The 144,179-nt window shown below is 47.5% G+C and overlaps 2 protein-coding genes and 1 long non-coding RNA gene across 5 annotated transcripts; 2 read left to right on the top strand and 1 right to left on the bottom strand.

The window, feature by feature from the left end:
• Window positions 1–65,602: 65,602 nt before the first annotated feature.
• Window positions 65,603–67,440, top strand: LOC147107854 (uncharacterized). The gene is made up of 3 exons (XR_015080930.1): window positions 65,603–66,013; window positions 66,149–66,192; window positions 67,269–67,440. It is a non-coding gene; the product is annotated as an uncharacterized LOC147107854 (long non-coding RNA).
• Window positions 67,441–69,125: 1,685 nt separating this feature from the next.
• LOC147107853 (transmembrane protease serine 2-like) lies at window positions 69,126–87,893 on the top strand. Its single transcript, XM_086006082.1, has 6 exons — window positions 69,126–69,145; window positions 70,744–70,916; window positions 79,430–79,525; window positions 82,706–82,842; window positions 85,076–85,232; window positions 87,781–87,893. Exons 1-6 carry the CDS (start codon window positions 69,126–69,128, stop codon window positions 87,891–87,893), a joined length of 696 nt encoding a protein of 231 aa, XP_085862208.1.
• A 2,810-nt stretch (window positions 87,894–90,703) lies between these two features.
• On the bottom strand, window positions 90,704–132,477 carry LOC147107852 (interferon-induced GTP-binding protein Mx3-like). Of its 3 annotated transcripts, XM_086007204.1 has the most exons (16): window positions 132,130–132,477; window positions 129,150–129,311; window positions 125,749–125,846; window positions 114,638–114,856; window positions 112,519–112,711; window positions 111,612–111,749; window positions 109,570–109,724; window positions 107,289–107,427; window positions 105,272–105,470; window positions 103,647–103,725; window positions 102,495–102,617; window positions 100,293–100,437; window positions 98,114–98,272; window positions 94,730–94,806; window positions 93,085–93,285; window positions 90,704–92,636 (listed from the first exon to the last, which is right to left on the bottom strand). In XM_086007204.1, the coding sequence occupies exons 3-16, from the start codon at window positions 125,821–125,823 to the stop codon at window positions 92,409–92,411; spliced, it is 2,130 nt and encodes a 709-aa protein (XP_085863330.1). In that variant the 5' UTR covers window positions 125,824–125,846; window positions 129,150–129,311; window positions 132,130–132,477; the 3' UTR covers window positions 90,704–92,408. The 3 variants fall into 3 exon arrangements, with proteins under 3 accessions (XP_085863330.1, XP_085863329.1, XP_085863331.1); XM_086007203.1 differs by lacking the exon at window positions 129,150–129,311; XM_086007205.1 differs by lacking the exons at window positions 125,749–125,846; window positions 129,150–129,311.
• Window positions 132,478–144,179: the final 11,702 nt, after the last annotated feature.

The raw sequence follows: 144,179 nt of genomic DNA, 5'->3' as shown, positions 1-144,179 counted from the left end.
CTATTATCTGCTTTTATTTCAGATTTCCAGCACCCCCCAGTATTTTGCTTTTGTACAATTGGTCGAATGTACTAGCGGACTTAAGTCTGTCCTTAGCGATGCTCAAACTCCTAAATGGCTTTAAAAGCATTAGTGAACAGTGAGAGAAAGAGGCTTTTTTTTTTTTACTAATTAAGGACAATCATGGAGATCCCATGCAGAAATATGCAGCTGTAGAGGTTAGTTGAAAATCTGGGCAGCTTGGGAGTTAATAATAAAGGCCAAGATTTTGGTGCAGCATCACAGCAGTGACAGAATTGGATAGTACGGGGGAGGGGGGAGTGGGATTTCTGCCTCGGCGCCCAGGTATGTGTTATGTATTGTGTGTTCTCATCCCACCTGTGGTGGCGCTGTCACAGGAGATAAATGGTTGGGTGTTCTCGGTTAAGTTTAGCTCTCTTTGTTCGGAACTTTCCAGAACTTCCTTTCCTTCCAATAAAGCACTTCATGTTTGAATCTCTGAGTTCTGAGTCCTAAATTGTGTCTAGGTAGAAAGGTACTGACACAACAAGTGGCGACAAGGATTGGATGAATCTGTGTTGTGGAAACTTTCTTGTTTTCAACTACAAAACACTCGGAACAGAGACGGGTGCAGTGAGTAAACAGAAATTTTAATTTGAAATGTGAGATGGCTACTATATTAGGAAACATCAGTGATTTTGATGAAAATGTGGAGCAATGGAGCGCATATACGGAACGTTTTGACTATTTTGTATTGGCGAATGCGGTGGCAAATGAAAAGGTTGTGCCTACCTTTTTGAGTGTAATCGGGCCGAAGACATTCAATTTACTTCGCAGCCTCGTGCAACCAGATAAGCCAGGAACTAAAACATATAAGCAACTAGTGGAAATTCTTGGAGCACATTTTTCACCAAAACCTCTGGTTATTGCTGAGAGATTTAGATTTCACAAACGGAATCAAGAGGAGGAGGAATCAGTGATGATGTTTATTGCTGCTTTAAAAAGGTTATCAGAACACTGCGAGTTCAAGGAGGTGCTGAAGGACACCATTAGAGACAGACTCGTGTGTGGTCTGCAAAATGCAGCCACACAGAAGTGCCTTCTTACTGAGGACAACCTTACCCTTGAAAAGGCCATTTAAGCTAGTGTCTCCATGGAGATGGCGGAAAAGGAGGCTCACCAGTTGAGTGCAACAGGGAGAGTTCACAAGGTGTCATCTGAGCCTAAAGGTACGTGGAACAGCACATGTTACCGTTGTGGGAAAACGGGCCATCACGTTAATGACTGCTGGTGTACGGAGCTGGAATGCCGAAATTGTGGCAAAAAGGGTCACATTGAATGTGCCTGTAGAGGTAAAAAAAGAACAGACAGAGCTGGGAAGCATGGAAGCAAAATGTCTGTATTTGGACAAGAGAGGAAAAAGAGTGTTCATTCAGTGCAGTATGATGGAACAAGCAAAACAGAGGGGAGCGACACCTCTGAGGAGGAAGAGGTGCACATACTGACGGTTGCAGGTGATTCAAATGGCTACTGGATGTCACCACTGGTGGAGGGACAATCAGTGCGGATGGAGGTGGACACAGGCGCGGCTGTGTCCCTTGTTTCAGACACTGTCTACAACAAAATGCTAAAGCCGACAAACATTGTGCTAAAGACGTATACCGGCGAACCTGTGGCCATGAGAGGCGCCATTGAGGTGACAGTTAAATTGAACAGACAGACTGCAAAACTGCCACTATATGTGGTAAAGGGAAATTACCCATCGCTACTGGGACATGCGTGGCTAGAGAAAATCACGCTGGACTGGCCTGCAGTCCGCATGATGTCAAAAGGGGAGTCAGGTCTGACTGCCGTGTTAAACAAACATGCAGAACTCTTCAACGGGGAACTTGGGAGCATGAAAAAGATCAGCGTGAGACTGGACATTAAACCCGACAGCAAGCCGAAGTTTCACAAAGCCTGACCTGTACCCTATGCAATTAGGCCAAAAGTTGAGGCTAACTTGGAGGCCTTAGTCGAGAATGGAGCCCTGGAGCCTGTGAGCATGAGCAAATGGGCCACACCCATTGTTCCTGTCCTGAAAAAGGATGGATCTGTTCAAATCTGCGGGGATTTTAAAGTGACTATTAACCTGGTGCTGTCTGCGGAACAGTACCCTCTTCCCCTCATTGAGGATCTTTTTACGGGCCTGGCCGAAGGGCAAAAGTCCAGCAAAATAGACTTATGCCAGGCTTATCTACAAATGCATGTCGATGACAAATCAAAGGAGCTGCTGACAATTGTGACACACAAGGGGCTATACAGGTACTGCCGCCTTCCGTTTGGAATTACATCGGCCCCTGCTCTATTCCAAAGGGCAATGGATCAGATTTTGAGTGGACTGCCAGGAGTCCAGTGCTACCTGGACGACATCCTTGTCACTGGGACAAATGAGGAGGATCATCTTCTGAACTTGGATGCGACACTACAACAACTGAGAGTATGGACTCAGAGTTCATAAAGAAAAATGTGAATTCTTTCAGTCTTCAGTTGAGTACCTGGGGCATGTGATTGACGCTACTGGCCTGCATAAGGCGCCGTCAAAGGTCAAGGCGATCGTGGAGGCCCCAGCACCCCAGAATGTGAGCCAGTTACGTTCATTTCTGGGGCTACTTAACTACTATGGGAAGTTTATTCCAGACTTAGCAACATTGCTGAAGCCATTACATCAGTTGCTATGTCAAGGCAAAACATGGAAATGGACTGAACTGTGCAACGAAGCTTTCGCCCAAGCAAAGAAAGCATTGCTGAAATCGGAGGTCCTGACACACTTCGACCCAAAGCTACCCGTGTAGCTAGCATGTGATGTATCACCATATGGTGTGGGAGCAGTCATATCCCACATCATGCCTTCGGGTGAAGAGAAACCTATCGCCTTCGCATCACGCACCTTGAACAAGGCCGAGAGTAACTATGCGCAGATCGAGCGCGAGGCCTTGGGAATCGTTTTTGGAATTCGAAAATTTCATCAGTACCTGTTTGGGAGAAGGTTCACACTCCTGATGGACCACCGTCCATTGACTTCAATCTTCGGGCCCCACACCGGAATTCCGTCTCTCGCTGCAAGCAGGATGCAAAGGTGGGCTTTACTGTTGTCAGGACACACATACGACATCAAATATCGCAAATCAGACTTGCACGGCAACGCAGACGGTCTCTCGAGGCTATCCTTGCCTGTTACTCCCCCAGAGCCTCGTCAGATAGACATCTTCTACTTTAGACAAGTGGAGGGAGCACCTGTCACTGCAGTTCAGGTGCGAAGGTACACCCGCAACGATCCAGTCCTGTCTGAGGTAATGGACGATGTCATTCGAGGGAGAGCTATAGGAGATTCTCCTAGTTTGAAACCTTACGTTTCAAAAAGAAATGAGCTCTCCGTCCAGGCAGGTTGTCTTCTTTGGGGACGCCGTGTCATCATTCCGCCACCTCTGAGGGAACCTATACTGCAACAACTTCATACAGGCCACAGTGGGATGGTTCGGATGAAGGAAATGGCAAGAAGCTACTTCTGGTGGCCAGGTCTCGATGGGAATATTGAGGAGAAAGCCAAAACATGTTCCCCATGTAAAAGGGTCCGGAATGTTCCACAGCTGGCAACCCTACAACCCTGGGATTGGCCTGCAGAAGTGTGGCAGCGAGTACATGTGGACTTCGCCGGTCCTTTCGAAGAGAAGATGTTTATGGTGGTTGTAGGTGCTCTTAGCAAGTGGCCGGAGGTCGCTGTGATGAGGTCTACCATGGCAGAGAAAACAATTGAGAAACTTGGTGAGATGTTCAGCCGTTATGGCTCACCGGAACAACTCGTAAGTGACAACAGTCCACAATTTGTATCACAGGAGTTTGCAACCTTCCTGCATGTGAATGGTGTCCAACACATCAGGTCTGCGCCCTATCATCCCTCTACTAATGGCCAGGCAGAGAGGTTCGTGCAAACTTTGAAGCACGCCTTGAAGGCATCGCAAGGTCAGGGCTCAATCCACCAACGTTTGAACAGCTTCCTGTTGTCCTACAGGAACGAGCCGCATGCCACAACCAAAACTTCCCCTGCTTCGCTCATGATGAAGAGGCAGTTGCGGACAAGTTTTGACTTACTCAAACCTCCAAGGGCAGAGCAGGTTGTCCATCGTCAACAACAAGCTCAAGTTGAAAAGAGAGAGAAAAGAGCCAAGGAGAGACGGTTTCATCCGGGAGAGCATGTCCTAGCTCGAAACTACAACACTGGTCCGAAATGGGTTCCTGCTATGGTGATCGCGCAGACGGGCCCTGTGTCTTACACGGTTGAGACTGCTGAAGACGTCGTCTGGAGAAGACACACAGATCAACTGTTGCTAGGAGCAGAGACATCCAGAGAGGCTCCAACGGTTGGTTGGCCTGAACTGTTTCCGGATGATACCACAAACCAGCATCCTTTGCCACAGTGCTCTTCTCCAACACAGGAAGTCAAAGAGACTGTTCCACCTGTGCAAACTCCTGACTTTCAACTGACACAGGCACCTTCTCCATCTAGGCCTGTGTCAATGCCTGTGGAAGCCAGCGATGACCGCCGGTATCCTGTCAGGGAGCGGCGGCCTCCAAGACGCTTGGGTCTGTAAGCTTAGCGACTTACCCACAAGACTGGGGCAGAATAAACCCCAGGGTAAAGTCAGGGTTTGAAGCAGTCTACCTCTACCCTTGGTTAGTTGAGTGCATTGAAAGTAACTTGCCTGTTGAGGAATAATGTGGACCTTCCATTTAAGAGGGGAGGAAATGTTATGTATTGTGTGTTCTCCTCCCACCTGTGGTGGCGCTGTCACAGGAGATAAATGGTTGGGTGTTCTCGGTTAAGTTTAGCTCTCTTTGTTCGGAACTTTCCAGAACTTCCTTTCCTTCCAATAAAGCACTTCATGTTTGAATCTCTGAGTTCTGAGTCCTAAATTGTGTCTAGGTAGAAAGGTACCGACACAACAGTACAGGGGCTAATACTGGGTATCCCACAGTGTAGCTGTAAGAAGAGGAGTGGGCTTGCAGCATTCACCACCACAGTGTCAGCCGTGGCTCAGGGTAGCACCCTCGCCTCTGAGTCAGAAGGTTGTGGGTTCAGCATTTCCAGCATTTTCTGTTTTTATTTCAGATTTCCAGCGTCCGCAGCATTTTGCTTTTTGCATTTATATAGCGCCTTCAATGTAGCACAGGTGCGCAATCAGACAAAACCTGACACCGCAGCACATGAAGAGCTATTCAGGCAGGTGACCAAAAGCTTGGTCAAAGAGGTCGGTGTTAAGGAGCGACTTAAAGGAGGAGGGAGCGCTCGAGAGGCTGAGAGGTTTAGGGAGGGAATTCCAGAACTTAGGGCCTTAGGCAGCTGTAGGCACGGCCGCCAGTGGTGGAGCGATTAAAATCGGGGATGCTCAAGAGGCCAGAATTGGAGGAGCGCAGAAATCTCGGGGGGGGCTTGTGGGGCTGGAGGAGGTTACAGAGATAGGGAGGGGCGAGGCCGTGGAGGGATTTGAAAGGACCCCTCTGGGAAACTGGTCAGTGCTGAGCGAAGCAGGAGCCTGGGCCTGCTCCACCCAGTTGTTTTGGTTCCTTCTCAAGCCTAACTGGCATTCCTTAAAGGGCCCGCTGGAAATCATCACCGAAAATATGTCTTTAAATAAATTGACTTTAATATGGAGCCAGGAGGAGCACACGTTTCCCCTCTCGGCCCCACAACACTACTGCGGGCCGCTGCCAGCCTGTACTCGCCCCCCCCCCCATTCTCACCCCCGCCCCTCCCTCTCAGGACCTCCCCGAGGGCTTCTAGAGGCCAGTCAGGCACCCATCGCTCACTGGAAATATTAAGAGGCCAGGGGCTCAATTTTGGACGTGCCTTGGGCCTCCGGCTTCAGGCGCCTCACCCGTTCCTTACCTGAAAACAGGCCTGAACCAAATTCTAGGCCAATGGTTTTTGACACCTACTCAAGCGCAGTTACTAACTGAAAAAATGCATCAACAATACTTTTGGTTCAAAGAGCTGGCGGCTCATTCGGTTACATTACCATTCACTCATATTCAGGTGCTGTTTGAAACTCAGGCCAGGCCGATGGAACGGAGGAAGTCTTTTCTTGCCGATGGCTGCTCAAGGTCCTAAGACGCAATGAGGTCACTCATAACGGGATCAAAAATCCGCTGGGCCAAAATCCTGCTGTACAGTGCTGGGATGAACCCGCCGGTGACCTTTGCTCCTGATGCTGCTAGAGTACGTGGGGGGTCACCCGTTAATTATATTCTGACTGATGCTCATGCTACGAGGAGCACATCTTGCACACCCTCCATAAATGTAATCTAATTTTCTTCTTCATCCATAAAAAAAAGCCTTCAATTATTATTAGAATTAGTACCCTTTCCGTCTCCTGTATAAATATTGCCCATTAGGGATCTACATTTTTATTTGTTACCTTTTCCTTCCTTTTAATCTGGGCAAGGTCCCTTTTTATCTCCCTATAGTTTTTTTTCCAATCAAGTACCCTTGTCACTGACTCTTTTTTCTATTCTTACACTGTGCCTACTTATCTTGTGGACATTTCTTCTCAGATATTCTTCTAATTGCTCCATTTCATTACTCAGAACAAGATCAAGTAGATTAACTGTAACTTTATTCCTCAGTGTAGAGGGTATCATGTCTAAATTATTTAAAAAACTGTAACTTTGTTCCCAGCAGTAGACGGTGTCATGTCTAAATTAAGATTGAACTCAACTTTATTCCCCGGTGCAGAAGATATCCATGTCTAACTTAACAATTAACTACAACTTTATTCCCTTGTGTAGTGGGTATCATGTCTAAATTAACAATTACCTGAAACTTTATTCACTGGTGTATTGGTTACAATGTATAAATTAACAATTCATTGTAATTTTATTCCCCCATGTGGAGAGTATCATATCTAAATTAACAATTAACAAGAAGGTGTTGCGACACCGGAGAGCCACTCTTGTATGGCATGAAGACATTTTTTCCCCTGGGCCCATTGACCTAGCAATGCCCACTCTGGTTGGACCTGTTGCTGGAGGTTTCATCCCATGACCTCCGGCCTCTAACTGCCCCGCCTCCACCATTGGTCGCCCAACACGACCATTCTCACGGTGCATCGCCTTCTCAGGCCAAGTGGAAAACGAAAAGACTCTTCATCACTCAATTGGATGATTCTTGACTGTCAGTCAAACAGCGTTTGTTCCCACCTTCAATGTTTTTTATAACTAATAGACAGTAGTATTCAAAGAAAATTTAAAAAAACGTAAAATTTTATTTAACTCCCCTATGATCTTTTCTCCCACGTTACGTGGAGCAGTGTCCTGGAGGTTAATCTACAATTCATGGAGACTCCAGGCTAATCATGAAGGGTTGGCAACCCTACATTGAACCCCTCCAACAAACGAGCGAGACCGAACTGCCCGTACCAGAATTTCTTCATGGGTCGAGGCTAGCACCCAGTCCTGAACTCCGTAGCTGCCAGTACCACCTCCTCTCACTGAGCATACCTGTTGCTGCTATTCCACCAGGCTGGGGACAAGGAAACTCTGAGCCTGGAACTCCCTTCCTCCCTGGCCATTGGCCCTTCTATAGGTGTCAGCTGTAGCTCAGTGGGTAGTAATGTTGCCAAAAAGAGTAGTAGGCCTCAGGATTGGGAGGATTTTAGAATTCAGCAAAGGAGGACCAAGAAATTGATAAGGAAAGAGAAAAAAGAATATGAGATTAAGTTAGCAAGAGACATAAAAACAGATTGTAAATGTTTCTATAGGTATGTAAGTACCTGTGGAAGAGATTAGTGAAAGTAAAGGTGGGCCCATTAGAAGCAGAGACCGGAGAAATTATAATGGGCAATAAGGAAATGGCAGAGACATGTGGGCCGGAATTTTGCCAGTCCTCGGAGTGCGGGATTGGAGATGGGACTGCTGTCAAAATCGCAAAGATTGACAGCGGACCCACCTCCAATCAATCTTCCCAAGTGTCAGGTCCCCGATGTGCGCATGGACCTGACATCTAAAGGAGGGAAGAGGATTATAGCCACTTACCTGACTGTTAACAGGTGCTTGATACTTGTTAACAGGCTCTTTTTCAGTTTTGCCGCTTCTGCCTCAGGTTCACCGACATCTGGACACCACACCAGGTAAATGTGGCATGTTGTGAGTCTGCTGTAATGTTTCTGCATTGATCACAGCTGCAGAAGTGGTGTGAAGGATCCAATGGTGCACTGGTGAGGTTCAGAGGTAAGAAAATGTTGGGAAAATCATTTTTAATGCATTTATACTTTTCTGTAGGTAACAAGATTTGAATTGGTTGTCCAGTCCCAACTCATTGGCAGAACTTCTCTCACCAGTGACAGATCGCTTCTGTAACCTCACCTGCAGCTGCCTATGGAGGGAGTCATTGGAGAGCCTGGGTGCAAGAGCTCACCTTTGTACAGTGATTGTCAGTGTTTGTAGCACCTCAATGCTGTCAAACACTGAGAAATGAGCTGTCAAAAAAAATGTTGCGTGGTCCCTTTAAGAAAACCAGCAGATGACGCGTCATCAAATGACGTCATCTGACCGGCTTCCACTTAATTGGCTGGCAAGCCCGCAGGGCGGGCTTAACAAGGCCAATCGACGTAAAATCACGTCCGTGGGCCAGATGCAGTTGGAGTGGGACTGGAACCCGGAAACCAGCTGAACCGCTCCCAAGCCGCATCCATTTGCAAAATTGCAGCCTATGTATCTGTCTTCACGGTAGAAGATGCAAAAAACATTCCGGAAATAATGGGGAACCAAGGGTCTACGGAGAATGAGGAACTTAAAGAAATCAGTATAAGTAAAGACAAAGTACTGGAGAAATGAATGGGACTAAGTGACAACAAATCCCCTGGACATAACGACCTGCATCCTAGGGTTTTAAAAGAGGTAGCCGCAGAGATAGTGGTATCAATCTTCCAGAATTCCCTAGATTCTAGAACAGTCCCCAAAGATTGGAAGGTAGCAAACATAACCCCGCTATTTAAGAAAGGAGGAAGTGAAAAAACGGGGAACGATAGGCCAGTTAGCCTGACATCAGTAGTAGGCAAAATGCTTGAATCTATTATTAGGGACATGGTAGCAGGGCACTGAGAAAATCGTCATATGATTGGGCAGAGTCAACATGGTTTTATGAAAGGGAAATCATGTTTGACAAATCTGTTAGAGTTTTTTGAAGATGTAACTAGTAGTATGGATAAGGGGGAACCAGTGGATGTAGTGTATTTGGATTTTCAAAAAACATTCGATAAAGTGCCACACAAGAGGTTATTACACAAAATTAGGACTCATGGTATTGGGGGTAATATATTAGCATCGACTGAGGTTTGGTTAATGGACAGAAAACAGAGAGTAGAAATAAACGGGATTTTTTCGCTTTGGCAGGCTGTAACTAGTGGAGTACCGCAAGGATCAGTGCTTGGGCCTCAGCTATTTACAATATATATCAATGACTTAGATGAAGGGATTGAGTGTAACGTATCCAAGTTTGCTGATGATACAAAGTTAGGACGGAAAGTAATCTGCGATGAGGACACAAAGAGACTGCAGAGAGATATAGACAGGTTGAATGAGTGGGCAAGAACATGGCAAATGGAATACAATGTGGGGAAGTGTGAAGTTATTCACTTTGGTAGGAAAAACAAAAAAGCAGATATTTTTTGAATGGTGAGAGACTGGGAAATGTTTGCATTCAGGGGGACCTGGGTGTCCTTGTACATGAATCACAGAAAGTTAACATGCAGGTACAGCAAGCAATTAGGAAAGCAAATGATATGTTAGCTTTTGTTACAAAGGATTAGAGTATAAGAGTAAAGAAGTCTTACTACAATTATACAGGGAATTGGTGAGGTCACACCTGGAGTATTGTGTACAGTTCTGGTCTCCTTACCTAAGGAAAGACATACTTACCTTAGAGGGAGTGCAACAAAGGTTCACTAGACTGTTTCCTGGGATGAGGGGATTGCCCTATGAGGAGAGATTGAGTAGACTAGGCCTATATTCCCTAGAATTTAGAAGAATGAGAGGTGATCTAATTGAAACATATAAAATTCTTAAGGGGCTTGACAGGGTTAATGCTGAGAAAATGTTTCCCCTGGCTGGGGAGTCTAGAACCAGAGGTCACAGTCACAGAATAAGGGGTCGGCCATTTAGGACTGAGATGAGGAGAAATTTCTTCACTCAGAGGGTTGTGAATCTTTGGAATTCTCCACCCCAGAGGGCTGTGGAGGCTCAGTCATTGGGTATATTCAAGACAGAGATCAATACATTTTTAGGAACTAAGGGAATTAATGGATATGGGGATAGGGCAGGAAGGTGGAGTTGAGGTAGAGGATCAGTCATGATCTCATTGAATGGCGGAGCAGGCTCAAGGAGCCAAATGGCCGACTCCTGCTCCTATTTCTTATGCTCTTATATTCTCTGAGTTAGAAAGTTGTGTGTTCGAGACCCACTCCAGAGACTTGAGCTCATAATCCATGTTGACACTTCAGTGCTGCACTGTTGGAGGTGCAGTTTTTCAGATGAGACGTTAAACTGAGGGCCCCGTCTGCTCTCTCAGGTGGATGTACAAGATCCCATAGCATTATTTTGAAGAAGAGCAGGGGAGTTATCCATAGTGTCCGGGCCAATAATTATCCCTCAATCAACATCAATAAAACAAAAGATTCATTATCACATTGCTGTTTGTGGGAGCTTGCTGTGCACAAATTGGCTGCTGCATTTCCTACATTACAACAGTGACTACACTCTAAAAAAGTACTTCATTGGCTGTAAAGTGCTTTGGGACGTTCTGAGGTGGAGAAAGGCGCTACATAAATGCAAGTCTTTCTTTTCTTTCTCTGATGTGGGTAAACTTGCTTGGGACGGATGGAAGTTTTGTCCCAAACATGCCCTGTGGAAACTGGTGGAAAAGGCCGGGACCCACTATATTCAAGCCCTGGCCTAGTTTCTGGCACTTCCGACACACCCCTGCTGGACCTATGGTGGCAGTTCACAGAAAGGGCCGTGGATTTTCAGCCCAAAGCACTTTTTCCTGTAGACCTAAGCCCACAGTGCAGAAAACTGTTCACAATTCAGCACCAGTTTCAAGGAGGGAAGTCATAGACTGCTGTAGGAAAGACATATATCATCCCTCTTAACCATCTTCTTTCAAGGTTAAAGAGCACCAATTTCTCCAGTCTTTCCTCATAACTCAATCCTTTGACTCCAAGGATCAGCCTCTTCTATGTACCGTCTCCACAAACTAAATGTTCCTCGGTGCCCAATATGCAGTGAAAGATTTTCATCTAAAAACAACAGCATTTATTTATCATCCATCTGCATTCAGTTTTGGGCACGGAACCTCAGGAAAGATATATTGGCCTTGGAAGGGGTGCAGTGCAGATTCACCAGAATTATGCCAGGGCTTAACTTTGGGTTAAATTATGAGGACAGGCTGCATAAACGTGGTTTGTATTCCTTTGAGTTTAGAAGGGATCTTACAGAGGCCTTTAAAATGAGAAAGAATATTCGATAAGGCAGCTACAGGAAAAACTACTTCCTCCGGTGGGGCAATCCAGAACAAGGGGCATAAACTTAAAATTAGAGCTGGGCCATTTTGGAGTGAAATCAGGAAGCACTGGAAATCTGGAACTTGCTCCCCCAAAAGGCTGTGGATGCTGAGGGACAATTGAAATTTTCAAGATTGAGATCAATAGATTTTTGTTGGGTACGGGTACTAAAGGGATATGGAGCTAAGGCGGGTGAATGGAGTTGAGGTGCAGATCCACCACGATCTAATTGAATGGCGGAACAGGCCCGGGGGCTGAATGGCCTACTCCTGTTCCTGCGTTAATATCTTGACGATTTACTAAGTAAAATGGAAAATGCGGGCGGGGGCAATGTTCTCTTTAAACTGCGTGGTCACACAGTCTGGAGGTCCCGCGCAGGCCCCTTGCCGGCTTTATATGGAAAAAATGCGCATGCGTGGAAATTTGAATGGGCCGCACAGCCCGTTAAATCGCACCCCCCCAAATAAATGAAACAGATCGTTGCGTGGGGGTAGAATTTCCATGGGGTTCCCCGATCTCCCACAGTAAACCAGACAGAAGAAAGGTAGAAATACTGGAGAAACGGTGTTAACCTGTCCCATTACCATCTCCTTTTGCCTTGAATCTCTCTTAATGGGGGAACAATTCAGTTGGTTGCGCCTCCCGTTAACGCCTTAAGAGGGCGCTAATTGGGGCGCAAAGCAACGAGCGCCCGGGCGCAGTGATATTTGCACCGCTCGCGAAATTAACTAGACATTTTGCGGCGGCGCTAAACAGCACCGCCACGATCTCCTGTGCTGGCAGATCGTGACGTCAGTCGAGTGCGCAACGCCCCGGTAGCGCCCTGGACTGGATATTGAGTGGCGCCCCCTGCCTTACCGCCTGCTGCTAGCAACGACAGGTTGAGGGGAGTGTTTTGCAGTCAGAAAGGGACTGGGGGAGCGCTATTTAAAGGCGACCGCTTCCTGCCTTTTGTTGTTGGTGACATTTTTGCACCACACATTCTGAGAGCGAGAGAGAAAGAGAGACTTCTGGAGAGATTCAATGCTGTGTGAAGGAGTTTTGGGTACTGAGCAGCACTTTGCAGGTTCATTTTGATTTGCCCTTCTTTGCTTCGCCAGCACTGTGAGGTAGCGCCTCGCTCCTCGGCCTTTGCGCCTTAAGACAGTTGTGAAGCACCTGATTTAGCGCTCCAATCACCTCCAGGGGCGATAAAAGTCAAGTTTGCTGTCGGAGGCGATAATTAGCGTCAGGCGCTAAACTTTGCGCACGGCCGATAATGGCGCCCCAAATGGGGCGATACTGAATTTTCCCCCCATTGTCTCAATCTCTCCCGCCTTCCATCCTATCACAGACCTTCCCCTTTTGTTCTTTCATCACCTCCCCCCTCTCCCAGCCCCTACCCTTGCTTAAAAATCTGTTCCATTTCCTGCTTTTTTCCAGTTCTGACGACAGGTCATCGACCTGAAACGTTAACTCTGTTTCTCTCTTCACAGATGCTGCCTGACCTGCTGAGTTTCTCCAGCATTTTCTGTTTTTATTTCAGATTTCCAGCATCTGCAGTATTTTCTTTTTGTTTTGGTGAAACGGTGTTAATGGTCATTTACAGGATTTCTCTGGGGCTTTGGCTGATCTGCCACTGAAGTTATGGTGGGAGTTCAGGAGCAGAAATACTGGTGATGGCTTCACTATTCTATTCTTATCTTCCCAATTAAATTCGATATCACTAACAGCAGCAGTTACTATGCTTCTATAAATCTCTTAACTGGTTTGATTGGATGTACCAGTCAAAGATCTGGACTCACCAGTGATCTTGGGAAGGAACAACCTGCGATGGATTATTGCCACAATTGGGTCAGTCTGTATCACCCTACCACGTTCTTGCATGCCTTATCTGCTCTGATAATGTACTCGTAGGATTGTCTCAATCTGATCTAATAGCAAGAGCCAACAGTAGGGTACGACAACTGACTGCAGTGTGCCTGGGCTACGAAGGACAAAATCAGACTGATCCTAATCTCCTTTCCTTGACCCGTGCTTGAAAATGGGCCAGAATAAGACAGCTCCACAGCCGAATGGTCCGCCGTCACTCACTGCCGAGAGCCATAGAAGAAGAATGGCCTCTTGAGGTGAGGTACTGGGAGCCATGGAAATGTGAAAAACAATGCATTTTCATTTATACAGCGCCTTTCATGACCTCAGTACGTCCCAAAGCATCCCAAAGTGTAGTCACTCTTGTAATGTAAGAAACGCGGCAGCCAATTTGCGCACAGCAAGCTCCCACAAATAGCAATGCGATAACGACCAGATAATCTTTTCTTTTAGTGATATTGATTGAGAGAAAAGCATTAGCCAGGACACTGTGAAGAACTCCCCTGCTCTTCAACGAATAGTGCCCTGGGATCTTTTTACGTCACCTGGGATCTTTTTACGTCACCTAAGAGAGCAGACGGAGCCGCCATTTAACACCTCATCTGAAAGACGGCACCTCCGACAGTGCAGCACTCCCTCAGTAAAGAAAGAAAGACTTGCAAACATATAGCGCCTTTCACGACCTCAGGACATCCCAAAACGCTTTACACCCAATGAAGTACTTTTTGAAGTGTAGTCACTGTTGTAATGTAGGAACACTTCAGTACTGCACTGGAATGTCAGCCTAGATTTTATGCTCAGGTCTCTGGAGTGGAGCTTGAACCACATACCTTCTGACTCAGATGCAAATGTGCTCCCCACTGAATCCTGACTGACACTCACCGTAGCCCAGTATGAGTCAGGAGACTCCCGCAGAACAGGGCAGGAAAGGGGGCGAAATTATCACAAACAAATGGGAAAAAAACCACCCCAGTGTATTTGTATTTGTATTAGCTGATGCCTAGGGCAAGCTTGAGCTGTGTTTAGTAATTTAATACATGTCACAGCAGTAATGCAGCCACACTGAAATCTGCCTTCTAATTATGCTAAGCCTATCTCAACATGTCTAGACAATGTCCCATTGTTAAATATGTTACAACACAACTAGTTTGTCAGGACACAGGAGCACAACTATGTTATGACAAGGTGCGGCTGTAAAGAGAAAATCAGTAAAGTGACTCACTTTTAACCAGATAACAGGGAAAGATTCCAATGACAGAAAACTCCACACATCAAGCAACATTTCTATTCCGTACCTCTGCCCCTCACCATAACAACAACTTGCATTTATATAGCGCCTTTAACGTAGTAAAATGTCCCAAGGCGCGTCACAGGAGTGTAATCAACCAACAATTTGATAACTGGCCACATAAGGCGATATTAGGACAGGTGACCAAAAGCTTGGCCAAAGAGATGGGTTTTAAGGAGCGTCTTAAAGGAGGAGATAGAGGTAGAGAGGCGGAGGATTAGGGAGCGAATTTCAGAGCTTAGGGCCTAGGTAGTTGAAAGCACGGCCACCAATGGCAGAGCGAAGAAAATCGGGGATGCACAAGAGGCCAGAATTGGAGGAGCGCAGAGATCTGGGAGGGTTGTAGTTGCCATGCCATTTTCTCTCTGCTCATTGTGAAACCACTGACTCCCTGGGTATGTCCTGTCCCACCGGCCGGACAGACCCACCAAAGGTGGTGGCATAGTGGTATACAGTCAGGGAGGAGTGGCCCTGGGAGTCCTCAACATTGAGTCCGGACCACATGAAGTCTCAATGGCATCAGGTCAAACATGGGCAAGGAAACCTTCTGCTGATTACCACCTACCACCTACCACCCCACCTCAGCTGATGAATCAGTGCTGCTCCATATTGCACACCACTTGGTAGCAGTACTGAGGGTAGCAAGGGCACGGAATGTACTCTGGGTGGGGGACTTCAATGTTCATCACCAAGGGAGGCTCGCTAACACCACTACTGACCCAGCTGGCCGAGTCCTGAAGGATATAGCTGCCAGTCTGGGCCCGCGGCATGTGGTGAGTGAACCAACATGAGGGAAAAACCTACTTGACCTCGTCCTCACCAACCTACCTGTTGCAGATGCATCTGCCCATTACAGCATTGGTAGCAGTGACCACCGCACAGTCCTTGTGGAGACAACGTCCTGTCTTCACACTGAGGACACCCTCCACCATGTTGTGTGGCACTACCACCATGCTAAATGGGATAGATTCAGAACAGATCTAGCAGCTCAAAACTGGGCATCCATGAGGTGCTGTGGGCCATCAGCAGCAGCAGAATTGTATTCCACCACAATCTGGAACCTCAAGGCCCGGCATATCCCTCACTCAACCATTACCATCAAGCCAGAGGACCAACCCTGGTTCAATAAGGAGTGTAGAAGAGCATGCCAGGAGCAGCACCAGGCGCAGCACCAGGCGTACCTAAAAATGAGGTGCCAACCTGGGGAAGCTGCAACACAGGACCACATGCATGCTAACCAACGGAATGCTATAGACAGGATAAAGCGATCCCACAACCGATGGATCAGATCAAAGCTCTGCAGTCCTGTCACATCCAATCGTGAATGGTGGTGGACCATTAAACAACTGATGGGAGGAGGAGGCTCCATGAATATCGCCATCCTCAATGATGGCGGAGCCCAGCACGTGAGTGCAAAAGACAAGGCTGAAGCATTTGCAACCATCTTCAGCCAGAAGTGCCAAGTGGATGGTCAATCTCGGGCTCCTCCTGAAGTCCCCACCATCACAGAAGCCAGTCTTCAGCTAATTCGATTCACTCCACGTGATATCAAGAAATGGCTGAGCGCACTGGATACAGCAAAGGCTATGGTCTCCAATAATATCCTGGCTATAGTGCTAAAGACTTGTGCGCCAGAACTAGCCACGCCTCTAGCCAAGCTGTTCCAGTACAGCTACTACACTGGCATCTATCCGACAATGTGGAAAACTGCCCAGGAATGTCCTGTCCACAAAAACAGGACAAATCCAATCCGGCCAATTACCGCCCCATGAGTCTATTCTCAATCATCAGCAAAGTGATAGAAGGTGTTGTCAACAGTGCTATCAAGCGGCACTTATTCACCAATAACCTGCTCACCGATGATCAGTTTGGGTTCCGCCAGGACCACTCTGCTCCAGACCTCATTACAGCCTTGGGCAGGGCACACTAAACCTGTAAATCAGCTGCGCGCTGCAATTACGAGGCAATTAAGCACCTGAAGTAACACCAGAATGATGAAGCTGGATAATAAAATCAGGAAAAAAAGTTGGAATCACACAGCATCCGTGGAAAAGCGACGTTTCAAGCCTTTGGTTTTGACCAAGCTAGGAGATGTTCCCTCGACAGAAATTGCTGTACAATAGTGTGTTACTCAGTGAGAAAAGCCAACTTTATAGGACACAAGCTGCAAGATGAGGAGACACACCATTTATAGGATTGATGATGCCCCCCTTCTCCCCCCCAAAAAAAACATCCAGACTTAAAGAAAGAACTTGCATTTATATAGCGCCTTTCACAAACTCAGGACGTCCCAAAGTGCTTCACAGCCAATAAAATGGACATTTTAAATTTTGTCAAGAGAACCTTGGGACTCCCCTCCCTTGGGCTTTCCTCCCCCTCCCCTGACCACGATTCTCCTCCCCGAGTCCCCCGGTGCACTTACCTTTGTGCCGGGACCCATTTTCCCGGGCCCCACGGCAATGGCCTGATTTTCCCACCGCCTTCCTGCCTGTTTTGGTCGGGAAGTCAGCAAGCAGCATGCCAATGGCCTGCTGCCTCTCCCTCAGCCTCGTTCCCAACTGGGAGTAAAAACCGAACATGATGAATCTTTATATAAATGCATGTACCCTCTCCATCACCCAGACCCTACTTCTTCCACCTCCGTAACATCGCCCGACTCCGCCTCGCCTCACCTCATCTGCTGCTGAAACCTTCACCCACGCCTTTGGTACTTCTAGACTTGACTATTCCAACGCTCTCCTGGTTGGCCTCCCACTTTGCACCCGCCATAAACATGAGCTCATCCAAAACTCTGCTGCCCGTATCCTAACTCACGTCAAGTCCTGTTCACCCATCACCCCAGTGCTCGCTTGGCTCCCGGTCCAGCAACTCCTCAGTTTGCAAATCCCTCCATGGCCTCAACAACAGCTTGTATTTATATAGCGGCTTTAACGTAGTAAAACATCCCAAGGCACTTCACAGGAGCTGTTATTAAACAAAAGCTGACACCCAGCCACATAAGGAGATATTAGGACAGGTGAGGTTTTAAGGAGTGTCTTCAAGGAGGAAAGACAGGTGGAGAGGCGGAGGGGTTTAGGGAGGGAATTCCAGAGCTTAGGGCCCAGTCAACTGAAGGCACGGCCGCCAATGGTTCAGCGATTAAAATCAGCGATGCACAAGAGGCCAGAAATGGAGAAGCGCAGAGATCTCGGAGGGTTGTAGGGTTGGAGGAGGTTATATTCTTTTCTATCTAATCGTAGCCAGAGAATCACCTGCAATGGCTTCTCTTCCCGCTCCCGCATCATTACCTCTGGTGTTCCCCAAGGATCTATCCTTGGCCCCCTCCTATTTCTCATCTACATGTTGCCCCTTGGCGACATCATCCGAAAACACTGCGTCAGTTTCCACATGTACGCTGACGACACCCAGCTCTACCTCAACACCACTTCTCTCGACCCCTCCATGGTGTCTAAATTGTCAGGCTGCTTGTTCGACATCCAGTACTGGCTAAGCAGAAATTTCCTCCAACTAAATATTGGGAAGACCGAAGCTCTTCGGTCCCGCCACAAACTCCGTTCCCTAGCCACTGACTCCATCCCTCTCCTGAGCATCTAGGCTGAACCACACTGTTCGCAACCTTGGTGCCATATTTGACCCTTAAATGAACTTCCGACCATATATCGGCGCCATCACTAAGACTGCCTATTTCCACCTCCGTAACATCGCCCGTCTCCGCCCTTGCCTCAGCTCATCCGCTGCTGAAACCCTCACCCATGCCTTTGTTACCTCTAGACTTGACTATTCCAACGCACTCCTGGCTGGCCTCCCACATTCCACCCTACGTAAACTTGAGGCCATCCAAAATTTGGCTACCCATGTCCTAACCCGCACCAAGTCCCGTTCACCCATCCCCGCTGTGTTCGCTGACCTACACTGGCTCCCGGTTAAGCAACGCCTCGATTTCAAAATTCTCATCCTTGTTTTCAAATCCCTCCGTGGCCTCGCCCCTCCCTATCTCCGTAATCTCCTTCAGCCCACAAGCCCTCGGAGATATCTGCGCTCCTTTTCATATCTAACCTGGAAGTTACTTGGTGCTGACCACGTGTTCAAAAATAAAGTGGAGGACTGAATGAAATTCTTTGTTTTTGACCAGACAAAAGGGGGAAAGGAAAAAAACAAAACTGAGAAACTTTTGTCACGTGAGGTCGTTCTTGAAAGACTTAGCTCAATTAAAAAGAAAATAGAAAACAACAAACTGGATAAACTGTTCAATTTAAGTCACTCTTTGGAACAGCTTCCAGCTAAGCTGCCTAAACCATAACAGGATGTTATGCAACCTGAGTTGTAAATTAAAAAGGTGTGTTCAGTTACTTTGAGATGTTTGCATGCATTCCAAGTGCTTTGCCCTACCTTACAGTTGGGAGAACCAGCAATAAGACAATGTAGGCACCAGCCAGTTACTAAGGAAACTGCAAAAACAGTGGAAGTGTTCTTGGCTGGTCTTTTTTTGAGTGTATGTTTTCACAGCTAAACAAAATCTTGTTTTGAAAATCTGTCCTTTGCTTCGTGCCTTATGTGCCAGCAGAGCTGCGATAATATGCAAAGTATTTGACGTTGCATTATAGCACGAGGTCAACTCATAGGGTTAAAAATTTTAACTTCGCCAGGGCGCTACTTTTAGTGCCCCGGAAAAATTAGCGCCCCCCCGCGCCGGAAATTGAGTGGTAGTGCCCCAAGAGGGAAGTGGGGTGCTACTGGAAGTGCCCCGCATCCCTCTTGGGGCACTGCGACGGAATATCGTGGCGCTATGTGCCGCAGTATTGCACTCAAGAGAAGTGCCGGACTCACGGAGCGCAGCCGGCACTCTGCGGGGTGGGGGCTCAGGAGGCCGGGGATGGGAGCGCAGGCAGGTGCTGGCAGGTGGCCAGCAACAAAAATGGCCGCCCAGCACCTTGCCTTTAAATAGCGCTTCCCTGGCCGCAGGTAGGCCCCCCCTGACCCCGTAGTCCGGCGGTAAGTCAGGGGGCGCTCCCGAAGATCGCGGCTGGGCACGGCGATGACATAATTGCCGGCAGTGCAGTGCTACAGAGCGCTACCGGTTACCGCCGCCGCTAACCTCCCGCTGAATTTTGAATCTTAGGGCGCTAACGGGAGGCGCAAAGCAACCGAATTTTTCCCCCATAGTCCTCCAGGTGCGGCCAGCACCCAAAGGGCGGCCATCTTACTCTTGCGGCACCAAGAAAGAAAGAAAGACTTGCATTTCTATAGCGCCTTTCACAACCTCAGGACATCCCAAAGCGCTTTACAGCCAATGAAGTACTTTTGAAGCGTAGTCACTGATGTCATGTAGGAAACGCGGCTGCCAATTTGCGCACAGCAAGCTCCCACAAACAGCAATGTGATAATGATCAGATAATCTGTTTTTTAGAGATGTTGAGATAAATATTGGCCACAAATGGGCCCTGTTTAATCAGAAATGGACTGGGAAGTGTCTTACCGAATTCGGGGGGTCATTGTGACCTAACTTTCCGGATGTGAAAGCCACAGGGTCGCCGGTTGTTACACCCCCGCCCAATATTCCTCTGTTGACTTCAGTGGAGTGTAAAATCAGGCGAGGAATAACACCAGCGTCACACCCAATCCCGCCAGTTTCCCCCTGGCGTGTTGGGTTGAAATTACCCCCCCTATACAACCAGAAAGAAATCTGAATAATCTACTACCAAGCAAGATAATAAAACAATGGAGTTACTTAAAATGCAATTAGGCAGCAGGGGGTTGACATTCAGTGGGGGTTCTCCTGCTCTGTGTTTTCGGTGGAAGGCACAGAAATCCTGGATAAACAGTGAAAATGCTGGTTACACCATTTTTCCAGGATTCCTGAGGCTCTTCCACTGAAGTTACGGCCGACAAGCGGAAGAACTCCAGCAGCGATTCACTCCCTGGGATGGGAGCATTAATGAACTGGAGATTCCTTATTGAAGCTGGGGTGAGCTTCAGTGGGCCAAATTACTTAACCCTGACTTTAAGGTCACTTCATGTTCTAAATAGCACTTTTTTCGACATTTTATTTACCCCCCCCCGACTAATGCAGTTTGCATCATATAAAGCTTGAAGAATATTTTGATGTCTCTCTCGAGCGTTTCCTGGAGAAGTTGTGAATCCTGACAAGCTCTGCTGTCTCCTTTTGCCAGCTTGGAGTCGACAGCTACCCACCTATTACATTAGCCACATTCAATGTTGTGAAATGTCACCACCTACTGATGTAGTCTATCAACATTGCTCTGTAAAGCCCTGTGCCCTATGCCAGCAGTATTTATATATCACCAACATTAATTTAGTGGGGTAGAAATTGGTGTGCCTTTCGGCCATTGTTTAGGTCATAAAATGGGCGGAACGTATACCAATTCCTGGTCGCACGGTAAATGGAAGGAAAAATCTGAAGTGGTGTGTAGCGAGCGGCCAGTTCGATAGCGCCCATTTTACACTATCACCCAAAAGCGAAAATCGCCCCCAGGGACCCTGGTCAATTTTCCTCTTTGTGGCCCAGTGTTTTTGGAGGCCAACCATCGTGCCTCCTCTGTTTTACCGAATGAGATCAGATAAGCCTGGGAGACGAACCTGGCAACCTCCTAATCCGCATGGCTGTTAGACACCATCCTTCTAACCAGCTGATGCAAGAGGTTTCTAACCTCGGCCCCAGAGGCGCAACAACACTGTCCTAACTAACTGCAGCACCAGGCTCCAGATACCACATGCTTTGCTGATTCAGTTCTTACAACTGGGTCACTGTGTAGCTCTTTCCATTACCTGTTGATGGGGGGGGGGAGGGGATGCGGGGCGCGGGGCGGGGGCAAAATTGCTCAGTCTCTAGAAGTCCTCTTGACTTCAGCTTAGTTTTCATGTGAACCCCATCATCATCTTGGACGGGGTGGCCTCGCTCCATTGTACAAGCAGTCAGTGTGCGCGGAGACTGACTGCTGAAGGGCAGTGTGGGTCACCTGACATCAGTCGCCCATTGTGACATATCGCAGCTGCCTGAACATCACAAAGGATTGGTTAATGCAGATGTCAATTTCCACTCGGAAGTTACTTTACAAGTGTGGGAAACCAGTCACTAGCAGGTGAGTATCAACACCATTCGATTACGAGGTATATCATTGAACTTTGCACAGATTTCAATGGTAAAGTTTCCCTTGGTGCCCTACCTGTGTACCATGCCATTTTACTCTTCTCAATAATTTCCTTTTCACTTCTCCCCACCCATCCCATCCTTGATAATTATTTTACTTGTTTCTCAGCACCTTTCTCACAATTGGCCCGCTCAAGGGTTTATTTATCTGCGTCTCGTTTATTTCCATCTCTCTCGAAATATTCTTTGGCGTCTTCTCTTTCACTTTTCATTGTACTCCCCCCCCAGGTTTCTTCCTTCCCCTTCTGAAAGCACTGACACCCACTTAGTGGGCTACCCAGGTTGCAGGCTAAGCTCCTCCAGTACCTTGCCCAGGTGGCTATTCTTCAGATGTAAAGCTATGGGGGAAAAATTCAGTATCGCCCCGTTTGGGGCGCCATTATCGGACGTGCGCAAAGTTTAGTGCCTGGCGCTAATTATCGCCTCCGATGGCAAACTTGGCTTTTATCGCCCCTGGAGGTGATTGGAGCGCTAAATCAGGCGCTTCACACGTCTCTTAAGGCACAAAGGCCGAGGAGCGAGGCGCTACCTCAGAGCGCTGGCGAAGCAAGGAAGGGCAAATCAAAATGAACCTGCAAAGTGCTGCTCAGTACCCAAAACTCCTTCACACAGCATTGAAACTCTCCAGAAGTCTCTCTCTCTCTCTCTCAGAATGCGTGGTGCAAAAATGTCACCAACAAAAAAAGGCAGGAAGCGGTCGCCTTTAAATAGCGCTCCCCCAGTCCCTTTCTGACAGCACAACGCTCCCCTCAACCTGTCGTTGCTAGCGGCAGGCGGTAAGGCAGGGGGCGCCACTCAATATCCGGTCCGGGGCGCTACCAGGGCGTTGCGCACTCGACTGACATCACAATCTGCCGGCGCAGGAGATCGTGGCGGTAGTGTTTAGTGCCACCGCAAAATGTCTAGTTAATTTCGCGAGCGGCGCAAACATCGCCGCGCCCGGGCGCTACTTGCTTTGCGCCCCATTAGCACCCTCTTAAGGCGTCAACGGGAGGCGCAAACAACTGAATTTTCCCCCTATACACGGACAGCATCTGAGCTCACCTTGATTCTGTTGTCATCCAACAATCGCATGTACATGTTAAAATGCTAAAAGGATTCGATAGGGAAGATACGGAGAAACTATTTCCTCTGATGGGGGAAATCAAAAAGAGGGGACATAATCTTAAAATTAGAGCCAGGCCATTTTAGGAGGGAAAAGCAGGAAGCACTTTTTCACATAATGGGTGGTAGAAATCTGGAACTTTTCCCCCCAAAAGGCTGTGGATGATGGGACAATTGGAGCTTTCAAGACTGAGATTTTTGTTAGGTGAGGGTATCAAGGGGTATGAAGCTGAGGCGGGTAAATGGAGTTAAACTACGGATCAGCCATTGAATGGCAGAGCAGGCTTGAGGGGCTGAATGGCCTACTCCTGTTCTCATGTTCCTACATGCAATCCTGGTTTATTTTATTCCTTTGCAGCCTGGAGTGCTGAGCCCAACTGTGACTGATTCAAAATTCAGCACAGAATGAAAATCCTTTTCCAGTTCTATTCGTTGTCTCCTTCCGCGCAATATTCTCTCCTGCAGGTTGACTGATAGCTTTCCGATATCTTGCCCATGTGGCCATGAGGTGTGTGGATGGCTGTTTCACCAATGCCAAGTCTAAACCGGTCTTGAACTGACATCCACATAGAATCATAGAATCGTACATCACAGAAGGAGGCCATTCGGCCCATCGTGTCAGTGCCAGCTCTTTGGTCGAGCTATCCAATTAGTCCCACTCCCCCTGCTCTTTCCCCATAGCACTCTAACTTCTTTCCCCCTCAAGTATTTATCCAATTCTCTTTTGAATGTCACTATTGAAGCTGCTTCCACCGCCCTTTCAGGCAGCGCATTCCAGATCACAACAACTCGCTGTGTAAAAAAATGATTCCTCAGGTCGCCTCTGGTTCTTTTGCCAATCACCTTAAATCTGTGTCCTCTGGTTCTCGACCCTTCTGCCACTGGAAACAGTTTCTCTCTATCTACTCTGTCCAGCCCCCTCATGATTTTGAACACCTCTATCAATTCTCCGCTCAACCTTCTTTGCTCTAGGGGAGAACAACCCCAGCTTCTCCAGTCCCTCCACGTAACGGGAGTCCCTCATCACTGGTACCATTCTCACTTTCCAGCAAAGAACATGGATAACAGTCGGGCGTGGGAATCCTAGCCTGGGAAAATGGAGGCTAACTCGATACATATCAGGGATCAGACCTGGGGTTTTTCACGCTCTGCATGTTTTCCGTCCCAAAGAATGGAGTGCATTTAAACTATCAGGAAGCAAGGTCTTTATCCTTGTAATTCATTTTAAGTATTGTTTCATTTCTGCCTCACCTTTGTAGTGTTGTCTTTTGTCCTTTACTCCCTCTTCCATTTTCCATGCCTCCCTCCCTCTCTCCCTCTCTCTCTCTCTCCATTTTACATTATTTTGTTTTAACAGCAAAGAGCTTCAGGCCCAGGTGACTTCCAGCCTTGAGGGGAGGACAGACTGGGAAGCAGTGACTGAGATCCATGAAAAGTTGACATTGGGAGTGAGAGCACCAACAGTCATAAAGGGATAAGAAGAATGAGATTAACAGAGAGCTGACCTGAGAAAGAGGCAACTGAAGTTCATGAAGGGTAGACCCAGTGAACAAGAGGCGGAAAATCTATGATTCATAATGATTCGGTGACAACTTTTTGCCAGCAGTAAGTCAAAACCCGATAGCGCTGAAATTGGGGCAAGGTCACTCAGCAGTTTTCACCAAATAACCTCTTATAGAACATAAGACGTAGGAGCAGGAGTAGGCCATTCGGCCCCTCGAGCCTGCTCCGCCATTCAATAAGATCATGGCTGATCTGATCTTGGCCTCAACTCCATTTCCCTGCCCACTCCCCATAACCCTCGACTCCCTTACCTTTCAAAAATCTGTCTATCTCCACCTTAAATATATTCACTGACTCCGCCTCCACAGCTCTCTGGGGTAGAGAATTCCAAAGATTCACGACCCTCTGAGAGAAGAAATTCCTCCTCATTTCCGTTTTAAATGGGCGACCCCTTATTCTGAAACTGTGCCCCCTCGTTCTAGATTCCCCCACGAGGGGAAACATCCTCTCAGCATCTACCTTGTCGAGCCCCTTCAGTATCTTATATGTTTCAATAAGATCACCTCTCATTCTTCTAAACTCCAATGAGTATAGGCCCAACCTGCTCAACCTTTCTTCATAAGACAACCCCTTCATCTCCGGAATCAACCTCGTGAACCTTCTCTGAACAGCCTCCAATGCAAGTATATTTGGTGGAAGCCATTCCCATTGATTGGAGTATTATTTAAATTAGAGCCAAGTTGGTTCCTTAAGAAACATTGCTATGCTGCAGTTATACTGCACCCATGGTCTGAGACTGGAAACTGCTGAGTCAATCGTAGCTCAGCGGTAGTCCCTCTGCCTCTGAGGTTAGGAAGGTTGTAGGTTCAGAGACCGGAGCACAAAACCCTGGGTGACACTCCAGTGCAGTGCTGAGAGCGTGCTGCATTGTCGGAGGAGCTGTCTTTTATTCCGTTATTTTATTCGGAATGTTGTTCCTGCTGAAATGCCCAATGAGCCTGAACGATTAATGGGGCCATTCCCCCCTGTAGTCACAATCATTCGGGATTGGGTTCGCCTGTGTCCCCTCCCCATGAGCGAACAGCCGCTCTCCCGACCAGGTTACGGTGGGAGATCGGGAGCACCTCGGAGGAAACCCTACGCCAATGTCTTTTGAACCCGGCTGTTTTGCCAGTTCTTGCGCAGTCTCTCCACTGATACCCGCTCTGACAAAGCAGTTTCTTCTTCCTCATTTCAGATTCCACTGAGCACCCGAAGATTTGGGGGTCAGAGTCAGTGTATCAGCAGTCTGAATCAGTTGAAACATGTCCTTCCTCACTTACACAGTAAGTAGAAGGCTTTATTACAGACTAGAAATCATTTTGTTTCCACTTTCTTTTCGGGAGGGTATTTTTGGGATAGGTTTCTACCCTTTTTTTTCTGCATCTTTGCCCTTTCTTGTCTCTGGCCTGATGGAGAATCATGGGGGTAGAAATCAGACCTCACAAAACAGGCACAACCAGGGCCTGTACCCCAAGGACGGCTGAAAGACATCTGACCCAGTTTGGCTATTTTTCAGGCTTCCCTCGTGGCCACCTAAAACAGGCATCAGGCCCCCTTACACATGTAAATGAGGGACCTAGAGCCTGCTTTAGGCCCGACTCTGCTAAATCGCAGGAGCGGGGCCTGTACCACGTGGGATTCTTAAGCGGTTGCGAGGGCCCTAGGCAGTGACCGCCGCCGAAAGGTAAGCTTTTAAAAAATAAAAAATAATTCCTGTCGAGCCAGGAGGGGCAGGAATGCTTCCCCCCCCCATCCCGCCCCGACTCCAGAGTATTCGCGATTTGCCCCCCCTTCCCCCATTGCCACCCCTGCCAGTGCCCCCACCTCCCGGGTCTAACCTTAGGGCCGCTTCCAGCAAGACAACATTCAGCACTGTAAAATGGACGCCTTGCCCGTGGAGGTGCGATAGACGTCAGCAGTTCGTCGAAATGATGTCAATGAGGCCTGAGGCCCAATTTAGGCCCAGGCTCTGCCCTTGTGGTTGTGGGGGGTGAGGGCGGGGGAGGAGGGGAGGGGCGCTTTTCACGCACCACTGGTTACGCGCCTGAAAATGGTCCATAACCAATTTCTAGGCCACAGAACTGAACAGCAGGGAGGAAGGCCATTCAGCCCATCACGCTTCTGCTGGCCTTTCCCCACGTTGTTTCATAATTTTTCTTTTCGAAATATTTATCCGCTTCATTTTTAAAAGCTATTATGGATTCTGCTTCCACCACTGTTTCGGGTAGGGCATTACATGTCCTGACAACCCCCTGTGCAAAAAAAAATCTCCAAATCTCTTTTTGTGCTATTGCCAATGGTTTAGAATTTATGGCCCCTTGTTACTAACTCATTGACCAGTGAAAATAATTTTGTCCATTTCCTTATCAAAAAGCTTGGTAATTTTGAACGTCTCTATTAGTTCTCCTCTTAACCTTCTCTGTTCTAATAAAAACAGCTCCACTTTCTCTAATGTCTCCTCATAATTAACGCCCCTCATCCCTGGTATTATCTTACACAGAGATTTGAGAGGCTTCACTCCCAGGGTTAGTGGTGGAGGCAGAAACTGTATCAATGTTCAAGCTTACATTGGATAGCTGGATCAAGAAAAGAGGTTTTAAATGGAACAGGTTAAGGTAAGTTGGAACTAGTTGATTGAACAAAGGCCGACATGGACTGGTTGGGCTGAAAGGCCCGTTTCCGTGCCGTAACTTCTATGTATCTTAGTGAATCTTCACAGCCAACTGTGTGGACACATGGCATTCAAATATACACTGTCAATGCCCCTCCCCCACTGTTAGGGGGGCACCAGAGACTGCCTATGCTTGACTCTACCCTCTGATTTCCCCCCTCCCCGCCCATGACTCGAAGGGATCCCTGCAGCCCCCACTTGCTGCCTCCCCACTCAGTGAAGCTCAGCTCAGGAAATGGGGGGCGGGGGTGGGGGGAAGCAGAGCTCGATGATGTGTCTGCCGCATCATCGCAGGGCTAGGAACATCAGTGCGGTAACGGTTGATGAATGGCTCGCTCGGCCGCTTACCTCACAGAAAATTACACCTCTGCTACAATTAGAAATCCTAGTGTCAGCCGTGGCTCAGTGGGCAGCACACTCGCCTCTGAGTCAGAAGGTTGTGGGTTCATAGTCCCACTCCAGGGACTTGAGCACATAAAGCTAGGCTGACACTCCAGTGCAGTGCTGAGGGAGTGCTGCACTTTCAGATGAGGCGTTAAATCGAGGCCCCGTCTGCTCTCTCAGGTGGACGTAAAAGATCCCATGGCACTATTTTCGAAGAAGAGCAGGGGAGGTATCCCCAGTGTCCTGGCCAATATTTATCCCTCAACCAACATAACAAAAACAGATTATCTGGTCATCATCACATTGCTGTTTGTGGGAGCTTGCTGTGCGCACATTGGCTGCCGCGTTTCCCACATTACAACAGTGACTACACTTCAAAAAGTACTTCACTGCGCTTTGTGATGTCCAGTGGTTGTGAAAGGCGCTATATCAATGCAAGTCTTTCTTTCTTTTTCACATGAACACCTTTTTTTTCCCCAGGGCGGAGGTCCATACTTGGGGACGTCGTATTCTCAACATCATTTTCAAGGGCAATCATCTTTTCTATACGCCCCACCATCGCGGAATACCTATGTGCCTCCAATTTACGGGGGCCAATCATTCAATCAGAACAGTTTTGTTGCCGTGACAAGTAAGGTACAACCTCTGGGTTAATCTCTCACTCGGTGCTTGGTGCAAGACACAGTTGTGTGTATCTCTGATACGATATAATGGACGGGGGACACTTCCCTTCTTGCCCTTGGCATGAGGTATTCTCCTGTGCCTGGTTGATACAGTAAATATGTTCTGCCAATGTGATAGTGTGTGAACAAATCATGAAATCCAGCCTAACCTACAGTACAGAGGGAGTGCTGCACTGTTGGAGGTGCTGTCTTTCAGGTGAGATGTTAAACTAAGGCCCCTTCTGCCCTTCAGGTGGGTGTAAAAGATCCCACAGCACGATTTTGAAGAACAGCAGGGGAGATCTCCCGGTTTCCTGGATGGTAATCCGCCCACAGTACCCAAACGGCTCTCATCAAAGTCACAAACGACATCTTTTGTGACTGTGACAAAGGTAAACTATCCCTCCTCGTCCTTCTCGACCTATCTGCAGCCTTTGACACGGTTGACCACTCCATCCTTCTCCAACGCCTCTCCACCATCGTCCAGCTGGGTGGGACTGCACTCGCCTGGTTCCATTCTTATCTATCTAATCGTAACCAGAGAATCACCTGCAATGGCTTCTCTTCCCCCTCCCGCATCGTTACCTCTGGTGTCCCCCCAGGATCTATCCTTGGCCCCCCTCCTATCTCTCATCTACATGTTGCCCCTTGGCGACATCATCCAAAAACACAGCGTCAGTTTCCACATGTACGCTGTCGACACCCAGCTCTACCTCACTACCTCTTCTCTCGACCCTTCCACGGTCTCTAAATTCTCAGACTGCTTGTCCGACATTCACTTCTGGATGAGCAGAAATTTTCTCCAATTAAATATTGGGAAGACCGAAGCCATTGTTTTCGGTCCCCACCACAAACTCCGTTCCCTAGCCACTGACTCCATCCCTCTCCCTAACATCTGTCTGAGGCTGAACCACACTGTTCGCAACCTTGGTGTCATATTTGACCCTGAAATGAGCTTCCTACCACATATCCGCAGCATAACTAAGACTGCCTACGTCCACCTCCGTAACATCGCCCGTCTCCGCCCTTGCCACAGCTCATCCGCTGCTGAAACCCTCATCCATGCCTTTGTTACCTCTAGACTTGACTATTCCAACGCACTCCTGGCTGGTCTCCCACATTCCACCCTACGTAAACTTGAGGTCATCCAAAACTTGGCTGTCTGTGTCCTAACTTGCGCCAAGTCCCATTCACCCATCACCCCTGTGCTCGCTGACCTACATTGGCTCCCTGTTAAGCAATGTCTTGATTTCAAAATTCTCATCCTTGTTTTCAAATCCCTCCGTGGCCTCGCCCCTCCCTATCTCTGTAATCTCCTTCAGCCCCACAACCCCCCGAGATATCTGCGCTCCTCTAATTCTGCCCTCTTGAGCATCCCTGATTATAATCGTTCAACCATTGGTGGCCGTGCCTTCTGTTGCCTCGGCCCTAAGCTCTGGAATTCCCTCCCTAAACCTCTCCGCCTCGCTACCTCTCTTTCCTCCTTTAAGACGTTCCTTAAAACCTACCTCTTTGACCAAGCTTTTGGTCACCTGCCGTAACTTCTCCTTATGTGGCTCGGTTTCAAATTTATAGCTTATAACAATCCTGTGAAGTGCCTTGGGACGTTTTACTACGTTAAAGGCGCTATATAAATACAAGTTGTTGTTGATGTTTATCCCTCAAAAAACATCACGAAAATTGATGATCTGGTCATTATCACATTGCTGTTTGTGGGAGCTTGCTGTGCGCAAATTGGCTGCCACGTTTCCTACATTACAACAGTGACTACACTTCAAAAAGTACTTCAGTGGCTGTAAGGTGCTTTGGGATGGCCTGAGGTTGTGAAAATCACTATACAAACCCAAGCCTTTCTGTCTTTATTATGAAACATGCACTATGTGCCATGCTTCTCCAGTCATCAATACTGATGTCTGTAGATTATGTAAAGCCACAGAGCCACGAGTAAAAGAAAAAGAAAGAATTGGGGGGCTAAATTCGGTTGATTTGCACCTCCCGTTAGCGCTCTAAGAGGGCACTAACGGGGCGCATATCAACCGAACTTAGCAACGATGCTAATGCCTACCGCAAAATTCAGTGGGAGGTTAGCGGCGGCGCTAACCATTAGCGCCGTACAATGCTGCGCTGCGGCGGTGACATCATCGCTGTGCGCAGCGCCCCGCTCACGCCCCGGCTGTAATATTGGGTGGCGCCCCCTGACTTACCGCTGGATACTATGGGGGAGAAATTGAGTATAGCCCTGTTTGGGGCGCCAGCCTCACCAGAACGCTAAAAGTAGCACCCCGGGAGCATTCGCGGCCGCCTGCCGGAAATTGAGTGGTAGCGCCCCAAAGGGAAGCGCGGCGCTACTGGAGGCGCCCCGCATCCCTCTTGGGGTGCTGCGACTGAATATCGTGGCTGATGTGCCAAATAATTGCCTGAATCCAAGAGGTTAAAGCTTAAAACTAAAGGCTTTTATTAAGTAAGAACATGACATCGAGTTAACACAAGGCAGCCATCATTCATCACCGGCCCAGCCCTTATGAGTAAGACTCACACCAATCCGGAGGATCCAGAGGGGCGGGGCTAGGGAGGAGCATTAGTGGTTACATCTGTAGAACATTCCAGACATTAGCAAGTACAACAACAACAGACAATACAAAGGCCAGAACACAGAGTTATTTCATCACATTCACCCCCTGCTATAGATTCAGTCTGTCAGGAGGTCTGATAGTCCTCTGGGAACGACGTAACTCTTGCTGAGGCTCCTCCCGGAGTACTAACTCTGGTTCATTCGAATTCCCAGAATCATCAGTGTTTTCCACACTGAGGATTTGTGTCTCTGAAGGTCCAATACCACGATTGAAAACTCTACTCTCAGAGTCGAACTCTTTTCGAGCTCCAGCAGGTGCAAGATCTTTAATAGAGTCCGTATCCTCTCGCCCATCCGGATATTGAATGTACGCATACTGGGGATTAGCATGGAGGAGTTGTACTTCCTCCACCAGTGGATCAGTCTTGTGGCCTCTCACATGTCTGCGCAACAACACAGGGCCCGTGGTCGTCAACCATGTGGGTAACGATACTCCATTAGTAGCTTTTCTTGGAAAGCTAAACATCCTTTCATGAGGGGTGGCATTCGTCGCTGTACACAAAAGAGACCTTATGGAATGCAGCACGTCTGGCAGGACATCCTGCCAGCGAGAGGTCGACAGGCCTCGCGACTTCAGAGACAGTACGATAGTCTTCCACAATGTCGCATTTTCTTTCTCGACCTGCCCATTACCACGAGGGTTATAGCTGGTAGTTCTACTTGTTGCAATCCCTTTCGATAGCAAAAACTGTCGCAATTCTTCGCTCATAAAGGAAGAACCCCTATCACTATGTATATAGTTAGGCACGCCAAACAAGGGAAACAGTTGGCAGAGGCATTTAATTACAACAGCACTGGTCACATCCTGACAGGGGATAACAAAAGGGAACCGAGAGTACTCGTCTATAATATTAAGAAAATAGACATTACGGTCGCTCGATGGAAGGGGACCTTTAAAATCGAGACTCAAACGCTCAAATGGTCGAGTTGCTTTAATAAGATGAGCTGGCTCGGACGGCTTATAGAAGCGGGGTTTGCATTCAGCACAAACACGACAGGTTCTGGCCATTGTCCGGACCTCCTCAATAGAGTAGGGTAGATTGTGGGACTTAATGAAGTGGTTCATTCTGGTAACCCCAGGGTGGCAGAGTGTGTCGTGGAGATTTTGAAGCTTATCTATACCTAGACTAGCACATTCTCCTCATGACAAAGCATCCGATGGCTCATTGAATACTCCAGGCCTGTACTGAATATCATAGTCATATGTTGACAGTTCTATTCGCCATCTTAAAATCTTATCATTTTTGATCTTGCCTCTCTGCTTAGTATTGAACATAAAGGCCACAGATCGCTGGTCCGTAATTAGCGTAAGACGTTGGCCAGCGAGATAATGTCTCCAATACCTGACTGCTTCGATAGTCGCCTGTGCCTCCTTTTCCACTGAAGAATGTCGAACTTCTGGTCCTTGCAATGTACGAGAGAAGAAAGCTACTGGTCTACCAGCTTGGTTAAGAGTTGCTGCCAACACAAAATCAGATGCATCACTTTCCACTTGAAAAGGGATCTTCTCATCCACGGCACATACCGCTGCCTTCTCAATGTCCCGTTTGATATTAAAGAAAGCCTCCTGAGCTTCCGCTGATAGCGGAAAAGATGTAGACTTAATAAGAGGTCGGACTTTATCTGAGTAGCTAGCCACCCACTGGGCATAGTACGAGAAGAATCCCAGACACCTTCTTAAAGCTTTTACAGTGTGAGGTAAAGGTAATTCCTTAAGTGGGCGTAATCTTTCAGGATCTGGCCCGATTACCCCATTCTCCACAACGCAACCAAGAATACACAAACGTGTAGTATTGAAGGTACACTTGTTTTCGTTGTAGGTCAGGTTTAACCTCTTTGCAGTCTCTAGGAATTTCGCGAGATTTTGATCATGCTCCCGTTGGTCGCGCCCACAGATAGTAACATTTTGTCCAGGTACGGGAATGTTGCTTCCAACGCGTATTCATCCACCATACGATCCATCTCCCGTTGGAAGACGGATACCCCATTCATCACTCCAAAGGGCACCCTAAGGAATTGGTACAGGCGCCCATTAGCTTCAAAGGCCGTATAAGGTCGGTCTTCTATTTTAATGGGGAATTGATGGTAGGCAGACTTTAAATCAATGGTGGAGAACACGCGGTAGTGAGCTATCTGGTTCACCATCTCAGAAATACGAGGCAAAGGATAGGCGTCTAATTGGGTATACAAGTTTATAGTCTGGCTATAATCGACCACAAGTCTTTTCTTTTCATTCGTTTTAACCACCACCACCTGGGCACGCCACGGGCTATTACTGTGTTCGATGATTCCCTCCCGTTGAAGCCTTTCCACTTCCTCTTTTATAAATGTTTTATCTTCTGAACTATACCGTCGACGCTTAGTCGCTATAGGTCTACAATTAGGAGCAAGGTTCACGAACAAAGAAGGCGGACTTACTTTTAAAGTAGAAAGGCCGCAGACTGTGAGTGGAGGCTGAGATCCACCATACTTAAGGGTAATGCTCTCATGCTGACACTGGAAGTCCAAGCCTAAAATTAAGTTCACACACAACTGAGGTAATATGAGGAGTTTAAAGTCCTTATACTCTGTATCCTTAACGGTCAATGTGACTTTACAATATCCAGTTACCTCCAAAGTAAGGGACTTGGACGCCATCACAATTTCACTTCGAGTAGGATACTCCTTCAATGAACAGGAGTTAACAAGGTTGGGGTGTATAAAACTTTCAGTACTGCCACAGTCTATCAAACACCCAGTAGGACGACCATTAATCTTGATGTCCATCATAGATTTCGACAAGGAACACGGTATGGTCTGGTCAACCGTAGCCGAGGCTAGAGTAAAACGATAGGCGGCAGCAGCGAAGACATCGGGTACAGGATTACCCTTACACACTTTACTAAAATGTCCCCGTTTTTTACATTTAAAACAGGTAGCCTCTCTGGCTGGGCATCTTTGCCTGGGGTGTTTAGATTGGCCACAAAAATAACACTTAGACCCATGGGGTACAGCCGCAACAATAGGATTAAGTGGAGGCTCCATTGGTGTTATGGATGCCTCCATACTCGGAACACACGAGGCTGAGAGAGACGCATGGACTGATGCATACACTTCTAAATTCTTCTGGGCTACATCTAACGATCGAGCAGTAGCGACGACCGTTTTTAAAAGTAACGAGTCGTTCTCGAGGAGTCTCTGTCTAATATAATTAGATCGGAGGCCAGATATGAAAGAATCGCGGATGGCTTCTTCCTGATACACTATGGCAGAGACAGCCTTGTAGCTGCAATCCTTAGCCAAAGCCTTAAGGTCCTGCAGGAAATCGTCCAGGGATTCCTCGGGTAATTGCCTGCGAGTAGACAAAAGATACCTGGCGTATACTTCATTAACTGACTTAAGGTACTGGGCCTTAAGAGCTGCGAGGGCCTCTTCATATGTAGTAATATCTTCAATTATAGAGTAAGTTTGATGACTTACCAAGTTGGTTAGAAGACCCAACTTGTTAACCGTCGGATCGATCGATGCAATGAAGTGTTCAAAACATCGAAGCCAATGCGTAAATTTCTTCGACACATCTGCCAAATGGGGATCAATATCCAGATGCTCTGGTTTCAAAAATCGATCTATCTTCCAAAAGTTGTTACTTAATAAAATTGATGTGCCAAATAACTGCCTGAATCCAAGAGGTTAAAGCTTAAAACTAAAGGCTTTTATTAAGTAAGAACATGGCATTGAGTTAACACAAGGCAGCCACCATTCATCACCGACCCAGCCCTTATAAGTAAGACTCACACCAATCCGGAAGATCCAGAGGGGCGGGGCTAGGGAGGAGCATTAGTGGTTACATCTGTAGAACATTCCAGACATTAGCAAGTACAACAACAACAGACAATACAAATGCCAGAACACAGAGTTATTTCATCACAGTGGCGCAACGTGCCGCAGCGCCACACGCTGCGGCATGTCGCACTGCGGTATTGCAGGCCTTCCTCCCCTTCTTAAAGGGGAGGGGCCTTATGCAGCGCGATCTGGGGCCCAGCTGGGCCCCCGAGGATAGCGAGTGCAGGCAAAAGAGCCCGGCACCGAGAAGTGCCGGGCTCTTGGAACGCAGCCGGCACTCCACGGGGGGGGGGGGGGGGGTTCAGGAGGCCGGGGACGGGCGCGAAGGCAGGTGCGGGCAGGCGGCCAACAACAAAAATTGCCACCCCGCACCTCCTTTAATTTGTGCCTCCCCGGCTGCAGGTAGGCCCCCCTGAACCGGTCGGACATAGCGTCCGGCGGTAAATCAGGGGGCGCTTCCAAATATCGCGGCCGGGGCATCAGCGGGGCGCTGCGCACACCGATGACGTCATCGGTAGCGGCGCAGCGCCAATGGCTAGCGCCACCACTAGCATCCCATGGAATTTAGTGGGAGGCGTGGAAAGTGCCGCGCCTGGGCACCAGTTGGCTTGCGACCCACTTAGTGCCCTCTTAAGGCGCTAACGGGTGGCGCAGCCAACTGAATTTCTCCCCCTATGTCTGCCAGGGTCAGGGGGGACTACCTGCAGCCGGGGCGGCGCTAGTTAAAGGGGAGATGGCGGGTGGCCATTTTTGTTACTGGCCGCCTGCCAGCACCTGCCCGCGTTGCTGTCCCCAGCCCCCGTGAAGCCCCCCGCTGCTCTCCGAGAGCCCTGCACTCCTCTTGATTGCCGGGCTCGCTTGCCGGCACTCCCGATCCCTGGTGGCCAAGCTGGGCGCCGGGACGCGCTGTGCCAGGCCCCTCCCCTTTAATAAGGGGAGGAAGGCCTGCAGTACCGCGACGCGACATGCCGCAGAGCGTGGCGCTGTGGCATGTAGCACTACGATGTTGGCTCACAGCACCCCAAGAGGGACGCTGGGCGCTTCCAGTAGCGCCCCTCCTCCCTCTCGGGGCGCTACCTGGGTAAATCGGCCGCGGGGGCGCTAACCTTTTCGGGGCGCTAAAATTACCCCTTGCATTTCTATAGCACCTTTCACAACCACTGGATGTCCCAAAGTGCTTTACAGCCAATGAAGTACTTTATTTGAAGTGTAATCACTGTTGTAATGTAGGAAACGTGGCAGCCAATTTGCGCACAGTAAGGTCCCACAAATAATAATGAAATGGATGTCCAGATCATCTATTTAAAGTGTTGGTTGAGGGATAAAAATTGGCTCGGACACAGCGGGGGTGGGGAGGTACTCACCTGCTCTTCGAAATCGTGCCATGGAATATTTTACATCCACCTGAGAGAGCAGGCGGAGCCCCAGTTCAACATCTCGTCCGAAACGCAACACCTACACGACAGTGCAGCGCTCCCTCAGATCTGCACTGAAATGCCAGCCTAGACTATGTGCTCAAGTCTCTGGAGGGGGACTTAGAACCCACAACCTTCTGACTGAGAGGCAAGAGTGCTATCACTAGGCCAAGGCTGACACTATAGTACATGATAAAGGCCCACAGAGGTACAAACCTATTGGTGCCTTGTGTTGCTACCTGTACCTCCACTTCATAAAGGAGAAGTAATTTACTAAGTGAGAAATATTATAAACCGGAGTACCATAAGAACATAAGAACATAAGAAGTAGGAGCAGGAGTAGCCCATACGGCCCCTCGGGCCTGCTCCGCCATTCAATAGGATCACGGCTGATCTGAACCTAGACTCACGTCCACTTCCCTGCCCGCTCCCCGTAACCCCTAATTCCCTTATCAGCTAGGAAACTGTCTATCTCCATTTTAAATTTATTTAATGTCGCAGCTTCCACAGCTCTCTGAGGTAGTAAATTCCATAGATTTACTACCCTCTGAGTGAAGAAGTTTCTCCTCATCTCAGTTTTGAAAGGGCAGCCCCTTATTCTAAGATTATGCCCCCTAGTTCTAGTCTCACCCATCAGTGGAAACATCCTCACCGCATCCACCCGATCAAGCCCCTTCACAATCTTATATGTTTCGATAAGATCGCCTCTCATTCTTCTGAATTCCAATGAGTAGAGGCCCAACCTACTCAACCTTTCCTCATAAGTCAACCCCCTCACCTCCGGAATCAACCGAGTGAACCTTCTCTGAACTGCCTCGAGAGCAAGTATATCTTTTCTTAAATATGGAAACCAAAACTGTACGCAGTATTCCAGGTGTGGCCTCACCAGTACCCTGTATAACTGAAGCAAGACTTCCCTGCTTTTATACTCCATCCCCCTTGCAATAAAAGCCAAGATTCCATTGGCCTTCCTGATCACCTGCTGTACCTGCATACTAACCTTCTGTGTTTCATGCACCAGGACCCCCAGATCCCTTTGTACTGTAGCACTTTGCAGTTTCCATTTAGATAATAACTTGCTCTTTGATTTTTTCTGCCAAAGTGCATAACCTCACACTTTCCAACATTATATTCCACCTGCCAAATTTCTGCCCACTCACTTAGCCTGTCTATGTCCTTTTGCAGGTTTTTTATGTCCTCCTCACTCACTGCTTTCCCTCCCATCTTTGTATCGTCGGCAAACTTGGATACGTTGCACCCAGTCCCCTCCTCCAAATCGTTAATATAGATTGTAAAGAGTTGGGGTCCCAGCACTGACCCCTGCGGAACACCACTAGTCACTGATTGCCAACCCGAGAATGAATCATTTATCCCAACTTTCTGTTTTCTGTTAGATAGCCAATCTTCCACCCATGCCAGTATATTACCCCCAATCCCGCGATTTTTATCTTGTGCAGTAATCTTTTGTGTGGCACCTTGTCAAATGCCTTTTGGAAGTCCAAATACACCACATCCACTGGTTCCCCTTTATCCACCCTGTTTGTTACGTCCTCAAAGAAATCGAGCAAATTTGTCAAACATGACTTCCCCTTCATAAAACCATGCTGACTCTGTCCGATTAAATTATGCTTATCCAAATGTCCTGTTACTGCTTCCTTAATAATGGACTCCAACATTTTACCAACCACAGATGTTAGGCTAACTGGTCTATAGTTTCCAGCCTTTTGTCTACTTCCCTTTTTAAATAAGGGCATTACATTAGCAGTTTTCCAATCTGCTGGGACCTTTCCTGAATCCAGGGAGTTTTGGAAAATTACCACTAATGCATCCACAATCCCCACTGCCACTTCTCTCAAGACCCTAGGATGTAAGCCATCAGGTCCAGGGGATTTATCCGCCTTTAGTCCCATTATCTTACCGAGTACCACCTCCTTAGTGATTTTAATCGTGTTTAACTCCTCCCCCCCCTATAGCCCCTGTTTGTCCAGTGTTGGGATATTTTTAGTGTCCTCTACTGTAAAGACTGATACAAAATATTTGTTCAGCGTTTTTGCCATCTCCATGTTCCCCACCACTAATTTCCCGGTCTCGTCCTCTAAGGGACCAACATTCACTTTAGCCACCCCTTTTCTTTTTATATAACAATAGAAACTCTTGCTATCTGTTTTTATATTTTTTGCTAGTTTACTTTCATAATCTATCTTCCCTTTCTTAATCAATCTTTTAGTTATTCTTTGCTGGCTTTTAAATGCTTCCCAATCTTCTATCCTCCCACTAGATTTTGCTATTTTATATGCCCTTGTTTTCATTCGGATACTATCCTTTATTACTTTACTTAGCCACGGATGGCTGTCTTTTCTTTTACGCCCCTTTTTCCTCAGTGGAATATATTTTTCTTGAAAGTTGTGAAATATCTCCTTGAATGTATACCACTGCTCATGTACCGTCTTACACTTTAATCTATTTTCCCAGTCCACTTTAGTCAACTCTGCTCTTATACCTTCATAGTCTCCTTTATTTAAGCTTAGTACGCTGGTTTGGGATCCAACTCTCTCACCCTCCAACTGAATTTGGAATTCAACCATGTTATGGTCACTCATTCCAAGGGGATCCTTTACTAGGACATTTTTTATTAATCCTGTCTCATTACACAGGACCAGATCTAAGATTGCCTGCCCTCTGGTTGGTTCAGTAACATACTGCTCAAGGAACCCGTCCCTAATGCACTCTATGAACTCTTCCTCAAGGCTGCCCTGCCAAATTTGATTTGCCCAGTCAATATGAAAGTTAAAATCCCCCATGATTTTAGCTGTTCCCTTATTACAAGCCCCAACTTTTTCCTGATTTATACTCCGACCAACCGAGTTGCAACTGTTAGGAGGCCTATAGACTACGCCCACTAGTGACTTTTTCCCCTTATTATTCCTTATCTCCACCCAAACTGTTTCACTATCCTGATCCTTTGACCCTATATCATTTCTCACTATTGCAGTGATATGAACACTTACCCTAGGGGTACTTTGTGCATTTTCACCCCACTCCCCCAATTTTAAGAACTCCCGCATCGAATCCTGTTAGTCCCCCATATTCCAATTGAAATATGAACGTTGGCATGATCTAACAATGCCTGTCAACTTGTAATGCCTTTGTTCTTCCTGCCATTGGCATCAGTTGAATTCTTCTGCTTTGATGCCAACTGCAAGCTGTCTCTTTGTCTCGTTTATCAAAATCTCTGTATCGAATGACAAAAGAGATGACTTGTGATGGTGTAGATCTATCGTTGCTGGTGTCAGCGGACAAAAACAGACACCTTGCAAGGAGATCCTGTTGGATGGCATCCCCGGACTGTGATCCCCCTTCCCCATTTCATTCCACACACAGGAGGAACAGAATGCTTGCCGTTTGATTATTTCTTGATAATTGTTTGGGAGAAAAATACCATGGACACATTTAGAGGCAAACACTTAACAGGAGGGGAGAAAATTAGTGGGGAAAATTTTAAAAAAAAGGACATTTAGAGGAATTGATAAGGTAAATATTGCCAGACCCTCCCCTGCAGTGGGGCCTGCTGTGCAGGCGTGCATATTGGAAAAGCATGGTCAATGCGCTTGTGATTTTCCAGTAAGAACTGGCTACATGCGTTGCCTCTTGCAAAATTAACTCAAAGGGGCCGGTATCTATAATTATCACTACATTTTCACAAGAGTGCTTTCGGGACGGGGTTTAATGCTCCATGCATACTGATGTGCGCGATCACAATTTTTAATAGCATGCTTGTGGGGAAACTATATATGCACTTACAAAATGCTAAAAGTTATGAGCGGTCTATAATTGTTTCAACTTTATGCATAAAAGCTTCATACCAGCAATTAGAGTTTAAAGAACGTTAAACTCTGGTGACCTGATAGAGGTCTTTAAAATTATGAAGGGGTTCGATAGGGTAGACGTAGAGAAGATTTGTCCACTTGTGGGGGAGTCCAAAACTAGGTGCCATACATATAAGATAGTCACTAATAAATCCAATAGGGAATTCAGGAGAAACTTATTTACTCAGAGAGTGGTGAGAATGTGGAACTCGCTACCACAGGGAGTAGTTGAGGTGAGTAGTATAGCTGCATTTAAGAGGAGGCTGGATAAGTACATGAGGGAGAAAGAAGGAAGTGTTGATGGGGTTAGTTGAAGAACAGAGGGAGGAGGCTTGTGTGGAGCATTAACACCGGCATAGACCTGTTCGGCTGACTGGCCTGTTTTTGTGCTGTGTATTTCTATGTAAAAATGGAGGTACTGTCAATCCGACCGTCACTATCTTATGTCAATGTACTGGACTGTTCAGCGTCCCTCTAATACTTTTTATACGGTGCTTTCATTACAGATAAAAAGAAAAATGTCATTATTGGTTTGGTTGTGGCTGGGGTGCTGTTCTTTTTTGGAATTGTATCAGCCATCACCTGGTACTTTGGTGAGTATTATAAACGAAAATGGCGATTTTCCCGCCCGCCATGTTACAAATGAGAAGTTCTCTGTTTCAAAAAAAAGATATTTTCTCTCCAACGTCTTCTCCATGAAGTGGCAGGGGCAAGCGGGAGAATCAGTGGAGCTCGCTCGTAAGGAGCCTTATCGCCGCTAAAGTCCCGTCCAGAGGGTGCAGCTGAAAGTTTGCAGAGAGATTTTGTTTAACCAGGCAAATTAGGCGAACGAATGGGGAAATTACGTTTAACACAGAAAAATGTAAAGCTTTGTACAGAGGTTAAAAATAAAATTGGGGGTCATGGGTATCGAATGAATGGAATTGAATTTGCATAGACTGAATTAGAAAGAAAGAAAGACTTGCATTTCTATAGCACCTTGCACTAACTCAGGACATCCCAAAGTGTTTTACAGCCAATGAAGTACTTTTGAAGTGTAATCACTGTTGTCTTCTTAGACTTCTTAGGCAGTCCCTTGGAACCGAGGATGACTTGCTTCCACATTAAAAATGAGTTCGCAGGTGACTGATGAGTCCAATGTGGGACCTACAGTCTCTGTCACAGGTGGGGCAGACGGTGGTTGAAGGGGCGGGTGGGTGGGGTGCTTGGGTTGACGTGCGCTCCTTCCGCTGTTTGCACTTGGCTTCCACTTGCTCCCGGCGAAGAGACTCGAGGTGTTCGGCGCCTTCCCGGATGCTTCTCCTCCACTTTGTGCGGTCTTGGGCCAGGGATTCCCAGGTGTCGGTGGGGATGTTGCCCTTTTTCAAGGAGGCTTCGAGGGTGTCCTTGAAGCATTTCCTCTGCCCACCTGGGGCTCTCTTGCCGTGCCGGTGCTCCGAGTAGAGCGCTTGTTTTGGGAGTCTCGTATCGGGCATGCGGACGATGTGACCCGTCCATCGGAGCTGATCGAACGTGGTCAAAGCTTCGATGCTGGGGATGTTGGCCTGAGCGAGAACACTGACGTTGGTGCGCCTATCCTGCCAATGGATTTGCAGGATCTTGCAGAGGCAGCGTTTGTGGTACCTCTCCAGTGCTTTGAGGTGCCTGCTGTACATGGTCCATGTCTCTGAGGCATACAGGAGGGCGGGTATCACTACTGCTCTGTAGACCATGAGGTAAGTGCCGGGTTTGAGGTTCTGGTCTTCAAACACTCTCTTCCTCAGGCGAACGAATGGGGAAATTATGTTTAACACAGAAAAATGTAAAGCTTTGTACAGAGGTTAAAAGTAAAATTGTGGGTCATGGGTATAGAATGAATGGAATTGAATTAGCATAGACTGATTTAGAAAGAAAGAAAAAGCTTGCATTTCTATAGCACCTTGCACTAACTCAGGACATCCCAACGTGCTTTACAGCCAATTAAGTACTTTTGAAGTGTAATCACTGTTGTAATGTAGGAAATGCGGTAGCCAATTTGTGCACAGCAAGGTCCCACAAACAGCAATGAGATAATGACCAGATAATTTGTATTGATGTTGGTTGAGGGATAAATATTGAACCAACATTTTCCACTAGTTTCTCTCCTATCTCCCCTCATGCTCTCTCTGAGCTCATCTTGTCAATGAGACCCACCTCCTGCTCACGACCCTATTCCCACTAAACTCCTGACCACCCAACTTCCCTTCCTGCCCTCCTCCCCATTCTAGCTGATATTGTAAATGATTCCCTCTCGTCAGGTATTGTCCCCCTCCCCTTCAAATCTGCTGTCATTACCCCTCTGTTTCAGCTGTGGCTCAGCAGGTTGTGGATTCAAGTCCCACTCCAGAGACTTGAGCACAAAAATCTAGGCTGGCACTTCAGTGCCAGTGCTAAGGGAGTGCTGCACTGGCGGAGGTGCCGTCTTTCGAAAGAGACATTAAACCGAGGCCCCATCTGCTCTCTCAGGTGGAAGATCCCATGGCAGTATTTTGAAGAAGAGCAGGGGAGTTCTCCCTGGTGTCCTGGCCAATATTTATTCCTCAATCAACATTATTAAAATAGATTATCTGGTCATTATCACATTGCTGTTTGTGGGAGCTTGCTGTGCGCAAATTGGCTGCCGCGTTTCCTACATTACAGCAGTGACTACACTTCAAAAGTACTTCATTGGTTGTAACGCACTTTGGGACATCCAGTGGTTGTGAAAGGCGCTATAGAAATGCAAATCTTTCTTTTTTTCTTTTTCCTTTTTCTCGCCTCAAAAAACCCACCCTTGACCCCTCTGTCCTGGCAAACTACTACCCCATCTCCAACCTCCCATTCCTCTCCATAGTCCTTGAAAGTGTTTCCCAAATCCGTGCCACTTTTTCCCGCAATTCCAGACTGGACAGGCTGGGGTTGTTTTCCTTAGAGCAGAGAAGGCTGAGGGGGGCCCTGATTGAGGTGTACAAAATTATGAGGGGCATAGATAGGGTAGATAGAAAGGAACTTTTCCCCTTAGTAGAGGGGTCACTAACCAGGGGGCATAGTTTCAAGGTAAGGGGCAGGAGGTTTAGAGGGGATTTGAGGAAAAACTTTTTCACCCAGAGGGTGGTTGGAATCTGGAACTCACTGCCTGAAAGGGTGGTAGAGGCAGGAACCCTCACAATATTCAAGAAGCATTTAGATGAGCACTTGAAACGCCATAGCATACAAGGCTACGGACCAAGTGCTGGAAAATGGGATTAGAATAGACAGGGCTTGATGGCCGGTCCGTCACGATGGGCCGAAGGGCCTCTTTCTGTGCTGTATAACTCCACGACTCTATGACTCCACGTTTGAACCTCGCCAATCAGGTTTCCACTCCGCCACAGCACTGAAACAACACTAATCAAAGTCACAAATTACATCCTATGTGACTGTGACCGTGGTATCATTCCTCATCCTTCTCGACCTCTCTGCTGCCTTTGACACGGTTGACCACACCATCCTCTTCCAACACCTCTCCTCCGTTGTCCAGCTGAGTGGGACTTCCCTCGCTAGGTTCCACTCTTAGATATCCAATTACAGCCAGAGAATCTCCAGCAATGGCTTCTATTCCCACTCCAGCACCATTTCCTCTGGATCCCCCAAGGATCTTTCCTTGGGTGACGACACCCAGCTCTACCTCACCACCACCCCTCTTGACCCCCTCCACCATCTCTGTGTTGTCAGACTGCTTGTCCGTCATGGATGAGCTGAAATTTCCTCTAACTAATATTGGGAAGACCAATGGTATTGTCTTTGACCCCCGCCACAACCTCTATTCCCACACCTCCGACTCCACCTCCCACCCTGGCCACTGTCTCAATCTGAACCAGACTGTTCATAACCTCGGCATCCTATTTGACTCTGAGCTGATCTTCTGACCCCATATCCTCTTCATCAGCAAGACTGCCTACTTCCACCTCTGCCCCTGCCATAGCCCATCTGCTGCTGAAACCCTCCAGAATTGACTATTCCAACGCTCTCCAGGCCGACCTCCTGCCTTCCACCCTGCATAGACTTGAGCTCATCCAGAACTCTGCTGCCTGTATCCTAACTCGCACCAAGTCCCGCTCACCCATCACCCTTGTGCTCGCTGACCTACATTGGCACCTGGTCCATCAACACCTTGATTTTAAAATTCTCATCCTTGTGTTCAATCCCCTCCATGGTCTTGCCCCTCCCTATCTCTGTAGCTTCCTCCAACTCTACAACCCTCCGAGATATCTGTGCTCCTCCAATTCTGGCCTCTTGAGCATCATCCACTTCATTCACCACACTATTGACGGCCGTGCCTTCAGCCATCTAGGCTCTAAACTCCGGAATACCCTCCCTAAGCCTCTCTGCCTCTCCCTCCTCCTTTAAGACCTACCTCTTTAAGTCACTCTTTTGGTCACACTTTGTAATATCTCCTTTGGCACGGTGTCAGTTTTTTCCCGATTAAGCTCCTTGGGACGTTTTCCTACGTTCAAGGCGCTATACAGATGCAAGTTGGTGTTGCTGTATCTCATGCTTCCTACTGCATAATATAACATATCTTGCTTTAGCTTGCTTTAAAACATTACCGAGGTTTATATTTGGGACATCTATACAAGTAGGTTCCCGGGGATGGAGTTTTCCCAAAAATGGCGTTGAATGTTTTACACTTCTTGTTTGCAGTTTCGACTTCCGACTGTATACCCTGTGGATCAGCTAATGGATGTGTGAGCCCATCACGGTGGTGTGATGGGGTACCTCAGTGCCAAAATGGCGAGGATGAACTATGCTGTAAGAAAGATTATGCAAAGTTGTTCTTTCGTGTTTGTCTTGTATTGTAGCCAACTTCTCCCTTCCAACACGAGTATGGTTGCCAACTCTGGTTTGACATATTCCTGGAGATTTTGATCATGTGATATTTGATCATATAACACTTGCTCACGTGACACTGCTCATGTGATGCTGAATCATGTGACATCTGCCCACTCTTTATATTTACCTTAGCTGAGTGTCTCAGTAATCACCAAGCCCCGAATAAAATATTTGACCTTTTGTTTTATAGCGAGATGAATAAAATAATTTACAAATCAAAGAAAGAACACAAAGGAATAGAAAGATTTAAGAATAAGTAAAAACTGCCTCTGTGATGTTTCAACAGTATCGACCACAATGTGAAAGACCAACCAAAACATCATCGATATAAGTAACTTCTAACTAAAGTTTTCGTACAATTTTATGACTTTTTACAATCCACAGCAAGTTATAAAAATAATAAATAAAACCAAAACCAAACCTAATCACTGACTCCCACACCCCACCACTGAAGCCCAGCTTCAGGGAGCTGAGGCTCAGTCCTCAGGGAGAAGCAGCGAAGCTGCCTGACTCCTGGAATAAAACACATTAATGGCCCAGAAATTCGGGTCGGGGGCTTCCCGCGGGTGTAAGCCCCCGACCTGCACTTATCTTGCGTGCCGGCAGTTGAGCTGTAGGGCCCTGTGGAATTCCGATCCGGGGCCTGGCCCAGCTGCCGGCGCGCTGTGCTTGCATATCCCAGGGGTGCAGTTAGTAAAATGTGTCCCCTGGGATCACATGGGCCATGGGCAGCCATGAGCAGGGAATGCTCCATTCATAAGTATTGACAGGAAGACCTGTCAAGACTTATAAATACTATGGCCCCAAAATAGCAGTAACCCTTCAAATAATTTTTTTTTTAAATCACACTTTTTAAATAAACTATAAATTACATTAAATAACTATTTTATACAATAATTTAAATTTTTGAAAAAAATAATTTTATATTCTAACGGGGCTAAAAATAAACTTACCTTGCTTTAAAGTATTAAAAAATAATAAACCTGTGGAAAAAATGTTTTAATTTTAATTAATTGACCACTTACTTTGTAAAAAGCAGGCCTTACGCCTGGTTTTTATATTTGTAAATTCTGGAGACTTACCCTCCCGTGAAAACCTGTAAAAAAAAACTAAGTTTGATGCGCACGCGCAGCCTCCCCTGCGCACGCATTCGACCTCTTAACCCTTGCTTTCAGAGGAACAGAAGTGCCGGTTTCCCACGCATGCGCAGTGCATGCAGAAAACCGGCACTTCCATCGGGCTTACGGGTGAGTACCCCGTGCGTACTCACCCGTGGAGACCCGAATTTCTGGGCCACTATACAACAGCACACATCACAGACTGACAGGAACTCTCCCTCAGTTTGTGTTTCACTCTCTCTCCCTCAGTTTGTGTTTCTCTCTCTCTCCCCCAGTTTGTGTTTCTCTCTCTCTCCCTCAGTTTGTGTTTCTCTCTGTCTCTCCCCCAGTTTGTGTTTCTCTCTCTCTCCCCCAGTTTGTGTTTCACTCTCTCTCCCTCAGTTTGTGTTTCTCTCTGTCTCTCCCCCAGTTTGTGTTTCACTCTCTCTCCCCCAGTTTGTGTTTCTCTCTCTCTCCCCAGTTAGTGTTTCTCTCTCTCCCCCAGTTTGTGTTTCTCTCTCTCTCCCCCAGTTTGTGTTTCACTCTCTCTCCCTCAGTTTGTGTTTCTCTCTCTCTCTCCAACAGTTTGTGTTTCACTCTCTCTCCCCCAGTTTGTGTTTCACTCTCTCTCTCCCCCAGTTTGTTTCTCTCTCTCTCCCCCAGTTTGTGTTTCTCTCTCTCTCCCTCCCCAGTTTGTGTTTCTCTCTCTCTCCCCCAGTTTGTGTTTCACTCTCTCTCCCTCAGTTTGTGTTTCTCTCTGTCTCTCCCCCAGTTTGTGTTTCACTCTCTCTCCCCCAGTTTGTGTTTCTCTCTCTCTCCCCAGTTAGTGTTTCTCTCTCTCCCCCAGTTTGTGTTTCTCTCTCCCCCAGTTTGTGTTTCTCTCTCTCTCCCTCCCCAGTTTGTGTTTCTCTCTCTCTCCCCCAGTTTGTGTTTCTCTCTCTCTCCCTCAGTTTGTGTTTCTCTCTCTCTCCCTCAGTTTGTGTTTCTCTCTCTCCCTCAGTTTGTGTTTCTCTCTCTCTCCCTCAGTTTGTGTTTCTCTCTCTCTCCCTCAGTTTGTGTTTCTCTCTCTCTCCCCAGTTAGTGTTTCTCTCTCTCTCCCTCCCCAGTTTGTGTTTCTCTCTCTCTCCCTCAGTTTGTGTTTCTCTCTCTCTCCCTCAGTTTGTGTTTCTCTCTCTCTCCCTCAGTTTGTGTTTCACTCTCTCTCCCTCAGTTTGTGTTTCTCTCTCTCCCTCAGTTTGTGTTTCACTCTCTCTCCCTCAGTTTGTGTTTCTCTCTCTCTCCAACAGTTTGTGTTTCTCTCTCCCCCAGTTTGTGTTTCTCTCTCTTTCTCCCTCAGTTTGTGTTTCTCTCTCTCTCTCCCCCAGTTTGTGTTTCTCTCTCTCTCCCAGTTTGTGTTTCTCTCTCTCTCCCTCAGTTTGTGTTTCTCTCTCTCCCTCAGTTTGTGTTTCTCTCTCCCTCCACAGTTTGTGTTTCTCTCTCTCTCCCCCAGTTTGTGTTTCTCTCTCTCTCCAACAGTTTGTGTTTCTCTCTCTCTCCCCCAGTTTGTGTTTCTCTCTCTCTCCCCAGTTTGTGTTTCTCTCTCTCTCCCTCAGTTTGTGTTTCTCTCTCTCTCCAACAGTTTGTGTTTCTCTCTCTCCCTCAGTTTGTGTTTCTCTCTCTCTCTCTCCCTCAGTTTGTGTTTCTCTCTCTCTCCCTCAGTTTGTGTTTCTCTCTCTCTCTCCCTCAGTTTGTGTTTCGCTCTCTCCCCCCAGTTTGTGTTTCTCTCTCTCTCTCCCCCAGTTTGTGTTTCACTCTCTCTCCCTCAGTTTGTGTTTCTCTCTCTCTCTCCCTCAGTTTGTGTTTCTCTCTCTCTCTCCCCCAGTTTGTGTTTCACTCTCTCTCCCTCAGTTTGTGTTTCTCTCTCTCTCCAACAGTTTGTGTTTCTCTCTCTCCCCCCCAGTTTGTGTTTCTCTCTCTCTCTCCCCCCCAGTTTGTGTTTCTCTCTCCCCCAGTTTGTGTTTCTCTCTCTCTCCCCCAGTTTGTGTTTCACTCTCTCTCTCCCCCAGTTTGTGTTTCTCTCTCCCCCAGTTTGTGTTTCTCTCTCTCCCTCCCCCAGTTTGTGTTTCTTTCTCTCTCTCCCCCCAGTTTGTGTTTCTCTCTCTCTCCCCCCCAGTTTGTGTTTCTCTCTCCCCCCAGTTTGTGTTTCTCTCTCTCCCCAGTTTGTGTTTCTCTCACCCCCAGTTTGTGTTTCTCTCTCTCGCTCCCAGTTTGTGTTTCTCTCTCCCCCAGTTTGTGTTTCTCTCTCTCTCTCCCAGTTTGTGTTTCTCTCTCCCCCAGTTTGTGTTTCTCTCTCTCTCTCCCAGTTTGTGTTTCTCTCTCAGTTTTTGTTTCTCTCTCTCCAACAGTTAGTGTTTCTCTCTCCCTCCCCAGTTTGTGTTTCTCTCTCTCTCTCCCCAGTTTGTGTTTCACTCTCTCTCCCCAGTTTGTGTTTCTCTCTCTCTCTCTCTCTCCCTCAGTTTGTGTTTCTCTCTCTCCCTCAGTTTGTGGTTTTCTCTCTCTCTCTCAATCCCCAGTTTGTGTTTCTCTCTCGCTCCCCAATTTGTGTTTCTCTCTCGCTCTCTCCCAGTTTGTGTTTCTCTCTCGCTCTCTCAGTTTGTGTTTCTCTCTCGCTCTCTCCCAGTTTGTGTTTCTCTCTCCCTCCCTCAGTTTGTGTTTCTCTCTCTCCCCCATTTGTGTTTCTCTCTCTCTCCCCAGTTTGTGTTTCTCTCTCTCTCTCCACAGTTTGGGCTCGATTTTAACTCAGGTGCGGGAATTGTCAGGTTCCCCGAATTTGGTGTTTCCCACACGAATCTAAATGGGTCTGTGAGATTGATGCAATTTTCACTCAATTGGCCAATTGATTTCCAACGTGTGGGAACCCTTGGCAATTGAGTATTTCCAGTCAGAAATTCGCAGAATATGACGTCATCATTGCTGCTGCTTTTATGGTCCACAGCAAGCTTTGCTTCTTCTGCAGGCTTCCAAACTTCACCATTGAGATGGCACAGGAGCCTGCAGGAGCAACGGCCAGCGGGAGGGCAAGAGCTGCCCCCAAATTTGATGAGGCTTCACTCCAGGCATTGCTGGATGGTGCTAGGGCCCACAGGGAGGTCCTGTTCCCTTCTTCAGGGAGGAAGAGGCCTCCCAGTCAGACCAAGGCTGTGTGGCTACAGGTGGCAGGTCAAGTCAACTCCTTGGGGCTCACACGACGCACCTGGATGCAGTGCAGAAAAAGATTCCATGACCTTCATCGCACTGGAAAAATAAGTACTGTATGAAGTTTCCATCACCCTCAATCTGATCCCCATTGCCTTTCCTCACCAGCACTCAGCTTTAGCAATCTCTTCCTCCACTTGACACTGACATCCATGCACCCTTACCCATTCCCTCTCTCTCTATGCTCACATCCACATAACTATTCCACCATGCAGCCCTCACACTCCCTCTCACTCTGATGCTTTGAACACAACTGACAACACACAGGGAGGGCCCTTGGTCTTGCAACCTCACTCCCATCTTTGTCTCCTTCTAAGTATCTATGCTATGCAATCTCTGCACTCACTCCTTCATTCTCAGTTAACCTCCACTTGTCTCCCTCATTGCAGGAAAAGAGAGCTCACAACAGGAGAGAGCGAGCCAGGACAGGAGGAGGGCCGCCCTCATTAGCCCAGCTCACCCCCTGGGAGGAAGGCGTCCTGGAGATTGTCGGGGCTGACCGAGATGCGGGAGTTGGGGAAGGAGAGACAGGTGCATCCCCGCAAGCTGGTGACAGAATAGTTTTCCATCTCTCTCATTGGCATTGCATGAGTCGCTGATAATGATTCTGAAGCTACATCATATGGACTTATGATCATCTGCAAAATGCAATGTGCATGTAACCTTGGCATCACATCTCTAACTTTTTCCTTGACTCCCCCACAGGACCATCGAGAGCCCCCGTCCCCACGGTGCAGGAGGAAGAGCCTGAGCAGCCAGACTCCTCAGAGGAATCTGTAACCTCTGAGGGCGCAGCGTCAGCAGAAATAAGCGCGCCCAGCACCAGCGCAGACACTCACACCTCGGTGGGACCTTCGGGACATAGAGTAGAGTTGTCACCTGGTGTATCACAGCTCACAAGTGAGCATCAGCAGATTGTGGAGACAGGGACAGCAGTGGAGAGTCCTCATCGGAGGGCGCAGGACTCTGCCAGCTCAGCTCAGCTGCATGTCGACCCTCTGCCTCTGGGTCCATCCGTAAGATCAGAGGTGATGGAACTCCAGGCACAGATGCAGGAGTCTCTGGCAGGTTTTGTCTCTAGGGTCGCTGCGAGTGTGGAGCGAATGGAGGAGCCCATAGCGAACATGAGCAGAGCTTCTGTGGAGTCATTGGCGCATGAACGCATCAACACGGAAAGGATGGCTACCTATGTGGAAATGATTGATGCCTCCGTGGTAAGGCTGGCTACGGTAGAGGAGAGGAGGGCTACGGCCATGGAGGAGGTTAGTCGCCAGGGTATGGAAAACATGGTGAGTGTTCAGAATAGAATGACATCTCTTGAGGAGCAATGGGCATCTATTGAACAGAGAAACCAGACCTTCATGGAAGTCCTTCTGAGTAGGACTGCCATTGCAGATACAGGTCCCCATGGCCCCCCTGATGTGCAGCAAGGTGCTCTCAAGCCACTTGCAGGCACTGAGGGGGACCTAACCCATGAGAGGGAGGTTGGTGGCAGACCTCAAGGAAGTGGGGGCTCCTCTCCAAGCGCTCACACTGCCATGCCACTGCAGAGCCCTCGGTCAGAGCCCCGCCAGAGTCCATACCCAACTGAGATAGACGTCTCAACTCCTGCACAGCCGCAGGAGCAGCAGACTGCTGACGAGCCCTCACAGGCTCGCCACCCCAGAGGACGCCCACCAAAGGTGTCGAGACAGGAGCAGCAGGAAAGTGAGCAAGGGGCCTCCACATCTGCTGAAGTCACAGGAGAACCACTACGTAGGAGCATGCATAAGAGGAAAATAAAGCACAAATAGTCACAAGGGTTGTCACTTGGGTGAAATGTTGTGTATTCTGTAAAAATGCCATCAGTTGTTTGTTTTGCATAAAAATTCTGATGGCAACTTCTGCAGCTGTGGCATGTGTCATTTCGCGAATGGGGCTGGAGGTCCTCTAATGCCAAGAAGGGAAGGAAAAAAAGGCCTCCCATGCTTCTGGTAGATGCCTCAGTTGAGGAAGCGCTGAGTGAGGCTGGCGAGAGGGGTTTCGCAGGAGGTCACACTGGAGAAGTGTGTGAGGCTCCAACCTTCCACAGGTGTGGTTAAGCCTGGTAAAAGTTGCCCCAGACCTGAAACAACAAAGTCCTGCCACCTGCAAATGATGGCTGATCAAATCTCCTCTTTAATGGTTGACCTGCAGCTGATAGTCAGCAAGCCAATAGTATTCACGCCAGGTTTCACAGGCGTGATCCCCACCAGGCGTGTTTTACGTGGGAAAAGGGTTAAATGGGCAAGGGCCTGTTATAATGGGATTTACAAAGGCCAATGAGTACTGTTTAAGGGCCCTAAAGACCAGTCCCGCCTATTGCAGGCGGGACTGATTCGTGACCATCAGACACGCCTGGGTTAAAATGGCTAGGTGTCGGGAACCAGGCAGGGGGGACCCGACCCCCAGGTTTTGCGATTTTAACCCCCCACACGCCTCAAAGCCCGCCTGACGGCTGAGTTAAAGTCGAGCCAAAACTCTCTATCCAGTGTCACCTCATTGGAACAACCTCTCTCACCATTGACAGATCGCTTCTGTCATCTCAAGTTCACCTGCCATCTATTACATCAGCATCGAAACTATCTCATCTTGGTCCTCAGAATCCCACCATGATCAGCCCCAACACCAGCAGCACCACCAACAACAACACCAACCTTCTCCACAATCAACTGATGCTGCACAGGGTATCAGCACCCGACGACATTGCTGCCAGGGATGGCCTCACCATGGTCAGATTTACTTCACTTGACGCTGTACACCCTGGCTGCCACATGATGTGCCAGGTTGGCACCACCCCACACCAGCACCATAAAGCATCCCCACAATGTCCAAGCCATTCCTTTCACACTCATCACCATTGTGGGGGTACTGTTACGTTTCACCATTCACTGCAACTCACTAAGCCACTTCCAAAGATGCACACAAATCTGTCCAAGAATGCAAAGTGTTGAAAATAAAGCTTTCAATGTTTGACAGCACATTAACAGAAACTTCACATGAACATTGGCTAAAACACCCAAGTGCCTACCCTTGTGTGTTGTTACTTGGTATGATTGGACTAGGATGAGGGTGAGTGCGAGGGATGGCTAGTGAGAAGGGAAAGTGATAATGTAGATAGAGAGGGATGGGTGGAGGTGCAAGGTAAGTTGGTGTGAGTAAAGATGTGCAGGAGTAGGGTAGGGAAGGCAGAGTGATGGGGATGTGATGAGTGGCACAGCAGGATGAGGTTGAGTGTGGCTTTGCAGTAACGTTTTGTGATCTACTGAGATCATTGAAAGGTTTGCGCCACTGCAGCCTGGTCCTCCTGATGACATCCCTGCTTGTGTCCTCCTGTGCAATGTGCAACCAGGCTGCATTGATCTCCTGGGGAGGTCTCTTCCGCCCGTGGGAAGGGAAGAGAACCTCCCTGTGTGCTGTGACTCCCTCCATAAGCATATGGAGGGAGTAATGGGAGAGCCTGGGTGCAGCCGTGTACCTTTGTGCAGTGCTTGTCAGTGATTGCAGAAACTAAATTTGCGCATGGTCCCTTTAAGGAAACCGGCTGATGACGCGTCATCTAATGATGTCATCAGACCAGCTTCCTTCAATTGGCCGGCAAACGTGCTGGGCGGGCTTAACAAGCCCAATCATCATAAAATCATCTCACAGAGTGGGCTGGAGCCAGCAGCGAAGTCAGGACCTGCCACCGATCCCGGCCGCATCGACCCCACCGAGGTAGAAGAAATCGCGACTGCAGAGTCTGAACCAGAAAGTGTAAATTAGAATAGTTAACTCAATGCCAAATCCTGTACAGAAAGCGAAATAAAGAGAGGGAAAGAAAGATGGGATTAAGAGTGAGAGATAAGAGAGACAGAAATTTAAATTAAAAAATAATCTCCAATAATAATTAAAATCTGAAGGATTGAGACTCCACACCTGTAAAAGTTAATTTTCAGTGCTAGAGAGGCTGTTTGGCAGTAATTAAGACTTATCACGCTCTTAAAAATTCACTTACACTTGAATGGACAACCCTTTTTCTGTCGAGGTTAGTGGGTTTCTATCATGCAAGTACCCCAACTTCATGCCCTTCCATGTGTTTCAATGCCGAGGCTCTTGGCGAGATACCTCTCTAGCGAAGTTCCTGGAGGAGCTGGGCAAGTCGGACAGCAACTTCCGGATTTCCGCATTTAACTGCGCATTTGCTGTCCGATTTACTCTTTAATAACGGTGAGCGCTGATAGCCTCGCCGTTACTTTTACTGCAAATTTGATATTCCTTATTGCGTCTCTGCTAGATTATGAGTATCTTTGATTTAGTGTGTGTGTATAAAGTCTCAGGCCTAGAAATTCAGTATAGCCACGTTTGGGGCGCTACAGCCGGGCGTTCGCTAAATTTAGCGCCCGGCGCAACTTAGCGCCACCTTCGCCAATATTCAGTTGCATCGCCCCCAAGAGGTTGCTGCTGCGCTAAAGCAGTGGATTTGTTTGGCTGCCACGCCCTGCACACTGCAGCCCTGAATCAAGGCCTGAACATAGCTGCTTCAACAGTTCAACGCCCACGACTATGGAGAAGACTAGGGAGCGAGCGCAGCGCTTCAGCGAGGGTGCCCTGAAGGTACTGATTGGCGCAGTGGAGCGCAGGCGACTTGTCCTCTTCCCTGATAGTGGCAGGAGGCAGCTGCCCAGCGAGTATAGAAAAGCCTGGAGGGAGGTGGCAAACAGGGTGACCTCCAACAGCAGGTCTCCTGTGCAATGCAGAAAAAAAGTTGAATGACCTCACTCGGGTTGTCAGGGTGAGTACCCTTTCCAGTATCCTCCTCATCCCTGTATGTGGACCTCACTTTATGGCCAAAGGGACCTGAAAGCCCCAATGCCCAGCCCTCATCCAGCAGCTATGGGACTGTCCTGAAAATCACTTGCACATTCAGCACTTTACACACTGTCAGGGCTATTCCACCATGGGAGGCAGTGCAGGCAAGATGAGGGCTTGACACTGTCAGGGCTATTCCACCATGGGAGGCAGTGCAGGCAAGATTAGGGCTTGACACTGTCAGGGCTATTCCACCATGGGAGGCAGTGCAGGCAAGATCAGGGCTTGACACTGTACTTAGAGGCCGTTCTTTCTCTTGCAGGGCAAGCTGGCCCACAACTGCAGGCAGCAGCGACAGACCGGGGGAGGCCGTCCTGACCTAAAACAGCTCAGCGACCTGGAGCAGCGTGTGGATTGGCCCCGTCGCCAGTGGAGATGCCGACCCTGTTCTGGGCAGCAATGGTAAGGTCATCACCTTTTTGACCTCTCTCTTTCCACTTGCGCCTCACACCAGCATCCTTTGCCACTATCGAACCAATGCAGTGCATAGCAGCACTCAAGCCTCCCTCGCTGCTGCCCTGTCCTCACTCTAAAGCAACTCTTGTGCCTCCCTGCTTTCAGATGCTGAATCGCCAGGTGAAGAGGCGGGCCCTCAAGCTGGCGCTGTGTCTGATTCTGAAATCGAGGAGGAGGAAGAGGAAGCCGGCCCATCAGTGACACCCTCAGCCGAGGCAGCCCATGGCCATGATGGGGACACGTCTTCCCTGGAGGGGAGCAGGGGGGAAGGGTCTGAGGAGAGTGAAGCTCCGGGGCCCAACGGGCTGCAGCAACGCGGGAGGGGTGGGGAAGCTCAGCGGCCTTCTCCCCAGAGGGAGAGTCTGGCCTCGAGTCCTGCTACGGTGAGCGCAGAGGAGGTGCGGCTCCTTGCTGAAATGGGCGCCCAGGCTGAGCACAGGCACACTGAGCTTATGGCTGCAGTGGCAAGGATGCCTGACTCCATAGAGTCACTGGCAAGGAGTGTACAGGAATTCGGGGCAGCACAGGCCAGGAGTCTGCAGGACTTCGCTGCATCACAGGCGGCTTCCAGCCAAGTGCTCAGTCGTGCTGTGCATTCACTGGTTGGTGTGATGCAGACACAGACCAGGGCCACACGGGCACTAACTGCTGCCACCCTCGCTGGATCGGCCAGGCATCGACGGGGCCCTCGCCACGCCGCAGCAGCCCAGCAGTTTGTGCGTCAGCAGATTGCTGCGCATGCTGCAGTGCTGGCCCGTGCGAGTGCCAGTGTATCAGCCGACCAGGGAGTGCCTGTGCTCTGTCAGGTTGGCAGCATTCCTGCAGCCAACACTGTCACTCCTCCACTGCAGCTGCCACCACCCGTAGGACAGACTGCTGCCGCCCAAGCAGAGTTGGAGCAGTCAGCAGCCGGCCCCTCCAGGCCCAGAGCTGGTCCAGGCCGTCCCCCAAGGGCATCTGCCGTCTCACCATCTGACCCTCAGCAGCCTTCCCCTAGCCTTGCTGCAGCCACTGGGGTCCCATTGAGGAGGAGCTGCAGGGCGGGAAGGGGCCACTCGCGGAAGCGAGGTGGATCACCCTCGCAGGGGAAAAAGTAGATGGTGTGGCCAAATGTTTTTTTTATATATGAGGCCGAGAAGGTTTTTTTTATATATGAAGGCCGAGACTGTTGTGTTTTTGGATATATGAAGGCCCAGACTGTTGTGTTTGTTTTTTATAAAGGCCGAGGATCATGGTCATTTTTGTTTAACTGCTTTTTTCATTTTCTGAAGGTTGTGAGAGACAGTTATGTCTCTGACTGTTTTTTGGGGGGTTTCTCTGAATTAGTTTGTCATGCGGGAAGGGCACAGAGTTTGCACAGTAAAAAAATTTCTTTAATCGCATTGTCCATGTTTGCTTTTGAACTATTTGTTGCCTTGACCGGCTGAGGGCTTGCGGAGCGGCTCCATTCATCTTCTGTCATTGGCACAAGCCATTCCCTGAGAGGGGGCCTAGAACAGAGTTGCAATAAGCCGCCGACGGACGGCCCTTGCACTTTGTGCCTCCCTCCCGTCTTGGTGCTCCTCCTCCTCCTCCTCTAGTGGTCCTCCAATGTCTGCTGGCAGTGGCTGAGTCCTGAGGATAGCCAGGTTGTGCAGCATGCAGCACACTACAATGAAATGGGAGACTCGCTCAGGCGAGTACTGTAGGGCTCCCCCGGAACGATCCAGACAGCGGAACCGTTGCTTGAGCACGCCGATTGTGTGCTCAATGATGTTCCTGGTTGCTTGATGGCTGTCATTGTATCGCTCTTCAGCAGGGGTGCTGGGCGCACGGAGTGGGGTCATCAGCCAGGTGCACAAAGGATAGCCTTTGTCCCCGAGAAGCCATCCTCGTGGGTGAGCCTGGGCTTCGAAAATGTCTGCCACAGAAGTCTGGCGCAGGATGAAGGCATCGTGGCTGCTGCCTGGAAAGCGAGCATTGACAGCTAGTATGAGCTGCCTGTGGTCACACACCAACTGCACGTTGAGCGAATGGTAGCCCTTCCGGTTGCGGTAATCCTCGGCATTCTGTAGAGGTGCCTGCAAAGCCACATGCGTGCAGTCAATGGCGCCCTGGACCATGGGGAAGCCCGCTAATACTGCAAATCCCATTGCACGCTCTTGCTGCTTGTCCAGGGTCATGGGGAAGGAGATGAACTGACGTCTCCTTCTGAAAAGGGCATTGGTCACCTGGCGGATGCAGCAATGTACTGCGAACTGGGAGGTGTTGGCAATGTCCCCAGGATTGGAAGGAGCCGGTGGCATAGAAGTTGAGAGCCACCGTCACCTTCACTGCCACCGACAGAGACGTCCTGCTCCTCAGCTGTGGCTGCAGATCTCTGTGAAGCAGGTGGCAGATCTCAGTGACCACCTCCCTTCTGAATCACAGCCTCCGAACACACTGCTCCTCCGACATGTTCAGATATGAGAACTGCTGGCGGTATACCCTGGGTGGGTAAGGCCTCCTGTGCCGACGCCTGTTGGCCCTTCTCCGTCTGGCCATGACTGGCACCCTCTCACGGCATCTCTGAGCCCTTTGAATGCAATGCAGTAAGCCAATGTTTCCACACATGGCAGCCCCCATTATATGTGGCGACTCAAGGCTATGGCACTGAAAGTTAAATCCAAGTGCAAAGCTCTGGCCTGAAGCCAGAAGTACCTGTGCGAGCGCTGAGTCAAACCAGAAAGCTCTCTCCCTTTGTCTCTCTCCAAATATCCGTCTCTCACAAAGGAGTGGAACAAAATGGCTGCCACTTATAATGCAGGAGGAGTCCCCTTTAATTAGCGCCCCCCGCAGCGACTGGGAACCGTTCCCCTCTACCAGTCGCTGGGGGCGCCAGGCGCACAGAAGGGTGGCGCCACTGAAGTTCCGGTTCGGGGCGCACCAAGGGCGTTGCACCATGAAATGACGTCAGGATCTGCGCGCGCAGCTGAGCGGGCGCTACGGTTTTGCGCCGCCACTAAATCTTGAGTGAAGTTCGTGAGAGGCGCAGATCGCGCCGCGCCCGGGCGCTAGCCACTTAGTGCCCAACTTCTCCTCCTCCTAAGGTGCTAGCGGCTGGCGCTAACTACTGAATTTCTAGGCCTCAGTGTCAGTGTACAAAATATCGCAACTTTCCTTCATTTGAAACCTGGAATAAGATAACTAGTGTGGAGGAGTCTGCATCAGTATCTGTTCAAGAGGAGAACAGTGCAACAGTATGTAGGGTGGCAACGAGTATTGAGACTTACAACTAAATTTTGATTGATTATAAAGTCCTCTGACATTGACACCAAAGTCACTGCATCCTGCACTGATCGATAATCTCTTTGAATTGTTGCTTATTAATTGAGGGACGAGGCAGGGGCCTTTAGCCACAGTTCAATCACAGCTACACATTAGAATGGAACGCACGAGCTTCAGCCCGACCGAGGGAGTTTTGTGATGCGGGCAACAGGGTTTCTCACAATTTTTTTCTCCTTTTAAATTACAGTCCAGTTGACAAGCTCAGACTCTGTGCTTTATGCCAAATCTGAGGCTTTTGGCTGGAGGCCAGTCTGTCATGACCACTGGAACAAGAATCATGGAAAGCAAGTCTGCAACAGGATAGGATACCCCAGGTAACACAAAAAGAGAAAATTTGGCACATTTTCCAATGCATTCCCTTAAATTCATTCCCGTCCCTTTCACCTGTTGGAGCTGGGATGTTGTCCCACTGAAGGCTCTAAATGAATTGAGTTTACGTCATTGAACCCACTTCCATTAAGGGCATAGAGTGCACAGGACCCAACTGGCAACAAAGCAGAAGTTACATTAACATAAGGACATGAGAATTGGGAGCAGGAGTTGGCCATACGGCCCCTCGAGCCTGCTCCGCCATACGGCCCCTCGAGCCTACTCCGCCATACGGCCCCTCGAGCCTGCTCCGCCATACGGCCCCTCGAGCCTGCTCCGCCATACGGCCCCTCGAGCCTGCTCCGCCATACGGCCCCTCGAGCCTGCTCCGCCATACGGCCCCTCGAGCCTGATCCGCCATACGGCCCCTCGAGCCTGCTCCGCCATACGGCCCCTCGAGCCTGCTCCGCCGTTGAATAAGATCATGGTTGATCATCGACCTCAACTCCACTTTCTCACCCGATCGACATCTCCCTTGATTCCCCTAGAGTCCAAAAAGCTATCTATCTCGGCCTTGAATATACTCAACAACTGAGCATCAACAGCCCTTTGGGGTAGAGAATTCCAAAGATTCACAGCCCTCTGAGTGAAGAAATTCCTCCTCATTGCGGTCTTAAATGGCCGACCCCTTATCCTGAGACTGTGCCCCCTAGTTCTAGACACTCCAGCCAGGGGAAACAACCTCTCAGCATCTACCCTGTCAATCCCCCTCAGAATCTTATATGTTTCAACGAGATTACCTCGCAGTCTTCTAAACTCCAGAGAGTATAGGCCCAATCTACTCAATCTCTCCTCATAGGACAACCCTCTCATCCCAGGAATCAATCTAGTGAACCTTCGTTGCACTGCCTCCAAGGCAAGTATATCCTTCCTTAGATAAGGAGACCAGAACTGTGCACAGTACTCCAGGTGTGGTCTCACCAGGGCCCTGTACAATTGTAGCAAGACTTCCTTAGTCTTGTACTCCAACCCCCTTGCAATAAAGACCAACATGCCATTTGCCTTCCTAATTGCTTGCTGTACCTGCATGCAAACATTCTGTGTTTCCTGTATGAGGACACTGAAATCTCTCTGAATATCAACATTTAATAGTTTCTCACTATTTAAAAAAATATTTTGTTTTTCTATTCTTCCTACCAAAGTGAATAACCTCACATTTCCCCACATTATAGTCCATCTGCTACCTTATTGCCCACTTACTTAACCTGTCTATATCCCATTGCAGGCTCTTTGTGTCCTCCTCACAGCTTATTGTCCCACCTAGCTTTGTATTGTCAGCAAAGTTGGATACATTACACTCAGTCCCTTCAGCCACGTCATTAATATAGATTGTAAATAGCTGAGGCCCAAGCACTGATCTTTGTGGCACCCCACTAGTTGAGAGAAGTCACAAGGATGGTGGGTGTCAATACCACATTGGTGCAATTGAAGTTAATCATCTGTGGCCTGGATACATTATTGGAACAGAACAGAGGGAACCTTATTCTACCTCTAAGTTGTTTTGAACCTAACTCAACCTAACCACCAAACACTGAGCTCTCCACCGTGACAGGCTGGGGAACAATGCATACCTTGAGTAGCATTGGACCTAGGAACACAGGAACGGGAGTCGGCCATTGAGCCCCTCGAGCCTGTTCCGCCATTCAATGAGATCATGGTTGATCTGCGATCTAACTCCATATACCCGCCTTTGGCCCATATCCCTTAATACCTTTGGTTAACAAAAAGCTATCAATCTCCGATTTAAAATTAACAATTGATCTAGCACCAATTGCCATTTGCGGAAGAGAGTTCCAAACTTCTACCACCCTTTGTGTGTCGAAGTGTTTCCTAATTTCACTCCTGAAAGGTCTGGCTCTAATGTTTAGACTATGCCCCCTAATCCTAGAATCCCCAACCAGCGGAAATAGTTTCTCTCTATCTACCCGATCTGTTCCCCTTAATATCCTGAAAACTTCGATCAGATCACCCCTTAATCTTCTAACTTCAAGGGAATACAACCCTTACTTGTTGTAATCTCTCCTTGTAACTTAACCCTTGAAGTCCGGGTATCATTCTGGTAAACCTACGCTGCACTCCCTCCAAGGCCAATACATCCTTCCTAAGGTGTGGTGCCCAGAACTGCTCACAGTGCTCCAGGTGTGGTCTAACCAGGGTTTTGTACAGCTGGAGCATAACTTCTACCCCCTTGTATTCCAGTCCTCTAGATATAAAGGCCAGCATTCCATTAGCCTTTTTTATTATTTTCTGTACCTGTCCATGACATTTTAATGATCTGTGTACCTGACCCCCCCCCAAAGTCTCTTTGGCCCTCCACTGTTTTTAGTTTTTCACCATTTAGAAAGTGCCCTGTTCTATCCTTTTTAGGTCTAAAGTGGATGACCTCACATTTGCTTACATTGAAATCCATTTGTCACAGTTTTGCCCATTCACTTAATCTGTCGATATCCCTTTGTAACTTTATGCTTTCATCTACACTGCCTACAATGCCGCCTATCTTTGTGTCACTGGCAAATTTGGATATACACTATGACTTTCTATGCCATCATCTAAGTTGTTAATAAATATTGTGAATAGTTGAGGCCCCAACACAGATCCCGGCGGGACACCACGAGACACATCCTGCCAATTTGAGTACCTGCCCATTATCCCCACTGCCTGTCTCCTGCCGCTCAGCCAATTTCCTAACCAGGTCATTAATTTGCCCTCAATTCCGTGGGCTTCTACCTGAGTTAACGGTGTCTTATGTGGGACTTTATCAAATGCTTAAGTTGGAGAGTAAAGTAAAGGAACCAGCAACATTCGCCATCAAGCTGCATTTCTTCAATTCTGTTCCTCGCTTTGAAGAGGCACCGACTTCATGAAAAAAGTGTTTGCTGGTTAATGTTTCATTCATTACAAGCGTCCAACGCAATGACGACATCACAAAGGCGCCTGAAAATAATTTGTGGCTCTTCTGGCTCCTCAATCAATTTAAATAAAAGCTTTGTTAAACATGAAGGCAATGCCACTTGAAGCAATACTGGAGATAGGTGGAAGGCCATAGCTGAGGACAGGCAGCCTGATTGATGGATAAGACTTTCTCAACCAAAGCACGGCCCTCAGTTACAAGCAACTGAACAAACAAAATGATTGTCATTTAGTAACAACTTGCCTTTTGAAGAACATTTGAATTTGTGGTTTGTAGCTGTTTAGTAAACAAAACCTACTGGCATCTGGTTGGGTGGGAGGCAATACTGTAAATTGGCAAATTCACTCATTTGTTTCCTTTGCTGCTGTTTTTAATGTTAACTCTTAACGCTCTTATAAAATCCAAAGCGAGGATACTCCTTGTATGTGGGGACCCTTCACTAACACCTGTCCCATACTTCTGGACAAAATATAAGGAAAAACCTATTGCCTGATTGGTTCCCTCTGTCACAACTAGCCTCCAACCTCCCCCTCTCTCTATCACAATCTAGCTTCTATCGCTCTCTTTCTATTATTCATACTACGATGGTCAGTGTCATCTGAACATTCTTCACTTGTTCCTTCTGAGGACCGAGTACACTGTCTAACACATCCTTCCTTGCAAAGTCAAGACTCATTGCATTGTTCTCTATTCTAACATTCTTTCCCAGGATCTCAAACACCATGGAACTTTTTATCTTCTTCTTCGGACAACATTCAGCCTTTTACACCCAAATTTGGTGTCGCCTATTCATTATTCCATGATTTCTATTTCTTTTATTTTTATTAGTTCTTGGGATGTGGGCGTCACTGGCAAGGCCAGCATTTATTGCCCATCCCTAATTGCCCTTGAGAAGGTGGTGGTGAGTCGCCTTCTTGAACCGCTGCAGTCCATGTGGTGAAGACACGCCCACCGTGCTGTTAGGGAGGGAGTTCCAGGATTTTGACCCAGCAATGATGAAGGATCGGCGATATACTTCCAAGTCAGGATGGTGTGTGACTTGGAGGCAGTGGTGTTCCCATGCGCCTGCTGCCCTTGTCCTTCTAGGTGGAAGAGGTCATGGGTTTAGGAGGTGCTGTCGAAGAAGCCTTGGCGAGTTGCTGCACTGTATCCTGTAGCGAGAGTGCATCTCTCTCTTGTCTCCCCCGTTTCTGTATTTGTTTTGGTATTGAAATGACACTGGCTGGTACTAGAGTATGAACATTTTACCATGGAGTGAAAAAAGGTGGCATTGAACCGATGGTTCCCAAAACTCTCCACCACTGGGGTTTTTCAGGTGTCTTTTCTCGGTCTGTTGTAGACTAATTGCTGGAGATTAATTGCTATGATTAGAAAGAAAGAAAAGAAAGAAAGACACATGAAGCACTGTTTGAAGTGTAGTCACTGTTGTAGATACATAGATACATAGAAGATAGGAGCAGGAGTAGGCCATTCGGCCCTTCGTGCCTGCTCCGCCATTTAATGAGATCATGGCTGATCCTTTAATTCAGTATCCCGTCCCCGCCTTCTCTCCGTAACCCTTAACCCCTTTTGCCCGTAGAAATATATCTAATTCCCTCTTAAATATATTTAATGAGCTGGCATACACTGCCCTCTGTGGCAATGAGTTCCACAGGTTCACCACTCTCTGAGTGAAGAAATTCCCCCTCATCTCTGTCCTAAATGGTTTAGCCCTTATCCTTAAATTATGTCCTCTAGTTCTGTTCTCACCCGCCAAGGGAAACATTCCTTCTGCATCCAGTCTGTCTAGACCTGTCAGAATTTTATACACTTCTATGAGGTCCCCTCTCAATCTTCTAAACTCCAGTGTGTACATCCCTAAACTACATAGTCTCTCCTCATAGGTCATTCCCGCCATTCCTGGTATCAGCCTGGTGAATCGCCGCTGCACCCCCTCCATGGCAAGAACATCCTTCCTCAGATGAGGCGACCAAAACTGTACACAGTACTCGAGGTGTGGTCTCACCAGTGCCCTGTACAGCTGCAGCAAGGTATCCCTGTTCCTGTATTCTAACCCTTTTGCTATGAAGGCCAGCATACCGTTTGCCTTCTTGACCGCCTGTTGCACCTGCATGCTCGCCTTCAGTGACTGGTGTACAAGAACACCCAGGTCTCTCTGTACTTCCCCCTCTCCCAATCTATTGCCATTTAAATAATAATTTGCCCTCCCGTTCCTGCACCCAAGGTGGATAACTTCGCACTTGTCCACATTATAGTGCATCTGCCATTTATCCGCCCAATCGCCCAGTCTGTCCAAATCGCTCTGGAGCTTCCTGGTCTCTTCCTCTGAGCCCACCCCCCCTCCTAGTTTAGTGTCGTCTGCAAATTTGGAAATGCTGCATCCGACTCCCTGATCCAGGTCATTAATGTAAATTGTGAACAGCTGGGGGCCCAGGACAGATCCCTGTGGTACCCCACTTGTTACTGCCTGCCATTCAGAAAATGAGCCGTTTATTCCAACTCTCTGTTTTCTATCTGACAGCCAGTTCCCTATCCACGCCAAAACTTTCCCCTTTATCCCATGAGCCTCAATTTTCCATGCTAATCTTTTATGTGGGACCTTATCGAAGGCCTTTTGGAAGTCCAGGTACACCACATCTACTGGCTCTCCCCCATCTATTCTACCAGTTACTCCCTCAAAAAATTCCAATAGATTAGTCAAGCACGATTTACCCTTTGTAAATCCATGTTGACTCTGTCCTATCCTGTCCCCATTTGCTAAGTGCTCCGCTATTTCATCCTTAATGATGGACTCCAGCATTTTGCCCACAACTGATGTAAGGCTTACAGGTCTGTAATTACCTGCTTTTTCCCTACCCCCCTTTTTGAATAGTGGGGTAACGTTAGCTACCCTCCAATCCATCGGCACTGTTCCCGAGTCTAATGAATTCTGAAAAATCATCCTTAGTGCATCCGCTATCTCTAGGGCCACCTCCTTCAGTACCCTAGGATGCATGTTATCAGGCCCTGGGGATTTGTCCACCTTCAATCCCTTTAGCTTCCTTAACACCATATCCTTAGAGATATTGATTTGCGTCAGTTCCTCCTTTGCCAATGTCCCTATTTTTCCCGATATCCCAGGGAGGTTTTTTGTGTCTTCCTTCGTAAAGACTGACCCAAAGTATGCATTTAGTTGATCTGCCATTTCCTTATTTCCCATTATATATTCCCCCGTATCTGACTGCAATGGACCAACTTTGGTTTTCACCAGTCTTTTCCTTTTGATATACTTATAAAAGCTTTTGGAGTTAGTTTTTATATTTTCCGCCAGCTTGTTTTCGTAAGCTATTTTGCCCCTCTTGATTATGCCCTTTGCCCTCCTTTGCTCTATCTTAAACTGTTCCCAATCTTCCGCTCTGGCGCTTTTTTTGGCTATTTTATACGCCCTATCTTTGGATTTTATGCTGTCTCTAATTTCCCCTGTTATCCACGGTTGAGTCACCTTTTTAGATTTCCTTTTATGCCAGATTGGTATAAACAATTTTTGCAATTTTGTCATTCTATCTTTAAATGTTTGCCATTGTTTATCTACCTCCAGTCCTCCCAGGAACGTTGTCCAATCAGACCTACTCAGTTCCCGTCTCATGGCATCATAATTCCCCTTGTTTAAATTCAGGACCTTAGTCTCTGAGTCAATTTCTTCGCTCTCCATTTCGAGTGAGAAATCGATCATGTTATGATCGCTCTGACCCAAGGGTCCCCGTACAACAAGATTACTGATTAGTCCCTTCTCATTGCACAGTACCCAGTCCAATATAGCCTGTTCCCGAGTTGGTTCCTCGACATATTGATCCAGATAACCATCCCTCAAACACTCAAGGAATTCCTCCTCCTCATTATTTTTACTGATTAGGCTAGTCCAATCTATATGTAAGTTAAAGTCACCTATGATGACAGCTGTGCTCTTATTGCACGCTTCTCTAATTTCCCTCGTGATGCCCTCCCTAACCTCTATTTTACTATGTGGGAAACGCGGCAGCCAATTGGCGCACAGCAAGCTCCCACAAACAGCAATGTGATAGTGACCAGATAATCTGTTTTTGTTATATGTTGGTTGAGGGATAAACATTGGCCAGGACACCGGGGATAACTTCCCTGCTCTTTTTCAAAATAGTGCCGTGGGATCTTTTACATCCACCTGAGAGAGCAGACGGGACCTCGGTTTAACGTCTCATCTGAAAGTCAGCACCTCCGACAGTGCAGCACTCCCTCAGTACTGCACTGGAGTGTCAGCCTTGCTTTATGTGCCCAAGTCCCTGGAGTGGGACTATGAACCCACAACCTTCTGACTCAGAGGCGAGTGTGTTACCCACTGAGCCACAGCTGACACTCCATCAGCCAACAGCTCCATTCTCACTTTACCATGCGACCATGTAGAAGGCAAACTAGATGGAGCATAGTCTTTTTTCAGCTAGCAATTCCTATGTTCTGACGCATCTGTATAAAATCGCCCATCTGCTGTTTTCGTGGAGTTGTAACCCGCCCCCGCCCTCCATCTAAAAGCAGATAACAGATGATCATATAAACGCATGAAGCATTTGCCCGTTAATATTACCGCGTGTCATTTCAAGGCCTCTGTGCAGGTTGTAGCATTTTCTTTTACTCCTGTGGCTGGCCAGAGCTATTTAGCTTGAGAAAGCCTTCCTGCTTGGATTTCAGATTGTTTCTGGAGGGGCCCCACGCAGCACATTCCCTACCCTTTCCTTCCATGTTAATTGACTTTTCTCCACCCATCTGTTTCACGCAGGGGCAGCTATTCTTACTATGGATCAGCCTTGGCGAGCACTGTCGGAACCTCAGAGTTCTTGATACTGAATGAGAGTTTGAAAACGCGAAACACGTACCAAAAACTATCCATCAGGTCAGGCACTGCAGAATATACTCGCTCACCTTTCGACACACGTCGGATGACCGGCTTGAAAATCGCTGCCGTTATTTGTTGTGCGTTCATAATCCTTTTAAACGCCCTGCTCTGAAATATGTTTTTCATTTGCAGCAAGAAGTGTGACTCTGGATTGGTGGTCACCTTACACTGTATCGGTAGGCATTATTTTATTATTACGAGTTTTGCTTTAATAGTTCCTGCTCCTCTTTAGGTTTCCTACCCCAGACCATGTCCTGCCTACATCAGCGTGTTCGTGTCCCCCCCACCCCCCTACCCAATCAAAAGGCTAAGTTGGATGCACAAGTGCTAACTGACCTCTGTTTGACCTGCCAGCCTGCCTCTTCCGCCAGTCGCCTGAATTTTGAACTCTCAATCCTCAGTATTCCAATACTGACCAAGCAACAACAACTTGTATTTATTTAGCACCTTTAACGTACTAAAACGCACCAAGGCGTTTCACAGGAGTATTATCAAACAAAATTTGACACCGAGCCACATAAGGAGATATTAGGACAGATGAAACGAGGTGGGTTTTAAGGAGCATCTTGAAGGAGGGGAGAGAGTTAGAGAGGCGGGGAGGTTTAGGCAGGGAATTCCAGAGCTTAGGGCCGAGACAGCTGAAGACAAGACTGCCAATGGTGGAGCGATAAAACTCCTCAATACAGTCCTCAATAGAGCAATAATGAACACACAGTCCTTAATACACCAAGACTGAACGTGCAGCTTTCAATACATCAACGCTGAACTCCCATCCGCAATATGCCAACACGGAATACACAATACTCAATACAGTAACATTCAACACACAATATATAGCACAACAAAATAAGTGCATAATAGTCAATCCACCAACACTGAACACTCTACAGTGCTGGACGCACCGACCCCGTACAGCGCCCGACACACCAACACCGTACAGCGCCCGACACACCAACACCGTACAGCGCCCGATGCACCGACCCAGTACAGCGCCCAACACACCAGCACCGTACAGTGCCCGACGCACCGACCCCATACAGCGCCCGACACACCAACACCATACAGCGCCTGACACACCGACACCATACAGCGCCCAATGCACCGACACCGTACAGCGCCCAATGCACCGACACCGTACAGCACCCAACGCACCGACACCGTACAGCGTCCAACGCACCGACACTTTGCAAATACTTTTTTTTAACCGTGAACTAAATTCTGCCTTCTTTTTCCTCAATATCTCCTACCATAGAGTGCGGAACCCGCAAGTACGTTCGAAATACTTCTGAACGAATAGTTGGTGGACAACCGGCGATTGAAGGCGAGTTCCCATGGCAGGTCAGCCTCCACGTGAAAAACCAACATACATGTGGCGGCACCATCATCACACCCTATTGGATAGTTACAGCAGCGCACTGTGGAGAAATGCAAGTTGATTTTGCTCCATTAAATTTTCATGTTCCTTAAATATGTATAAAAAATAAGCTACATAAACCATGCTGATTTTTTTAATATCTTACTGTTATCTATAGATCTTTAAAAAATTGCTGAGTGTTCCTTTTGAGCAATGTCATTGGCTGATGTAATCAAGTTACCAATTCAATTCAATTCAATTCAAATCGCTTTATTGGCATGACAAGGTACATCTTATGTTGCCAAAGCATCGAAAAACATTCATGGTTGAACACATAAACACAGATCTATCCATATAGTGTATAAACAGATATATCCCTGAGTGTATAAATATACATTCATATAATTTGTATATGCTCTTTTCTTATATTTAGTCGTTGTCCCTCTGTTTATGGCAAGCTGTAACATAGTGTGCCGCTAAGGTTACACAATTTCTCTCTTCCCCTAGTAGGTATGGGAGTTTTTGGTTGTCATTCAAATTTCTGAATTCCGGACATATTTTTGTGAATTTTGGGTAGAAATTCTCCCTTATGCCCTGATATTTTCTACAAGCTGTGAGGAAGTGCATCTCTGTCTCCACCACTCCCTGACTGCAGTGAATCTGAACTGCATGTGGCGCTCTCTAGCAGTCAGATAGGCCACTGGTATCCAAGTAACCCTTCCAATCATTAGTGTCAGTTGTCTAATAGCAATCACGTGACCTCTTCCAAATGCTCGTGTCACTTTCTAGCAATCTCACTGTAATCATGTGACCATTTCAAATGTTATTGTTACTTTCTAGCCATTTCATTGGCCAATAATATTGCATGGCTATTCCCCGAGGTTTGCTCTTAATAGTGACATTTTATTTGAGCACTATAATTGGTCCATGTTAGCAATGCAATTGAAAAATCTCATTGGTCCATGATAACTGCGGCTTAATGGTCTGTGGTAACCACGTGACCATTCCCATGGTAACACTGCTTAGTGGTTTCCAGTGAGGTATTCTTTCCGAACCTCATCTGTGATTGGTCAATGGTCGTCGCCTCCCATCGGTCTCAGGTAACCTTGTGACTGTACCAAGGAATGGCATTACATTGACAAATGACAAAGAAAGAAAGAAAGACTTGGGTTCAAGTTCTGAGCACATAATTCAGGCTGACACTCCCAGTGCAGTGCTGAGGGAGCGCTGCACTGCCAGAGGTGCCGTCTTTCGGATGAGACGTTAAACCGAGGCCCCGTCTGCTCTCTTAGGTTGGCTTAAAGATGCCAAGGCACTATTCGAAGAAAAGCAGGGGAGTTCTCCTCAGTGTCCTGGCCAACATTTATCCCTCAACCAACACCTAAAACAGATTATCTGGTCATTATCATATTGCTGTTCGTGGGACCTTGCTGTGCGCAAATTGGTTGTCGCTTTTCCTACGATACCACAGTGACTTCACTTCAAAAGTACTTCATTGGCTGTAAAGTGCCTTGGGAAGTCCTGAGATTGTGAAAGGCGCTATATAAATGCAAGTTTAAAAAAAAATTATTTTCTATTCTCTCTACAGATTCTGACTGACCTGCTGAGTGTTTCCAGCACTTTCTGTTTTTGACTACAATTTGACTCACTGACAAGCGGAGCTCTCTTGTGTCCATTTTCCATGTATGCGGCACAGCTTCATTTCCCTGAGCAGTGAATGCCATGTAGAAGGCAGTCTAACTCTGGTCTACCAAGATGTACATTGCACGCTACAAGTATAGTACCAGAGACCTGTACCTGTACTATCGTAGATAAGCAAAGGAAAATACTGCGCATTGCTGGAAATCTCAAACTAAAACAGAAAATGGTGGAGATACTTAGCCAGTCAGGCAGCGCTTGTCGAGAAAGCACGAGACAGTAGATATTCCAGGTATAAAAACTTTTCCTCGGAAATGAAAGATATTGCAGATGAACAGCGTTCAGTTATGAGGATAGGTTTGACATCCACAGGCCCAGTTACTGAGAATAGTAACCTCCGAGAACTCTGCGTTCATCCAAATCTGGCCCTTGCGTATCCACGACTTCCTTCGCCCCACCATTGGCGGCCGTGCCTTCAGCTGTCTTGGCCCCACATTGCGGAATTCCCTAACCTAAACCTCTCCGCCTCTCTCTCCTCCTTGGAGGACGCTCCTTAAAACCTACCTTTATGACTAAGCTTTTGGTCACCTGTCCTAATGTCTCCCGTCTTTGGTTCAGGGTCAGTTTTTGGCTGATTAATCTCCTTTGAAGCACCTTGGGATGTTTTTGCTATGTTAAAGGCGCGATATTGGGTTAGATGAAGTAGGGTGGGAGGAGGCTCGTGTCGAGCGTAAACGCTGGCACAGACCAGTGGGGACCAAAGGCCAGTTTCAGTGCTGTATATTTAATGAAGTATAAATGCAAGCTGTTGCAGTCAAATACTTTGGGCAGGATTTTCATTGGGCTGTGGCATCGGGATTGGAGGCGTGCGGGGGGTTAAAATCTCGAAATCAGGGGTCCCGACCCCATCCTGCACCCAAAACCGCTTCCATGCCAGTTTCAAAGGAGGCGGGTACCCGCCCCGCACTGGGACCCGCCTACCTGAGGCAGGAAGGGATTAGTGCCAATTAACTGCCTGTTAACAGATAGTTAACAGGCAGTTTTTAGCCTAATCCCTATTTTTAAGGTTGAAGTGTGGGATTCCCGACGGCTCCAAACCACGCCAAGTTAGAGGAGGCGGGCCGTCGGGTTGAAGGACTTGGAGGGGTCGAGATGTCGGTGTTCAGGTGAGTGATGTGTGCATGAGTGCAAAGGTAAGTGTGTTTGGTGTGTCTAAAGTGATTAAATAAGTTTTACATACCTTTACTTACCTTTTCAGCCTTCCTTCCTTTAGGTCTCGGGAGTCCCTCATCTCACCGGCACAGAAAGCAGAATGGCTGCGAACTGTCAAAAGTGCCAGCCTTCAGCTTTCTGTGCAGGAGAGATTTCTAACTGAGTCTGTGGAGAAGGACTCATGTTAGAAGTAAGACTGTCAGTGTTTGACAGCTTCAAACAGCTGTGAAACGCTGATATTTCATCTGTCAAAACCTCTTGACAGATGAAATTTCAGTCTGTGACGTCACCTGTTGCCGGGTGGCCCTTAATTGGCCTGCTGAGCCCGCTGGGCGGGCTCAACAAGGTCAATCAAGTTAAAATCGCGTGGATTGGCCGCATCTTGATGGAGGCGGGACTACAACCCCGAAAGTTGTAGTCCCGCCTCCAACCCGACTCCTGAATGAAAATCCTGCCCTTTGAGTGGAATTTACAAGGTTTAGAGGAGGGTATTCCTACAAATCTTTTTTTCCCCTTTTTGCAGGCATCCCAAGTCTTACTACTGGAGTGTGTATGGCGGCCTCCTTTGGCAAACAGAAACACTCTCGCTAAGTCCTCACAAAGTACGAAAATTGATCCTACATGAAAAGTTTGACCCGGATTCCAAAGATTATGACCTAGCACTAATGAAGCTAAAGACTCCTTTCAAATTTTCAGGTAATTTTCAATTAATTCTACGAAGGTACTTGGTACATCCCCCCTCTGCACTCCTTGGGTTCCCACCTCTGGTTGGACGTACTCTTAGAGGTTTCATCACATGACCTCTCAATTGTCCCGCCCAGTCAAAAATACTTCCCCCTCCCCCCATCTCCAATATTTTTATAACTAATAAGCCAAAATGTCCAAAGATAAAGAAACAAAAAGAACCACACAATTTCTTTTTAAGGCCTCTATGATTTTGTTTTCCTGAGCTACTTTCAGCAGTGTCCAGGAGATGAATCTTTAATTCTTTGAGACTCCAGGACAACCCTGGAGGGCGGGCAACTAACTCCGCGGCCCTCCAAACCACAAATCATTTCCTCATTCAGAAGCCGGGCTGTTAATAGGTTGCCCCCTTTTGCCAAATGCAAACCCTGGGCAGGGTCATAATGGAGGGACCATGACTCGAATTCTGATGTCTACCTACTGCTGATAAAAATTCATCAGGTATCTAATGAGCATTAAAGAAGCATGGACAAGAAAAAGATCATTTAGCTCCTCAAAACTCTTGTGCCCTAACTCCTCCGACCTAGCCTCCAATTGCATTCCGAATGTCGCCAGTGTTCTTAGCTTCAATTAACACCTCAAAAAGTTAAAATTCTCATCCTCATGTTCAAAACCCTCCATGGTCTCGCTCCTCCCTATCTCTGTAACCTCCTACAACCCTCTGAAAAACTCTGTGGTCCTCCAAAGCTTTGTGCCTTTTGTGCATCCCCAACTTCCTTCGCTCCACCATTGGCAGCCGTCTAGGCCCCAAGCACTGAAATTCCATCCCTAGACCTCTCCGCCTCTCCATCTCTCTCCTCTCTTTTAAGACGCTCCTCAAAACTTTGACCAAGCTTTTGGTCACCTGACCTAACGTCTCCTTCTTTGGCTTGGTGTTAATTTTTGTTTGATAATCGCTCCTGTTGTCGCGGCTTGGGTGGTTTTACTACGTTAAAGGTGCTATATAAATGAAAGTTATTGCTGTTCACTGCTTTAACTGGCAAATTATGCCCCTTGTGGGCTGAATTTTAATGGAGAAGGTGGGTTGGAGGCGGGGGTGGGGTGGGGTGGGCCGGGGGGAGACTCTGAGGCAGTTGGGAAACCCGGGAGAATGGGTTTCCCGCAGGCCCTGCAAAATTTAATGGGGGGGGGGAAGGGGTCTCAGAGTAGGATTGGGGGCCAAGGGGCGGCAGCAGTGGCAGTGGGGGAGGGGGGGTGTGTTGGGGGTCCGAGGAGGATTGGGGGCCGAGGGGCGGCCGGAAGAAAGGTGGGGGGGGGAGGGGCGTCAGAAGATGATTGAGGGGCTGGGAGCAGCATGGGGAGGGCCGGAGGAGTGGGGCGGGGGTGAAAATCGGAGGCCTGGCAGCCTGGGGAGGGATCGGAGGCTTGGTGGGGGAGGGGTCTCCAATCACAGTGGGATGAGTTAGGCAGGGACCCTGGATACAGGAGGTAGGTGTAAAGGCACTCACCTCCTGGATCCAGCAGTTCTCACCTTGCATTAGCTGGCGGGTGTCACAAGGCCTGCTAAAGTTACTTTCAAAATGGAGGTTAAAGCAAAGGCTTCCAGCCTCATTATAATATTTAAATAGGCGACCCGCCTCCTGGCAACAGATTGGCTGCCTATGTCCATTAAAACCTCACTAACATCTGGCGACTTGTGCCAAAGTTGGGAGAGCTGTCCCACAGACTAGTCAAGCAACAGCCTGACATAGTCATACCTATCAGCCAAAGTCCTTGGTTATGTCCTGTCCTACCCGAAGACAGTCCCACCAGAGGTGGGGTTACAGTGGTTTACAGTCGATGGGAGGGAGTGTCCCTGGGAGTCTTCAACATTGACCCCAGACCCCACAAAGTCTCAAGGCTTCAGGTCAACCATAGGCAAGGAGAATTCCTGCTGATGACCACCTACTGCTATGCCTCAGCTGATGAATCATGCTGAACACCACTTGGAGGATAGCAAGGGCACAGAATGTACTCTAGGTGGGAGAATTCAATGGGGGAAAAATCCAGCTACTTACTGCCATGTGTCACCGGCAGATTCCTGAAAGAAATGGCAGCCACTGCTCTTCCACCCTTCTCCGGCGCAGGACTCGGCGACCGCCATTTTGGTGAGGGCCATAGCGCTGCAATTAGTAGCGCTGGCCCTGGACATGCACATCTGGACAGCGTGAGGTCACGCCGACTTGATGCCATGCTCTGCAAACTTGGACATTTGCGCTGGGTCTTAAGCTCTGAAAAGCGAGCGTGCAGCAGACTGACAGAGACACTGTCAGCACCTTTTAAGGGGACACACATATAAGAACATAAGCAATAGGAGCAGGAGTAGGCCATTCGGCCCCTTGAGCCTGCTCCGCCATTCAGTAAGATCATGGCTGATCTTCTACCTCAACTCCACTTTCCTGCACTATTCCCATATCCCTCGATTCCCTTAATATCCAAAAATCTATTGATCTCTGTCTTGAATATACTCAATGACTGAGCCTCTGGGGTAGATGTAACGTCCGTGTGTAATTGAGACACGGACTGCAGGAGTTGGTTATAACAGGTGTTTACTGAATGGAGACAAAACTGGAACTACTATACAAAGTTACTGCACAGGCTTATATACCGGGGTGGTCACTACTGGTACTGCAGTATACAGGCGCTGCAGAATATAGTTCCTTCTTCAAAGTACATACACTACAATTCCTCCCCTTTTAGCTAAACAGTACATAACATTCGATTAATAATTAAATAACATATTTACAATTACAGTTGCTATATACATTAGCTGAAGTTAAGCAATTATAAATTCAGTCTTTGAGGAGGCTTCCTGATTCTATCCGGATAACGCCTCTTTGGGGTATCAGGTTCTTCTGGCAAAGTTGATTCGGGATCAACGTCGTTGTTTGGTTCGTCTGCTTCCAATATCACCGATTCTGAGGTAGATGCAATTGGTACTTCGGTTTCATCACGAGGTGTATCGGATCGTGGTGTGGATTTGATGTTTTCCAGTGACTCTAGAATCTGGTCAGCATGGCGTCTTACAATGCTCTCTCCAATGTCCACGGTATACATTAGAGGTCCTTGCCGTGTGCAGATCGTTCCTGGCTGCCATTTCTCTGTGCGGTAATCCCGGGCCAAAACTGGTTGACCTATCTTAAAACTCCTGGTTGGCCTTTCATTCATATTCTGAAACTGCCTGTTCTCCACATCTCTTCTGATGTTTGGCTTAACCAAATCCAAGCAGCATCTTAGTCTTTGATTGAAGAACATCATGGCTGGAGTTTGGTTGGTAACTGCATGTGTCGCATTCCGGTAGGCAAACAAGAAGTTATCCACCTTGTGTTGTAGGTGTATGTCTTCATTACACATTGCCTTGATAGCCTTCTTGAATGTTTGAATGAACCTCTCAGCCAATCCATTGGTGGCTGGATGATATGGGGCAGATGTGTAATGCTTAACACCATTGTTCTTTAAGAACCTCCGGAACTCTTCAGACACAAACTGTGGTCCATTGTCGGAGCAAATCTGTTCAGGCAGCCCATTTCTGGCGAATATGGTTCGTAAGACTGTGATGGTTTTTTCTGTGGTGGTTGAGGACATTTTTATTACCTCTGGCCACTTTGAATGTGCATCCACCGCAATTAAAAACATTGAGTCCATAAATGGACCAGCAAAATCAATGTGTACCCTTTGCCATGGAGATGAGGGCCACTCCCATGGATGTAGAGGGGCTTGTGGTGGGGCGTTTTGGACCTTCTGGCATCCTGTATCCAATTCCATTTTGACTTGGGACCCTGCTATCGTGAGGGTGACCCAAATGGTTCGGTGATCCTCTTTTGTGATTACGTTGTGTAGTTTGAGACGGCTTAGTCTATTGTTCCCGGATTCACTATCGCTCTTCTGGTCTTCGGAACTACTGTCCGTCATCTTTTGTACTTTCCTGTACTTTTCCTTAGTAGTCTTTTTGTTGTCATTAGTCTTCTTCCCGGACCTGCAAACTCGTGCAATGTGTCCCATCTTTCCGCATTGCCTGCATGTTTTGTCCTTGGACCAGCAGTCCTTCTGGTCATGGGTTGTTCTGCTGCAGCGATAACATTTTTCAAATCCCCGTGTCATTTCATGGGTGCCGTATTCCTGTGGCTTTTGCTGTATTTCCGCAGCTCCCCTTGCTGCTGCTTCGTACGATACTGCCACGCTGAAAGCCTTATCTAGCGTCAGCTCTTTCTCTGAGAGTAACCTCTTCTGGGTTCCTTCACTCAGGAGTCCACAGACAAATTTGTCCCGTAGGGTATCTGCCAGTTCTGCTCCGAACTGGCAGTGCTTTGATAGCTTGCATAGTTCCGTAAGGTAATCAGGATTGCTCTCATCTTTATGCTGATTTCTCTTGTGGAATTTAAATCTTTCTGCTATCAGCAGCGGTGTAGGATTTAGGTGTTCCTGTAGGATATCAACAATTTCGTTAAAACTCTTCGCCATCGGTTTGACTGGAGTGATCAGGTTCCGCAATAGGCCGTACGTTCTTGCGCCCATTAAGTTTAGTAGTACCGATGCCTTTTTCTCATCGGCTACTTCATTTGCCTTGCAATATACTTCGACTCTTTCCACATACGTGGTCCAGTCTTCTATTGCATTATCGAAGGCAGTGATATTGCCAGTCTTCGGCATCTTGGAGATCTAAGATGGCGCCTCCCGCGCTTTGCCTTCTTCCCCGATTGAACAAAATGGTGCCTCCCGCGCTTTGCCTTCTTCCCCGCTGGATTAAGATGGCGCCTCCCGCGCTTTCTGTCTTTTCCGCTGCTGCTAGCGCTGTTGCTGGCGTTTTTATGCCTTGATGGCGACGCCCTATGGTCTTCGCGCACTTCCCCCCCGCGCTGCTGCCAACGCCGCTCTCCGTGGTCCCCGTGGCAAACTGCAGCTCCTTGCGGCTTTCTGCACTTCTAATTTCTTTTATTTTAATTACTGTTCCCGTCGTCAGAGCAGACCCTATGGGACACTTTCCTCCCTCTTCTCGGGTCTGTACGCTGCCCGGCTTCGTAGCACCGGCCACGCCCTGTGTGCTCCACCCTCTCTCTCTCTCCCCTTCCCGACAACGCTGCTCGGCCCCGTTGAAAAGCCACCCGATCAAGCTCTAGCCCGCCGCAGCCCAGGAAGGATCAGTGTACTACCTGCCACCAGCCCAATTAGCTGGAACACCATAGACTGGATAACCAAGCCCAGCTCTCGACAGCCTCTCCTGCAAATCTTCGAATTCGATGAATCAGAGGGCGGTTGCCCACGGTCAACGCCCGTTTCTTCTGTTTGTTTGTTTTTTTCTTTTTGGATTTCTTCCTTCTGGCCTCGACCTCTAACAACTTCACTTCAGGGATGGATCCCCGTGAGGTGGTGCAGAACTGTAGGTAAGTTCGGATCTGTTCATCACCAGTGTAACATCCGTGTGTAATTGAGACATGGACTGCAGGAGTTGGTTATAACAGGTGTTTACTGAATGGAGACCAAACTGGAACTACTATACAAAGTTACTACACAGGCTTATATACCGGGGTGGTCATTACTGGTACTGCAGTATACAGGGGCTGCAGAATATAGTTCCTTCTTCAAAGTACATACACTACAGTAGAGAATTCCAAAGATTCACCAACCTCTCCTCATCTCAGTCCTAAATGGCCGACCCCTTATTCTGAGACTGTGACCCCTGGTTCTAGACTCCCCAGCCAGGGGGAAACATCCTCCCTGCATCTACCCTGTCAAGCCCTGTAAGAATTTTGTAAGTTTCAATGAGATCACCTCTCATTCTTCTAAACGCGAGAGAATATAGGCCTAGTCTACTCAATCTCTCCTCATAGGACAATCCCCCTATCCCAGGAACCAGTCTGGTGAACCTTCATTGCACTCCCTCTATGGCAAGTATATCCTTCCTTAGGTAAGGAGACCAAAACTGTACACAATACTCCAGGTGTGGCCTCACCAGGGCCCTATATAATTGCAGTAAGACGGCTTTACTCTTATACTCAAATCCTCTTGTAATAAAGGCCAACATACCAATTGCTTTCTTAATTGCTTGCTGTACCTGCGCATTAACTTTGAGTGATTCGTGTACAAGGACACCCAGGTCCCTCTGAATATCAACGTTTCCCAATCTCTCACCATTTAAAAAATACTCTGTTTTTCTATTTTTCCTACCAAAGTGGACAACTTCACATTTCTCCACATTATATTCCATTTGCCATGTTCTTGCCCACTCACTTAGCCTGTCTATATCCCCTTGAAGCTTCCTTGCATCCTCCTACCTAGCTTTGTATCATCAGCATACTTGGATATATTACATTTGGTCCCCTCATCCAAATCATTGATGTAGATTGTGAATAGCTGAGGCCCAAGCACTGATCCTTGTGGTACACCACTAGTTACAGCCTGCCAACCCGAAAATGACCCGTTTATTCCTACTCTCTGTTTCCTGTGCGTTAACCAATCCTCAATCCATGCTCGTATATTACCCCCAATCCCATGAACCATAATTTTGTTTAATAACCTCTTGTGTGGCACCTTATCGAATGCCTTCTGAAAATCCAAATACACCATATCCACTGGTTCCCCTTTATCTATTCTGCTAGTTACAACCTCAAAAAATTGTAACAGATTTGTCAAACACGATTTCCCTTTCATAAATCCGTGTTGACTCTGCCCAATCCTATTATTATTTTCTAAGTGCCCTCTTACCATATCCTTAATAATAGATTCTAGCATTTTCCCTACTACTGATGTCAGGCTAACTGGTCTGTAGTTCCCCGTTTTCTCTCTCCCTCCTTTCTTAAATAGTGGGGTTACATTTGCTACCTTCCAATCTGCAGGAACCTTTCTAGAATCTATGGAATTTTGGAAGATGACAACCTCTCAAAACCATAGGATGTAGGCCATCAGGTCCAGGGGATTTATTGGTTTTCAGTCCCATTAATTTCTACATTACTAATTTTTTACTAATACTAATTTCTTTCAGTTCCTCATTCTCGCTAGACCCTTGGGAGGTTTTTAGCGTCATCTTCCATAAAGACAGAAACAAAGTATTTGTTTAATTTCTCAGCCATTTCCTTATTCCCCATTATAATTTCTCCTGTCTCAGCCTGTAAGGGACCCACATTTACTTTCGCTATTGTTTTCCTTTTTACATACCTATTGAAGCTTTTACAGTCTGTTTTTATGTCTCTTGCTAGTTTACTCTCATATTCTATTTTCCCTTTCTTTATCAATTTCTTGGTCCTCCTTTGCTGAATTCTAAAATCCTCCCAATCCTCAGGCTTACTACTCTTTTTGGCAACATTATAAGCCTCTTCCTTTGATCTCATACTAACTTCCCTTGTTAGACATGGTTGGACCACTTTTCCTATGGGGTTTTTGTGCCTTAAAGGAATGTATATTTGTTGTAAATTATGTATTAGTTCTTTAAATGCTAGCCGTTGCTTGTCTACCATCATACCTTTTAATGTAGTTTCCCAATCTACCTTAGCCAACTTCCCCCTCATACCTACGTAGTTTGCTTTGTTTAGATTTAAAACCCTAGTTTCGGATTTAACAAAATCACTTTCGAACTTAATATAAAATTCTACATATTATGGTCACTCTTCCCTAAAGGCCTCTTTACTGCAAGGTCATTAATTAACCCTTTCTCATTGCACAATACTAGATCTAAAATAACCTGTTCCCCAGTTGGTTCCTCAACATACTGATCCCGTAAACTATCTTGTATGAATTCATCTTCCACACTATTACTGCAAATTTGGTTTGCCCAGCCTATATGTAGATTAAAGTCTCCCATGATTACTGTATTACCCTTGTTACATGTGCCTCTAATTTACTGATTTATACTCTGCTCTACATTACAACTACTGTTTGTGGGCCTAAAACAACTCCCACCAATGTTTTCTGTCCCTTGCTGTTTCTTAGCTCCACCCAAACTGATTCTACTTCTTGATTTTCAGAGCTAAGATCCTTTCTCTCTACTGTCTTTATCCCATCCTTTATTATCAGGGCTGCCCCTCCTCCTTTTCCATTCTGCCTGTCTCTTCTAAAAGTTAAGTATCCTGGAATGTTTAGTTCCCAACCTTGGTCACTTTGCAACCATGTCTCCATAAAGACTATTAGATCAAACCTATTAATTTCTATCTGCGCTATTAATTCATCTATTTTGTTGCAAATGCTTTGCGCATTCAGATATAGTGCCCTTTAGCTTTGACTTATTTCTATTTTTCCCTGTTGTCACCTTAGTCACTGATGCCTTATTACCTTTGTTACTCTCTCTTTCTCTTCCTGACCCACTCTGCTTATTTTTACCCAAAACTCTGCTCTGCTCTGGAGCCTTGATATTTCTCTCACTGCTTTTAAATTTACTCTTTTCTGAATCTTCCCACCACCCCCCTCCCCACGGTTTTAGTAGCCTGCTTATATAAATTGGTTTTGAAAGTCTTCCAATGGTAGATGACAGCTCTATTATTTTGTTCTGACATTAGAAACAACAGGCCCAATTTGTTTGCCAAACTATGAACAAGTGTTTACTATGGATTCCAAATACTGGATTTCTGGCTGGGGAGATACAAAGGAAGCAGGTAAGAGATCATTTTAATTTCTTTTTAATGGGAGTTCCCTTTTTTTTTGTTCACATAACTTTGATCCCCTTTTATTTATTCGCCCAGCCTGATCATCTCTGTAGCTGAGCGGGTAAATGTGTGGCCTGTTTCCAGTACATGTGCCGAGCGCTGGCCATCAGGAAGGGCCAGGGCCCCCACTCTGCCATTTCCCCTCCTCTTTGCTGGGAGGTAGAGCAGACTCGGCTTCGTGCCTCCTTGCTCAATGCGCTCACGGAACCATGTGGAGCAGATAGACACGGGTTCAATTCTCAGTCTATACGAACATACGAAATTGGCGGGCAGCAAACGACCAGCTGGTCCACCAAGCCTTCCCCACATCACGATGGCCGGAGCCTTATGACTGGACACTTCTTCCTCCCCCCCTCCCCCACCCCACCCCACCCCACCACTTCCCACCCACTGCCCGCGGCCATATAATCTCCTGAGAGAGACAAAAAAAAACAGAGAAAAAAACCCAGGGCCAGAACACTCTGGGAAATTCCTCTCCAACACCTTCAGGTGATCGAGACCAGTCCAGGAGATCACACGGACTGAGTGTTGCCTATCATATACCTTCTATGTGATGCGATCTCTGCCCCAGTCAGGAACCAGCCCGGCTCCCCCTCAACATCAGCTGGGGCGGTGATCGGGGTGCTGCAATTGGTCTCAGTTCCATGTAAGAGGGCAAGGAAAAAAAAAATCATGAATGCTCCCGCTGTAAGTGTCGGTATCGGATCAGAACTGTATTGTGCTCTTCTACTGTGAGACGCAGGGAGGAGGAAGAGCATGTAGAGTATTTTGCAGACTTGGAGAAGCAATGACAACAAGTCTACCGCAGAGAAACAGGTCATTTGAACCAACTGGTTCCTGCCAGTGTTTATGCTCCAAACAAGCCTCCTCTCACCCCTCTTCATCTAATTTTGTCAGCATATTCTTCTATTCCTTTCTCTTTCATGCACTTATCTAGCTTCCCCTTAAATTCATCTCTGCTATTCACCTCAAATGCTCCTTATGGTAGCGCATTCCACGTTCTTACCACCAATGTTCCCGCTCATTTTTTCTTGGGGTGCGCGGCCCATTTCCGCACATGCGCGGTAATTCCAATTGAAAGCCGCTGAGCGGCCTACGCGGGACCTCCAGACCCCTGCACAGCCGCGCAGCTGAACGGGAACATTACTCACCACTCTTTGGGTAAAGAAGTTGCTCCTGAATCCCCTATTGGATTTACTAGTGACTATCATATTCTAATTTTGGACTCCCGCCTCCACCCCCCACAAGTGGAAACATCTTCTCTACGTCGACCTCATCAAACTCTCTCATAATCTTAAAGTCATCTACCAGGTCACCCCTCAGCCTTCTCTTTTCTAGAGGCCTGTGCAGCCTTTCCTGATAAGTATATCCTCTCTGTTCTGGTATCATCCTTGTGAATTTGTCTGCAGCCTCTCCAGTGTCTCTATATCCATTTTATAATATGAAGCCCAGAACTGTTCGCAGTACTCCCAAGTGTGGTCTAACCAAGGGTCTATACAAGTTTAGCATAACGTCTCTACTTTTCAATTCTGTCCCTCTAGAAATTAACCCCCAGGGCTTGGTTAGCTTTTTTATGGCCTTATGTCGCTACTTTTAGCGATTTGTGTATCCGTGCCCCCCAGATCCCTCTGCTCCTCTACCCCCATTCAGACTCTTATTATCCAATCAGTGTGTGGCCGCCTTATTCTTCCTACCAAAATGGACCGCCTCACACTTACAGCGGAAATTTTTTTTTTTAAATTAAAAAAATTAGTGGTCATTCATTCTGGATTTCTGGTTGATGTTGGCACGAACTGCAGCTTTAAAAAATAAACACTACGGCAGATTTTATTCATATATTTAAAAAAGGTTTTTACACGGCAATTTCAGTGGACGACCTCTATTCCTACTCCCAAATAACGAATTGGATTTGGAAACTAAATGAAAGCTGTCCAAATTGGCAATTTGAGTCTTTGATAAGCACTGATATGTGCGATTCAAATATGCAATTTTTACATGGATAACTATCTAATCAGTAATGGATTTGTGACAGGATTTGTGACAGGCAGTTTGTTCAAACCAAGTAAAGCAAGTGAAGAGACTATCTGGGCACATTTGTGACCTGATCCATTGCCAGCTGGTGAGGTTCAAGTTTTGCATGTCCACAGGACAGTCCAGTTTTGCCACAGAAAGCAAGACAGTATGGAGCGTGAACGATTGATCTTTGCCAGAATCAAAAGGCAAAGGAATGGAATTGCATTTCTATAGCACCTCTCACGACCTCAGGACGTCCCAAAGTGCTTTACAGCCAATGAAGTACTTGTTGATAGAATGAATGAAACAGAGGCAGGCGAGAAAGGCCGCAACACTTTTTCTCTACCCTGTTCAGGAGTGCGAGGGAATACATTATAGTTTAATACTACTTTGTGCATTCCAAGGGGGAATTGGATCTATATCATACAATCATACAGCACAGAAGGAGGCCATTCGGCCCATCATGCCTGTGCCGGCTCTTTGAAAAAGTTAACCAGTTAGTCCCACTCCCCAGCTCTTTCCCTGTAGCCCTGCAAATTTTTTCCCTTCAAGTATTTATCCAATTTCCTTTTGAAAGTTACCACTAAATCTGCTTCCACCACCCTTTCAGGCAGCGCATTCCAGATCATAACTACTCTGAGTAAAAACAATTCTCCTCATCTCACCTCTGGTCCGTTTGCCAATTACTTTAAACCTGTGCCCTCTGGTTACCGCCCCTCCTGCCAGTGGAATCAGTTTTCTCCCTATTTACTCTATCAAAACCCCTCATAATTCTGAACACCTCTATTAAGTCTACCCTCACCCTTTTCTGCTCCAAGGAGAACAACCCCAGCCTCTCTCGTCTCTCCACATAACTGAAGTCGCTCATCCCAGGTACCATTCTCAAAAATCTCATCTCCAGGGGTTTTGGCATCCTTCCTAAAGTGTGGTGCCCAAGTTAAAAAGGAAACATTTGCAGGGCTATGGGGAAGAGGAGCAGGGGGAGCGCAGCTAATTGGATATCTCCTGCAAAGAGCTGGCAAGAGCACGGCGAGCCGAATGGCCTCCTTCTGTGCTGGATGATTCTATGAATAGTATTGCTTGGACGCTTATGGTGTTTTGTGTTCATTTCACCAGGTACTCCATCTGACATCCTACAGAGGGCCATGGTGCCTCTAATTAGCTACAACAATTGTAAAACATTTTATTATGAAAGCCTCACGCCTCGCATGATGTGTGCTGGTTTCAAGGAGGGTGGATCTGATGCATGTCAGGTACGGTTAATAGTTGGCAAGTTTTTAGCAAGTCCCCGCCCCCAACCAGGTTAAATCACCATTCAGTGGTGACACAAATAGAGGGGAGGGAAGGAAAGAAAAAATAACTTTTGATGTTGGCAACTTTGGAGTTCTGCCCATCCATGGTGGGGGGTGGAGGGCAGGAGGCCGGTAGGGTTGACCTCGCTGAAAATTGCAAGTACCTTCTCGTCTCCCCCCCCCCAGAAAAGAGGTGCTGGGCTCTAAGCTGGAAGTGTGATTGGCTTGGGGTGGGGGGGGCGGTGGTGGAGGGATTTTCCATGAGGCAGCAGTTCTTAAAGGCTGCTTCCTCTTCTTAAAAGGAGTGCTTCTTTCTGGACTCTATGGAGAATTTTTTTGATTAATGAACTAAGGGGCAATCTGGAGCGATCTGCTCCTTTACAGGAAGTTTAAGAAAGGAGGGTGGTTCTCCTCGGAGCAGAAAGCCATCCTCTGTTGAAAGCAGAAGGTACATGGATGGAGGTAACAGAGAGAGTGAATGAAGTCTCACAGAGGCAGAGGACTCTTGGATGCAATGAAAGAAGAAGAAAGAACTTAAAGAAAAGAAAGACTTGCATTTATATAGCACCTTTCACGACCACTGGACGTCCCAAAGCCCTTCACAGCCAATGAAGTATTTTTGAAGTGTAGTCACTGTTGTAATGTGGGAAACGCAGCAGCCAATTTGCGCACAGCAAGCTCCCACAAACAGCAATGTGATAATGACCGGATCGTATGTTTTTGTTATGTTGGTTGAGGGATAAACATTGGCCAGGACACCGGGGATAACAAGTTACCCCTATGTCTATCATGCGTGTGATGCATCTATTTCTTTGTCTTAAAATATTGCTGTGCAGCGCCTTGGGACGTTTTACTACGTTAAAGGCGCTATATAAATACAAGTTGTTGTTATTGTTATTATTATTGACTGCCAATGCCCCATGTAGTGTCTTGGAAGGGTCCAATTAACGTAAAAGTTTAATGCTGTGGTAACCTTCATGGGAATGGGAAGAGCCATCCTTTGAAGTGGTCTGCAGATCAGTAGGAATCGCTGTCATTAGCACTTTGTTTGCCACAAGTTCCTTTCCAGCAGCAACAGCAACACTGTCGGAAAGCCTGGTAAACAATGTTAAGATGGGGGAATGGCGCCCTCCACAGAAAGAGAAAATAAAGCAGGAAGCTAAATGCCACAAATGCTCTGACCAGAAAAAAAAATAAAAGTTTCAACGGAGATTTGGGAATGGTAACCTAGTCTTACCAGTGGGTTAGTCATGCACCCATTTTATACAGGTGACCAGGGGGCGGTGGATTGGGGGGGGGGGGTACAGAGCGCTCAGTGCTGTATACATGCAAGTTCCATCTTTCTAATCTTTTGTAGTTTGTATTTCAGATTGATTACCTATGCTTGCCAGAACCTTTCGGGTCCTTTCATTAGGCACTGAGCTACACTCACCCCATCGCCCAGCTGATGAGAGTTCCATTGGGCCTCATGAGTGTGTAATGGATGAAATTCTCCCGGAGTAGCCTGGGAACTCCCCCGGGCATGTGGGGGACGGGACGGGACGGGGGGATTAATTTTGCGTGCTTTTTGAACAGGGCGTGAACCTGGAAGATCTGCGTTCTGTCCCAAATTCTGCCGCCCCCACCTCCCAAGCAGGTGCTCCATCCTCATTCTGTTGTCCCCTGCCCTAGAAATTTCTTAGAAAAAACTCTGGACATCAATTCATTGAAGTCTTTGTAATTCTAACAATGATGTACAGCTCTCGCCAAAGAATTGTTGTTCCTAACTTTTTAAGGACGTGCTTGGTGAGAATTGTGTGCTCATTGAGGTGGGGATTGGGGATTTTATTCCCATTTTTTGTGCCCTCGTTATCTAGCATTCCCATGTCAGGTGTAGCCTGGCGAGATGCAGATTAAAGAGCCCTCTACTTCATCCCCAAAAAATTGTGCCTCTGCCTCAACCTCAGGAAAGCATCCCCTTTGTTGCTCTGGTGTTACAACTTTGCATTTCTGTATCAGTCACCTTATGATGCCCGTGACTGAGCTCACCAATTAAAGGGCAATTTTATGCTTTGGTTCCATGCTCATTAGGAATTGGATTGAGGCTGTCCAGCAGATAGAGCGAGGCTTTTGTCCCTTCAGTTGATACTGAATTGTTACTGTCTAACTTCAACTATTCTGTATTCCACAAACACTGTTTCTTTGTATGAGGCAGGGTGACAGTGGCGGCCCTTTAATTATACGGCAGAACTTGTTCTGGTGGTTAGCGGGTACCACAAGCTGGGGTTATGGATGTGCCAGAGCCGGAAAACCAGGAGTATACGTGAGAATCATAGAACTTCTGGACTGGATTTACTTTCAATTGAAGGCAAGTGAGAATTAAGGATGGGCAACCAATAATTTTAAAATCGACTTTCAAATTTCTCCTTTCCTCTGCTTGACGGCGTGACTCAAGCTGAGGCGTGGCTCCACGGGTGCCCTCTACCTTCCAGTACCTCACCCAAGTGGCCATTTCGTCACGTGTGACCCTAGGGTTTGAATGTTGGTCGGCTCTTTGACGATTGGGGGCCGGGGTGGGGAGGGGGGCGCAGGCGGTGGGAGGAGGAAAGACATCACCATTGAGTCCAACCCTGTCCTCATCCAATGACCCCACACCGTTGGCCCTGGTTGAGATCGGTGAACTCAGCACATGATTGGCGATTGAGAGTTAGACCTTCCACGTCTTTGCGACAAGGCTTTGCTTCTTTGAGGTGCGTCGCAAGTTGACATAGAAAATGGCCAATCATCCATCTCACCCTCTGCAGATAGAAGTTAAGGATTAAGCACTGAAGCGTCCCTCAGGAGATGGCGTGTGCTACAATCTGCCCATTGTTCTCAGAGTGCGGTGGCTGGGCTGACCTGCTCCCAGCACGAGTGGCTCGGGTTTCAGCGATACGTTACAACGTCTGGTTGAAATTACGCCACCAAGCGCATGATTCTGGGGCACAGTCACGCAAGGGGACATCCTGGGATCCTGAATCCTGCAGCGTGGCAGGGCAAAGGGTAGCATTCAACGGCTGTCACCGTGCACGGGCATTATCTTCATGACGAGGGAAAGCCAAACATGGGGGGGTATTGCTGCTACAATTCAAGGAGCGGACTGAGAACTGACAGCTTTTCTAAATTCCTATTCGTCTGGGGTCTCCATAGAGCAGCAAGCAACTGTGTTCGCCGGTGATTTCTCCGATATGCCCTTGTAGACGGTGAGAAAGCGTGATGTAAAGAAAGAACTTACATTTATAGAGCGCTTTTCATGATCTCGGATGCCCCAAAGTACTTCACAGCCAATGAAGTACTTTTTTTTGAAGTGTAGTCACTGTTGTAATGTGGGAAACGTGGCAGCCAATTTACGCACAGCAAGCTCCCACAAACAGCAACGTGATAATGACCATCTCTTTTTAACAATGTTGGTTGAGGGATAGGTATTGGACAGGACACCAGGGATTAAACCCCCCCGCCCTGCTCTTCTTTGAATAGTGCCTATTACGTCCACCTGAGATGGGGCCTTGGGTTTAACGTCTCATCCGAAAGATGGCACCTCCGACAGTGCAGCACTCCCTCAGCACTGAACTCAGTAGTGTCAGCTTAGATTTATGTGCTCAAGTCTCTGGAGTGGGACTTGAACCTATGACGTCCTGATACAGTGGTGAGAGTGCTACCAACAGAGCCATGTATCAGCCTGGAGTTTCTGAATAGGCCTGCGTGAGTTCCACCACACTCAGTCTCTCACCTACTTTATGCCGCCTGCGATTTCCAATGAATTGGGAATGCCGAGGGTGCAAGTGCCTACCTCAAACAGACGGAAGCTTCATTTAAATGCTAATTTGCGGGCAGACATGTCCAGCATACCATTTCCCCATATCATTTCCAAACGGGCATCCAGGATTGCTAGGGAGTCAGCTATGAGTGATTTAAAGGGCACATAAGTAAGTTGATTCTCTGGGTGTTCAAAGTCATTTCTTAACTTGTTTTCTTCTGGGTTTTTTTCTGCTGGCACTTAGGTTGTCACAAGCCTTTGTGCCAATTGTTTCTCTTTTCCCTCCAGCACCATTATTGGCACCAATTGGGGCAATTTGCGACTTTGTGCGAGAGTGTAAAATGGACGATAGCGAGTCAGCAGCCCGCTTTATGTCTCTCCCGATTGACTTCAATGGAAATAAAAGTAGGGAGATGTAAAACCATCTGCCAACTCGTTATCACCCGTGTTACACAATTGCTCACATTCAAAATGACCCTCAATGAGTTCCCCAGTGGGAATGCCCCTATTTGATGTGTTTTGGAGGAAGAGCAGGAGATGGCAGGTCAGGCTGGAGGAGAGGTTCCTTGTGCCCGCCCCATGGTACCCACACACCTACATCTACTGACAGAGATGAGGTTACCTCATTTTGGCAGACGGTTAGTTCTGGAAGCTAAGAGATCAGACCCGACAGTGCCACTAAGTCATGTCAATGCCTGACCAGTCATAATGTTGGATGGATCCTCGGGAGCAACCCATTATGTCAGGCAGGTATGCCATGAAGGAAGGACATGACACGGACCATTCCTGAAGTCTACTGTTACACCTACCTCGTGATAACCTTGGGAACTGTCTTCGGAGGGCTTGGGTCGGCAGGCAGACAGGTGCAGAGTTACGCCATCTGTTGCTAGGGCACCTGCAGCTGCCATGTGGCATAGGCCTGGCCAACAACAGTACCAGTCTGTTGTAGCCTCCAACCTGCTTCCCCTTGCTTGCTATGAGGCTGGTGCCATGGAGTAGCAGCACCACCTCCTGGTCAGCAGATATCAAACAGGGAGTTGGGTGCTGGTCAATTGAAGTCAATATCTGAAGCGTTTATATTGCTGATTTACATTCAGCTTATAACGTAATTGTCTTGATTTCAGAAACACAGATGAAGCCCGATCAATTCTGGAAGCATCTCTTGTTGTATGTGAGAATGTACAGAACAAAAAAAGGACGTATTCAGCTGTTTGATTCTTCTTCCTTCCTCGGATGATGCACAACCCCCTGTCGGGAATTTGAAAGTTCCCCTATAGCCTACTCCACCCCACCCACTCCCAACTTACTTAAGGATTTCCCAAAGAGGAAACAGAAATCGCCTTTTTTATCTGATATAAGATTGTGACTTGCTGCGACTATTTGGAGAGGGATTGCAGCTTCCTGGGCTAAATAACGTTTCCATTGCTCTCTCTTTTTTCAAGTGACAGCGTGCAGGTCGCAGTGCCTGGACCCATCTAGCCAGGAGACCAGTTATATTAAGAACTGTTTTGAATACCTCACAAGTAAAATTCAGTAAATGCCACCTGATTGAATGAATGCTGAGGGGAATGACCCATTGGAAAAATTGCAGTTGGTGGAAAAACTCCTTATAAAGCTTAGAAAATGGAATTTGTTGTCCAAGTTGTCTGCTGGGTGATTAGTATAATGTGGTTTCTTTATATATTTGTAGAGTGTGTTAGTGGTACCACTGCTTACTACAAATTATTATATGAATCGACAGGTAACCAAAGTCCTGCACACTAACACTAAATACTCGTAATTTTTCTACTGCACACTTTAAATTTATTTTTCAACTTTGCCTCGTTATCTAGAGTAAAATAATTGTTCTGAAGAAACTTAGCGATTTTCAAAGAGCTCATGATTCTTATGCAAGAGAATCTGTGGAACTTATTTTTATGTCTGATACCCTTCGAGGAGTTCTTTTTTGGATTTCTTGCTCTCTTTGAAGGAGGTGACCCAGAAAGCCGCCCCATTTGCTTGCCTACGGCCACCGCCTCGGTCCCTGCTTCCCCAGGAGAAAGGAGCCAGCAGGCCCTGGCGTGTCGGCTGTGGTTCAGTGGGTAGCGCTCTCGCCTCTGAATCAGAGGGTCGCGGGTGCAAGTCCCGCTCCAGAGACCTGAGCGCAAAATCTAGGTTGAGACTTACTTAAGTGAGGGAGTGCTGCACTGTCGGGGGTTCCGTCTTTCGGATGAGACATTAAACCGAGGCCCCCGCCTGCCCTCTCGGGTGGACATAAAAGATCCCGGAGCACTATTTCGAAGAAGAGCAGGGGAGTTATCCCCGGTGTCCTGGCCAATATTTATCCCTCAACCCACATAACAAAAACAGATTATCTGGTCATTATCACATTGCTGTTTGTGGGAGCTTGCTGTGCGCAAATTACAACAGCGACGGCCTCTTCAAAAGTACCTAATTGGCTGCAGTGAGCTTAAAGACAAACTGAGGTTGTGAAAGACTTCCCCTTTAATCTTTTTAATGGAGTTAAGCCCCTGAAGTGGCTGAATGGAGGAAGACAGCCTCTCAGGAGTGGCTTAGCGTTGTATTCCCTGGAATTTAGGTTAAGGGGTGATTTGATCGAAGTTTTCAAGATACTAAGGGGAACTGATAGGGTCGATAGAAACTATTTCCGCTGGTTGGGGATTCTAGGACCGGGGGCACAGTCTAAAAGTTAGAGCCAGACCTTTCAGGAGTGAAATTAGGAAACACTTCTACACACAAAGGATGGTAGAAGTTTGGAACTCTCTTTCGCAAATGGCAATTGATGCTGGATCAATTGTTAATTTTAAATCGGAGATTGATAGCTTTTTGTTAATCAGAGGTATTAAGGGATATGGACCAAAGGCAGGTATATGGAGTTAGGTCGCAGATCAGCCATGATCTCATTGAATGGCGGAACAGGCTCAAGGGCCTACTCCTGTTCCTATGTTCCTCTCCCTTCATCTAGGCCACAGACACCTAATTTTTTTAGGCATCAGTCTCAGCTAAGACCGAAAAGAAATTTCCCATTTTCTCTTTGGGGCCTCCTGCGCAGTGCACTCCTCCTCTTCACCCAGCTCCTGCCTTCGCTGCTGCTCCCCCTCGTTCTCCAGCCCCAAAGGCAGATGTATGAGACCACCCAGGACTGCAGTCAAAACCGTTTCAAAAAGCAGCCAAAAACAGTCCGAGCTCCAGCGAGAACTTCTTCTCACAAGTCAGAGTTAAGCTTTATAGGTCAGGAAACAGGTAAAAAAAAACATCCACAAGTTAACCATCAGTCTCAAAGGACAATCCAACAGCTAGCCTGTGTGGAGTGGATGTGCAGTTTAAATAGCACTGGTGAAGGGTCCTTGCTACGTGTTAGTGCCATGTGTTGCTGGGTGAGTTTATCACACAGCGTGCCAAGTGTTGGGGCAAACCTATATTATGAAAGGATCCTACAAGTGTAAGACATTTATTTAAGTATTTTACTCATCATTTTACGTACTTCCAGAGTGCGCCCCAGACGTCTGCAGAGCAGGCTGATCAAATTTGGCGGGCAGCACACACGTGCTCATTCAGCGCTGGAATTGCGCCGCCCGCCATATTGGATGCTTACGCACCCGTTTTGTGCCTAAGAAACTTCTAGGCCTTCCTACCTACCCTAACGAATCCCTTAATCATTTGAAATGCCTTGATTTGCTCAATCCTCAACCTCCTGTAAAACCCAAGGGAATACAAGCCAAGTTTATATGACCTGTCCTCATAATTTATGTCTTGGAGTCCTGGTAACGTTCTGGGTGAAGCTGCGCTGTACCCCCTTCCAAGGCCAATCTATCTTTCCTGAAACTCGGTGCCCAAAAACTGAACGCAGTACGCCAGATGGGGTCTGGCCAAGGCTCTGCGCAACTGAAGCATCACTTCTTCACTCTTCAATTCCAATCCCATTGAGGTCAAGTCCAAAACTGCATTTGGTGTAGGATAAGGGCCCACAGCATCTCTGTAAATCGTAAGGGGAAGGGAAGACAAAGGAAGGTAAAGAGTTTTGAGATCCCGAGAAAGACTGAGAAGAATAGGAGATAAGTTTTTAATGGTCCCCTTCCAAAAAGCACACCGTAGAATTTTTTTTAACATCGTCTATTGTATATAAACCTTGTATACAATGCATGTCACACTTTAGAAATCACACAGTCTTTAAAACAAAAGAGAAAGAAAGACAGCCATTTAATACTGGCTTATTTTGACCCTGGTGATTCACTACCAACTTATCTTGAGATAAGAGAAACAATCATCCAATGATTAACTTTAGCACTTTTCTAAGGGAACTGGCATCTAATTCAGCTCAGGGCCAATTGAAACTGGTAGCCTCCGTGGGAATAGTTATATCTTAGCAAGAGACTAATGCATTGTGCGTTACATTAAATAACATCCTATTCTTATGAAATAGCCTACCCTCACACCTGAACTGAGCTATGGCAATGGGAAATCTGGCAGCATAGATACATAAATGTATGGGAAACACTAATCTCCTCTCCCCCTCTACGAGTACTCCTGTGAAAGCAATGACCGATGATTATCAGATTTTATTTTCTATCTGCTTCAAGTTAAATCTCTATTGGTTGTCACATCCCGAATTGTAAGAGATCACTATAAAACAGAATGTAGAACAAGATGCATTGGAATGTGAAGTTAAGAGATTCTACATAAGACCTGTCAAAGCAAAGATAAGTTAAAGGTCCCTTGATAGCTCAAGTCAAAAGGCTAATCAAAAAGGCTAATGGAATGCTGGCCTTTATATCTAGAGGACTAGAATACAAGGGGGTAGCTATACAAAGGCCTGGTTGGACCACACCTGGAGCACTGGGAGCAGTTCTGGGCACCACACCTTAGGAAGGATAGATTGGCCTTGGAGGAAGTGCAGCGTAGGTTTACCAGAATGATACCCGGACCTCAAGGTTAAATTAGGAGGCGGGATTACACAAACTAAGGTTGTATTCCCTGGAATTTAGAAGGTTAAGGGGTGATTTGATCGAAGTTTTCAAGAAATTAAGAGGAACAGATAAGGTAGATAGAGAGAAACTATTTCCGCTGGTTGGGGAGTCCAGGACTAGGGATCATAGTCTAAAAATTAGAGCCAGACCTTTCAGGAGTGACATTAGGAAACACTTCTACACACAAAGGGTGGTAGAAGTTTGGAACTCTCTTCCGCAAATGGCAATTGAAGCTAGATCAATATTTAATTTTAAATCTGAGATTGATAGATTTTTGTTAACCAGGGGATATGGGGCAAAGGCATGATCTCATTGAATGGCGGAACGGGCTCGAGGGGCTGAATGCCTTACTCCTGTACCTGTGCAAGTCTGTTTACTCAGCAAGTAGCTGAGTCATACAGACGAGGGAAATTCTAGGTTCAATCCATAGACTATTCTGATCTCAGTCAAGATGGCATTCAGAGCACCCCTCGGTTGGGGAGGGCAATTAGTCTGGGTTGACTTGTCTGATGGCCATCCAGTGACTCCTGCTGGAATATCTTGTGTATCTTGTGACATTGAGTGATGTTCCACCACCTCAGTTGAATAGTTTGCTAATCCTTGCTGTCAAAGGTCAGACATGAACAATGGCCACTTGTACCAGAGGGTGACCATTGACTGTGGAACTAGACACCAGCAGAAAATCAACACCTTCAGAAGAGGAGATGAGGAAAGAGGAGAAAACTGCCAAGCAAAAAAAACCCACATTGAGTTAAACTATTCATTAATCTGCATTCAATAAGCATTTAACCAAATGCGAGCAATATCTTGTGGGCTTTTGTCAACCGTTCCATTCTCTTTTTAAGGGTTTCTCTCTTCAGCCTTGTGTCTTGATCTTCAAACAGATATTCATTGATGCGGTCTCTCTCTTGGAGGAGCTGCAGCATCTCTACCTGTAGTTTTTCAGCAAACTCTTTTAAAACATAGCAAGATATTACCATGGGAATCTGGTCAGCTAGTCGACTGGAAGCAATCTAGGAGTGGAGAACAAAAATAAAGGAAGATTGTGAGGTATGAAGCAAAACCTCCCTTTGTGTTTCATGAATTAAACGCCATTAATCAGAGAATCATAGAATGATGCAGCACAGAAGGAGGCCATTCGGCCCATCCTGTCTGTGCCGGCTCTTTGGTAGAGCTATCCAATTAATCCCACTCCCCTGCTCTTTCCCCATAGACCGTCAAGTATTTATCCCATTCCCCTTTGAATGTTACTATTGAATCTGCTGCCACCACCCTTTCAGGCAGTGCATTCCAGATCACAACGACTCGCTGCGTAAAAAAATGTTTCCTCATGTCGCCTCTGGTTCTTTTGCCAATCACCTTAATGACAGGAAGTAGGAAAATATCTGATCTGCACTAGTGGCCAGTGCACAATGGATAGTGCTAACTGATGTGCTTTGGTTGATCTCATAGCATGTTTACCTTGTAGTATGCTTGTAAATGGTATGACATTTCCTGGATGCTGGCATTTCCACTGGTTATAAATGGCTTGCTTTTTACTGTATTTAAGTTACTGCTGTAGATGCTGTCCTGTGTGTACACCACACTTTCAACTTTGAACTGGGCCTGCAGCAGCATCTCTGCTTCACTTTCTTGCTGTCGGCTGATAGCTTCGATTTTGATCTGTACGTGAAGACAAAAATGGCAGCATGTGCAGTTAGATCCAGGCCCACTTACCCGTTAGAAAGTTAGGAATGAGAAAAGTCTTTTTGCTCCACGAAGCTCATGTCTAAGAACGTAAGAATATTTAAGAACAGGAAATGGGCCATTAGGCCTTGCGTCTTGATAGATCTCAGCACACCCACCTACTTCTCAAAATAAAAGGCCACGGAATTGGATGTAACCTTACGACATAGGTTGGTAATTAGTTGGGAGGTAAAAGGCAGAGGGTAGGGAGAAAGGGAATGGCACTCTGATTGGTGGGATGTGACGAGTGGTGTTCCCTAGGGATCTTTACTGGGGCCTCAGCTTTTTACCATATACATCAATGACCTTGGATGAAGGAATAGAGAGGGTTTTTGTTAAATCCAGGTTTGCAGATGACACCAAGTTAGGAGGCACAGTACATTGTGTAGTTGGGAGCAGGAAGTTTAAAAAGGGAGACAGACCCATTAAGTGAGTGGGCAAAGCTGTGGCAGATGGAGTTCAATATGGGGAATGTGAGTTCATCCATTTTGGGTCCAAGGATGACAAATCAGAATTATTTTCTATATGGCAAGAGGGTAGAAATGGTGGCGGAGCAATGAGATTTGGCTGCTCGTGTGCACAGATCACTGAAAGTTAGTGCACAAGTACAAAGAGTAATCAGAAAGATGTGTGAATTGTTGGCCTTTATCTCAAGGGGGGATGGAATACAAGAGGGGGTGATGCTTCACTTCAACAGAGACTTGGTCAAACCCCACCTGGGGTACTGCATTTAGTTCTGGGCACTGCACCTCCGGAAGGATATATTCATTCGCCTTGGAAATAGGTACAATCCAGATTCACCAGAATGATACTGGGGCTTTAAGGGTTGAATTAGGAGGACAGGTTGTGTAAACTCAGCTTGTATTCCCTTGAGCACAGCAGATTGAGGGCTGGTCTAATTGAGGTGCTTAAAATTTTTTTTAAAGCATTTGATAGGGTAGATACAGAGAAACTATTTCTGCTGGTAGAGGAATCCAGAACAAGGGAGCACAAATCTTAAAATTAGAGCTAGCCCATTTCAGAGTGAAACCAGGAAAGACTTTTTCCACAAAAAGGGTAGTGGAATTTGAGAACCCTCTCCCCCAGAAGACTGTGGATGCTGGGACACTTGAAATTTTCAAGACTGAAATTTGTTAGGCGAGGTTATCAAAGGATATGGAGCTAAGGCAGGTAACATGGCGCTGAGGTAGCGATCGGCCATGCTCGGATTGAATGAGGGAGCAGCCTCGAGGGCGGAATGGCCTACTCATGTTCAGAGGTAGAAAAACAATGAATAAAATTGGGCAATAAATGGTTTGCCGTAACAAACCCCCCCTCCACTGGCTACCGATACGCAAATCTAATTTAAATGGTTTGTTATATCTATACATTTATACTATACCTTGGCAGCTTTGTAAAGGTTGAAAAAGGCACCGAAATGTTGCTCAGCAATATCAATAAAACCTGTTCTTGTGATTTCTGCAACAGAAAAGGGGGAATAAAATTACACCTTGCACTCATAACTATAGTTATCCAGAATGAGTTGAAAAAAGGTTGCTGCTAATTTCATTTGTTTTTGGCAAATGATCTTATTCTAGATGATCTTAAACCACAAATCAGGGTAGATTTCCCTTTCTGGGAGCCTGCAGTTGAGTATAGGCCTCCAAAACCAGAAGGTTGCGAATCTTTGGAATTCTCTACCCCAGAGGGCTGTGGATGCTGAGTCGTTGAGTATATTCAAGGCTGAGATCGATAGATTTTTGGACTCTAGGGGAATCAAGGGATATGGGCATCGGACGGGAAAGTGGAGTTAACATAAGGAACATAAGAAACAGGAGCAGGAGTAGGCCATTCAATAAGATTATGGCTGATCTGATCTTGGCCTCAACTCCACTTCCCTGCCCGCTCCCCATAACCCTTGACTCCCTTATCGTTCAAAAATCTGTCTATCTCCACCTTAAATATATTCAATGACCCAGCCTCCACAGCTCTTTGGGGTAGAGAATTCCAAAGATTCACGACCCTCAGAGAAGAAATTCCTCCTCATCTCAGTTCTAAAAGGGTGACCCCTTACCCTGAAACTGTGCCCCCGAGTTCTAGATTCCTCCACGAGGGGAAACATCCTCTCTGCATCTACCTTGTCGAGCCCCCTCAGTATCTTATATGTTTCAATAAGATCACCTCTCATTCTTCTAAACTCCAGTGAGTATAGGCCCAACCTGCTCAACCTTTCCTCATAAGACAACCCCCTCATCTCCGGAATCAACCTAGTGAACCTTCTCTGAACTGCCTCCAATGCAAGTATATCCCTCCTTAAATAAGGAGACCAAAACTGTACGCAGTACTCCAGGTGTGGTCTCACCAATGCCCTGTACAGTTGTAGCAAGACTTCCCTACTTTTATACTCCAACCCCCTTGCAATAAAGGCCAACATTCCATTTGCCTTCCTAATTACTTCCTGTACCTGCATACTAACTTTGAGTTTCATGCACAAGGACCCCCAGATCCCTCTGTACTGCAGCATTTTGTAATTTCTCTCCATTTAAATAATAATTTGCTTTTTCATTTTTCCTATCAAAGTGGATAACCTCACATTTTCCCACATTATATTTGAGGTTGAAGATCAGCCATGATCTTAATTGAATGGCGGAGCAGGCTCAAAGTGGGGTAATGGCTACTCCTGCTCCTATTTCTTATGTTCTATATATTACATAGAATTTTACAGCACAGAAACAGGCCATGTGGCCCAACAGGTGTTTATGCTCCACACGAGCCTCCTCCCACCTTACTTCATCTCACACAATCAGCATATCCTTCTATTCCTTCCCCCCCCCGTCCCACCGCCTCATGTATTTCGCGAGCTTTCCCATAAATGGATCTATGTTATTCGCCTCAACTGGTAGCGAATTCCACATTCTCGCCACTACCTGAGTAAAAAAAAGTGTCTCTTGAGCTCCTTATATTTATTAGTGACTATCTTGGTCTCCCACAAGTGGAAACATCCCCTCTACATCTACCCTATTGAACCCCTTCATAATTTTAAACACCTCTATCAAGTCACCTCTCAGTCTTCCCTTTTCCAGAAAAAAAAGAGTCCTAGCCTGCTCAGTCTTCCCTGATAGTTATACTCTCTTAGTTCTGGTATCATCTTTCTCCAATGCTCCCATCTTCTTTCTGTAATATGGAGACCAGAACTTTGCACAGTGCTCCCAAGTGCGGTCTAAGCAAGGCTCGAAGGGTATAAGGGTGTCTCTGTAAAACCAGAATGTGCATCTCCAACAGAGACAGAGAAAGTTGTACAGAAGTTAAGATTGTACGGCTATTCCAGCAAGGTACCGGCAGATGTGAGTGTGTCATTTAGATGTAAACCAGCTAGTCAGCTGGAGTAATGTGTACAATTCTGGGCACCACACTTTAGGAAGGATGTCAAGGCCTTGGGGAGGGCGTAGAGGCGGTTTTACCAGGATGATACCAGGGGTGAGGGACTTTAGTTATGTGGAGAGATTAGAGAAGCTGGGATTGTTCTTTTTACAGCAGAGAGGGGCGACCTAATAGAGGTATTCAAAATTATGAGGGCTTTTGATAGCACAAGTAGGGAGAAACTGTTTCCTTTGGCAAGTGCGTCGGTAACCAAAGGTCATAGATTTAAAATAATTGGCAAAAGAACTAGATGGGAAATGAGGAGAATTTTTTTCACACAGAGGGTTAAGATCTGGAACTCACTACCTGAAAGGGTGGTGGAATCACTTTCCATCGGAACTTCCAAAAGGGAATTGAACATGTACTCGAAGAGGACTAATTTGCAGGGTTATGGGGGGAAAAGCTGGGGTGTGGGACTAAATTGGAGAGCTCGTTCAAAGAGCCGGCACAGGCACGACAGGCCGAATGGCCTCCTTCTGTGCAGTAAGATTATGATTCTAGTCCAGATACAGCTGCCATTGGTGAATTTAACCAGAAGAGGAGGATCCAGGAAACATGAATAGTCCCTCTACAGACAGTGGTTCATCACTCTGTCTCAGAAATCTAATACCACCCCCCGGCCCCCAGAGGAAGGCAAGGCAATCAGTTCATCCGAGCCAGCTCATAAGGACGAGGTCGCATAAGTTCTGGAATCAATGCTAACAACAAGGGTATAGACTTTAATCTATTCAATAGACTGGCTATTTAATGTTGTTAACTTTCAGCCAATTAATAAGTCTAACCTTAAATTAATCTCACCAATTTATATCAATCCCAGACACACATCTCAACTGTAAATTTAAAATCGGCAAGCATTTCATGCTGAATTACTGAGCCATAACTGAACGACCGTTGTAATCTTATGTTCATTATTTTGTCAATTAGCCCTATCGGCAAATTATTTGCATATGAAATATTTAAGTGTTGCTACCTATGTTCCAAGGTTAATAAACAATTGTTGGCTCATGACTTTGTTGTCCGACTTCTTTTTTGATAATTGGCAAGAAAGGGTTAATTCATTTACCCAGTAGCTAGTGTGGATTCGAATGGGAGGTTGGTAGTGTAAATGCTAGTATAGTATAATGTGAACTGGTTGATGTAAGGACAGTTTGACAAGCCATACTGTACTTAGGCACCATTAACTTCTAGACTGGGTGATGGAATCCAGATGGTTCCTGGACGAGGAGTTAAAGTGAAGATTCATGCAGAGGAGTTAAAGTAAAGCTTCGTCTTGCACACCCTTAATGAATATTCTTGTCAGGGTATCGATCCCAGTGTTCTTACATTACAAAGTTACACACCTTAAGTTCGACAGTCACATACATACCTGTGATAATCGTCAGTTTCTCAATGGCTGGGTCTTCCAGCTGAGCAATCTCGTTCTTTATAAGAGATTCAAAGGTTTTGTAGTTGACAAACCCAGGCAGCTCCCTTCCACGGTAAGAATCTTCATAGTGTAGAATTTCATCGCGCAGATGGTCCCGGACTAATGTCGAAATAAACAAAGGGAGAAGGATAACTCTGTAAAACTCCAATAGAAATTCAGTGGGCTGCGCCACCCGTTAGCGCCTTAAGAGGGCGCTAAGTGGGTCAGAAGCCACTGGCCACGCCTCCCGCTAAATTCAGCGGGACGCTAATGGCGGTGCTAGCCATTAGCGCTACGCCGCTACCGATGACATCATCGGTGTGCGCAGCGCCCTGCTAACGCCCCGATCGCGATATTTAGATGCGCCCCCTGCTTTAATGCTGGGCGCTATTTGCGACTGGTTCAGGGGGGCCTACCTGCGGCGGTAGAGGCGCTAATTAAAGGAGAGGTGCGGGGCGGCCATTATTTTTGCTGGCCGCCTGCCAGCACCTCTCCACGCTGCCGTCCCCGGCCTCCTGAGCCCGCTCCCCGGCCTCCTGAGCCCGCCCCCCACCCCCCGTCCCCGCAGAGTGCCAACTGCGTTCCAAGAGCCCGGCACTTCTCCTCGGTGCCGGGCTCTTTTGCCGGCACTCGCGATCCTCGATCGCACTGCACAAGGCCCCTCCCCTTTAAGAAGGGGAGGAAGGCCTGCAGTACCGCAGCGCGCTGTGCCGCAGCGTGTGGAGCTGCGGCACGTTGCGCAGCGATATTCAGCTGCAGCGCCCCAAGAGGGATGCGGGGCGCCTCCAGTAGCGCCGCGCTTCCCTCTGGGGCGCGCAAACTGAATTTCCGGCGGGCGGCCGCGAATGCTTCCGGGGTGCTACTTTTAGTGCCCTGGCGAGGCTGGCGCCCCAAACGGGGCTATAATCAATTTCTAGGCCCAAGTGCCTTTTTTTTTACTGGTTTGATGCTAGTCTCAACTTACTTTGACTTACCTCAACTTACTTTCAGTTAGAAATGGCAGGAAAAAAAACTATTTATATAGCAATGTTCATGTCCTTAGCATGTCCCAAGTCACTTCGCAGCCAATGAATTACTTTCCAAGTCTGATCAATGTTCCGCAATTTGTGCACAGCAAATAGCAATGAGATCAATAACCAAATAGTCTGTTTTGGTGGTGCTGGGTGAAGGATAAATGTTGGCCAGGACACCAGGAATGTTCCCCCGCTCTTAATCAAATAGCGCCATGGGATTGTTTACATCCACCTCAACGGTAGATAGAGCCTTGATTTAACATCTCACCCAGCAGACAGCACCTTCGACAGTGCAGCACTCACTCAGTATGGCATTGATGTGTCAGTCTAGATTGTGTGCTCAAGCTTTGGCGTGGGACTTGAACCCATGACCTTCTGACTCAGACCGGGGTGGGGCGGCGGGGGCGAACATTATCACTGAGCCACGCTGATCTAACAATAAACCCTCAGACGTAAATCTTGGGACTTGATTCACTGATAAACTACCGCGTGTAAGAAAATAGTTTTCATTGTTATGTGCTAATTGATGCTATTGGGCAATATTCTTCATTAAGTGATGCAAGCGGGATAGATACTTGCTTACTTAACTCACAATTAAATCCAATCTACGGCCTGCAAGACCACTCACAGAGAAACAGAGGTTTTTAGCCTGGATGCAAAGGCTTAGGCTTTCTGGTCCTTTCCTATCAGTTTTCCAGTGGATCTGGGGCAGATTGGGCCCTCTAGAGGGCCTCCTTTCGTGGAGGGTGAGCAAAGTGGCTTAAAATTAGCAAATCGGTGAAAGAAGGAAAGAGGGGCCTGTACAAGCAAACTCGATAGACCATGGTCCATCAGCAGGAGAAAGAATGATCTTCCTCCAAAAAAAAAAATATTATTTTCTTCAGGCAGCTCAGTGACGGCCTTCTTACTCTGAAGGCCTGCTTGCAGCATGTCTCCACCCTGGATTTATCTGCAAATGACCGTTGGGACAGAAATACAAGGACATCAGGAGGGTGGAGGTCATCTCCAACGCGAGCCTGATCAAGAGGCACCCCCAATCAGAAAACGAGATCACACTGCCGAGCTACCAATGGTACCCCAGCCAGTGGCCCAGCTCAAAAAAGGTAACCCAAATGATTTATACTCACAGTCTGATAGACTCGTGTTCAGAAATGAATTCCATTTGTCAAACTCCTTTCGTACTTTGGTGATGTACCTCGTACCATTATTGGAGCTCGGAGGCTCTTCCCCTGAAGTCAAACTTTTTACGTGATCACAGAATTTGTTGATTTTCTGTGAGCAGATGAAAGGCATTAGAAAACTATCGTCAGGGGAACACAGGAAAGCATTAAACAAGGAATGGTCATTTTCCCACAAAGCTTTGTTCCTTCCCCCTGGACCATGTATGAATTGACCCCATTCAAACCATTAAATCTTCCAAGGAAAGCTTCTTCAAGTATCTCCTCCCCCACAAAGAATAATCAGGCAAAATTCCAAAATCCTATCTAATCTTACATCCCACTTCACACGATTGCTAAAGTTCTCCACCACTGGGGTTTTCCTCACGTCATGTCTGGGTCTGTTGTTGACTAATTGATAAGAGGTTGATTGGTGTGATTAGTCAACAGCTCCATTATCGTTGCATCATGCGACTACAAGGATGGTAGAAGGTGATCTCGATGGAGTTGGTCTTTCCTCGTTTGGCAATTCCTATGTTCCCATCACTCTAGCAACTTAGTAGCCATATGGGATTTGATCATTGTTATGCAAACTTATACTTAGAACCCACAACCTTGTTGCTAACCAGAGGCTGTATTATAAATGAAGGAAGGGGTTGAATTTCTGTGTGTGGGGGTGGGGGGAGGGATGGTGTGCGGGGAGTTCTCCCAATTAGTCACCGTATCTTTGTCAGAAGGTGCACGGAAAAAGCAGCCATTTACTCCGTTTTTCCAGGATTTCCATGGCTCTTCCATTGAAGTTATGGCCGATGATTGGGAGAACCCTGTGGAGTCGAACCCCAGAATGTCTGATTTCTTTGGACTGTTTTGGTAAAAATGTATCAAAGTAACCAAATACCAGGTCCATATTCAGTTCAAGATTGAATCACTGAAATTACATCCATCTAGCCAACCAGTTCAACCGGAGCTACCTACTCTAATTCAATCTCCTTGCCCTCTCCCCATGTCCTTTACTGTTCCTCCTTGTCAATTACCTTTTAAAGAGTGCCTCAATAGCCTATTAGGGCAAGGTATTCCATATTCTAATAACCTCCTGTGTGGAAATAATTCTTCTAACTTCCCCTTTCAGATGGATATGATGTTACCATCAAACTGACATTGCCAGGTTAGTTCTGGAGATAGCTTACACTGTCTATGCTTGTTGTTACACCTTCGAATGTATATTACTGCATTTGAATCTATCCACCTAAAAGAAAAACGTCATAGCCACACAAAAGGGGAAAGTTAGAAGAACTATTTTTCCCCATGCACAAGGTTATTAGAGTATGGAGTACTTACAGATAACACATGGTCCACGTGATCTCCTGGACTGGTTTTGATTGCCTAAGGGAGTTGGAGGGGAGTTTTCCTGAGTATTTTCTTTCCCTTATTGGCCCTGGGTTTTTTCTCTGTTGTTTTTGGCCTCTCCCAGGAGATTACATGGCTGCAGGGGTGGGTGGGGTTGAGGGGGAGGGAGGTAGGAAGTGCCTAGTTATGATGCTCCAGCCATCCTGAGTGTGGGGCAGGCTTGAAGGACTGGCTGGTTTTTCTGCCCATCATTTTCATACGCTCGTACATAATTTCAGTGTATTGGCTATTCCACTCTATCGGCAACTGATTAGAGTGAAATATGGCCTAGATTTTCCAAAAGTAATAATTTTACTGCTGGTGTTTATAACTAATGGTGTTAACTCATTATAAAAAAATGATACAAATTGGAAAATCATGGCCAGTTAAGGAACAATCTGTAATTCAGTTCCAACTGTGGCTTCTGCCGTGGCAGTGATTTCCATGTCCATTGAAGCCATTTTGGGGTGGAGAGGAATTACAGGCTGGTGAGGCAATCACTGGTCTCGGTCTCAATCTCACGACTCCATTCCTTCATTGATCGAGTCAGTGGCCTGTTTTAAATCAGGCCATGATGTGAAATGAACTGGAGACGCGAGAGTGAACACTTCTCGAGAGCGAAATTGGTCTTCGATGGTCGCACAAAAACAACGACAATGAATCGGGAGCCCATTTTACACCCGGCCCGATTTTCTTTGCCACTGAGTTCAGCTTCGCCCATCCCCTGAGGGTTAATGTTAAATAAAGTGGAATATAAATGAAGTCATTAAATACAGATGCCCCTACCTCGATCATAAAGGTCATCTTCTCGTTGTCGGTGATGGGGACGGCACTGCTGTATTTTTTCAGACTTTGGGTTGTTTCGTTCAGTTTGATTTCAATGTCCTTTCGCAACTTTGGCAACGATTTCTTGAAAAGACAGATCACGAGGACATCATTTTCAGCAATGGGAAAAGGTGATTAAGCATGCAAGCCTTAACTCCCCAGCTCTTAACCCCATCAACTCTCCTTCCCAGCATATCCCTCAATCCCTTGTCTCTGAAGAAATAAGAAAGACTTTCATTTATATAGCGCCTTCGACGACCTCAGAACGTCCCAAAGTGCTTTTAAAGCCAATGAAGTACTTTTCGAAGTGGAGTCACTGTTGTAACGTGGGAAACGTCAACTTGCGCACAGCAAGCTCCCGCAAACAGCAATGCAATAATGACCAGATAATCTGTTGGGGTTGAGGGATAAGTATTGGCCACCACACCAGGGAGAACTCCCCAGCTCTTCTTCGAAATAGTGCCATAAAATCTTTTACGTCCACCTCAGTGGGCAGACGGGACCTCGGTTTAAGGTCCATTCCGAAAGACAGCACCTCGGACAGTGCCGCACTCCCTCAGCACTGCACTGAGAGTGTCAGCCCAGATTTTGTGCTCAAGTCTCTGGAGTGGGGCTTGAACCCACGACCTTCTGACTCAGAGGTGAGAGTGCCACACACTGAGCCTCAGCTAACCCCTTGGACCCATTTATACTGTCTGATTCGATGTCCTTCCCTACTAACTTATTCCACAACTAGTATTTGAGTGAACAAGGCCCCTTCTTACTCCTAAACATCCACATTTTTAACTTGTGTCCCCTCGTATCCAAATAATGATGTTAGCTCAGGAGATAGATTTTGAAAATCAACGCTCCCCAGCAGAAAGCTTTCCTCGTTGGGATGCATTCTGGGAATTCAGGCCTGAACTCCTAGTATTATTTTAATACGTGGAAAATCCCGTGAAATTCCCAAAACGTGCTTGAATCAAATTAAACTCTGCACTGGGAGCGTCAATTCGTAAAAGGTACCCTCAGAACCCTGGTTAATAATCTGGAGTTAGGTTAAACTATGACCTTGATTATAGGCAATCCTGAGATCAAAGAAAATATAGATTGTTTTTACAAAATAAAACTTACATTGATGTGATGAACAAGTTCCGTAGTGAGTCTGCTAGCTAAACACGGAATACTGGCCTTCCCCTCATCTAGAAGTGGCCTAAATATTAAAAAAAATTAAAACAATGCCAGAATCAGAATTGATATATTTTCAGATAATAGCAAAACGCTTAATTGATGAAACATAATTTTTTTTATATTGCTTACAGGTATCCTTGTATTCAAATCCCTCCAGGGCCTCGCCCCCTCCCTATCTCTGTAACCTCCTCCAGCCCCACAAACCTCCGAGATCTCTGCGCACCTCCAATTCTGGCCTTCTTGCGCATCCCCGATTATAATCGCTCCACCACTGGCGGCTGTGCCTTCAGCTGCCAAGGCCCTAAGCTCTGGAATTCCCTCCATAAACCTCTCCGCCTCTCTACCTCTCTTTCCTCCTTTAAGACACTCCTTAAAACCTACCGCATCTGCCCATATATCTCCTCGTGTGGCTAACGCTCCTGTGAGGCGCCTTGGGACGATTTACTGTGTTAAAGGCCCAACAAGTTGTTGTTGTTGTAATTAAAAAGTAAAAATGTAAAAAAAAAATCGATGTTAAGGAAACTAAGAGTTGGGGCAACGGTTGGGTCGGTAGAAGGCTGCTAGAAATCTGTTAGATGGGTGAGGGGGCAATAGTTAGGTGAACATGAACATAGGAAAAGGTCATAGTCCCATAATGGTTCCATAGTCCAATGCATGACACACATTGACGGCCACATACATCACACGTGCATTGTTGCCAATTCATCAACTGTTGGTTGATGATCGGTGATGGCACTTTTCTTCTGCTCTTAACACTTGTTTCAAAGTACAGGTCCACAATCCCATATCCGCAATTCGAAAAGCTCTGAAAACCGAAAGTTTTTTCGTGGAGCGTCACTCGTGTGCACGACATGACCCAAGTGGCGCCAAACATGACCCGACGCGGCCGATGCTTGACCCACGCAGGTGTGAGGTGTCAGTTGTGTCTCAGCGCCGCTACCAGTCACACGTGCGTCTGCTGCTCGCTGACATTTTTTGTTATTTTGTGATTTTGAGTTTAATTTCACTGTGAAAATGTCAAAAAGAGGTGCAGATACCCCGACCGTTCTGAAATCCGAAAAAAATCAGAATTCCGAAACACATCTGGCCCCAAGGGTTTCGGATAAGGGATTAATAACCTGGATGTGGTTGTCACACTTCACCAATAACAGACCGTCTGATCTTTGGCTAAACTTTTGCCGGATTTTGGATGAATATTAACATCCTTTAAGTCACTTTGGGTTATTCTTGAGGAATTTCCTCAAGTGTTCGGACTGGCTTAGTGTGACTAAATCCTAACATGTTAATATGCTTCCACTCCCGGACTAGTCCACACTTTTGAACTCAAAATCAATGAATATTTCAATGATTTTGGATCAATGTACGCAGTGGATCCAAACTTGCCTTGCGTAGTATTCTGATATTAAAGAGATCAAAAAAAGATTGAAAAATTTCGCACAGTGTGTGTAAATTATAAAATCAAAGCAAGGAAGTTTGAAAAGAACTGTAAGTAAATAGAGGGACAAAAGTCGATGAGTTAGAAAGGAAAATGGGAGGAAATTAATTGGAGGAAAGTCTTCATACTTTACCTAAAGTGTTCATGGTCTTCAAAAAACGCCTTCTCTCTTTCAATTGCTTCATCCAGGGTCAATTGTTCATTGATGTCCTTTTGCCCACGGCACTTGACAACCATGTAACCTTTCCTCAGCTCCACTACTATGTTCCGTACAATGTCAACCACATTCGCCTCTGTTCCTTTATCAACCAGGTCAGGTTTAGTTAAAATTCCTTCAGATTTAAAATAAAGACAAAATGAAGTCACTGTGCTGCATCATTCCTTTTTAAACAATAGAAAACCCTCCTCATCCCTGTCTGTTCTCAAGGAAAGACCTGCTGCTGATGGCTGATGAAGTCTCGAGATTGGCTTTGAGGAGAGGGGGGAAACGGATAGAAAACACAAAAGGTGGAACTCGCTACCACAGGAGCTGTGGAGGCGAATGGCATAGACGCATTTAAGGGGAAGCTAGATAAACACGCGAGGGAGAAAGGAATAGAAGGTTATGCTGATAGGGTGAGATGCAGAGGGGTGGGAGGAGGCTCATGTGAAGTCTGAACACCAGCATAGACCTGTTGGGCCGAATGGCCTGTTTCTGTGCTGACCATGAACCCAGCCTGGATCCCTTGGTGGGCCCGAAATCGTCAGTTCATTGGCTGGTACAACTAGGGCTGAATTTTCCTTGTAATGGTGGGACGGGACTTCTACCCACTCCTCCACACCTGCTGCAACCCTGGCCCATTTCCCTGGTTGTGCAGGACAGGCTCCCAGTGCTATCTCTGCCATTGAGGGCGAGCCTAATGCTGCTAGGGTGCAAACTCCTGGTGGGACTGAAGAGTCCTGAAGAGGAGAATTGAAAGCTAATTTCTAGGCCTAAAGAGCTAAGTTCAGTGGGCCGAAATGAAGAGAGAGAGGAGGCCTCTACTAGGCTCTCTCCATCCAATTGCGTGCATGGAGGCCATTATCACCGTAACTCTGGACATAAGACATCTTTCACCAGGGGCATGGCGGTGAGAGGGAAGGAGAAGAAAATGATGTAGGGCGGGGCCTGCCCTCCTGCCAGCATTTATACATGGCCGGTGGAGAAGAAGTGGCCAGCAGTGGTCTTAGAGAAGGAACATGACAATGGCCCTTACCGCCCTACTTTGGGTGGGATCATAGGCAAAAGACGCAGCCCGACCAACCTGTGCTAGCCATACCCTAGATCCTTAAGAAGGCCCGGGGGGCCAGGCAACTCTGACATTCAGAGCCCCTGTCCCCCAGGCCAGTCCCCCCTTTATGTCGTTGGCCTTGTAGCTGGTGGACAGAGAGATTCTGCTCCCGGAAGGCAATCCAGGAAAACTCAACATCAGGCTGGCACCTGGTCACACTTGTTCCCGGCCTAGCTTCTGCCATTCCGGGGCACTCGTGCCGAAGTCATGGTGGGTGTTCGCCAGCACAGCCGCCGATTGTCAGGGCCGTTGTGTTTTCACCTATAATAATCACTCTCATGCCCCCCACCCCTACCACCCCCAGTCAGCCACTGCACTTTCAGAGATCAGAAATAAAACACATGGAGAGTCACAGATTCAAGACAAATTCTCTTTCTTTGGCATACCCAATTGGCACAGCAACATGCTGCATCAATGAACCATTTGGAAGGTGTGATCTTTCTGTAAAGCTCTTCCCACCGCCTGAGACATGGATATTACCAACTGATAATATGTGCAGCAGCCTTCCAGAGCAAACACACATTAACAACAACTGTGTCACAAGATATGGATGAAGAAGCCATTCGGCCCGTCTTAGCTCACTCCTGCAGAAAGGATCTACATTCCCTCGGCACAGCATTTAGTGTCCAACTCCTCCAAAAAGGAGATGGATAAATCTCAAGATGGGGAATAGAACTGGAGATGCTCACACTGCACGGGATATGACGGTTTGACAATGAACCCTCTTTTCACAGCTTTTTTGGGACTTCTCTTTGCCCAAACAGAAAATAACGGTAAGATTTTTTCTCCCTTCAGTAGGAAACTTCTTAGTTTCCTTCTCCTTAGTTGATATGTAATTACCCAGAGTTCTTTCTCCAGAAGGGTCCACTTCCTGGGCCATTTTCAGAGCTTCTGTGGTTGCTATGTCAACGTTGCATGGCACAACCACAAGGTTAATTGTTTCTTGTCTCTGAATAAAGGTCTTAATGAGTCTCTTAATCTGAAATAAAACACAGATCACATGGCTGCAGAATCAAAGAAAGGTCGGTGACAACCTATGACAACCTTCTCCATGTACAAACGCAACAAACAACAAAGCAACTGTCATTTTCTTTTTGCAGAGGATATGATTTACTGTTTGGAAAAGGAGACCCAGGAGCATTTTGATGCTATTTGAAGTATTTGCAGAGATATGTAAATATTCTTGTAAATTGCTTTGGTCCGGAAAATGAGTGAAGTATTTGTTAGCGAGTCTCAGTAAATGCGAGATGTTTAAAGAGAAGAAAGAAGGATTTGTATTTATATAGCGCCTTTCACAAGCTCAAGATGTCCTTGAGCTTTGGGACACAAGAACATAAGAAATAGGAGCAGGAGCAGAACTGCATCGGAGGCAGTTCAGAGAAGGTTCACTCGGTTGATTCCTGGGATGAAGGGGTTGTCTTATGTGGAAAGGTTGAGCAGGTTGGGCCTATACTCATTGGAGTTTAGAAGAATGAGAGGTGATCTTATTGAAACATAAAAGATTCTGAGGGGGTTGGACAGGGTAGATGCTGAGAGGTTGTTTCCCCTCGTGGGGGAATCTAGAACGAGGGGGCATAGTCTCAGGATAAGGGGTCGCCCATTTAAGACGGAGATGAGGAAGAATTTCTTCTCTCAGATGGTCGTGAATCTTTGGAATTCTCTACCCCAGAGAGCTGTGGAGGCGGAGTCATTGAATATATTCAAGGCCGAGATAGACAGATTTTTGAGCAACAGGGGAGTCAAGGGTTATGAGGAGCTGGCAGGAAAGTGGAGTTGAGGCCAAAATCGGATCAGCCATGATCTCATTAAACGGCGGAGCAGGCTCGAGGGGCCGAATGACCTGCTCCTGTTTCTTATGTCCCAAAGCTCTTTACAACCAATGAAGTACTTTTGAAGTGTGGTCACTGTTGTAATGTAGGAAACGCAGCAGCCAATTTGTGCACAGCAAGCTCCCACAAACAGCAAACGCCCTTGGTACATTTTCTTATGTCAAAGGCGCTGTATACAGGAAAAACTGTGTGTTATCCGGAGGCTAAATCGGCAAGCTCGAGCCACCGGCAAAAATCAGGAGCCGTTTTTTTTCTTTTCGTTTCTTTCTTCTCAACAGTCAAGCTCTGCAAGGTCTGTAGCTAAGCAACAGCTTCAGCTAGAGACGCTACAGAGACGCTTGCCGACTGTTTAGAAGCTGTTGCTAAGCAACAGGGTTTGTTGATTCACACGGAGCTGAAAATCTCCGTATGTTTCAACATTAGCGCTGGAGTGTCCGGCAGTTTTGAGGGAACGGCAGCAGCTCGGTCCCGTCGGTGCCGGATAGCACAAAGTTTCCTGTATATGCAAGTTGTCGATGTAAAACATTTCGGCCTAGAAATTGGGTTGGGGCGCCAAAGTGGCGCAAAAGTCGGCGGAGCGCAGGATTTAGCACGGCGATCGGAGTGATACCGATCGCCAGAAATTCAGTTTCAGTGCCGCTCGAGGGACACGGGGCGAGGCTCGAGGCGCTCCGCGTCCCTCTTAGGGCGCTGAAACTGATTATCGCAGCGCAACGTGCCGCAGTGCCACATGCTGCGGCACGGCACGCTACGGTACTGCAGGCCTTCCTCCCACTGTTAAGGGGGAGGTGCCTGCAACAGCGCGATCCCCGCTCGCGAGTGCCGGCAAATGAGCCCGGCACCAAGGAGAAGTGCCGGGCTCTCGGGAAACAGCCGGCAATGCTGCGGGGGGTGGGGGGTGTTAGGAGGCCAGGGACGGAGGTGCTGGCAGGTGGCCGCCGAAAAAGCGGCCGCCCCGCACCTCCACCTTAACTTACGCCGCTGCCGGCACAGTAAGGCCCCGTGAACCGGGCGCGGGTAGTGAGCGGCGCAACTGCGGCGTTCGCTACCAAATATCGCGAACGGGGCACGAATGGGGCGCTGTGCACACCAATGACGTCATCGGTGGCGGCGCAGCGCAAATGCCTAACGCCACCATTAGCGCCCCTACTGAATATCGCCGCAGACGCAGCCAGTGGCGCTACAGCCACTGACTGCCTCTTTAGGCGCTAACAGCTGGCGCTACTCACCCAATTTCTCCCCCTTCATGTTTAGCAAATTAAACGAGGACATGCTAACTGAGCTCTTCATACCTGATCTCCGATATTAAGCGGCTGGTTGCCAACTGCTACTCTGGCGATTCCTGGCAAGTCTATGAGAGTCAGATCAGGAACATTGGTGGATACAATTTCCAGACTGATCAAGTCAGAGCTGATTCCCAGTCCTTGTCCCGCGATTGTGTTCTGGGCTGGAAAGACATCACATATTAATAAGTAACGGGATTAGACACACAGTGATCGGGCACACTAACTTGTGTAGTGAATAGTTGGTTAAAAAGGAAGCAGGCTCAAATATATTGTTTATGATGCTCATTACACTATCTTCTTCAGCTATGTACACCCAGCTGATGCCCTGAACTCATCCTGTGCCAATTACCCAACTGGTCGCATCTACCGATGTCGCTAAGCATTGAATGCATCAATCAGAAAATATGGAATAGATATGTGCAGCACTACACTTTGATACAGAAGTTGGTAGCTGAGATGTTACGTTCATCCAAGGCCCAACTGTTTGTTACGGATCTGTAAGCATCTCAGTTATAAGTGATCTTGATGTCACAAGACCTTGGCTAGGCCTCAGTTAGAATATTGTGTCCAGTTTTGTTCTCCTCACATGGTGGGGAATATTGAAGCTTTGGAAAGGGTAGAGGAGGGCCACTAGATTCATTCCAAGTTTGAAGCATCTTAGTTATCAAGATAGGCTCAAATGAGCTGGGACTCTGCACTTTAGAGAAGCGTAGACTTAGGGGCAATTTGATCGAAGTTTATAAGCTGATTAAGAGCATAGATTTTATTAATGTAGACAGCTTGTTTCAACTAAATAGGTTAGGGAGGACCAGGGGTCACAATTTCAAGCTAGAACTAGATTGGATGTTAGGAGGCGGGGTTCTTTTCCCAGAGAATAGTTGTCCTATGGCACAGGCTGCTGGCTCGTGCAGTGAACACCTATTAGCTGAATTCCTTCAAGTAATCAGTAGGTACTACGTAGCATTATCAGGGTCAGAGTGATCTCCTGGACTAGATTTGATCGCCTAAGGGGGTGGGAGAGTAATTTCCCAGATTGTTTTTCCCAAATTGGCCGAGGTTTTCGCCTCTCCCAGGAGATCACATGGCTTTCGGGTGAGGTGAGAGGACGCACAAGGCAGTGCAGTTATGTGGGACAGGCTGGATGGGCCAAAGGGTCTATTCCTGTTTGGCATTGTTCGTATGTTTGTAGATCATAAGAGAGGTTTGGATCAGGAAAGCCCTCAAGTCCGTTTGATCTGATTCTTTCAGAGTATCTGCCATCTTCCCATCACAGCATCTAAAATACAATAAATCTGTACACTTTATTTTCTTTCTGCATCCTTTCTTAAACTGTAGTCAGTATTGCACCAGGGTTAATTGAATATAAATATGGAAAGGCCATTTGAATGGGGAATTGGCCGATATAGGACATACTTGATGAAAGGGCTCACGTCTCAAAGGGACAAATATATCAAGACACGATGTAATAGTTTTTCCTCTTGAATTATTGTTTTATATTGAAGCCAGAGAGGAAATATCCTTCTCATGTGAGTAGATGCTGGCCTCTTAATCAAAATGGTGGCTTTGTCATCCATTAAAGACACTTTTGAATATAATTTACATGCTATATTTAGGAAGATTTGATAAAATGCCACTTTGCAGCATAAACACTAGGTCGACATCTGGGGCTTACCATTACATTTGGCGTATGTATCTAGAGGGCTGTAGATGCTAAGTCGTTGAGTATATTCAAGGCTGAGATCGATAGATTTTTGGACTCTAGGGGAATCAAGGGATATGGAGATCGGGGCGGGAAAGTAGAGTTGAGGTCGAAGATCAGCCTTGATCTTATTGAATGGCAGAGCAGGTTCGAGGGGCCGAATGGCTGACTCCTGCTCCTAGTTCTCATCTTCCTATGTATGAAATTGTCAATGAGCCTCCGCAAACTAATCCTCACTGTGTTACAGTACATTAATTCTCAAAGTACTCAACATGGAGATCTAGCATTAATCCGCAGTACGTGTCTTCTATGGCAATGCCTACTAAGACAAAATACTGTCGGAACAAACCTTTGCGAATTTCTTGCTCCACCTCAGCTGCATTTTTCAGTTTCTGTGAATAATCCTTGTAGCTTATTGTCCCCTTCCAAACATTCTCCTGTTTGACCTTCTTTAGCTTCAGTTCCAGCGGGCATCTTGTCACAATTCCTGTCACACAGTAAAACAATGCTGACGGCTAAAAAGAAACATCAATTCGGATCAACGTGTGGTTGTGGGAGGGATTATCTTGGAGAGGTGCTGTTAGAACAAACCAGTGCAATAAGCAACCGTCTATAGCATATAATCTTCCACTCTAGGCACTGGTGCTTTCTCCTCAAAGACCATTTAAACTGACTGTAGAGCTAGAGTTGGCACCTTTTGAACCTGTTCCAAATGATGGAGCTGCCTTTGAATTGGAAGTTTTACAAAAAGTATTTGCTTTAAAACGGAGTAAGTAACTAACCTGTAACTCATCCAGCGGCGTAAGCACATTGCAGGCTTACTCGTTCTTTAACTCTTTATTGGCCCAGAATTTGCGGTCAGCGGTGAAGCAGAGGCGCTCACTGCTGGCCCCGAAGAAAGCTGCCCAGAGATCTCGCCATCTCCGTGGCGAGAAGTTTGCCTTTCTCGACGTGCAAGTGATTTCAGTGCGATATAACGGGGAATCCCTAGAGCGCTCTGCTGTGACAGCACCCTTTGGGTGAAAAAGATTCACTTGACTTATTCCTAACTTCCTAATATTTAATGTGCTGAGTAGTTGGACCATTTACCAGAGTGAACAATTTGCTCGGTTCAGTTTTGTAATTTCGAAAAGTTACACGAGAAGGTGAACAGGCAAAGGTTGTTATGGAGATTAATGGCATCACAGGACAGGCGGCCGGATGGGTGAATAGATATATAGACGAGCAGGTAATGATAGGCTCCGACATTCTCTTACCACTCCCTCTGGGAAGTGACACCCCGGACAGTGCCTCGAGGACTGAGCTCTTCCCGGAACTCTGGTCTCCGATCACTGCGATGGCCGGAAGCCCCAGATCCTTGTCCACACCAAATGCTCTCAGCGAGTCAATGAGGTCGATGCAAGGACGTACCTTATGCTCATACTCATTGTAAAACGCGGTATCCATTGCCTGAGAGGATAGAAAGAGAGATCATCTTCAAACAAATAAATGCACTATCTTTTTTAAAAGTAACATTTTAACAGAGCTCCCAGAGTAGAAATAAAAGTTGCATTTCCACTCTTCCACGATGGCTGGGACTGCATTGCTGTGTAGCACATCGTCTGCAGCGCTCTTCAAAATCACCAGGATCGCTCTAGAGATTGTCATGGTGTTCTGAGACAACAACAACAACTTGTATTTATGTAGTGCATTTTTAGTAGCAAAACGACCCAAGGCGCTGCACAGGAGTATTTTAAGACAAAAAATTTGACACCGATCCACACAAGGATAAACTAGGGCAGGTGACCAAACATTGGTCAAAGAGGTAGGTTTTAAGGAGCCTCTTAAAGGAGGAGAGAGGTAGCGAGGCGGAGAGGTTTAGGCAGGGAATTCCAGAGCTTAGGGCCTAGACAACAGAAGGCGCAGCCACCAAAGGTTGAGCGATTATAATCAGGGATGCTCAAGAGGGCAGAATTAGAGGAGCGCAGATATCTCGGGGGGTTGTGGGGCTGAAGGAGATTACAGAGATAGGGAGGGACGAGGCCATGGAGGGATTTGAAAACAAGGATGAGAATTGTGAAATCGAGGCGCTGCTTAACGTGGAGCCAATGTAGATGAACGAGCACAGAGGTGACGGGCGAACGGGACTTGGTGCAATTTAGGACACGGGCAGCCGAATTTTGGATGACCTCAAGTTTACGTAGAGCGGAATGTGGGAGGCCAGCCAGGAGTGCATTGGAATAGTCAAGTCTAGAGGTAATAAAGGCATGGATGAGGGTTTCAGCAGTGGATGAGCTGAGGCAAGGGCGGAGACGGGCGATGTTACGGAGGTGGAAATAGGCGGTCTTAGTTATGCTTCGGATATGTGGGCAGAAGCTCATTTCAGGGTCAAATATGACACCAAGGTTGCGAACAGTGTGGTTCAGCCTCAGACAGATGTTAGGGAGAGGGATGGAGTCGGTGGCTAGGGAACGGAGTTTGTGGCGGGGACCGAGAACAATGGCTTCGGTCTTCCCAATAGTTAGTTGGAGAAAATTTCTGCTCATCCAGAAGTGGAATGTCGGACAAGAAGTCTGACAATTTAGAGACCGTGGAAGGGTCGAGAGAAAAGGTAGTGAGGTAGAGCTGGGTGTCGTCAGCGTACATGTGGAAACTGACGCTGTGTTTTCGGATGATGTCGCCAAGGGGCAACATGTAGATGAGAAATAGGAGGGGGCCAAGGATAGATCCTGGGGGGACACCAGAGGTAACGATATGGGAGCAGGAAGAGAAGCCATTGCAGGTGATTCTCTGGTTACGTGACCACCCAATGGCTTTTCCTGCTCCTGAGGACAAACAGTCCAAGCCCCTCTCCCTTTACACCTGGTGGCCAGCAACAATAAAAATCTATTATACCATTACCATAGTGCGGTGGTAACTGAAGCCTAGACTGTTGGTCGGGTGAAGAAATGCCTGCCCTCTCAGGTGCACGTTAAAGATCCCACGGCACTACTCGAAGAAGCGCTGGGGAGATCTGGTCAATGTTTATCACTCAACCAACATCTCGAAAAACAAATTATCAGGTCATTTCTCTCATTGCTGTTTGTGGGATTTTGCTGTGCGCAGGTTTCGTACATTACAACAGTGGCTACACATCAAAAAATACTTCATTGGCTGTAAAGTGCTTCAGGGCATCCTGAGCTGGTGGAAAGCACTACATAAATGCACGCCTTTTTTGCTTTCATTTTCATCCTTATGCCCAGTTGGGCAAGGTACCAGAAAGCTGCCAGTGCCTGTGGGACCTACCCGAGTCTGCGTCCGAGAGAGAGAGAGAGAGAGAGGAGAGGGAGAAAAGTGGGGGATGCGGGGTGAGGGGGTTAAGACGCTGCGTTACTTTCACAAACTGAAGTCACTTGCCTTAATGGAAATACGTCTCTGTTCCTTCTTTTGGTCGTGTGTCTCCTGCGTGCCAAAGGTGGACGTCCAGGCTCCCCACTGATAGCCAGGCCCCTTGGAGTTAGCAACAGCTCCGCTACCGACCGGCACTTCACTCACACTACTGGTCACTTTAACTGGTGCCAACTGCGGCTGAATTGTACCATTTGTCTGCACCAAATATGTCAGCTTCTCTCCTTCCTAGAGAAACAAAATAGCGACTGTTTGTTGTTCCCCATCAATGGTCACTGGTGCCGATAGGTCATCAAGCAAAACCTCAGCGTAATTATCTAGCCCAAATTTCCACTGTGCTGGTCTGCCCTGCTGTTCGCCATGGACATCTTCAAACTGCCGACCCCCCAGCCCTCCAACCAGCAGCACCAGAATCATTAGGATTCTGACGAAAGCTCATCGACCCGAAACGTTAACTCTGTCTCTCTCTCCGCAGATGCTGCCTGACCTGCTGAGTGTTTCCAGCATTTTCTATTTTTATTTCAGGTTTCCAGCGTCCGCAGTATTTTGCTTTTGTTTTCCATTCGGGGAACGTTGCATGTTCCTGCAATTAGATGTATGGGATCGCCGGGGCACTGGGTATAGAGGAAAATGCGATGTAAAAGATTGAATGTAAATCGGGTGAACGCCCTTATGGCCATTGCTGCAGGAACATAGAAAATCTGGCCCAGTACGGTGTCCCATCGGGTACCTGACGGTCTCAGGCTCTACTTATCCCTGTAACCTCCAAACCCAATCAGATGTTTATCCAGCTCCTTGCTTTTTCAGGAATGAGTTAAATAGCACTGAGCTCTGTTGCTGGGAGTCATGGGGGGAAAAATGGGTTGCTTTGCGCCTCCTGTTAGCGCCCTAAGAGGGCGTTAACGGGGCGCAAAGGAATTAGCGACTGGGCGCAGCGCCGCCCACAAAATTCAGCAGGAGGTTAGCGGCGGCGCTAACCGATAGCGCCCTGTGGCGTTGCACCGTGGGCGATGACGTCATCGCCATGCGCAGCACCCTGCTCGCGCCCCGGCTGCGATCTTCGGGAGTGCCCCCTGACTTACCGCCGGACGCTATGTCCGATGGGGTCAGGGGGGCCCACCTGCGACTGGCGAGGTGCTATTTAAAGGCGAGGTGCGGGGGCGGCCATTTTTGTTGCTGGCCACCTGCCAGCTCCTGCCTGCGCTCCCGTCCCTGGCCTCCTGAACGGCCCCCCCTCGTGGAGTGCCGGCTGCGCTCCAAGAGCCCGGCACTTCTCTTGAGGGCCAGGCTCTTTTGCCGGCACTCTGATCCCTGGTGGCCCAGCTGGGCCCCGGGTCGCGCTGCGCAAGGCCCCTCAGCTTTAAGAAGGATAGGAAGACCTGCAATACCACGGCATGTAGCGCCGCGATATTGACTCGCAGCACCCAAGAGGGATGCGGGGTGCTTCCAATAGCGCCCCGCTTCCCTCTTGGGGCGCAACCACTCAATTTCCGGTGTGAGGCGCTAATTTTTCCGGGGTGCTAAAAGTAGCGAAGTTAGTGGCCCAAATGGGGCGATACTCAATTTTTAGTCCATAGAGTCATAACAGCACAGAAGGAGGCCATTCGGCCCATCGAGTCAGTGCCGGCTATCTGTAGATCAATTCAGTCAGTCCCATTCCCCCGCTCTATTCCCGTAGCCCTGCAAGTTTTTTTTCCCTTAAGGGCCTCTCCAGTCTCCCCTTGAAAACATGAAGTGTCTCCGCTTCCACCACTTCTGTCGGCAGCGAGTTCCAGGTCCTCACCACTCGCTGCGTAAAAAAGTTTTTCCTCACACCCCCACTGTATCTTTTGCCCAAAACTTAAATCTGTGTCCCCGAGTCCTTATACAGTCAAATAATGGGAAGAGCCTTTCCCCGTCTAGCCTATCCAAACCCGTCATAATCTTGTACACCTCTATCAAATCACCCCTCAACCTCCTTTGCTCTAATGAAAACAAATCCAGCTTCTCCAACCTGTCCTTGTAACTAGGATTCCCCCATCCTCAGAACCATTCTGGTAAATCTCCTCTGCACCCTCTCAAGTACCTTCACATCCTTCCTAAAGTGTGGTGACCAGAACTGGATGCAATACTACTCCAGTTGTGGCCTAACCAGCGCTTTATAAAGGATCAGCATAACTTCTCTACTTTTGTACTCAATGCCTCTATTTAGAAAACCCAAGATCCCATATGCTTTGCTAACCACTCTCTCAATATGTCCCACCACCTTCAGGGACCTATGCACATTAACTCCCAGGTCCCTCAGTCCCTGCACACTCTTTAAAACTGTGCCATTAAGTGTATATTGCCGCTCCCTGTTCCTTCTGCCAAAATGCAACACCTCACACTTCTCTCTATTAAGTTCCATCTGCCACTTGTCTACCCATTCTGCTAGCTTTTCTATGTCCTGTTGCAGTCGATTGGCATCATCCTCACTGGTTGCTACACCCCCAAGTTTGGTGTCATCGGCAAATTTAGAAATTCTACTCTGTAGTCCAATATCCAGCTCATTTATATATATCAAAAGAAGCAGTGGCCCCAGCACTGACCCTTGGGGAACACCACTGTCTACCATCCTCCAGTCTGAAAAACAGCCGTTTACCACAACTCGCTGTTTTCTGTCCTTAAGCCAATTCCTTATCCAAGCTGCCACTGACCCACCTATTCCATGAACCTCAATTTTGTTAACCAGCTTTCTCCGTGGGACTTTGTCAAACGCCTTCCTAAAATCCATGTAGACAACATCCATTGCATTCCCTTCAACAATCCTCCTTGTTACTTCATCAAAAAATTCAATTAGATTAGTCAAACACGATCTGCCTTTTACAAATCCGTGTTGGCTCTCCTTAATTAGCTTAAACCTCTCCAAGTGCCTGTAAATTTTTTCCTTGATTATTGTTTCTAAAACTTTACCCACCACTGATGTTAAACTGACCGGCCTGTAGTTACTAGGATTGTCCTTACACCCTTTCTTGAACAATGGTGTCACATTTGCCATTTTCCAATCCTCAGGCACCTCCCCCGCATCTAGGGAAAATTATGGCAAGCCCTTCCGCTATCTCCTCCCCCAATTCCCTTAGTAACCTGAGATGCAAGCCATCTGGACCAGGCGACTTATACATTCTAAGCATACCCAGCCTTTCTAGTACATCCTATCAATTTCCACCCCTTCCATTGCTTCTACCTTTTCCACTTCTACCGATATTTTGTCAGCATCCGCCTCCTTAGTAAACACCGATACAAAGTACTCATTGAGTATTCTAGCCTTGCCCTGCACCTCTAAGCATATATCAGCTTCTTTGTCCCTAATAGACCCCACCCTGCCTCTTACTACCTGCTTACTGTTTACATGCCGGTAGAAGATTTTTGGGTTCCCTTTTATGTTAACTGCCATTCTACTCTCATATTCTCTCTTTGCCAATCTTATTTTCATCTTCACTTCCCCTCTCAACTTATTGTATTTGGTCTGGTTTTCCCTTGAATAATTCACCTGACATGCATCATACACCCTCTTTTTTGTTTCATCATCTCCCTTGTCATCCAAGGAGCCCTTGGTTTGGTTCCCTTACCCTTTCCTCTTGTTGGAATGTACCTAGCCTGTACTTGGAACATCTCCTCCTTAGAGATCACCCATTGTTCTGTTACAGTTTTTCCTGTCAGTCATAGAGTCATAGAGTTTTACAGCACAGAAAGAGGCCCTTCGGCCCATCGTGTCTGCGCCGCCCATCCCTCCCTGTCCAGTCTAATCCCATTTTCCAGCATTTGGTCCATAGCCTTGTATGCAATGGCATTTCAAGTGCTCATCCAAATGCTTCTTGAATGTTGTGAGGGTTCCTGCCTCTACCACCCTTTCAGGCAGTGAGTTCCAGCTTCCAACCACCCTCTGGGTGAAAAAGTTCCTCCTCAAATCCCCCCTAAATCTCCTGCCCCTTACCCTGAACCTGTGCCCCCTTGTTATTGACCCCCCTACTAAGGGGAAAAGTTCCTCTTTATCTACCCTATCTATGCCCCTCATCATTTTGTACACCTCAATCAGGTCCCCCCTCAGCCTTCTTTGCTCCAAGGAAAACAACCCCAGCCTGTCCAGTCTCTCTTCATAGCTGAGGCGCTCCATCCCAGGTAACATCCTGGTGAATCTTCTCTGCACCCTCTCCAAAGCAATCACATCCTTCCTATAGTGAGGCGACCAGAACTGCACACAGTACTCCAGCTGTGGCCTCACCAGCGTTTTGTACAGCTCCATCATAACCTCCCTGCTCTTATATTCTATGCCTCTGCTAATGAAGGCAAGTATCCCATAAGCCTTTTTAACCACCTTATCTACCTGTTCCGCTGCCTTCAGGGAATTATGTACATGTACACCAAGGTCCCTCTGACCCTCTGTACTTCCTAGGGTCCTACCACTCATTGTGTATTCCCTTGCCTTATTTGTCCGTCCAAAATGCATCACCTCGCACTTTTCCGGGTTAAATTCCATTTGCCACTTTTCCGCCCATCTGACCAACCCGTTAATATTGTCCTGTAGCCTGAGGCTTTCCTCCTCGCAATTTACCACCCCACCAATTTTCGTGTCATCCGCAAACTTACTGATCATACCCTTTACATTCTCATCCAAATCATTAATGTAGATCACAAACAGCAAGGGACCCAGCACCGATCCCTGAGGTACCCCACTGGACACAGGCTTCCAGTCACAAAAGCAACCTTCGACCATCACCCTCTGCCTCCTGCCACTCAGCCAGTTTAGGATCCAACGCGCCAAGGCCCCCTGGATCCCATGGGCTCTTACCTTCTTGACCAGTCTCCTATGCGGGACCTTGTCAAAAGCTTTACTGAAGTCCATGTAAACCACATCCACAGCATTTCCCTCATCCACACACCTAGTCACCCCCTCGAAAAATTCAATCAGATTGGTCAGACATGATTTACCCTTGACAAAGCCATGCTGACTATCCCCGATTAATCCTTGCCTCTCCAAGTGGAGACTAATTTTGTCCCTCAGAATTTTTTCCAATAATTTCCCTACCACAGATGTTAGGCTCACTGGCCTGTAATTCCCTGGTTTATCCCTGCTACCCTTCTTGAATAATGGTACTACATTAGCTGTTCTCCAGTCCTCTGGTACATCCCCTGTGGCCAGAGAGGTTCTGAAAATTTGTGTCAGAGCCCCTGCAATCTCCTCCTTTGCCTCACACAACAGCCTGGGATACATCTCGTCCGGGCCTGGGGATTTATCCACTTTTTGGCCTGCTAAAACCGCTAGTACCTCCTCCCTCTCGATGCTAATATGTTCAAGTATGTCACAGTCCCCTTGCCCGACTTCTATATCTACATCGTCTTTCTCCATAGTGAACACTGAGGCAAAAAATTCATTTAAAACCCCACCTACTTCATCTGGCTCTACACACAGCTTGCCACTTTGGTCCCTAATGGGCCCTACCCTTTCCCTGGTTATCCTCTTGCCCTTAATATACTTATAAAACATCTTAGGATTTTCCTTTATTTTGCTCGCCAGTGTTATTTCATGGCCCCTCCTCGCCCTCCTAATTTCCTTTTTAAGTATGCCCCTGCACCTCCTATACTCCTCTAGGGCTTCCACCGTCTTTTGTCTTTTGTAACTGCCAAAAGCCCCCCTTTTTTTCCCTAATGCATTTTTGTATATCCTTTGTCATCCAAGGTTCCCTTTGCTTGTTGGTCCCACCCTTGACCTTTACAGGAACATGTTGGTGTTGCACTCTCTCTATTTCCCTTCTGAAAGCCTCCCACTGTTTTGATGTGGATTTTCCTATAAGTAGCTGCTCCCAGTCCACTTTTGCCAGATCCTGTCTTATCTTATTAAAATCGGCCTTCCCCCAATTTAGAACCCTGATTTCCGGGCCGTCTTTGTCTTTTTCCATGACCACCTTAAATCTCACCGAATTGTGGTCACTATCGCCAAAATGCTCTCCTACAGACACTTCCACCACCTGCCCGGCTACATTCCCTAGAATTAGGTCCAGTACCGCCCCCTCTCTTGTAGGACTTTCTACATGTTGGCTCAAAAAGCTTTCCTGGATGCACTTTAAGAATTCTGCTCCCTCCAAGCCTTTCACACTCTGACTATCCCAATTTATATTGGGGAAGTTGAAATCCCCCACTATTACTACCCTATTATTTTCACACTTTTCTGATATCTGCCTGCATATCTGTTCCTCTATCTCCCCCTGACTGTTTGGGGGCCTATAGTACACTCCCAGCAAGGTGCTTGACCCCTTTTTGTTTTTAAGTTCTACCCATATGGCCTCATTAGAGGAACCCGCTAATATATCATCCCTCCTTACAGCAGTAATAGACTCCTTAATTAATATTGCAACACCCCCTCCCCTTTTACACCCCCCTCTGTCTCGCCTGAAGATTCTATACCCCGGAATATTTAGCTGCCAGTCCTGACCCTCCCTCAACCATGTCTCCGTGATAGCAACAATATCGTACTCCCATGTGTTCAACAACAACTTCAGTTCATCCACCTTATTTGCAAGACTCCTTGCATTAAAATAAATGCCTTCCAGCCCTGCCATATTCCCTTTTGCCTTCACATCTTTGCTCTGCCTTCCCTGCTGACTTGTTTTTTCCTCCTTATTTGGCTGTACATCACCCCCTACTATAGCTCCACTCTGTATCCCATCCCCCTGCCGAATTAGTTTAAACCCCCCCCAGCAGTGCTAGCAAACCTCCCCGCAAGGATATTGGTTCCCCTCTGGTTCAGGTGTAAACCGTCCGACTTGTACAAGTCCCACCTTTCCCAGAAGCAGACCCAGTGATCCAGGAAACTAAAGCCCTCCCTCCTGCACCATCCCTTTAGCCACGCATTCATCTGTTCTATCCTCCTATTCCTATACTCACTAGCACGTGGCACCGGGAGTAATCCAGAGATTACAACCTTTGAGGTGCTGCTCCTTAATCTTGCCCCTAGCTCCCTAAATTCTTGCTGCAGGACCTCATCCCTCTTTTTACCTATGTCGTTGGTACCAATGTGGACCACGACCTCTGGCTGTTCACCCTCCCCCTCCAGAATGCCCTGCAGCCGCTCAGTGACATCCTTGACCCTGGCACCAGGGAGGCAACAAACCATCCTGGATTCACGTCTACGGCCACAGAAACGCCTATCTGTTCCCCTTACTATAGAATCCCCTACGACTATTGCTCTCCCACTCTTTTTCCTCCCCTCCTGGGCAGCAGGAGCGCCCCCAGTGCCAGGAAGCTGGCTGCTGCTGCCTTCCCCTGGTGAGTCATTCCCCCCAACAGTATCCAAAACGGTATACTTGTTTGAGAGGGAAATGGTCACAGGGGTTTCCTGCACTACCTGCCTACTTCTATTGCTCCGCCTGGTGGTCACCCATTTCCTTTCTTCCTGTGCAGCCCTTCCCTGCGGTGTGACCAACTCACTAAACGTGCTATCCACGAACTTCTCAGCCTTGTGAATGCTCCACAACCCATCCACCCGCAGCTCCAGCTCCTCAATGCGGTCTGCTAATAGCTGCAGATGGATGCATTTCCTGCACACGTAGTCACCAGGGGCAGTGTCCCTGAATTCCCACATGGAGCAGGAGGAGCACATCACGGGGCTGGGCTCTCCTGGCATGACTTTCCCCTTAATTAATTTAAATTAATTTACTATCACCAATTTAAAGATATCTCTAAGGCTCTTGTATAGTCTACCAACAGTACCTGCTACACCAGAAAAGACCCTAGTAACGATAAACTACAGAGTTAAAGTTTAAAAAAGAGAAATACTCACCAACCAATCACTTACCTGCTCCCTGGTGACGTCACACACTGACTATTTTTTACCTCTCTCCCCGCTGCGGAGTTGGTGGGCCTCGCTGGTCGTGGGTTTTTATACCCGGCTGCTCCTCCTCTGCTCCCGCTGCTCCGAGTGCTCTCGGGCCTCGCTGGTCGTGGGTTTTTATACCCGGCTGCTCCTCCTCTGCTCCCGCTGCTCCGAGTGCTCTCGGGCCTCGCTGGTCGTGGGTTTTCATACCCGGCTGCTCCTCCTCTGCTCCCGCTGCTCCGAGTGCTCTCGGGCCTCGCTGGTCGTGGGTTTTTATACCCGGCTGCTCCTCCTCTGCTCCCGCTGCTCTGAGTGCTCTCGGGCCTCGCTGGTCGTGGGTTTTTATACCCGGCTGCTCCTCCTCTGCTCCCGCTGCTCCGAGTGCTCTCGGGCCTCGCTGGTCGTGGGTTTTTATACCCGGCTGCTCCTCCTCTGCTCCCGCTGCTCCGAGTGCTCTCGGGCCTCGCTGGTTGTGGGTTTTTATACCCGGCTGCTCCTCCTCTGCTCCCGCTGCTCCGAGTGCTCTCGGGCCTCGCTGGTCGTGGGTTTTTATACCCGGCTGCTCCTCCTCTGCTCCCGCTGCTCCGAGTGCTCTCGGGCCTCGCTGGTCGTGGGTTTTTATACCCGGCTGCTCCTCCTCTGCTCCCGCTGCTCCGAGTGCTCTCGGGCCTCGCTGGTCGTGGGTTTTTATACCCGGCTGCTCCTCCTCTGCTCCCGCTGCTCCGAGTGCTCTCGGGCCTCGCTGGTCGTGGGTTTTCATACCCGGCTGCTCCTCCTCTGCTCCCGCTGCTCCGAGTGCTCTCGGGCCTCGCTGGTCGTGGGTTTTTATACCCGGCTGCTCCTCCTCTGCTCCCGCTGCTCCGAGTGCTCTCGGGCCTCGCTGGTCGTGGGTTTTTATACCCGGCTGCTCCTCCTCTGCTCCCGCTGCTCCGAGTGCTCTCGGGCCTCGCTGGTCGTGGGTTTTTATACCCGGCTGCTCCTCCTCTGCTCCCGCTGCTCCAAGTGCTTGGTTCCATTTTACCCTGGCTAGATCCTTTTGCATCCCATTGAAATTAGCCCTATTCCAGTTTTGAAGTTCCACTCTAGATTGTTCCTTGCTCCTCTCCAGTGCTAATCTAAATCTTATGATGATCACTCGTACCCAAGTGTTCTCCCACAGACACTTGGTCGACCTGGCCTATCTCATTCTCCAGCACCAGATCCAGCAATGCCTCCTTCCTAGTTGGGCCAAGAACATACTGGTCAAGGAAATTCTCCTGAACACATTTCAGAAATTCCTCCCCATTCTTTCCCTTTACCCTAGCATTATCCCAATTGATATTTGGGCAATTGAAGTCCCCCAATATCACCACTCTATGGCTCTTGTATATCTCTGCGATTTCCTGCAGATTTGCTCCTCTACCTCCCTCTCACTATTTGGAGGTCTATAGAATACCCCCAATAGCGTGATCATACCCTTTTTGCTCCTCAACTCTAACCAAATGGATTCTGTCCTTGTCACCTCAAGAACATCCTCCCTTTCCAACACTACAATGTCTTCCTTAATCAGCACTGCCACCCCACCTCCCTTTTTTCTTCCCTATCTTTTCGGAACACCTTGTACCCTTTGAATATTAAGTGCACAGTCCTCACCGTTTTTAAGCCACAGCATCATATTGCCACACGGCTAATTGTGCTTGCAGCTCACCAACCTTATTCACCACACTTTGTGCATTTACGTACATGTATTTTAAACCCATTTTTGAATTTTTCGTAGTCTTTCTTAGTTTGCTCCTAATATGGTACTACTTCTGCCTCTAGTACTACTTTCTTCTCTAGTACTATCCAACACACTCACTCTTTTATGCACCTTATTCCTCTTTTCTACTCCGATATGTTGGTGCCCATCCCCCTGCCAAGCTAGTTTAAACCCTCCCCAACAACACTAGCAAACCTCCCCATGAGAATATTGGTCCCGGCTCTGTTGAGGTGTAACCCGTCCGGCTTGTACAGGTCCCACCTTCCCCAGAAACCCCCCGTTTCTGCACCTGCTTAACATCTGTTACATCTCCAGCTTTTTCCAGTTCTGATGAAGGGTCCCAGACCTGAAACGTTAACTCTGTTTCTCTCTCCACGGATGCTGCCTGGCCTGCTGAGTGCTTCCAGCATTTTCTGTTGTTATTCCCCAGAAACGGTCCCAATGCCTCAGGAATCTAAAGCCCTCCCTCCTGCACCATCGCTCCAGCCACACATTCATCTGTTCTATCCTCCTATTCCTGTACTCACTAGCACGTGGCACCGGGAGTAATCCGGAGATTACTACCACTACTCTGTGGGGGGGGGGGGGGGGGTGGAATTCTTGTCATGTTTAGGTTTATTAGAGGTTTCTAAACTTTAAATCTGTCTCTAGTTCTGGGCTCCTAGTCTGGAAATCCCGTCACGTGTTACATTTGTTCCATAGTCATAAGGAGCACATGACTTTGCCTGTTGGATAAATGTGACGTAAATAAGAATTTCTGGCTTATACCTCACTGTCTATCTATGTCTTTCAGCTTTATAAACCTGGATTATGTCAGACCTTCACGTTCCTTTTCTCCAGTGAAATCAAGTTTTGCTTTGTGATTCTTTCCTTGTGCCTTAAACCCTTACGTACTGGACTCATCCCTCCCACTCCTCTCTCAACCCTCTCATATGAAACAGATAGAAGAGAACTGGAAAAGACCAACTGATCAATCAAGCCTGTCCCCATCCGTTGTACTCCCCGCCCGTTACACTCCCATTAACTTCAACAGAACTGAATTATTGGGCTATTAACTCTTACATCACATGAGCTTAAAGATATATAATTATTTAAATGCAGTTGGGTAAATGCATCATGGGCTATGCTAGTGCTCAGACCACGATGGCCCCAAGTTCGATTACTAGTCTGTGCTGAGTTAACTAATCGCAACTGTATCAGTGACGGGAGAAGTGTAACTCTCCTCTGTGACCCCTTGAGGAAAGGGGTAAAGGAAAACCAAGCAGTGTCCTGGTTCTGATCGCTATCTATCGATCACTGCTGAAAAGTCCAATCATCTTAACATCAGGAGAGCAGAGCATCAGGCTTGGCTGTGATAACCCCCATGCCCAAATAGCCCGTGAAAACTTAGGGGTGGATCTTCCTCAGCTATCCCATCCTAAGGTGGTGGTGAAGGGGATTGAAATTGGGTGGTGAGGCCTACTGCTTCCTCACTGCCCCGACCCTACCCTTCTCTTGCCATATGCATACCCTTTGCCAATTTGCTGCCCTATATACCCTCCGGGCATGCAGTACCTGGGACACCGCCATATCTCTTCTTGATGAATGGGATTTTCTAGTCCGGAGATGTTTTGAATTCTTGCTTGCCATCAAATGGAAGTCTTCTGGTTAATCTGTGGAGATTATTACAGTTTTTATTGATCAGTGGCAGAAGAGGGTGCACGGCGGGCGCGGAGCATTCTGGACTAGTAATACCAAGGCCTTGACTAATAATCCGGAGACGCGAGTTCAAATCCCACCACGGCAGTCGGGGAATTTAAATTTAGTTAATTAAATAAATCTGGAACAAAAAGCTACCGGACTGTCGTAAAAATCCAACTGGTTCACTAATGTCCTTCAGGGAAGGAAATCTGCCGTCCTTACCCGGTCTGGCCGAAAAGTGACTCCAGACCCACACCAATGTGGTTGATTCTTAACTGCCCTCTGAACTGCCCTAGTAAACCACTCAGTTGTATCAAAAATCTGCTACGGACTGCAGCGGTTCAAGAAGGCGGCTCACTATCACCTTCTCAAGGGCAATTAGGGATGGGCAATAAATGCTGGCTTTGCCAGTGATACCCACATCCCGAGAATAAATAAAATAAAAAGTCATGTGTTCATGAGAAGTTTACAGTCAAATTTAATCAATTCAAAAAAAAATACCGTCAGTTTTAAAGGTGGAATAGTTATCGTTTTATACAAAGAATAAGAGTTATGGAGTTGTAGAAGAATCCAGCATCGGTTTTGCGTTGCACACTGTGACATAACACATAACAGAGGAGGTTAAGGGGCGATTTGATTGAGGTTTTTAGGATTTTGAAACATTTTCCGCTGGTGGGGGCGAGTTTAGGACGAGGGGGCATAACCTTAAAATCAGAGCCAGGCCATTCTGGAGAGAAGTTAGGAAACACTTCGTCACGCGGTAGAAGTGTGGAACTCTCTCCCACAAAAAGAGCAGTAGATGCGAGCTCAATTAATAATGTTAAATCTGAGATCGATAGATTTATAACTAGACAAGGGTATAAAATGATAGGGAGCCAAGGCAGGTGATGGTGTTAAGATACAGATCAGCCATGATTCCCTTGAATGGCGGAAGAGGCTCGAGGGGCTGAATGGCCCACTCCTGTTCCTATGTTCCTATTTGTAACATATCTTTGCCACCTGGAATGATGTTACAGCATTGTGGACAATATCATTGTGTCACATGCTGATGAGTCCAGCTGAAAAAAAAACTGTTTAAAAATCTTACAAGACTGGTGATGTTTCTAGTGGAGGCTGAACGCCAACTCTCCGACACCTCCTCCTACCTCCGCCTGGACCATGACCTCACTACCGAACATCAAGCCACCGTTTCCAAGACTGTCACTGACCTCATCTCCTCTGGAGATCGTCCCTCCACGGCCGCCAACCTCATAGTTCCTGAACCCCGCACAGCCCGCTTCTACCTCCTTCCCAAGATCCACAAACAGGACTGCCCTGGTAGACCCATCGTTTCAGCCTGTTCCTGCCCCACAGAACTTATCTCTTCCTATCTCGACTCTGTTTTTTCTCCCCTTGTCCAGTCTCTTCCCACCTACATCCGCGACTCTTCCGATGCCCTCCGTCACTTTAACAGTTTCCAGTTTCCTGGCCCCAACTGTCTCCTTTTCACCATGGACGTACAATCCCTCTACACCTCCATCCCACACCAGGATGGCCTGAGGGCACTCCGCTTCTTCCTTGAACAGAGGCCTAACCAGTCCCTATCCACCACCACCCTCCAATTCTGACGAAGGGTCATCGACCTGAAACGTTAACTCGGTTTCTCTCTCCACAGATGCTGCCTGCCCTGCTGAGTGCCTCCAGCATTTTCTGTTTTTATTTTTGACCTTTCTGTAAGTATGGACCCATGAGATGTGTATGTTTAACGTCAGCTGGGGCTCACTTTTGCCTCAGCGTGAGACAGTTGTTAGTTCAAGCCCCATTTCAGGGATTTGAGCAGATAATCCAAGTGTAGTACTGATGGGGTGCTGCGCTGCGCCGTTGGAGGTGGCGTTTTTCGGATGAGATGTTAAACTAAGACCCTGTTTGCCTGCTTGAGTCGTGGATGTAAAAGATCCCATAGCACCATTTGAAGACAAGCACAGGACTGGGTCCGGATAACATTTATCCCTCAACCAATATCACAAAAATGGATTATTTAGTCATTTATTATAATGATGACAAAAGAGAGAGAAAATGATGGAAATACCCAGCAGCAATGTTCCCTGTAAGCTGCTCGACCGCACAGCGCTCCAGGGACTCCGCGTAGCCGGCTTGCCAGCTTTTCAATGAGAAAACCTGCGGTATTTTGAACGGCCCGCACAGCCCCTTAAAGGGGCCGCGCAGCACCAAACAAAATTACAGGAAGCATTGCTCAGCAGGTCAGGCAGCATCTGTGGAGAGAGAAACAGAGTTAACGTTTCAGGCCGATGATCTTTCGTCACAACTGAAAGGCCATCGATCCGAAATGTTAACTCTGGTTGTTGTGATCTGGAATGCGCTGCCTGAAAGGGTGGAGGAAGCAGATTCAATAGTGACTTTCAAAAGGGAATTGGATAAATACTTGAAGGGGAAAAATTTACAGGGCTACAGGGAAAGAGCGGGGGGTGGGACTATTTGGATAGCTCTACCAAAGAGCCGGCACAGGCACGATGGGCCGTATGGCCTTCTTCAGTGCTGCATCATTCTATGGTTCAAACATTGTGTAAACTAAGGTGCCTGTATCTTACATAGAATTACATAGTATGTACAGCACAGAAACAGGCCATTCGGCCCAACTGGTCCATGCCGGTGTTTATGCTCCACACGAGCCTCCTCCCACTCTACTTCACCTCACTCTATCACCTTATCCTTCTATTCCTTTCTCCCTCATGTCTTTATCTAGCTTCCCCTTAAATGCATCTATGCTAATCGCCTCATCTACTCCCTGTGGTAGCGAGCTCCACATTCTCACCACTCTCTGAGTAAAGAAGTTTCTCTTGAATACCTTATTAAATTAATTAGTGGCTGTATTATATTTAATGCCCCTAGTTTTGGTCTCCCCCTCAAATCTTCTCTGCGTCAACCCTATCGAACCCCTTCATAAATTTAAAGACCTCTATTGGGTCACCTCTCAGTCTTCTACGTTTTAAGAGAAAAGGGCCCCGGCCTTTTCAGACTTTCCTGATAGTTACACCCCGTCAGTTCTGGTATCACCCTTGTAAATCTTTTTGGCCCTTTCTCCGATGCTTCCTGCTATAAAATGTAGCATTATGTGGCAATAGCACCGTCCAAATTTAAACTAGTATTGGCGTCTTTGCCAGGTTTGGTAAACAAAAGATGATTCACTGGCAATTGATGTAAGCAGTGGACGTCTGCATCAACTGACCCGTGCTGAGTTAGCTGGTCTCGGCTACAGCGGAGGCAGAGTCACTTACCAACGGGCCTCAGCAGGGGGTGGAAATGGGCCAGGGTTCCTGCTCTTGAAAATGATCCCAGGGCTGCCTACCTGCTGGAGGTGTGCGAACATTGGGCGAGGGCAGGATCAGGCTTTACAGCTCTCCAAACCTTTCAAATACAGTAGCACCACACCACTGAAACTAGAGGGTGAAAATAGACAAAACGAGTTTATTTCCTTGTCTATTATACTGAGCATCAAAAGGGGGAGCCATTGCTCAAATGTAGGTGACATATCGATTCTGGAAATTATTAACAACTGAGAAATCTAAAACTAAATTACTACAGTTATACAGGGCCTTGGTGAGACCACACCTGGAGTACGGTGTGCAGTTTTGGTCTCCTTATCTAAGGAAGGATATACTTGTCATAGAGGGAGTGCAGCGAAGGTTCACCAGACTGGTTCCTGTGATGGCAGGGCTGTCGTATGAGGAGAGATTGCGTCGACTAGGCCTGTATTCACTAGAGTTTAGAGGGCAGCACGGTGGCATAGTGGTTAGCACTGTTGCCTCACAGCGCCAGGGACCCGGGTTCAAATCTGGTCTCGGGCGACTGTCTGTGTGGAGTTTGCACATTCTCCCCGTGTTTGCGTGGGTTTCCTCCGGGTGCTCCGGTTTCCTCCCACAGTCCAAAGATGTGCTGGTTAGGTTGATTGGCTATGATAAACTGACCCTTAGTGTTAGGGGGATTAAATACGTGGGGTTACGGGGATAGGGTGGGATATGTGTTGGTGTAGGGGTTACAGGGATCGGGTGGTATATGTGTCGGTGCAGGCTCGATGGGCTGAAATGGCCTCTATCTGCACTGTGGGGTTTCTGTGTGATTCTGTGTGTGAATGAGAGGGGATCTCATTGAAACGTATAAAATTCTGACAGGGCGAGACAGACTGGATGCAGGGAGGATGTTTCCCCTGGCTGGGGGGGGGGGGGGGTCGAAAACGAGGGGTCACAGTCTCAGGACACAGGTAGGACATTTAGGACGGAGATCAGGAGAAATTTCTTCACTCAGAGGGTGGTGAACCTGTGGAATTCTCTACCACAGAAGGCTGTGGAGGCCAAGTCACTGAATATATTTAAGAAGGAGATAGATAGATTTCTAGACACAAAAGGCATCAAGGGGTATGGGGAGAGAGGGGGAATATGGTATTGAGATAGAGGATCAGCCATGATCATATTGAATGGCGGAGCAGGCTCGAAGGGCCGAATGGCCGACTCCTGCTAACTATTTTTCTATGTTTCTATGAAATCACTTTGTAGGTTATATTCATTTCTGCCTTATAAAAGAAAGACTTGCATTTATATAGCACCTTTCATGACCTCAGGATGTCCTAAAGCAATTAAGTACATTTGAAATGTTGTAATGTAGGAAATGTGGCAGCCAATCTGCACACAGCAAGCTCACAAGCAGCAATGTGATAATGACCAGATAGTCTGTTTTATTGCTGTTGATTGAGGGCTAAATATTGGCCAGGACACCGGGGATAACTCCCCTGCTCTTCTTCGAAATAGTGCCATGGGATCTTTTACGTCCACCTGAGAGGGCAGACGGGGCCTCAGTTTAATGTCTCATCTGAAAGACGGCACCTCCGACAGTGCAGCACTCCCTCAGCACTGCACTGGGAGTGTCAGTCTAGATTTTTGTGCTCAAGTCTCTGGACTGGGACTTGAACCCACAGCCTTCTGACTCAGAGGCGAGGGCGCTACCCACTGATCACTGGTACAAACCAAGAATCAAACCCAGGACCGTCTGGTCCGCAGGATTTAGTGCTACACTGGGTGCTGGCTCCACCTGATAAGCCATCAGGTTACATGCGTGAAAAATGGCACCTTGGACAAGGCCTTAAGATGGTTGGTTCCTGTGGAGCCACCTTCCAGCATGACCGAGCTGAGACCTTCCAGGTAAGATACAGCACCTTTCATAACATGGAGATGTCCCATAGGGCTTCACGCCCAATGAATGACTTTTTGAAGTATAGTCATTGTTGTTTTGTAGGGAAATTTACCGTCAACAAAGTTCCACAAAACAGCAAATGAGTTTTGATGGTGTTTGTTGCGGGGTAACTCGTGGCCAGCGCGCCTGGAGAACTTCTTACCCTTCTACCGATTGTGCCATGGGATCTTCTATGCCCATCAGAGGCAGCATTGAGGGTCTCAATTTATCTTCTCATCTGACAGATGGCATCTCTGACAATGTAGCACTCCCGCAGTGCTAAACTGAAGTGTCAGCCTAAGATTGGGTGCGCAATGCCCTCGAGTGGGGCTGTGAACCCACATCTCTCGGACTCAGGGAGGTGAGAGTGTTACCAGTGAGCCAAACTGACATGGTTGAAACGAATAGAGGAGATGATGGGGGGGGGAGTGGGAGATGGTAAAAAACACAAGGGCATCATCAGAGAACTACTCAAATAATCCTAGATCCAGACAAACATAAAACAACCCTCCTAAATAATTAAATGTCTTTAGTCATCACCATCTAAACCACTCCCCATCATTAAGGAGTGCCATGTGATTGAGACTCCTGCCTCACATTGGTATGCACTCCACACTAATTTCAGGAGACAGTGCTCAACACACAAGCCCATACCCAAAGCATTCAACACAACGGAATGGGGTTGAGCTTCCAGGTAACCTTCCAGACCCACCTGCTCCAACAAAATGATTTGTTTTCAAGTAATCACAAGAGGTACTAGAAAATGAAAGCTCACAAATACTGACAGAAATGACCATACCGTCTAAAATTACATGGCAAACAGAATACTCTTGGACCCGTACAACGTTACCAAACAAACATCAACATCTACAAAGAACTAAACAGATACCAAATTGTAGACAGACAATTGGACCATCGCCATCAACAGGAACTAAACAGACACCAAGCCCTCAATGTCAAAATAAACCACAAAGACAACCGCAGTATTTTGCTTTTCTCGAGTCTGTTCAGTCCAGTTAAAGAAACACGTACCTGTATTAGCCCGGCCAACAGAAATTGGTGGCTCCAATTAAACCAGCGCATGTACATCACTCAGAGGTACAGAGTTCTTCATCAATTCAGTTGCAAACAACAGGGGCTAAAATGAGATAGCACTCTGGACTTGGAACTCGAAACCACAACAAAGTGAAATAAATAGACATTCAAATCAACAGCTCACATCCTACAAGATTGCAGACAACACCTCTCCTGCAAGGACTGCCTCTGCCGAGAAGCTGCCTCTTGTGTTATACTTCAAGCTGTAACAATGACATACTGTGCAAACAATTGCATTTCACAGGAAACCAAAACCTAAGCTGTTTGAAGGAGGCTGCTTCTGCCCGTGATGAATTGAAACTGAAACTAAATCTGGCTGCAGCCACTGCTTCCTTGTATGAGAAAGGTTCCTTTTCGCAATTCGCCACAAGGAGGAGAAACGATTCGAGCTCCTTGAAAGTCTCGGCTGTTCCATGTCCTGCCCCATCTGGCACTGGGCTATTCAAATCAGGACATGACTTGGCCGGTTTCAGCTGAGCCTGTGGAAGAGGCACTAAAACATGGTTTTCAAAATATTAGATAAGGTTTCTGCTCCTGATTGCTACCCTGCTCGAAAGCTCGGATGTGCCAGTGCTTTTGTGAGAACGGGATTGGTCCTGATTGTGAAGCTCTCCAGGGTTGAATAACCTGCTGACACTCACTATATCATCGAATTTCTAGGCTACAGTTTTCTTCGAGTTACATCGAGTCGACAGCCCAGAAACAGGCCATTCGGCCCAACTGGTCTATGCTGGTGTTTATGCTCCACACGAGCCTCCTCCCGCCCCTACGTCATCTCACCCTATCAGCAAATCCTTCTATTCCTTTCTCCCTCATGTGCTTATCCCGCTTCCCGTTAAATCTATCTGTGCTATTCACCTCAACTACTCCCTGTGGTAGCGAGTTCCACATTCTCCTCACTCTCTGGGGAAAACATTTTCTCCTGAAATCCCTATTGGATTGATGACCTCTAGTTTTGGATTCCCCCACAAGTGGAAACATTTTCTTTACCTCTACCCGATCAAACCCTTTCATTATCTTAAGAACCTCTGTCGCGTCACCCCTCGGCCTTCTCTTTTCTAGAGAAAAGAGCCCCAGCATGTTCAGCCTTTCCTGATAAATATTTCCTCTCAGAATGCCCCAACTTTGGATTTCCCAAAGATGAAGTTAGGATAATAACTGCCAACAGGACAGTACGATTAGACGTCAGCGGCCTAGTTTCCCAGCATTCTGATTTTGGTCCAGTTGACAGTTCTGTGTTCTTTTACCAAGTAATTGAGGATTTCAGCTTCATTCTTCTAGTCTTTCAAAACAAGAAGTAAAAGTTCATAATGAAAAGTCCAGAATCCTTCACCTGTGAGTAAATTATCAGATTATTTTGGGACTGCTGCGATTGTAAAATGTTTTCAACCCCAAAGGTTTTTCCTTGACGTGGAGGGTGGAATTACATAAAGCACCCAGTGTGTCTGTGTGTGGCACCTCTCGGACAGAGGGGAGGGTGGAGGGGTCAGAGAGCATCTCGCGGGGGGGGTCAGAGAGCATCTCGCGGGGGGGGTCAGAGAACATCTCTCGGGGGGTCAGAGAGCATCTCTCGGGGGGGGTCAGAGATCATTTCTCGGGGGGGTCAGAGAGCATCTCTCGGGGGTCAGAGAGCAACTCTCGGGGGTCAGAGAGCAACTCTCGGGGGGTCAGAGAGCATCTCTCGGGGGGGTCAGAGAGCATCTCTCGGGGGGGTCAGAGAGCAACTTTCGGGGGGTCAGACAGCATCTCTCGGGGGGGTCAGGGAGCATCTCTCGGGGGGGGTCAGAGAGCATCTCTCGGGGGGGTCAGAGAGCCTCTCTTGGGGGGTCACAGAGTATCTCTCGGGGGGTTAAAGAGCATCTCTCGGGGGGTCAGAGAGCATCTCTCGGGGGGGGTCAGGGAGGATCTCTCAGGGGGGGTCAGAGAGCATCTCTCGGGGGGGGTCAGTGAGCATCGCTCGGGGGGTCAGAGAGCATCTCTTGGGGGGGGCAGAGAGCATCTCTCAGGGGGTCAAAGAGCATCTCTCGGGGGTTGGGGTCAGAGAGCATCTCTCGGGGGTTTCAGAGAGCATCTCTCGGGGGGGTGTCAGGGAGCATCTCTCGGAGGGGTCAGAGATCATCTCTCGGGGTGTCAGAGAGCATCTCTCGGGGGTTGGGGTCAGAGAGCATCTCTCGGGGGGGTCAGAGAGCATCTCTCGGGGGTTGGGGTCAGGGAGCATCTCTCGGGGGTTGGGGTCAGGGAGCATCTCTCGGGGGTTGGGGTCAGGGAGCATCTCTCGGGGGGGGGTCAGAGAGCATCCTACATGTTTGCTGCCAACACCTCTCCTGCAAGCTCTGCCCCTGCCTCTGCCTAGGCAGAGAAGCTGCTAAAATTCAAGCTGTAACGATGACTGTAGTGTCCGAGTATCAATAATACACGGACTGCAGGAGAACAATAATAACAGGTATTTACTGAACAGAGGGTAACTTAAGACTGAAGTACAGAAGCCTGCTATGGCTTTATATACAGGTGTGGTCACTGCCGGTACTGTAGTATAAAATCAGTTCTTCTCTTAAAGGTACATACACAACAATTCCTCCCCTTTTAGATAAACAGTACATAACATTCATTTAACAACTAAATAATAACTAATTACAATTACAATTTTCTCTGTACTATATACATCAACTGAAATAATCATTTATAAGTTCAGTCTTTGAGGAGGCTTCCTGATCCTGACTGGATAGCGCCTTTCTCGAGTATCCTGTTCTTTCGGCGGAGTCGATTCTGGCTCATTGTCATTGGTTGGTTCGTCAGCTTCCAATACCACTGCTTCTGAGGTAGACGCAATCTGTACTTCGGGTTCATTACCAGGTGCACATGCTCGTGGTATGGGTTTGGCTTGTTCCTGTGACTCTAGAATCTGGTCAGCATGGCGTCTCACGATGCTCTCTCCAACGTCCACTGTGTACATCAGTGGTCCCTGCTGTGTGCATATCGTTCCTGGCTGCCATTTTTCTGTTCGGTAGTCACGGGCCAAGACTGGTTGCCCTATCTTGAAGCTCCTGGTTGGCTTCTCATTGATGTGCTGGAATTGCTTATCCTCAACATCTCGTCTTATGTTTGGTTTGAGCAAATCCAGGCGCCATCTTAGCCTTCGGTTGAAGAACATTATGGCTGGAGCTTGGTTGGTGACTGCATGTGTCGCATTCCGGTAAGCAAACAAGAAATTATCCATCTTGTGTTGTAGTGGTATGTCGTCATTATACATCGCCTTTATTGCCTTTTTAAAGGTCTGAACAAACCTCTCAGCCAATCCATTTGTGGCTGGATGATATGGGGCAGATGTGTAATGTTTCACCCCATTATTCCTCAGAAACCTCCGGAAATCCTCGGACACAAACTGTGGCCCATTGTCGGAGCAAATCTGTTCTGGCAAGCCATTCCTGGCGAAGATGGTCCGTAGGACTGCAATAGTTTTCTCCGTGGTGGTGGAGGACATTTTGATGACCTCTGGCCATTTCGAATGGGCATCCACGGCGATTAGAAACACTGAGTCCATAAATGGACCAGCAAAATCAATGTGTACCCATTGCCATGGAGATGGGGGCCACTCCCATGGGTGTAGCGGGGCCTGTGGTGGAGCGTTTTGGACCTTCCGGCATCCTGTGCATCTCTTGGTCATATCCTCGATTTCTTTATCGATTCCCGGCCACCACACAAACGCACTGGCTAGGCTCTTCATTTTTACCCCTCCCAGATGACCCTCATGAAGCTCATTGAGCACTCTATCTCTCAACTTGGGTGGAATTACCACTCGGGATCCACACATCAAGGTCCCCCGGCACACTGACAGCTGTTCTCTCCTTGGCGAGAATGCTGGCAACGGTGAGTCGCCATGTGCTGGCCATCCCTTCACCGTCAAATCATAGACCCGAGAGAGTGTCGGGTCATTTCGGGTTTCCTTCTCTATACTTGAGTTTGTAACAGGTAGACATTCGACTATGGTCGCATGGAATATCTCAACAGGGTCCACTGCAGGTGCTTCCTCTACCGTAGGCAACGGTAGGCGCGGCAGCCCATCAGCGTTTCCATGCTGTTTCGTACCCTTGTACTCTATGTCGTACTGATGTGCCCCTAGAAAAAGTGACCATCTTTGCAGCCGTTGCGCCGTCATCACCGGAACGCCCTTCTTTGGGTTAAAAATGGAGACCAGGGGCTGATGATCAGTCAGTAGGGTGAATTTCTGCCCGTGCAGATAGTGATTGAACTTCTTCACCCCCCACACCAGGCTGAGGGCCTCCCTGTCAATCTGGGCGTAGTTACGTTCGGCTGAGGTTAACGAGCGCGACGCAAAGGCTATTGGCCTCTCTGAACCGTCAAGGAATTTGTGTGACAGCACCGCTCCAATGCCGTAGGGAGACGCATCACATGCCAACCGAATCGGTAGTGTTGGATTGTAGTGGGCCAATACTTCTTTTGAAGTGATTAGGCATTTACATTTCTGAAAGGCACGCTTACACTCATCACACCATTTCCATGTTACTCCAGTTTGCAGCAGGGCGTTCAGTGGGTGCAGAATTGTAGATAAATTTGGCAAGAACTTATGGTAGTAGTTCACCAACCCGAGAAACGACCTCAGTTGCGACACATTTTCCGGTGCTGGAGCCTTGACTACAGCCTCAACCTTGTCCGGCGACTTATGCAACCCTTCCTCATCAATCATGTGGCCACAATACAAGATTTGTCTCCTGAAAAACTCGCATTTGGGGCGGTTGGCTCGTAGCCCATATTCCTGTAATCTAGTGAGCACCTGCTCCAGGTTGGCAAGGTGTTCACTGTCATTTTCGCCCGTAACCAGGATGTCGTCCAAATAACACTGGGTCCCCGGGATCCCTTGCAGGACTTGTTCCATCGCCCTTTGCTAAATAGCCGGGGCTGATGCTACCCCGAATACCAGTCGATTGTACTGGTAAATGTCACGGGGCCGTGCATTCACGGGGCCGTTTTGCTAGGGTTACGGTAGTGGACCCAAGCGCAGGAAACCTATCCAAGGACTCGAGACCGGGTAGAACTTGAAAGATGCTTCCTTGATACTCGAGAACATAGAAACAGGGTAACACTCGAAAGGAGATTCACTTGAGACTCGAAAACACAGAGACATGGTAACACTCGAAAGGAGATTCAGTTGAGACTCGAGAACGCCAGAGACACAGCAAGAGCTGTTACTTGCAGGCAGGCGAACCCAGGACTGAGCAAAGAGGACAGGAAACAGGAAGCTTAAATACAGGCCAGAGTGGTCACGTGACATAATTATTCAAATGAGACAGGAGACAAATACTTTAACAACACACAGGTGAGGCCAGAGGCACACAGACAAAACAGGGACAAAACCAAACAACTTTATTAACTAGCCTGATTACTCTGATGAGATCAATTACTCGAGAAACAGGTGAGGAGAGGGGCCCAAAGGCACGGCAGCAGCGCACCGAAGCCTCAAAAACCGCCCTCAGGCAGCGAGCAGAGGGAAGTGCCGCTGAAACCGTTACAGTAAAGGCCTTTGTGAGTGTTTATCGTGAGGTATTTCCTAGATGCTTCTTCCACCTCCATTTGTAGATACGCTTGGGCCAGATCAATCTTCGTAAAGCATTTCCCTCCAGATAGTGAGGCGAAAATATCTTCTATCTGTGGAAGTGGATATTGTACTGTGTGCAGGACTGGGTTCACAGTTACCTTGAAGTCCCCACAGATGCGAACCTTCTTCGGCTCCCCAGGCGTGCTGCTCAATGATTTCTTCATTACAGGAATGATGGGTGTGGCCCACTCGCTCCAGTCCACCTTGGACAGCACACCCGAACGCTCCAGACTCTCCAGCTCTGCTTCAACGGCTGGGCGGATCGCGTACGGTACCTGTCTGGCCTTAAAACATTTTGGGTTTGCGTTATCTTTGATTTTTATCATTGCCGTTACTCCTTTTAGAGTCCCAAGTCCTTGTTGGAACACATCTTTTGCGTCAGTTAGAATTTTTGACAGTCGTCCAGGTGTGACGTCATCATCCTTTTTGTCAGTCACAGTTAGCGCCTGAATGGAATGCCAATCCAATTGTATTTTTCGGATCCATTCACGTCCCAATAATGGTGGTCCTCCATCTTGTAGTATATATAGATACAGTTTCTGTGTTTCCTTGCCGTTGTATTTAACTGGCACCCTTATTTTTCCTCTGGGGTAGACTTTTTGCCCCGTGTATGTCTTCAATACAATGGACGTGTGAGAATAGCCGCTCATAGTCTCGTCGATTCATGACAGTTAGGGCTGATCCTGTGTCCAATTCCATCTTTACTTGGGACCCTGCTATCATGAGGGTGACCCAAATGGTTCGGTGATCCTCCTTTGCGATCACGTTGTGTAACTTTAGACAACTTAGTCTCCTGCTCCCGGAGTCATTATCACTCTCCTGATCTTCCGAACTACTGTCTGTCATTTTTTTTACTTTCTTGTACTTTTCCTTAGTAGTTCTTGTAGTGTTGGTTTTCTTTCCTGACCTGCAGACTCTTGCTATGTGTCCCATTTTCCCACATTGCCTGCATACTTTGTCCTTAAACCAGCAGTCCTTCTGATCATGGGTTGTTCTGCCGCAGCGATAGCACTTTTCTGCTCCATACGCCATTTCGTTAGCGCGTGGTTTCTGTTGTATTTCCGCAGCTCCCCGTGCTGCTGCTTCGTAGGATACTGCCACGCTGAAAGCCTGTTCTAGCGTCAGGTCCTTTTCCGAAAGTAGTCGTTTCTGGGTTCCTTCACTCTGGAGCCCACAGACAAACTTATCCCGTAAGGTGTCTGCCAGTCCTGCTCCGAACTGGCAGTGCTTCGATAACTTGCGTAGTTCCGTAAGATAGTCAGCATTGCTCTCATCTTTGTGCTGGTTTCTTTTATGGAACTTGAATCTTTCTGCTATCAGCAGCGGTGTAGGGTTTAGGTGTTCCTGTAAGATATTAACAATCTCTTCAAAACTTTTTTCTGTTGGTTTAGCTGGGGTAATTAAATTCCGCAATAGGCCGTACGTTCTCGCGAGCATCAAATTTAATAATACCGACGCCTTCTTTCCATCGGCCGCCTCATTTGCCTTGCAGTACACTTCAATTCTTTCCACATACGTGGTCCAGTCTTCTACCTCGTTGTCGAAAGCAGTGATACTGCCACTCTTCGGCATCTTGGGTGATTTAAAATGGCACCTCCCGCACTTTTTCTTCTTCCCCAATGGATTAAAATGGCGCCTCCCGCGCTTTTCCTTCTTCCCCTTGCTGCCACGCTGCTCCTAGCGTTCTACAGGGTAATGGCAGCGACCCGCGGCTTCGGCACGTCTCACTTTTCCTTCCCCTCGTTTTATTTTCTCTACACTGCCCGGTTCTTGAGCACCGACCGCGCCCTGTGCGCTCCACCCTCTCTCTCTCTCTTTTCCTCCCGACGACGCTGCACGGCCCCTTTTGCAGAGCCGCTCGATCGAGCTCGAGCCCGCCGCAGTCCGGAAGGGTCAGCGCACTACCTGCTACCAGCACGATTTGCTGGAACACCTTGACTGGGGAGCCAAGCCCAGCTCTCCACAGCATCCCCTGCAATTCTCTGAACTCCGATGGATCCCTGGGCGGTTGCCCGCGGTCGACGCCCGTTGCTCTGACTTCGACCTCCAAGAAGCTTCTTCTCAGGGAAAGATCCCTGTGAGGTGATGCGGTACTGCAGGTGAGTTCGAACCTGCTCGTCGCCAGTGTAGTGTCCGAGTATCAATAATACACGGACTGCAGGAGAACAATAATACCAGGTATTTACTGAACAGAGGGTAACTTAAGACTGAAGTACAGAAGCCTGCTATGGCTTTATATACAGGTGTGGTCACTGCCGGTACTGCAGTATAAAATCAGTTCTTCTCTTAAAGGTACATACACAACAATGACATCCTGTGCAAATTATTTCATTTCACAGGAAAACAAAACCCAAGCTTTTTAAACCAGGCTGCTTCTGTCTGTGATGTATTGAAACTGAAACTAAACCTGGCTGCAGCCACTGCCTCCTTGTATGAGAAAGGTTCCTTTTAGCAATTAGCTACATAGAAACATAGAAGATAGGAGCAGGAGTAGGCCATTTGGCCCTTCGAGCCTGCTCCGCCATTCAATGAGATCATGGCTGATCATCTAAATTCAGTACCCTGTCCCTGCCTTCTCCCCATATCCCTTGATCCCTTTAGCCTTAAGAAATATATCCAACTCCTTCTTGAATATATTTAATGAACTGGCCTCCACCGCCCTCTGTTGCAGAGAATTCCACAGGTTCACCACTCGCTGAGTGAAGAAATTCCTCCTCATTTCAGTCCTAAATGGCTTACACCTTATCCTTACACTATGACCCCTGGTTCTGGACTCCCTGGCCATCAGAAACATCCTTCCGGCATCTAGTCTGTCCAGGCCTGTCAGAATTTTATAGGTTTCGATGAGATCCCCTCTCAATCTTCTAAACTCCTGTGAGTATAAGCCCAATCGACACAATCTCTCCTCATATGTCATTCCTGCCATCCCAGGTATCAGCCTGGTGAATCTTCGCTGCACTCCTTCACAGAAATCACAGGAACCCCACAGTGTAGATAGAGGCCATTTCGGCCCATCGAGCCTGCACCGACACATATCCCACCCGATACCCGTAACCCATGGCAAGAACTTCCTTCCTCAGATAAGGCGACCAAAACTGCACACAATACTCAAGGTGCGGTCTCACCAAGGCCCTGTACAACTGCAGCAAGACATCCTTGCTCCTGTACTCGAACCCTCTTGCTACGAAGGCCAACATACCATTTGCCATCTTAACCGCCTGCTGCACCTGCATGCTTACCTTCAGCGACTGGTGCAGAAGAACACCCAGGTCTCTTTGCACTTTCCCTTCTCCCAATCTATTGCCATTCAAAAAATAATCCGCCTTCCTGTTTTTGCCACCAAAGTGGATAACCTCACATTTATCCACATTATAGTGCATTTGCCATGTTTCTGCCCAATCACTCAACCTGTCCAAATCGTACTGGAGTTTCACGACATCCTCCTCACAGCATAACCTCCCACCCAGCTTTGTGTCGTCTGCAAATTTGGAGATGTTACATCCAATTCCCTCGTCCAGATCATTAATATATATTGTGAACAGCTGGGGTCCTAGGACCGATCCTTGCGGTACCCCACTAGTCACTGCCTGCCACTCGGAAAACGACCCGTTTATTCCAACTCTTTGCTTTCTGTCCGCCAACCAGTTCTCTATCATAGTCAATACCTTGCCTCCAATCCCATGTGCCTTAATTTTGCAGGCTAATCTCTTATGCGGATCCTTATCGAAAGCCTTCTGAAAGTCCAAATACACCACATCCACTGGTTCTCCCTTATCTATTTTACCAGTTACATCCTCAAAAAATTCCAGTAGATTAGTCAAGGAGGAGAAACGATTCGAGCTCCTTGGAAGTCTCGGCTGTTCCATGTCCTGCCCCATCTGGCACTGGGCTATTCAAGTCAGGACATGACTTGGCCAGTTTCAGCTGAGCCTGTGGAATAGACACTAAAACATGGTTTTCAAAATATTAGATAAGGTTTCCGCTCCTGATTGCTACCCTGCTCGGAAGCTCGGATGTGCCAGTGCTTTTGTGAGAATGGGACTGGTTCTGATTGTGAAGCTCTCCAGGGTTGAATAACCTGCTGACACTCACTATATCATCGAATTTCTAGGCTACTGTTTTCATTGAGTTACATCGAGTCTACAGCCCAGAAAAGGCCATTCGGCCCAACTGGTGTTTATGCTCCACACGAGCCTCCTCCCGCCCTATGTCATCAAACCCTATCAGCAAATCCTTCTATTCCTTTCTCCCTCATGTGCTTATCCCACTTCCCGTTAAATCTACCTGTGCTATTCACCTCAACTACTCCCTGTGGTAGCGAGTTCCACATTCTTCTCACTCTCTGGGTAAAACATTTTCTCCTGAAATCCCTATTGGATTGATGACCTCTAGTTTTGGATTCCCCCACAAGTGGAAACATTTTCTTTACCTCTACCCGATCAAACCCTTTCATTATCTTACGAACCTCTATCGCGTCACCCCTCGGCCTTCTCTTTTCTAGAGAAAAGAGCCCCAGCATGTTCAGCCTTTCCTGATAAATATTTCCTCTCAGAATGCCCCAACTTTGGATTTCCCAAAGATGAAGTTAGGATAATAACTGCCAACAGGACAGTGCGATTAGACGTCAGCGGCCTAGTTTCCCAGCATTCTGATTTTGGTCCAGTTGACAGTTCTGTGTTCTTTTACCAAGTAATTGAGGATTTCAGCTTCATTCTTCTAGTCTTTCAAAACAAGTAGTAACAGTTCAAAATGAAAAGTCCAGAATCCTTCACCTGTGAGTAAATTATCAGATTATTTTGGGACTGCTGCGATTGTGAAATGTTTTCAACCCCGAAGGTTTTTCCTTGACGTGGAGGGTGAAATTACATATAAAGCACCCAGTGTGTCTGTGTGTGGCACCTCTCGGCCAGCGGGGAGGGTGGGGTGGGGGCAGGGGAGGTGGAGGGGTCAGAGAGCATCTCGCGGGGGGGGTCAGAGAGCATCTCGCCGGGGGGGGGTCAGAGAGCATCTCGTGGGAGGGTCAGGGAGCATCTCGCGGGGGAGACAGAGAGCATCTCTTGGAGGGGTCAGAGAGCTTCTCCCAGGGGGGTCAGAGAGCATCTCGCGGGGGGTTCAGAGAGCATCTCGCGGGGGGGGGTTAGAGATCATTTCTCGGGGGGGGGGTCAGAGAGCAACTCTCAGGGGAGTCAGAGAGCATCTCTCGGGGGGGGGGTCAGAGAGCATCTCCCGGGGGTTCAGAGAGCATCTCTCAGGGGGTCAGAGAGCATCTCTCGGGGGGGGTCAGGGAGCATCTCTCGGGGGGGGGGAGTCAGGGAGCATCTCTCGGGGGGGTCAGAGAGCCTCTCTCGGGGGGGTCAGTGAGCATCGCTCGGGGGGGTTCAGGGAGCATCTCTCGGGGGGGGTCAGGGAGGATCTCTCGGGGGGTGTCAGAGAGCATCTCTTGGGGGGGTCAGAGAGCATCTCTCGGGGGGGTCAAAGAGCATCTCTCGGGGGTTGGGGTCAGAGAGCATCTCTCGGGGGGGTCAGAGAGCATCGCTCGTGGGGGTCAGGGAGCATCTCTCGGGGGGGTCAGAGAGCATCTCGGGGGGGTCAGAGAGCATCTCTCGGGGGGTCAGGGAGCATCTCTCGGGAGTGTCAGAGAGCATCTCTCGGGGTCAGAGAGCATCTCTCGGGGGGGTGTCAGGGAGCATCTCTCGGGGGGGAGTCAGGGAGCATCTCTCGGGGGGGGGGTCAGAGAGCCTCTCTCGGTGGGGTCAGTGAGCATCGCTCGGGGGGGTTCAGGGAGCATCTCTCGGGGGGGGTCAGGGAGGATCTCTCGGGGGGTGTCAGAGAGCATCTCTCGGGGGGGGGTCAGTGAGCATCGCTCGGGGGGGCTCAGAGAGCACCTCTCAGGGGGTCAGAGAGCATCTCTCAGGGGGGGTCAGAGAGCATCTCTCGAGGGGGTCAAAGAGCATTTCTTGGGGGTTGGGGTCAGAGAGCATCTCTCGGGGGGGTCAGAGAGCATCTCTCGCGGGGGTCAGGGAGCATCTCTCGGGGGGGTCAGAGATCATCTCTCCGGGGGGTCAGAGAGCATCTCTCGGGGGGGTCAGAGAGCATCCTACAAGTTTGCTGCCAACACCTCTCCTGCAAGCTCTGCCCCTGCCTCTGCCTAGGCAGAGAAGCTGCTAAAATTCAAGCTGTAACAATGACAGCCTGGGCAAATTATTTCATTTCACAGGAAAACAAAACCCAAGCTTTTTAAACCAGGCTGCTTCTGTCTGTGATGTATTGAAACTGAAACTAAACCTGGCTGCAGCCACTGCCTCCTTGTATGAGAAAGGTTCCTTTTAGCAATTAGCTACATAGAAACATAGAAGATAGGAGCAGGAGTAGG

This window comes from Somniosus microcephalus, chromosome 14, assembly GCF_052327205.1.
Source record: "Somniosus microcephalus isolate GS21.2 chromosome 14, FLI_Smic_1.0, whole genome shotgun sequence".
Taxonomy (NCBI): domain Eukaryota; kingdom Metazoa; phylum Chordata; class Chondrichthyes; order Squaliformes; family Somniosidae; genus Somniosus; species Somniosus microcephalus.
The sequence above is the reverse complement of the archived record's forward strand: the minus strand, read 5'-3'. Positions and strand labels throughout refer to the sequence as shown.

Bases quoted from the DNA above. Each gene is read 5' to 3' on its own strand.
- LOC147107852 (XM_086007204.1), bottom strand. From the start codon at position 125,823: ATGGCAAGCAAGAATTCAAAACATCTCCGGACTAGAAAATCCCATTCA. The intron at 107,428-109,569 runs GTATGAAGAGCT...GTTTTATTTCAG, and splicing joins CGCTTAATATCGGAGATCAG to ATTAAGAGACTCATTAAGAC. The intron at 92,637-93,084 runs GTAAACATGCTA...CTCCACTCCTAG, and splicing joins ATTTACAAGCATACTACAAG to ATTGCTTCCAGTCGACTAGC.
- LOC147107853 (XM_086006082.1), top strand. From the start codon at position 69,126: ATGTACATTGCACGCTACAA. The intron at 70,917-79,429 runs GTAATTTTCAAT...TTCTGACATTAG, and splicing joins GACTCCTTTCAAATTTTCAG to AAACAACAGGCCCAATTTGT. The intron at 82,843-85,075 runs GTACGGTTAATA...TGTATGAGGCAG, and splicing joins GTGGATCTGATGCATGTCAG to GGTGACAGTGGCGGCCCTTT.